The sequence below is a fragment of the Fringilla coelebs genome (assembly GCF_963513975.1).
Source record: "Fringilla coelebs genome assembly, chromosome: 3".
NCBI lineage: Eukaryota > Metazoa > Chordata > Aves > Passeriformes > Fringillidae > Fringilla > Fringilla coelebs.
This window is the reverse complement of record NC_140030.1, coordinates 34,323,422-34,467,600: the sequence shown is the minus strand read 5'-3', so window position 1 is coordinate 34,467,600 and position 144,179 is coordinate 34,323,422. Positions and strand designations below refer to the sequence as shown.

General features: G+C 39.1%; 2 protein-coding genes across 4 annotated transcripts; one reads left to right on the top strand and one right to left on the bottom strand.

Annotated features, from left to right (window-relative positions):
- Window positions 1–16,136: 16,136 nt before the first annotated feature.
- On the bottom strand, window positions 16,137–17,563 carry TPBG (trophoblast glycoprotein). Its single transcript, XM_084202759.1, has one exon. It carries the CDS (start codon window positions 17,330–17,332, stop codon window positions 16,211–16,213), a length of 1,122 nt encoding a protein of 373 aa, XP_084058885.1. The 5' UTR covers window positions 17,333–17,563; the 3' UTR covers window positions 16,137–16,210.
- Window positions 17,564–42,767: 25,204 nt separating this feature from the next.
- Window positions 42,768–95,688, top strand: IBTK (inhibitor of Bruton tyrosine kinase). 3 transcript variants are annotated; one of them, XM_084202514.1, is made up of 29 exons: window positions 42,768–42,924; window positions 50,376–51,043; window positions 54,305–54,401; window positions 54,731–54,855; window positions 55,698–55,808; window positions 56,980–57,150; window positions 58,264–58,381; window positions 60,150–60,330; window positions 61,554–61,677; window positions 65,633–65,810; window positions 66,496–66,670; window positions 67,477–68,070; window positions 69,446–69,532; window positions 70,433–70,515; window positions 70,616–70,653; window positions 72,443–72,536; window positions 72,921–73,022; window positions 73,765–73,882; window positions 75,533–75,593; window positions 76,252–76,379; window positions 77,817–77,929; window positions 78,527–78,675; window positions 78,881–79,044; window positions 80,193–80,285; window positions 81,424–81,576; window positions 86,413–86,565; window positions 93,098–93,166; window positions 93,267–93,399; window positions 94,359–95,688. In XM_084202514.1, exons 2-29 carry the CDS (start codon window positions 50,720–50,722, stop codon window positions 94,482–94,484), a joined length of 4,062 nt encoding a protein of 1,353 aa, XP_084058640.1. In that variant the 5' UTR covers window positions 42,768–42,924; window positions 50,376–50,719; the 3' UTR covers window positions 94,485–95,688. The 3 variants fall into 3 exon arrangements, with proteins under 3 accessions (XP_084058640.1, XP_084058639.1, XP_084058641.1); XM_084202513.1 differs by having other exon boundaries at window positions 81,421–81,576; XM_084202515.1 differs by lacking the exon at window positions 58,264–58,381 and having other exon boundaries at window positions 60,150–60,262; window positions 81,421–81,576.
- Window positions 95,689–144,179: the final 48,491 nt, after the last annotated feature.

Below are 144,179 nucleotides of genomic sequence, written 5' to 3'. Positions count from 1 at the left end.
GCAACCCATGACAGTCCATAAGGAACAGAATGGCCTTAAACGCATCATGGATACAGCAGTGATCATGGTAAGGAGAATCTTCACTGCTTGGAAAGTGACAGGTAAAAGGTAATTTGATATTACTGTTCAAATTTTAATTGTATTTGTTAAACTTCAGAATTAACATCTACAGCTATTAATGAGGACAATTTCCATCTCTTAGAATTACCACCAGAAACTCCTCTGTCTGAATCTGAAGGTGACCTTTGTAACTGTAGAGGTGAGGTATTAATGAAAGCTAATTCATTAACTAATTAATGGAAGCTAATTATGCCAGAGCTTAAATGGAGTTGTGGAACTACATATTGTGTTTGTATTACTGCATTAAACATTGAGCTGTGACTAGTGTAAACAAGCTTAGGTCACCAGACTATAGGCAGCTCCTGTTGATGAAAAGCAAAATGTGATAAATTTCTCCATCCCAGAAACTTTGTATAAAATAAAACATATAGATGATTAATAACAGCTTCATATAATATGAATAAAATTATAGCTTTTACAGTTTCCTTTAATAATTACTTGCAAATACTACCAATGAAAAACTCAATGAGAATGCATTTTAATGAACTGTATTTTACAGCATGAAGTACTGTTTCACTGCTCCATAAAAGCATCTTTTTCTTGGATAATAAACAATGTAGAACTGGTGTGATAATTTTAATGAAAAGGCCAACTTTAGCTTTACTAAATAACTATACCAAAAATTGTGCTTATTGCCAAAGCTCAACTGGAGTTGAAGCTGGCCAGAACTGTAGGGGAAAATAAGAGATTTTTCAAATATATTAATGGCAACAGGCAGTGTAAAAATAACATCAGCTCATTACAGGGTGAGGATGGCCACCCCACAAGCCCAGACACAGATAAGGCACAGGTGTTTAATACATTCTTTGCCTCTGACCTCAACATGGATGATGGATCAAGAGGCTCTCAGTGCCCTGAGCTGGAGGTTCATGACTTCAAGAATGATCAGCTAAGAGCTGACCCTGAAACTGTGTGGGATCTTCTGCCTCAGCTAGATCCCTGAAAATTGATAGGATGCATCCAAGAATCTTCAAGGATCTGGTTGATGTCCTCCTAGAGGCTCTCTCAATGATTTCTGAGCAGTCTTAGAAATCTGGAGAGGTCCCAGCTGACTCCCAGGAAGCTATGGAGTGTATGATCTAGCAGCTCACTGGAGCTATTGGACTGAACCAAATGCTTCCCTCTCTGCATGAGGAAGAAGAACAGTTCCTTCCTGAAGGTACTTTCCAGAAAGGACAATTTTTGTCTTTCCAAGCCATGGTGGCCACTCTGTGACTACCATCACAATGCAATCACTATCTCACTTCATGGCAGATATGCACATGGACCAGGCAAAGTCATTTGGCTTCAGACATTCAGGAAGCTGATGTCTCCGTGACCTTAAAAGCCTGTGAGCATTCTCCAACCTTTCCTCTTTTCACTCCTGCTCTACAAGATCCTGCACCACATATTTTCTGCTTAAGTGTTCAGTGACTTCCTTCAAAAGATGTGTCTGTAGGAACAAATCTGGGGTAAAACTCCAGCCACAGGAAGGAATTGTCCAAGGGAACAGCTTGGCAAGCAGGGGCTCGTAGTTGCTTGAATTAGTTTGCCTATTTCCTGGGCCAACAGGTAAAACAACTGCAAACTGCATCACATGTTCTCTAAGTCACAATGTCCTAGTACTACTTCAGTCTTTCCTAAAGGGGTGCATGTATAATTACATATATCTGGCATATAAATGTGAAATATATATGGAAAGCAAATTTGTGTCATAATTTGATGAACAAATCATATTAACTTTGGTGATGGAATTTTTAGGGATCTTTACCTGCAGTATAAGTCTTGGGATTTACCAGGGCCTTTGGGTGATATAAGTCTAAAAATCTGACATAAATCACACCATAAGAGAAGTGTACTAGTCTCATTTTACTAATAAAGTCATAACTATTTGATTTAGCAGCTCATTGTATTAAACATCTTTTCTAGTGATGAGTTAAAAAAATGATGAGACAAATCACAATCTGCTCTCAGAACAGCTGTAAGTCAATCATCTGTCTCTCCAAGCCTTTCTCTCAACTCATGAATTAAAAAGCATCATTGATGCAGAATGATAAGAAGCAGAACGTAGCTGAGCTATTTCAAGGAACCAGAGACACAGTGTCCAAAGAAAGCACATCTACTTGTTTTCCTTTGGAGTGGAGTCAAAATTTACAAGACACAAAATGCTTGGGAAAACTATCCCCTGCCTCCTGGTGCGGTGTGTTAAGGCTTTTTTCCTTGTAAAAACAATGCATTACTTTGTGAATGAGTTGCTCAGAAGTTCAGGACATGCTTATTTTGCTGGCCAGGAATATCAAGAGTTCGCTCAGACAAATCACCTTCTTGAAGTACTGGATACACATTTCTGAGCTCTCAGTTACTTTCAGATACTACACATGCAGCTCCCACTGAAGCTGATTAATTACAACTCCATACACAGACTCAGACCTTGGGAAGTTCAGCTCTTTTGAGAAGGGTAATGTAAGGTGGCCAGCTGGAGAAAATCAGAGGAATGGAGCAGGTGAGCACCTGCCTTCCTCAAATGCCTGCTTACAAGGGCTGCTGTGTAGTTAAAAGAGCTCAGTTCCAGCAGAGGATAAATATTTGTTACAGCTAACAGACATCTTTGCATAAAATTAGCACATTTGGAAGCATGTGAAAGAAAATAAATGAAAGAGAAGCAGTGCAGTGTTTACATTACTTTGATACAAATACTTCAAAGCAAACTAGCCACAGTCCTTACAACTGACTGGGCCACAGCATCCCTCAGAGGTTTCTGCAAATTCTCTTGCACAGACCTTTTTATCAATTTATTTATTAAAAGTAAGCTCATGATAGGGTTCTTGGCTGTCCTCCTCCACAGGGAATTTGCTATGAGCACAGGTGCTGTGCTGAGGGACTGGGCACACCTGGCTGTCCCCAGAAAAGTTGGCATGGACTGGCTGGGCTTTGACAAGGAGCCCTGGGCAGGCACTGATGATATTTACAGCAGCATGGATTCCAGCAGAAAACTTGCTCCTGGTAAAATCTAAATCATCTGAGATTTTTCATCCTCTTTCACCGCAGTGTTTTCACAACCTAATTCTTGTTCACTAAATAGGATGTCCCTTTTCATTTATTTTTGTATAAGAGATCTGTCCTGTGTTAATTTTTCAATATTCTTTTTAAGAATTGCTATGGCAAAAAAGAAGGAATCTTTCTGCTGTTGTTGCTGTAGCCTTGAAAGAGGCAGTCTCTCTGGCAGAGAAAATTCTCTTGCAAAGGGTTCTGTATTGCCACAGCTAGAATTCTCATACACAAAGCAATGTACTTAAAGCCAACTTGGGAATGTCTGCATTACTTTGGAGTCTTTCCCCCAGTTTAGCATGCAGTTTAGCTGTTTAAAGAATTCTTAGGCCTGTCTCAAATTTTCTCATACAAAAATCTCTTTCCTGGCAAAGCTTTCTTATGATATTAAGTACTTTTTACCCAAAGATAGTATTTAGTCCATGGTAAGTATTGAAAGAGGAGGCTCAGGCATTTGGGGGATTGTTACACTATTCCAAAAGAACTGGTGGTGTTAAAGCAGAAAGTGTTATTGGAGAACTAAGAAAGGAAGTTAAGTGTATTAGTCTGCACAGCATTACCATTGTTTATTTCTAGCAGCATTTGGATGCTCCTGAGAGAGAATAGTGAACCAGTGTACCAGGCAGTGTGGAGATACAGAACAGAGCTACAGGTCTGCCCTGCTCCAAAAAATTCACCAAAAAAATGTTCCTAGATGGCCAAGAAGGCAAATGGCATTCTGGCCTGGATCAGCAATAGTGTGGCCAGCTGGACCAGGGCATGATTGTCCCCCTGTACTCTGCAATGGTGATGCCACACCTCAAGTGCTGGGTTCAGTGCTGGGCCCCTTTACTACAAGAAGAATATTGAGGAGCTGGTGTCCAGAGAAGGGCAACAGAGCTGGAGAAAGGTCTGGAATGCATATCCTATGAGAAGTGGCTGAGGGAACTGGCTGTGTTTAACCTGGAGAACAGAAGGTTCATGGGTGACCTTATAATTCTGTTTAATCCTCTGAAAGGAGGGTGTAGTCAGGCAGAGGTCGGCCTCTTCTCCCAAGCAACCAGCAACAGGACAAGATGAAATGGCCTCAAGCCACACTAGGGCAGATTCAGGTTGGACATGAAGAAGAATTTCTTTACTCCAAGTGTTGTCAAGCATTGGAATGGACTGCCCAGGGCAGCTGCAGTCACCATCCCTGAAAATATTCAGGATATAACTGGACATGGCACTCAGTGTTATGGTTTAGTTGGCATGGTGGTCTTTGGTCAAAAGCTGGACTTGATGACCTTGGAGGTCTTTTCCAACCTTAATGATTCTATGATTCTCTGATGGCATGTTTCTAAAAATAATGTTCCTAGTGTAGGCAGAACACTTACCTATTCCTCCTTTAAAATACTTTATTGTTGAGTCATAACTTTGACCTCCACAAATTCCTCATTTTTGCACTATCACAAGTTCTGCTTAGCATTACCCACTAGTAAAAATAAAGTTTCAAATGAAATCAGGGTAAGTACCCTGTCTTTTCCCTCCCTTTTCCAAAGGCAGCCCTCTCTGTTACTACTTTGTGCTAATGGGAAACTGGCAACTGATGGGCTGAAGAGAACTGCTTGAATACCTGGCACATATTACACCTTAGAACATTTTTCCTGTCACTGCTAGAACTCTCCCTCCCCAAGCAAATCTAAATTATCTCTGCCAGGAACAATTTATCACCAGAGCTTGAGGAAATACCTCTCAAGCTCCTTTTCTCATTGTTGGAGTGCCCCAGGTCACACTGCAGATCACACATTTTTGTGATTTTGGGATAAGGACGGAGCTCTAGTCCTCCCCTGCAATCAGCTTGGTTTATGCCTCTTTGCCAGTATGAAACAGCCCCCCAGCCAGGATAACTGGGCACAAAAGGATTACTGGCAGTGTAGAGAGGCCAGATGCAGGAAGACCAAAGAGCCATCCCACGCTGTCCCGCATGACCTCCTGCACTACAATGGGTCTGGAGACCTGCCAGGTGTTGCCATGATGGGAAGGCCTCTCTCCTTCAGAGCCCAGAAAATGAGCAATCCAGGACAAAAGCAACACTGGATCTTACACTACCTTTCCCAGAAGTGGCCTCGCTCCCCTATCACATTTGGAGATGGAGACCCTTTCACGTTAGAGAAGCAGGATGTGACACCTGCACAATGTACCTGCCATAGTGACACTCTCACAATGCACAAACACCCACTCTCCCGCTGACAAATTGTATCATCTCTTGGTAATTATCCTGTCGGTGTTTTGACAAGAAAATTCAAGAATATCCCAGTCCCTTGCTCTTTTTCTCTGAAGGCATACCGTCAGAGAAATGCAGATTTTAAGGAGAAAAAAAGTGTCAAAATATTGGCAGCATCCTCATGCTGGAGGAGCAATAAAAACAAAGTGAAGGCAAGGGAGTATTTTGTGTTAAACTATTCACCCAGGATAAGCTTCTGTCTGACTGTTTTACAAGTTACAGAATTCTAAGCTACTCAGAAGACTTAATAGATGCTAAAAATTGCCATGCTAGCCTGAACTATCATTCCTGTTATCATAAGTGTTTATTGCAAAGCTTACTGCAATAATTAGTTCTAAACTAGTAGACTCTATTTCTTTTATCTAAAAAAAGTGAACAAAATATAAATAGCTTTCAATTAGCATTATTTGCAAAAGCCTGCACATGAGTTAAAACTGAAATATTATTTTCCAGCAAGAATAGCATGGCCTGTATATAAGAAACATGTGTTTTTGTAAATATCAAATATGCAAGAATTCTAAAATGTACTATGTAAATGTGCATATATATATATATATATGCATGTACATAAAAATATTTAAAATGCAAAAAATGTATTTTATTATTTGTGTCATTATGAGGTGAAGATATGAAATGGTATGGACATGTTTCCCCTCATCCTTTAAAGATAGTAAGACCAATTCACAAGCTGACCAAGTTGCATGTGCACCTTCAATTTACATTGTATTCTTCACTCAATTAACTGCAAAGCTCAGATCAGTACATGCTAAATTTTGGCTGATGTAGAAAAGACATTAAAACCAACTGTGAGCTGCAAATATTGTTTATCAGGAATGTAAGAGGATGACATTCATGTCCTATTAGCTGGATGTTTAGACTCCTCAGTCAGAACAACACGGGCGAGAGGAGAGGAGAGGAGAGGAGAGGAGAGGAGAGGAGAGGAGAGGAGAGGAGAGGAGAGGAGAGGAGAGGAGAGGAGAGGAGAGGAGAGGAGAGGAGAGGAGAGGAGAGGAGAGGAGAGGAGAGGAGAGGAGAGGAGAGGAGAGGAGAGGAGAGGAGAGGAGAGGAGAGGAGAGTTCACAGGTTACTATGATGCCCACATTTGAGAGCTTCACAGGATCCTTAGGGAGGGAGTTTATTTATTATGACATACTTTAAAAACTTATTTAATTGGTAGCATCTTTACTCATTTATTCACTGTTTCTAAGCAATCATTTTCCTGTGGGTTCCACCATGGTACTGAATTTAGGCACAGCTGACCTTCTATTTCCTGATGCAAAACATAATTTTAAGAGTATTTATCATATTCCTTTGGAAAGACGAACTTTTAGGACTAAATTAAAGAGGAGAAGAACATACCTAACATTTTTTCCTAAAGCAGACAAAAGGCTTATTGCATGGGAGACAAAACTTTCTCCAAGCAGCAGGCTTTGCAAAGGAACTTACTCATCCAGGAATTAGGGAATATTATAAAGCAAAGCAACCTTTAGGTGCAAGATGCTTTACTTTGCTTATGCCTTCTCTCAGAAACATAAGGCAAGACAGTGCATACAGTATCCCTCAGCCAGTGTACACACTTCCCTTGGGAGGGAAGGAGAGAACAACAAGCGCTTCATGCATTACTGGAAGGCACAGAGGGCTGTGTAAAAACTACAGGAGGAAAATGTATAGCACATTCTGGCACTGGTACTTTCTGATGACCTAGATTAAATGTTAATGCACGAATTAGCTCTGGCTCTAACAACACAAAACCCTGAATAAACCTAAATAACCTTAAACTTATGAAAGAAACCATACTATCTTCTACAACTGCACCACTATTGCTGCCACATCCTTCTTCAGTAAGTATAAAAAGGACAGTCATTACAGGAGATTTCTAGCTCTACCACCTTCTTTTCTTAAATAGTTTGTTCTGTCAAAGGTTTTCCCTTTTCTACTTCTTCCTTTCACATGGCAGAATAATGGAAAATAATATAGGGAAGGTCCTCAGTAGCACCCCTAAGCTAGCCAACAGATATACGATAGTACATTGATCTCCTTGTACTGAACATAACCTCTGCAAATTTATGTGTTTTCACGGTTCAATGTATAACAATAAATAAATATGTGAGGCAAATATATTTCTGTGATCAACAGTTCTTGAATTCTCATCAACAATAAGATCACCAACTATTATTATTTGAGAGATGAGATTTTTGTCTATTAATTTGATTTACATCAACCAGTTCTTGTTTACTTCAATTTTCCTTCTAAACCACATGGCAGACATGCAGATTGTGAATTAGTATATAACTTGCACACAAAAAAACCCAGAATTGAACTTGATGCTTCACACCTATATAAGAAACCTTTTGGATATACTATATTCCCTATAAACTGCTAAATGCTAAGCACAGTTTGTTTAGCTCTCTATAGTGACTAATACTCAGTTTTTAGTCCTTTCCTGCCAGTTAAAATGATTTTAGCTGGTGAAAGCACTAGTACCATCTACTCTAAGCCGGTGCACCACTGCTTCATCTGTGTGTGTTTGAAATAGGTCACTTCAATTCACGTTACTCAGTGTCATTTATCAAATCCTATCTGCTATCTCTGTGATTTTGATCAGAAAAATTGCTAAAACTACAAAATCTAGAGAGCTTTATTAAGAACAACAGTAACCCCTACTGGATTGTGATTGTCTCCCTGGAAACCTAGGAGGAAAAACCACCTAGCACTGCTTTGTGAAAAAGGCATAGTCCGCATAACTGGGATGAAGAACGAGTTATTTCTCTGCTTGCAATAAATTTCCGTGTCATCATTTCCTGGATTAAATTGGAAATCCTGCTGAATTTACACTCGAGCTTGCTGAAAGACATCTGTTCCTCGCAAACTCAAATTCAGAGCATTTTTTTTGTATTTACAGATAAGTTATGAAACCAGGCGTATGCCAGCTAGTTTTTTCTATGTTAAAAATGACAAGTATTATAATATATTTCTTTATGTGCTTGAAAATAAAGGGACTTCACATATGATTAATGATATAAACAAATGACCACAATCTGCTGAATGCATGTCCTAAACTCATCCGAGTCCTGTTGGAGCACATCAGAGTGTGTGTGGAGCTGTAGGGAGGAGAAATCGGAGCAGAGGTAGCACAAACTATTGTAACAGAACCTCACGGGCTCATTAAACAGCATCTACATCAGCATCACAAATTCAGCATTCCAGCCTTTCCTCTACACGTAGCATTTCTGACAAATGAAGAATATGTTAGCTGAGCTATTTTCAGTGACATTTTACTATCCTGTCAGAAAAGTTCAAGCACTGTTTCTGCAAGTTTTTTTCAAGACTATCATCTCAAAATAAGATCTCCTTGTTCGCCACTGGAAATTGGAATCAGAGAGTTCCTCTGGGCTACCATGGAACTTTTTAGTATCTTGAAAAGCTAAACATAAAGGGACTAAGAGACAAAAGTGAAAACCTGAATGAAAGACTGTCAACAAATATAACATTAATAATATTCGACTTGCTGATAAGTATTGAGTATTTGATTTTATGCATTATTTGTTTCCTAGGAGTTCTACCTTTGCTTACCAATGTGAAGTAATCAAATTTGGTCACAAAGGTGATGGATAAAAGAAATCTGGATTAGGGATGATTAAATAAACTAGAGAAGAGGAAAAATATTCTGGATAGATGGTGCTCCAGAGATCTCAATTTGAGAAATTACAGAGGGAGCAAAGACTTGGGAATTTCAGGAGTTCTTACTAGTAAATATGTATATTTTCTCTCAAGTGTATACTAGACATACACGTTTTCACATGGAAAATTGTTTTTCCTGCATTTTGTTCAATTTACCTTAAAAAGAAAACAAGCGTAATTTTCCAAAAGGCATTCAAGAACTTTTGTAAATGAAGCCCCTTTAAGCTACTTTGAGAGCAGAACCCCAGACTACAGCCACTTTGGAAAATCTTGACCACTCAGTACCAGTTTTTGTTAACTTGCTGCTAATGGTCACAGTAGGTGTGCAGCAACATGAATTATGATTTATGTGCTTCTCGGAGGCATATCCCACTCCCTTTAGGAACTTAGGTCCCCTTTCTAATCTGTGAAAAAAAAAAAAGCCCCTAAGCTAGCCAACAGAATGTTGGACAGGAGAGATGGTGTGCCTTGGATTTTACTCCTCTTCTGTCTCTTCTGATTTTACATTATGTAAATATATTTATGCATGTATGTGTGTGTATGCAAAATGCTGCTGTGTACATGTAAAATGAAAATTCTTATCTTCTAATGTCTAAGAGTTCTTAATCCCCTCCAGGCTAACTAAAGCACTCATCTCTGCAAAGATGGAACTAGAAAATCAGTAGGGTAAAACACCTGACTGAAATGTATTTAAATGTGTTACTATCTGTAGGATTCAGTTATTGCTTGTTCATGAGCTATTAATGAGAATTAATGAAGACACCTACCTGAAGAAGAAAACTGTTAATGCAATAGCTTCTTCTTTTATTTTTCCATCTTCAGAAGCAGCTTAAATTACTCAAATATGGCATCAGTTCACGACTGCTTACAGCATTCTGGTAATAAATGTTGTTTTTTTCTTATTTTGCTATTTCACTACCATTACTTGATGAAATATGCAGTGAATTATGTTGAAACGTCTATTTGACTTTTGATAATGATAATTTGGCAAAGGAGTTCTTTATCATACACATGCCCATGACATCACACAAAGCTACCCTGGGCTATGGCACAGAAGGGAATTTCTACTGGAACAAATGGAATACCTGAAGCAGACTGTGGCCAGAAACTATGACAGTTCAGTTCTGTGACAAAACTTAGGACAGATCAATCTACCATGTGCAAAGCCAAACATCCTTCTGTGTTAGCTGTTCTAAGAACCAGCAAAAAATAATAGCAAACAATTTAGACACAAAACTAAGTTATCAGCTATTGCTCCTGGGACAACCCCAAAAAAATTGCTCCTACCTAATGAAATTTTGGACATCTGTATTAGCTAAATATGAGAAGATAAACGGCCATTCTTCCCTTGGATTTCCATAAGGTTACAATATAAACAATTTCATTAAAATAAGTTGCAGGAATAAAAGTTTGTCAACTGAATGTTTTTTTTTGTACCACTCTGGTTTTCACCTGTTTTCTCTGTTCCAGCAGCATTTTTCCTTAATAGTTCCATCAGTAATAACAATGCCTTTATATTTCACTATGTAAATATGTATTTGAAGACTTTAAAACACAGTCTGATCTGGTAATGAAGAAGATGAAAACACATTTCTGTTAAATTTAGAATTGGCACCTAACTTGAAAAATTAATACCACATATATTCTAACCAAAAAAGCTACCAAATTATGTCTGCAATAACAAGAACAATTGAAGCACAATCTCTTCTATTCACTGGCCAAATTTCTTTCTAAGTAAATCAATCAGGCCAACTATATGGACCTTGCTTTTTTATTATTCTACCATGCAAATTCATAGCATGAATTTGGGCTAAAAAGCCCTTTTAGTAAACACTTCAATATCTGTAAGGATTTATAGTAATAAAATAAACAGGGTGAACATATAACATGTATAAGCAATCCGGTAAATATTTTATTGGGGTTTTCCTCAAGAATATTTTTTGATTAGGAAACCAAACTTCAGTCAGAAAGTTACAGCTGTTTCTTGCACATCTAACATTTCTATAACAGTGAAGCATTCTAGAGCACAAGATTTCTAGCATTTTCATCACCGTATGTACTGAAATATTGCTAATTTATTCAGATGCTTTCATGCATAATTACTAGAAACACAAATCTGTTTTTCTGCTAGTCTACCATCAGATAGGAAAAGCTATCTAGTGGATACTTTGAAAATTGCAAATATTAAATTATTAAGTATACCATAGATATGCTGTCTAAAGTACTGGTTTAATTTCCTTAATAGTTTGCTTTTTCTATTTAGGCTAACATTGGGAATGCAAAAACTGATTTCAAGCTTTGCCTACGCAACAGATGACTTCTGGCATAGCAAGGTTTTCCAAGGATGTGACAACACATAAATTGTAACACAGTTGAGAAAGTGAAAGTCCTTTTTAAGGACACACTTATACTGCAAACCTGTATTCTTCCTTCTAAAGGCTTGGTAGGGTTTTTTTCAATGTGGGAGAGAAGTGCTGTTAGGTTTATTGTGTTGGTATAAAGCATCACTTTTCTGCTTCTGCTGTATTGACTTAGGAAGCTAACTGAGTACACTTACTTCTGTATCACCAAAGGACCCTCAGCTCCCACGTGGTTTGTCTCTTTTCTGAGTGAAGTATCTGATAAATGCTGCACTCTCCAAATGTTCTAAATGTTCTGCTTTCTATCTTCCCTGGTTTTTTTTATCAGGCTTTTATTGTTTGATTTCAAGCCAAGGTCTTTTCCCCTTGTAAGCAGCATATTTGCAAAAAAAAAAAAAAAAAAAAAAAAAAAAAGGATTATTAAGCTGTGAGCCTGATCTGGTCATTATTAAAACAGCAGGCACTGAATTAAATTCAATCTTCTATAATATTCCACAAGAAACTCACCTGCACTGCAAATATTGTAAGATGGGGTGCCATTTGTTAACAAGATGTTTCTATTTATAGCAACAGGAAGACATTTGAGCTGAACCTATAAAAATGACCAGGACATAATGGACAGATTCAATCAGGAATTGTTCCTATCCATAGCAGTGTGACTTCCAGTGCTGACCCATTACGAAGAGATACCTCGGTTTCCTTTACAAGCTTCTCCCTTCCACTTTCTCTCATAGAATATAAATGTCATTTGGAAGCTTGAAACCAAAACATTTTTCTTACCAAATGCTATTTTCCTTCATCATATGCTGAGAATGAATGGTTCTTCTTGAACATTCAGCTGCTAAAGAGAAAGAAAAAGTGCGTATCAAATTTTCATTCTGTCCACTTTGACAAAGGCTGTTTTCCACATTAAGGCTTAAAGAGAAATAAAGATGCTAAACCTCAAAATATTGGTGCAGTCAGACTGATTTCTCTACCTGTGCAGATTCATGATACTCTTTTTAATGGATTTCTTGAGAAAATGAGGAAAAAAGAAATTATGCAGATGCAGAAAGACTGGAGTATACCACAGGGAAAATGCTAGAAGAATAATGAGAGTTGAGATCCTAGTGCAGTCATATTTTGAATAATTTGCCATGCCTGTTTTCAGTGACATCTCAGTCAACAACAGAATGCGGGTCTGAACAGACTGCTCTGCTTGCTGCCATGTCACTGGGGACTGTCACCAGTGCTTAAAAAGTAAATTACCCTGAGTGAAAAGATTTAAAGCAGTTGTTGCAAAACTTCAAATCACTTTCTGGATGTCAGAATTACTGGTAATATCATGGCCTGAAAAAATAAAAATTATCTAGTAAAATAAAAATTATCTAGTTTAAAGCTACCTAGGTTAAAGGAGGATTTGGGCAATTTTTTTAACTGGCAACATCACTTATCCGAAGTGTTTTAATAAAATATATTAAAACTATGTCAATTCCTTGTGCTATTTTTCTAAGAAAATTATAGGATTGTTACAACTAAAACTAGCTTTAACAAAGCAGCTAAACCTTGGAAAAATGATCCTTTCTGCTTCTTAGCTGAGCAGCCTTTCATGAAGATTTAGCCATTACTTTATAGTCTGGATGTTTTTCAGCGGCAACTATATCACACGGAACTTAGGGGATTTATGTATACAAAACACATTTGAGAGGTATTTACAACTACATGTGTTTTATCAAAGAATGAATGAATAAGCTGCTCTGGAAATAGTCAAATGGAAGTAGTCAATTGGAATCTCAGGTGTCAAAGCAGAGAAGGATTATAAAATGTGCTTCAGAAGAATGTTGAAACAAATTATTTTTAAAGTGTTTTGTTTCTAACCACATTCTGGAGTAGTGTGGGAGCTACTTTTATGTGTCATCTGAGTACCACTGTTAATTATTTTGTAAAAGAAAAGCAAAACAAATTTCAAGCACTGTTTATGGAAGGGAATTTAAGATCAAATAATGCATTGTACAAAACACCAAAGCATTCACTGTTGGTCAAACACTGTACGGGAACATCATCCAACACAACACCGACACATGCTAGATGTTACATCCTAATAAATACACATGTAAGCAAATGACAAAAAATATTTTAAAGTAGCTGTCACCAGATCTCTAATAAATTTCTATTACATTGACTAAGATACAAAAATAATAGTAATAATAATCTTTAGAATAATATGTGTAGTAACAGCAACAACAGTTACACTTGCCCACTGTACAAATACTCGCTCCATTGGTGAGAGACTGCAATTAAAGTCGCTGCCTGTTCTTGCACAGCTCTACAAATGCACGGCCATTACATTAACACATCACGGATAATTGCTTTTACTGTAGTTACTTTAAAGAATCTGTTAACAAAACTCAGGAAATTGCCCAAGAAATGGCTTGGTTTGCACATATTTTATCTATTATATCGCAGGAGCATCTTAAGCAAGGATGATGCTCCACTCCTCTTGGCACTGTACAGGTAAGTGTAAGTTGATAATCTCCAGGATAACGGATACAGCAAAGCACACTGCATAGCTACTGTAAATTCTAGCTTCTTACATAACCTATCTGATGTATACCAAGTATGAAGGGTTTGCATAGTGGCAACAGTAATAGTTCTTCACACGGGGGTTTTCACACTATCCTTAAAATATGGGCAGCTAATATTCAGACGGGCAGCCTGCTTTGTAAGAATTGACAAATTTAATTAATATGCCGTTAACCAGATATTACTCATACATTTAAATTACAGCAGGAAAATATGCTATCACTTATTCCACATTAATTTACAAAACAATAGTTGTACTTAATATCCATTCTCTTTTTACTTTTAAGGGTAAATGCACATAAGTACACAAAAAATCACTGCTGTTAAACAAATCCAATTTAAAGCAGTAGAAAATTAATCAAAAGCAAATTGTGCTACTTGCTTTGTCTGAAGTCGCAAGATGAGAAACACTTTTGAATAATACTGATGCCCAAAACAGATTATTTTTCTTCTGATACTTTAAAGACTATTTTATATTTGAGCTCTTACCAAGTGTATACATCTATGAGAAAACTATCACTTTCGAAAGCAAAAGGAATTAGCCAGCAATTCGTAAAATTTGAGAGATGCTCAAGAGCTTCAAGTAACAGTGACCATGGAAAAAGCTCCACAGATAAACTGGTATATATCAAGTCACAACACACTTTTACAGCTGGTGTATTTTTTTTCATTAAAAACCCATAAATATATTAGAGAAAGTGCACTAATTATTGGCAGCCACTGCAAGGTTCTTGCTAACCTTTCTATATGTGGTCAGAGTTGCACCTTAAATTAGGCATTCCGAAGGGTTCTTTTGCATGCTTTATCTATTTACAAGAAAATGCATTCCCAAGCAAGTAGCAAGCAACATACCATACTGAAGTGCACCTGTTAAATGCATTAAGATAAATGTAAAGCTCCATCAAGTTACTGGACGTAGATCGCTACAGAACCTTACAAGTACCAAGACCTTAAAAAGGAAACAGCAATCTACTAAATGCTGTAGTGATGCACAAGCCTAGAGCTTCCTGACCGCACGATTGAGCTGCATTTAATTTAGTTCAGGACACATAAGTATGGTTTCTTATAATAAGCCATTCCATTCAGGTAAAATGTTCTTTAGCTTACGTACTCCACAATTTAATTTGGTTGGGTTTATTTGTTTGTTTGTTTGTTTTTTTTAATTCAGTAGAGAAGACCTTATGAAAATTCTATTATTCTATTAGCTTGTACCTTCCCAGGAAGGCAGACCCTAGGATCTGTCTTGACATGATGTAGGTGCTTTCAGCGAGCAGTCTGAGGGGTTTGTGCCAAGTGAAACTGCTCCCGTCGTTTAATTCTCAGTGTAATTAAGCTCAGCATAATTCTCCTGGCATACATCACAAAGTTGTCAAACATTTATGGCTCTAAGCTACACATTTGTATAAACTTTTATTCATATTACTGCTTCAGGGCTATTACTTCAGAGACTATAGCGCTATTCACATTCTTAGATGTCCATACTTTTCTCATTGAACAGCAAACACGACAGTTCTTGTTAGACTGTTTATTGAATTTAACAGTTCAGACTGAGTTTAGACGGAGTTTAGATGCAGTTTGTATAAAAAATTCTGTCAAGTCACGTAAACTGCAATCAAAAATAACTACAAAATAGTAAGAGACTTACTGAGATCATAAATTTCCTAACATGTAAAACTATACAGTATTTGTGCATGCTTGCTATTTGATTTCCTTCTGAAGAGCTGTTAAAAGGAGTTTGTTTGGTTTTTAAAATCTCAGGATAGTCTATGAAATGTAATCATCGCATCTCAATTCAGATATACAAGATCAAAACTGGCACAGAGGAACATAACATTTTTTTTTCCCAAAAAGTTGAGGCAGCTTTTGTTGAATGGTGTCTGCATCAGTAAACGTTTTATAAACTCTGGTGGCTTTGGATCATCAGAAAGAATCCATTTTTTCTTTTGACATCTTGAAAAAAAATTTCCCACAAGTGCAGACAGGTAAGGAGGAAAATAAGTAGCAGCTTGTTTCCTACACACAGCTGAACGCCATGCTCAGCAGTCCAGTGTCTCAAAACAAAAATTAACTTGACATCACAGGGAGGCATATCCCCCTCAAGTTTACAAGCATGTCTGAGACTTTTCAGGGGAGATGGAAGCAAGCACAAGGGTAAAGCATAAGTCTACTTTTCATGCATAGGTACTTTGCACTGCCCTGCATCTGGGGCATTTTGTCAGACATCTGAGTTGGAACTGAGGTTTGTTAACCTGGGGTCTGCATTGATCTCATATCTGTAGTGGTAGCCCTCCATGTGATCCCTACAGGCATCTCTGATGTTATGCATCCACTTTTTGATTCCTTTTCGGTTCAAGTACAAAACTAGGAGGAATATGGCCCCAATGAGAGCCAAGACTATCCCCAGGAAGACGTATGAAGTCTGTAGCTGGGAAGGCAGGTCTGTGGGCACAGAACAGTTCAGGTCCGAGCCATTGATCTTCAGCAGGGCTTTGCCCAACATCTTGTCAGGGGAGGCACAGGTCAGGGCTTCTTTGCCCTCCACCTGGTCACTCTCTTTAAGCCAGACCACCAGGTCCTCGATGGCACAGTCACAGACCCAGGTGTTGTGGCGCAGGACGATGTGCCGGAGCGCGGGCAGGCTGCGGAACTGCGCCAGGGTGCTGTTCCACAGCACGCCCAGGGAGTTATCGCTGAGGTTGAGGCTCTGCAGCTGGCCCAGTCCCTGGAAAGAGACATTTCGCAGGCCCACCAGGGAGTTGTTGCTGAGGTCCAGCTGCCGCAGGGCCGGCAGGGCAGTGAACATGCCGGCGGGCAGCAGCAGCAGCCCGTTGTCGGCCAGCTCCAGGCGGCTGAGGTTGCGCAGGGCCCCGGACTGCAGCAGGGCGGCCAGGCTGAGCAGGACGCCGTGGTCGCGCAGGGCCCCGCGGAGGGCCAGCTCCTCCAGCGGGCTGCCGCCCTCCCCGAAAGCCTGCGGGCTGAAGGAGACCAGCGCGTTGCCGCTGAGGTCCAGCTGCCGCAGAGCGGGCAGGGCGAGGGAGCCGGCCTCCACGGTCCGCAGGTGGTTGCCACTGAGGTTGAGGGAAGCGAGGTCGGGCAGGCGCTGGGCGGGGAAGGCGCCGGCCGGCAGATCGGTCAGGGGGTTGCCGGTGATGAAGAGGCTGCGGACGTAGGGCGGCAGGTCGGGGGGCACCGCCGTCAGGTTCCTGTTCACGCACTTGACCGTCCTGGCCGGCTCCGAGCACTCGCAGAGGGCCGGGCAGCCGCCGGGCTGCGCCGAGCCGCAGCCCAGCAGGACGGGCAGCAGCAGCCCCAGGCAGAGCGCGCCGCGTCCCGGCATCGCGCCCGGCCCGGCCCCGCACGCAACTTTTCCCTCCGGGCGCCTCCGGTTCCGGGCGGCGCGGCGACGCGGGGGCCGGCTCCGGGCAGCCCTTTCGTCGGGGGCAGGCGTTTCCCCTCGGGGGCTGGCTCCGCTCCGCTTCCCGCAGCGAGACCTGCGGCAGGGGAGGAAAGGGAGACGGCAGCGGCGGGGCGGCGCGGCTCCTCTTGCCCGCGCCCACCCGCCCTCCCTCGGCCCGCGTCTCGTCCCCCGCCCCCGATACGCGGCTCTCCCGGATGGTCCCGGCCCCGCGGCAGAGCGGGAGCACACGCGGAGGAACAAGTTTTCGCCCACTTCCAGCTCACGCCGCCACCTTCCCACCCGGCCGTCGACTCCACCGGCGTAGCACGAAGGGGAAGAGGTCTGACCCGCCACCCACCCGTGTCCCGCGGCTCCCCACCTGCCGTCCCTGCCCCGGGGCTCTTCCCCTGCGCTCCGCGCCGCGGCCGCTACGAACTCCCGCCTCTAAAACCCACCGCGGAGCGCAGCGGAGCCGAGCCCGGTCCCGGACCCCGTCCCTCACCTCCCGCCCCGCGTACACAACAAACTCCGCCGCAGCTCGCCGCCGACTGCCCCCAGCCCTGCCGCCAACTCCGCGCCCACCCTCGCCGCGCCTGGCCCTGCCTCCGCTGGCAGGAGAAACCAAGCGCCGCCCGGCCAGGGGGAGCCTCCGCCCGCGCCCCGCCCGGCTCCCGCCCGCCGCCCCCGCGCTCCAGCTCGGCCGCCGCTGCCGGGCTGCCTCGCCCGGGAGCCCGCGGGAGGGTCCGCTCCGCGTCCCGTCCCCCGCGTCCCCCGGCCCAGGTGGTGCTGCCGGAGACTCACCTTGCCGCCGAGCGGGGCCGCGCCATGTGGAGCCGCGCCATGCGGTGCTTCTGCTGGGCTCGCTGGGCGCGGAGCGGGTCCCGCCCGCCTCTCGAAGGGAGAGCCCCGCGCTCCGCTCCCCGCCTCGCAGCGCCGTACTTGAGCCTGCCCCGCCGCGGCTGCTGGGCGCCGTTCCCCGCGGTCTCCACGATGGGCGCGCTCAGGCCGGCGGCAGGATGGGGAATCCCGGCGGGTTTCGAGCGCCGGGGTGCCGTGCCGGCTGCTGGCGGCCACTGCCCCCGCCCGCCTACCCAGGCATCGTGTTTCGGGAGAGGAGGGAGCAAGAGCAGCCGCAAAACACACCGAGCGAGCTCCAAAGCTAAAGCAAAAAAACCCCCAAAACAACAAACAAAAAAACCTCCCAAACCAAAATAACACCAAAACTACACTTAAACCCACCAGTAACTTCAGAGGTCCTAAAATATATAATAATAGCGATTTTTAAGAAAAGAAATGATCCTGCAAATCGACAGTTCAAGATTGAGATTTAAACTTTATTATGGTGAGGAAAAGCCTGTAAGAGCCTGTCTGCGTGTAAAATGTTTCCGTCGCTGGCTGTCCCAGAACCGTCCTGGCAAGGCTGAGCTACCCGGGCATAACAAAGTCTGGTTTGCAATCAAGTAACTCCCTTACCTTACCATACAGAGGGGGTATTTGAGGAAGTCGTGAATGGTGTGAGCTGCTATGTGAGCTGTATTTGGCCACTGGTCCCTAGAAAGTGATTCAGATCATTAAAAAACGCCTAATTAACACAAAAGATCCACCAGTGTATACAAGTAACCAGTTTCAGCAACGTGAAACAGAAAGTTTTCAGGCGATGACTCCTTTGGGCTTTCCTTATCCTTCTGTTGACTGCCTACACAAGATTTCCTTCTCCCCGTATGTCAGAGTTACATTCCTGATAAACTATGTTCCTTTTTTTGGTAGAGTCAGCAGGAATCTCTGAGCTGCCAAAAGCCGTAGGGGAAATGAAGAGATTAATCTAGTATGAAGTCTTGATAAAATCAGCCTCACAATCTGGAGAAAAATGAATTAAAACACCAGTTTCTATAGGATTGTTCTCCTCTCTCTAGCCTGACAGTGGTGTTATGGTGCAGCAAAGTCTGAGGCTGGGCTGACCTGCAAGGGCTGTCCAGCTGATAGAGCAGTACGCTCTTGAAGATTATGGAGAAATGAAAATATGCAGTGGCTGAAGCAATAGTGAAACAAATGAGATCTTGGACTCTCTAGCAGTTCCAGAACTTTGGGAAGTTACTGCTTTGATGTTGAGTTAGAAAAGCAGTGGCACTACACTGCAGGAGATTTTAGTTGGTTGAGAGGTTGTTGACATGCCTCATAGTATGGTGCTCAGAAAAATAAGTAAAGATAGCCTGCATTTCGTAAGAGAAAGACGTGTTCTCTTAATCTATGAAAATTCTTTGAAAAAGTCAAAGAAATACCCCCATCCTTGATTTGTCCAACTGGACAACAGTAAAATTCAGTGATCATCCAAAAGGAGATGGCTTTAAAAAATACATAACTGAATATATTATCAAAAATAAATCATAGAAAAAATACTAAATCAGCATAAACATAACCACCTTTAATAAAATATTTAGATACAATGTAATTTTGAATTAAATAATACAATTAAGAGCAGTTAAGCTGATCTGCTCATTGTCCTGACCATAGTATTCCTAGCAGTTCAGGCTTTTCCTGACTGTCTAGCTGGGACTGTGCCTCTAGTCCTTCACAGCAGGTTAGCTCTTTGGGCAGGGGACATGGTTTTTTTCCATCTCTGTGGAGTGCTCGCTGACAGGTGCTTGAATGTGCTGTAGTAATGCAAATAATAGAGAACAAGTATTTTCCTATTCTTTCCTATTATTCCAGTAGTAAATTGTATCTGCTAAACCTGCTTAAGCTTGCAAGAGGAAGAAAACCTCTGGTAATCTGATTTCTTTTCTTCTTGTTTAAATAAAACAACTTTTCTTAGAGGCATACTCTGAAAATAAATATGGTACTTTCTGGTGAATTCATCTATACTAAGTGGATTTCCTGGATGCGTTTGTAATATATACTTGGAAAATAAAGAAACCCAACCTTGATGTGTATTCAGGTCAGTTTTGGCTGTTATGATTGATTCTTTTGTGAATTTGCATTGCACAGCCCATGGAATCTCATCTCATAGTTTTTTGCATAAAGGTTATGCAAAACTTCTGCCTGAGTTAAAGTATAGGATTTAAAAATAGATTGTCTTGGCTAAAAGACTCAATCTGGAAGTTGATTTGCCACTAGGAAACTGTTCCTGTGGCTGATATTTCCAGGGGTTGACTGAGAAGCTCATATTAAACAGTGTGGGGTTGAGACAATGCTTCAGACTGCTGCTCCAGGCTGAGGCTGCATGATGTGCTGGTCATCTGGAACCATGAAGCAAACCTCTGATCATCCTTCTCCAGAAGGTTAAACTTTGCTTCATGTGACAGTGATGAGATCTGCTTGCTTTTGAAAATCAGAACTCCAGTAATTCACCTTCCACAAAGTGAAAACCCACATAAGGGGCTGCAGAGAGGCATGGGGACAACCTCTGATAACTGCATTACTTGACCATTTTGGTGTTGCTATTCCCCTTTTAAGGCTCTCAGCTTAGAAAGGAATAAAGTATAATTTGTAGATGCCCATGTCACTCCACTGTCCTTAGGAAAATCTGTAAGATTATTTTAGCTACTGAAATTTAAGGCTGCTAATTAAGCTCATTGAGATGGATCCCATCCTAAATAATCTTCTCAATGCCCCCTTGGACAGATACTAAACAATGATGGATATCTTTTTTGAGTAGCCTGACTGCAGCTGATGTCCAAGGAGTTGGAATAATTTGGGGTAGGACTCCATGCAGTAGTGGTCATCTTTTTTTTTTTTTATTTTTTATTTTCTTTATCAATGGGGACATTTTTGTTTCATCTGTGAAATGTTTCTACATTGCCTCAACATTCCATGAAGATACTCAGCATTTCATAGGAAATGACCTTGGAAGGGTATTTATAATGTGCTAAAGATAATAAACCAAGTGAGCAATTGTAAAGAGACCAGGATTCTTTTCTTCTACCAAAAATATCTTCCTACAAAAGTGGAAGAACAAGCTGCAAGTTCCATCTGCTTCCTCACATAGAGATCCATCAGGTCCTCCAAGGGACCTCTGTTTTCCTTGAGGTTTGGCTTCCTTTGAACAAACACCATCAGAATCCTTAAGATTGTGTCATAAAACTACTTAGGCAACCAAATGTTGCCTTGAATTCTTGTTTGAATTTTAATCAGCATTCACATGTTCACAGCCATAAACAGTCAGGTTCCAGTTTTCTTTTCAGGTGCACTTAAATTCATGTGAAAATTTTTGATTGAAGCTGTACAGAAGACAATCTTCAAGGAATCTATATTTGTATTTTCTTGTATGCTTTCCATTTTTTAAATATTGAAAAAATGAAAGTTAATTTAATACAGAGAATGTTGATTTTTAATACTGTGAAAACCTAAAGTTTGCTAGAACTAACAGAAAAAATTATTTTAGCTGAAAGTAACTTTTTTTGGGGTCTTTAAATATGTTAATTGGGTGTCAGTGCACTGTTTTAATTTCTGGAGACTCCTGAATGCTTATCTGGGAATAGAAGGAACCATAGGAGACAAAGTGCCCCCACCTGAATGTAAGCAGTGCTGAAAACTGCTGAAACTGCAGATGGACTCTTTAGCTGGTCCCCAGGTTTCCCAGTAGTGTTTTATTGTTAAAACCTTTTACTCAAACGAGAAAGAAGCAATGGTGACTTCCTTCAGCAAAACTAGCTGCCAGACCTGGAGTCAGGAATGTAGTAGGAAAAAAGACTGGGGAAGAGGACTTGCTGTATTCCAGATGCTGTGTTCCAGATAAGCACTGTGTGCTTATCCCTCTGCCCGTGCTCCAGCTCAGCATGTTCTGACATGTAGAGCATCTACAATATGATCCAAGCTGAATAACTCCTTACAAGTTCATCACAATATAACTGAGAATTTAACAGGCTTAAACAGGTCAGGCTAAATTTTCAATCATGCTTTTATTCTTCTTTGCCCAAGAACAATGCATGCTATGTTTTAAGCTATCTTTGATGGACTCCTATATGGATTTTAAAATGGCAATTTCTTTCTCATTTTTCTAATTTGAAGTATGCAAGTTTAGTTCTCAGACCTAGGCTATTTTCCAAAGAAATTCTACTTAGAGTAAATCACTACAGTGAGTAAAACTCTTCCTTCTACAAAATTAGCCTTCTGATTTTGGTCCTTCTTGAATGGCATGCTTTCTGATTACTCTTTATTACTCTGATTCACAATGCAGGGTGGATAATATGGGTCGGCTTCAGCTAGAAATCTTGTGTATTTGTGTCCTCTTGGGATGCCAGTCTAGATGTCTGAAGGCAAACCTGGGAAATTGGCTGAGCAGATTATTTGTTGGATTAGTATTGTTCTGGGCCATGGTGACCTGCCTTGCTACACACAGTCCCTCCCAGCTGATGATGACTCAAAATGCTGTTTTTTAGCCAACTGGCAATGTTGTCTTTGTTACAGTGCGTACAGAAGGCACCATGTTGTATTGAGGTGCTGGTTCCAGTTTTTCTAGAGGACTCTTAAAGGATGGCATAGGTTGGGGCCATGCTTGAGGTGTAGTGGAGAAAGGAATGGAGAGCTGAAATATACTGCTTTCTTCTTTGTCTCCAAAAAGCAGAAACCCAGATCTGCAGGGAATTTGGGCCAATGTGTTCCTCACACTTCTCTCGACAGTCCCACTCGTTCCTCACTCCACAGGCAGTGCTCTGCCAAGGTTTTGCAGCCACTCATGGTGCCAGGGGTGTTTCCCAGTTTGCCCTTGCTTCGCTGGCAAGTAAGGGTGGCTGACTCCAGCACTCAGGGTTGTGGGAGCTCTAACCACAGAGGACTGCAAGCTGGGAGTATTTCCATGGAAAGCCTTTTTAATGAAAACATTTTCATCTGTTGAAACTGTAACTCTTTGTAGGGAAGAGCTGAATTTTATGAACTCCCCATTAAACAAACAAACAAAAAAACCAAAAAAACCCAAAACAAAACCAAAAAAGGCATATAAAAGGCTCAGCAGATTTGAGAGCATATGGGGTTTGATTCTCCCCTGTCTTACACATTGTGTTGTTGTTTACAATCTGACAAAGCAGACTTAAAATGCAACCTCTCTGCCTGAGTAGGACTTTCCTTCACAAGTATGATTGAGTACACAATATTAAAAAGCTTGGTGAATCAGTACCCTGCTTCTTTTCCTTTTTGATTGTTGATCATTTGGTACCTGCATTTGACCGCTGTGACACAGGTAGGTTTATAGAATCCTCTTCTACTGAACTCTTTGTTTTTCTCTGCCTTCCTATCCTTCTCCATCTTTAGCTCAAGACTTTGCATCTTTCTGGGATACTACATCTGAAATGTTTTAAAAGGAATGCATTCTTAGGGATTGGAAGAGGGTGGGAGGAACAAAGGATACAGTAATTTTTTTGTGGAGATGGCATATTCTGTCAACAAAGAAGGAAGATGATACTTTCCTTCCCTTTTAGTATTGATGACTGCACCTGAAATACTGCATTCCATTCTGGCTTCCTATGACTGGAAAAAATGGCAAGACATAGAGAAGAAAGAAGAAAAGAAAAGAAAAGAAAAGAAAAGAAAAGAAAAGAAAAGAAAAGAAAAGAAAAGAAAAGAAAAGAAAAGAAAAGAAAAGAAAAGAAAAGAAAAGAAAAGAAAAGAAAAGAAAAGAAAAGAAAAGAAAAGAAAAGAAAAGAAAAGAAAAGAAAAGAAAAGAAAAGAAAAGAAAAGAAAAGAAAGAGTAGGAAGGAAGGAAGGAAGGAAGGAAGGAAGGAAGGAAGGAAGGAAGGAAGGAAGGAAGGAAGGAAGGAAGGAAGGAAGGAAGGAAGGAAGGAAGGAAGAAAGAAAGAAAGAAAGAAAGAAAGAAAGAAAGAAAGAAAGAAAGAAAGAAAGAAAGAAAGAAAGAAAGAAAGAAAGAAAGAAAGAAAGAAAGAAAGAAAGAAAGAAAGAAAGAAAGAAAGAAAGAAAGAAAGAAAGAAAGAAAGAAAGAAAGAAAGAAAGAAAGAAAGAAAGAAAGAAAGAAAGAAAGAAAGAAAGAAAGAAAGAAAGAAAGAAAGAAAGAAAGAAAGAAAGAAAGAAAGAAAGAAAGAAAGAAAGAGGAGCAGTAAAAGCAATTTGGAGGCTAGATGTATGCTGACTTATATGGAAAGACTAAAATAAATTTTAAAAGCTTAGGCAAAGACTTGCCCAAGGAAAAAGGCTACAGAAGATACCTCTGTTTCAAAACAGGCTAAAACTGGGGGAAGAGGAGAACTGGTTGTAGTACTTCAAGGTGGGTAGATGACATTCAGGAAACAAAAATACATTCTTGCCTACACTATAGAATTCTGACCTTAGTACACTGAATTAGTGCTAGTTTACTGTGCCTTTTTATAGAAAGCATGTCAGAATTCATAGTAAGTTCCCTGTGCTACAATCAGCTAAATGAATTGGTGAAGACATTACTCTAATACATGCTTATATTTCTGTCATGCCTGAAAAGAGTCACAAATACCACAATGGCTGGTGGGTGTATGTGAATCTGTCTGTATGAAAGGCAACTCTTACTTTTTCCTGACTGCTTCTTGTAACTTTGGGAATCTCATTCCCTTAGTTCATGGCTGTGAACACTTGCTGATTTTGAGCAATTCCTGGCAATTACTTCAGTTCAAGAAGCTCTCACTGGAGTCCAATCTTTGAGCATCTTGGAAGTTCTATATCTATCTATCAGTCCACAATGGTGACAGATGAAAAGGTAATAGGGAACTAATGTGGCAATTGAGTGTTTTTAAGGAATGCATTCTTAATTTTTTCTTTCTCTGTTTTTGTGATGTCCTAGCCAAGAATCACAAGATCCTCTGCAATTATGTGTAGAGCATATAATTGTAGTCTGTTCTGGCACTCTTTTTCCAATGAAATTAAAGTCCAGATCAAAAGACCTCAGCTTTCTTTGGCCAAATTTGCATGCTTAAAAATATGCTAGCTTTAATGATTTAGTGCAAGAGTGAAGCATGATGCATGTCATCACCAGCTAGCCGTGGAAAGTTAATGTCACTGGGCTGAACTATTTTAGTATCTTTTACGGGTGATACAATGTATTTTACATTGCAAAGTCTATTATAATTATCAGCTAAATGTTGTATAAGGTTTGAGGCCTATAAGGGTTGAGGTTGTACTAGGTTTCTTCTGAATGTAAACTGGAAAGAATTTCAGTTCCAAAAAAAAGAGCCAAACTCTTGCTATGGCATTAGAGCAATAGCCTGCCTAGTCCAGCATATTGTTTCTTATTGTGGCCAACACACAATGCTGAAGATAGACATCAAATTCTGTTCAAACATGAACACTTCAATATTTTTTCCCAAACTCCACTGATTTGTGGCTGAGGGACTTTTGAATCAGGGCTTAAAAATCTTCAGTACTATGAACATGAGTACTGTTTGCCAATTCTTTTCACTTGGAAGATTTTACAATGAAAAGATTCTCTGTTGAAATATTCTTTTGTTTCAACCTAAAGTTCGAAAACAAAATCATGCATCCTTAGTATTTTGAAGGAAAACAAGTAAAATAGTTACAAGTTTACACCATCCCTTTTCATTTTCTAGCTCGGAAAGATTTCAATCATAGGATATCAAAAGAATGGGAAAAATGGAAGTGAAACTGTGGTCTTAATTAGTCTGTTTACATTCTGTGGCAAAACAGAGAGAGGGAGATGAGAATAAAGGGGACAAAATTCTAAAATGTCTAAATTTGTAGGTATTGAACATAAGGAGAAACAGAAAACATTCAACTTTTTGGATCTATTTCTCATCCATCTTTCCATACAATACTATTAACAAGGGACAAGAAAAAGTATTTGAACATTTTTCTGGAAGAAATTCTATTTTTAACCAATTGTAGTAATGACTTTCTCTAGCCATCTGAATATGTCTATTAAAATATTTATCAAGAAATTCAAGATTTCCTGCCTTTAAAATTCAGTAGATAATATAATGCTAAACACATTAACTTTAAATTTCCATATATTTGCAATACACTTCAGAACCACTGCGTATGCTTGATGTTATTAAATGAACTGTTGGAAATGCACTTGCACAATATACATCCTGCAAAATCCTGCAGAAAAATTTGTTGGATGGTTTCTTTGTTTCATTAGGGCCTCCCTGCATCATTTTCAGAACAAAAATGCCCTATAGGGTGTAAAGTGGCTTTCTGAAGCTCTTTCCCTTCTCTGGGTGCAGATGGCCTCTACAGAAAATGGGGCATGGACATAGAACATTTTGAAAGGAATACTGGTTGGAGAGTGAACCATATATACCTGCAATTTATTACGTGGATATTGAGGGTGCCAGAAACTAACTGAGAGTGCTCTGACTCACATTTGGGACAGAACAGTCACAGCCTACAGCACAAACTTAGACTCTCAGTCCCCATATTCTTTTTTCTACAATTCATAGCCACAAAAGGGCAAGGTAAAAGAAGTAATTGGAAAAAACAGTTTCCAGTTGTGTATAACCTCAAGGCATTATGGACACCCAGATATAGAGGTTCCCCGAAGTGGAAGAAATGTATCGCTGGAAACACGGAAGAGTGCGGAAAAGATGGCAGCATGACAGCCTGCAATGGAGGTGATACAAGATAACATATCAAAGGTGTTCTTGCTGAGGATTTCCTGCTTGAAGAGATTTATAACATGAAATTAGATCCAGGATAGCAAGAGTAGTTTCTTTTATGATGAGGCTGAAATATTCTGAAGTTTGGGATGCTACAAGCAAGTATATAAACATGACACTTGAAAATTAATGTGCTGCTGGAGAAAATGGCTGGGAAGCAGTTGTTAAGATGGTTAAATCATCTTGAGGTCACAATGAAAAAAAAATGCACTGAAGTTTTCAGTGCTGTATATTTGCTTTATTGTTTCTCACAGAGATGTTGCTGATGGTTGTTGTTTACCACAACTGACAACTGATCACACTGGGCATGGAGCTCATGGCTGCATTTAAGCTGGACTAAATTATACTAAGCTATGAATGCTTTCTTGAATGGAAATCAGTTTCAGTATTTAATAGTAATTTTATTGTGAAAAAGGAAGTTTTTAGTTTTTGCAAAACTACAGGGGCATTACTTGTTACATTTATATATTCCTATTCAAATGAGTGGGAGATGCAGAACACTGGCATTTTTGAGGCTACAAGTAAGACTTTTTTTTCTTTTTTTTTTTTTTTTAATATTTACCATTCTACAGTGACAGAAAAGTAGTTTTCTCCCTTTTTAGTACTTTCAATATTTTATTTATTTTTTTCAGTCAACATCTTCTTTCTGACATGCTTAGACAAACTGCTAACTCATGTACCTCTACAGAACTGCTGCCATCCAGGAAACAGCCAGGCAAGGTGGTAGGGAAACCAAAAAAGGGCAGGATAAATTCATTTGTTCTTTACTGTGTTTTTGACCAAAACTCAAAAAGTATTAGGAGGATCATAATTTATTGCTTACATATAGTAGTAGTAGATTTTCTGCATGCCGTGAATGCTAAATCTGTAGTCAGTTGGCATTTTGTCCATCATTTAGTATCAGTTTGAAAAATGCCTTCACTTTGCCAATTTCATGCTGCCAATTCACAGTTCAGAGCTGCATGACAACAAAGGCAAAGTCAACTGCTGGAAAAATACAAGAGAAAAAAGACTGGCCTCAGAGAAGATTTCATTTAATGGTGCTAGGACATCTACTGCTGGCTAGATCTGTTGCAAAATCCTGTATTCTTATCTTCCTTCAGGAAACAGTATTTTAGCATACCTAGAATCCAGTGGAGTCACCCAATGGAAAACTAACTCTATAATGATGGAACATTGCTTACTTATATATTTGCCCTGGATAGTGTGTGGTTATTTTTAAAAAGTGTTGGCCAGTGTAGAAAATGAACCTGTGTAAGGAGAGAGGGAAAACATATTTGAAAAGCTGTCACAAAAGATTAGGACCAGCATTTTAACTAAAATGTACATGAGACAGATGATGTAAAGTTTTGAAAGCCACAGGTAATGTGACACTCTGCAGATGTTTGTAATGGGAGTGGAAGCTCTGTAGAAATGTTTTTATCTGATTACAAAGTTACTTATGTTGCAGCTCAGAATTAAATTGTTTCACCATTCAGATAGGACAAAGTAATTCCCAAGTTCTATATTTGTCATTTACACTGGCAATACTAAGTGCAAAGGCTAGAACAATCATTTTGTTATCTCAAATATTTTTGAGGTTTTTCAAAAGAATTGTAACTCATTTCTTTCTCAGTTTAAATCCTTTGTTTGTTTTCTTCAGGTTAATTGATAATAGACTGATGAATAATTCATCAGCATGTGAATTCAGATTCTGTCTGATGATGAATTGTTTCATTCAAAAAAAACCCCAAAAAACCAAAACAAACCAGGGTAAAAGAAGTAATTGGAAAAAACTTTGGCAAATGCTAACCTCGTGGTTCCAGGAATTTCATTCATTGTAAGTAACTAAATTCTCAAGTCAGGGCACTTTCTAACTATTTCCTTGTTACAGAGATATTCTTGTCCTCAAGTTGGTATCTCTACAAAGCAAATATATACTGTTTGCAGATTCCTGATAAGTAGAACAGCACTACTCAAAAAATAAAGATTCTGGATATAATATCAAAATATCTTTCTTGGGAATAGGGAAAAAACACAATTAGCAATATTTGTTATTGACTAAATTTTTCTACTCAATCAATAAGGAAAAAATATATTTATGCTTATTAAATCTCGTCTTACCTTGCCAAATGTATTCTTAAAGAAGGTTTATCAATTGTTCAGTCAATGCCTTTAATACTGAAACATGAATGGGGAGAATGTATCCCATAATTACTTTTTGATCTTAGCTTCTTCTTGAAAGAAAACTAAAAGTGCTGCAATTATTTAATCTAAAAATAAAGCTAATATGTAAAAAGCAATACTGAGAGTGTAAAAAGATCAAATGTTGAGCTTCAAAATAAAAGAGAGCTAAATTTGTCAAGGCATGTGCTAATTGTATGTTAAGAGAGGTCGTTAGTAGGATGGGGAAGAGAACTAGTTTTTCATTCAATTAATTAAAAAAATAACCTTACATCAAAACTTGGACTAGATTGAACAAATAATTTTTTTTTCATTTAAATTATATTTGCTAAAGGCTTGGATTTTTTAAAGCCAAGATATCAAGTGAATTTTGATAGGAGTATTTTTAGTTTATTAAGGCTACAACTGACTTTTTGTATCTCAGTGGTTTACGTGCAGTAATAAAACATTTCTGGTTCTGGAAATCTAACCCCTCTTATATTTATACACTCAGGCTCGTTTATATTTTTGGATTAGTACAAAACCACTTTCTCATGGATCTATGCTGCCTCTCTGTAAATGAGCATGGGCCCATGTATATAACTCCAGCCTGTGGGGAAGGGGGGAGATTTGTAGGAGAAAGCCTTTGCACGTGGCTTTCTTAGGCTGTAACCTAAGCCATTACATTTTTTTTTTACTAACCATTTCCTCTCTGGCAGTGACATTTGCCCACCTGGTAATGATGTGCAACATGGAAATGTCTTTTTGTGTCAATAAGTTATGTTGGACTGTTGCACACGCTCTCAGATAGCATTGGCAATCAATGAGGCATTCAGACTCTGTAAATTTTAAGTTAAGCAGAACTTTTCATTTTATTCAAAATTCAAAATTCATCACTTATGTTGGCTTCTTTTGTTTCCTATACTGGTTGCTCCTTATCAACCTGCTGTAGCTATTTTCATTTCTTTTGCATATGAAATTGCTTTGACTGTGTTAATATGATGAGACCTGCTATTTTTATAGGAACAGAGTATATTTTTTCTTTTTTCTTTTTCCATAAGAATGTTATATAAAACACCTGGCAGCTTAAGAATCCCAGAGATGCATTGCATGGAGCTGAAGTAAAAGTCTGCCTTTGTTGCAATGGGCAGAAATTATTTTGGGTGCAATGCTAAGTGTATTATAGAAAATATTGTTTTGCTTACGAGATAGTCTTTGAAAAATCACTATAATGTGAAAATAGGTAAAAACATTATTTTTCAACAGCTTAGGTGACTTATTTACTATTTTTTTTGAAAAGTTAATATCTTTGAGCATTTTTCATTTTTGATGAGGCAGTTTTTATCACATTCATTTTTGCTAAAGTAACATTTCTTCAACCTCAGGTATGGTTCTTATTACAGTGACGATAAACTTAATTATAGAACGGAATAACTCTGCTGGGTCAGAACAAATTTAAAATTATAAAAGCTGCTTGACTAAATTTCAATGCTGATTCTACAAACATCTCCATATGTTATATTGCTGTTCCTAGCTGAGTCCCAGGAAGGGAGCTGCACTCCAAACTGGGCACTGTCTATACAGAGATGGAAAGAAAATCAGCCCTGTACTAGCATTTGTATCAACTGAAATAGTTCTACTTGCTAGTTATTCAGTGTAATAAAAATACATGTCCTTGGAATAAGGCAATGCTTATTTCTCAACAACTTGAGAACATTTTAATTTATGAAAACAGGTAATGAATAAAAAAAGATTACCAGTACTGTTTTTTTAAAGAAACCATCCTTCATTTTTCCTCTGCAAGGCACTGATTCCTTCAAGCAGAGTTAGTGCTGAGTTCTTTTAACCCATTCATCTTCCTTACTAGTTTCTCACTTCCATTTCTGGACTTTTCTGGGACCCTGGTTAAAGTTATTCACTAGATTGCACCTCTTAGATCACACACCATTTTAATAATGATGATGCTCTTTTTTGGTACTTTGATATCCGAAATGTATCCATGGCTCTCTGATACTCTCCTTCTGGACAAAGTAGCCCTACAGCTGTTAAAAAGCTCCTCTGATAATGTGTAGAGCATCCCAGAGATGTCCAATGCTTTTCTTTAACTCGCTAGCAACCTCTAGACAATGTAGCAGATCTATTTACTGTTAATGTTTTACAGTAATAGTCAGATTTATGAACTCAGCTGAATCAGGTTTTTTTTTTAGTATCCTCATTTCTCACAGGACAGCTTCAAAACTTGCATTTTGAACAAGCTGACTGTTACAAACTTGTGCAGGCTTTTTTCCTCCCCTTTTTCCATTTTTATCTAAGTTCTTCATAAGGAGAATTGGGATATATGTGTTTTCTTGTTTTAGAGAATTAAAATGTTGATATCATTTGGCAAGGGGGATAGATCTAATAGGAGACAAAAAAGTATTCTGAGGTAAAATGGCTTGTGAAAGGGGTCGTATCTGAAAGGCTTTGAGTCAGCCCCATTTGCTTAGCAGCACGTAGAAAATCTGACCAGCACTGGTATATAAGACTACTTTATAAGCTGCATATACGTAAGTCTGAATTATGCACAAACACTATAAATATCTACTGCTGAATGTACAGCACTACAGATATGGGAAGAAAGGACCAATTAGATACATTAGAGAGTCACAAACCTGAACTTTTTCCAGCAGCTGTAGTTTTATGGGGAGGCTGTCATGTGCCCCAGGAGACAAAGGAATGCTTTCCTCTCTCCTTGTGCAAGGGGCACAACAGGCAGCTGTTGATAGCCTGGTTTCCTCATTGAGAGGCATTAACATTTTCAGTACTCCTCTCACAGCATGAGAGATGCACTGGTAGCATTCTCTCTCGCACTAAGAGAAGAATTACCCCCCCACCAGCTTTTCAGGTGCATGAGGCAAATGCCTGGCACTTCAGCTATATTGTTGTAGGCATTGCTGTACCTGCTGTGCCAGGTAAGTGTGCAATAGAATGAATTACTGCTGTTTGCTAGAGTGACTGAGCACTCTATTGAAGGTAGCAGGATGACATTTGTTCATATGCTTTCAGGGAAAACTCCTTAAAACATTCTAATGGACTTTCTTTCATTATGTAGCTAGCTACATTTTAGGATCTGAGAAAAGCAATCTGAGATGAAGTGCATGAGGTCACATCAGATTTTTTTTTTCTGCTTTCTTGACTGATGGGAGAATAATGGTTTTGTTTATCTTTTGTCCTAGCAGCTGGTAATTCCTATTGTCCTTTCATTTCTAGATTGTTTTTCCTTCTGCAGGACAGATTGGAAACACAGACCTAATCTTCTGCCACTTTATATCCTATGCAGCCACTTACAGGTGTATGTATAGTTCACCTCACCAAAATGACAATGCTTTACAGAGACATAAATTAGAAGATAGAAACATTGAAAGCAATTTAAAGAGCAAGGCAGGAAATAATCAAGTCCCAAGGAGACAGAGAAACTATCTTTAAGTCTTATGCCATCTGGACACAACTTTTTGTGAGTGCTTATGAGTTTAAAATATCTGTAGGTGCTGAGGCATCTGAAGGTTCAGCGACATATGCCATTTTTATGCGATGAGCAGCTGAGTCCCAGATCAGAGATTTACTAGCTGTTAAAGGGAGATACTCCTTTAAAGACTGCAGCAGACAAATTAAGCTTCTTAGTTTTCAGAAGCTGCTTTTATAGAAGAAGTTTTCTGTATTTGCTTCCCCTTCAGCTTGTCCTTTCCATAAAGCTGTGCTGGCTTTGGTGTTTGGCTATGTGTGAGACATGGCAAATGCTGCTGTGCAAGGGTAGTGCCTGTACTGGTAATACAGAGCTCTTTGTTGGACAGAGTTGAGAAAAATCTGGCTGTAATCTTTCAGGCTGAAAAAGACGGAATACAAAGCTTTAAGTCATATAAAAGCAGGCTGCAGAAAGAAAAGGACCCTGAGGAGGGCTCGTGGCAGCAATGTCCTTACAGAGTTACCAGTGAATCATCACATTTACTACATGATATCATTAAATCCCTCCTATTTAGGCCTGTTTACTGCAGAAATTGTGTTTTGTGTCTCCTTCCTTTCACAGCTGTGCAACATCAGTCACTTAAACATTTCTTAATGTGTCTGTTACCTCAGAATACCACCTCTGAGTATCTTTCTCCAGCCTTGTTTTTCTGTGCTTTGGTGAAAGGATAGCATAATGCCATGTAGTATAAAACATGCCTGCATTGGTAAGAAGATTATAAAGATTTTGTTGTGCTGCCATATAGCTGGGCCAAGACATAAGACAGAGACATTGCTGCAAACTCTTTACTAAGGCAACTAAAAGACAGACAAAAATAATATTCAGGTTGGTTTATAAAGGTTTGTTCTTTAAGGATGCTATTGAATTATAGGGGAAAAAAGCTCCTTCATTGCTTTTTTGCCTTTTCTTTTTGCTTGGGAGCTGAACCAAGTCTGCTTAATGAGCTTTGGCATGAAAAATGATCTTTGTTTCTTTCTTTCTACTATTTTCTATAAAAATAGAGCTGAGAGGGCAAGAAAGAGTACCTGAAATACAAATGGGTATGTTCAGAGAAAAATGAGCAGTTTCCTCAAGATAAAGCAAATGTCAGGGCACAGTAAGGCTGGGGACTGGAGTGGCAGGGTCCCCCCAAGGTCTCGTGGCCACGGATCCCATCACCACAGCCAGCCAGCAGGGCAGGCCCCTGGGGTCTTCTTAACCATGTAATTGGTGAGTAAACTGATACCCAGCAGCTACAGCTGAGAGTTGCTTACAGTCCTTCTTCCTTTTAAAATCCACTTAAATCTGTGATTTCTTTTTAACATAATTTTTTCATGTACTATAAAGCAGGACAAGGAGTCTGTACTCTTGTCAGTCCCTATTCCATTTACACTCTCATTATGTGAAGGACTGAAACAGAACTAGTATGGTGAGCCAACCTGGGGCTTCCTGGTTCTCACAGTGATTTTGAAGTATTTTCCCACATACCTTGGAGATGTTACATACCTTGGAGATGTTACATACCTCTGCTCAAACATCCATTTGCAGTCTGGGCAGCATTATGCTATTATTCCAGTGTTATGGCTGATAAGAAAAATGTTAGAATTGTGCTGTGAGCTGTGTAACAGGCTGTGGTGTAGTCCACGTTTTCTTTTTCCATAGATGGCACACAAGATTCCTGCCTCTCCATCCTGTCCTATGTCCTACACATTTATTGCCATGTCTCTGCTGCAGTTGTTCTGTTGGGCTCAAGCAGGTTTGTGAGGCTCTGCTGAAAACAAGATCTGGTCTGATTTGGATTAAAAAGAGGAGCACTTTTGAAATCCACATCACTTCAGTGTAGATCTAGTGATGTGGGACTACATTATCTTCACCGATCTGAGATGATACTTACTGGCTTAGTAAAAACTTAATCGAATCCTCTACATAATCTCCCCTGAAAAGTTTATTCTGCTTAAGAAAAAAAAAAAAAAAAAAAAAGAAGCAAGCAGCAAGCTGTTTTTCAAGAAGTAGCAGCCACATGTTCTGCAAGCAGTTAACTGCTGACCAAACTCTTAAGCAGAAACAGCTAGGGAAGATGTATGCATGGTAAAAAATACTTTTAAAAATGAAAAATGAATGAATGAAGGAATGTTTTTGCATTTTTAGCATAATTTTGAATTTCAAATACTTCAGGTTTTAATTCATTTTTCAAAGTACTGAACATTCACTGAATTGCCACTTATAGATTCTTTTTATTTCACTTCCAAATGATGTCAAATTAAAACAGTTCCATGTTTGATCAAAACAGCATCAGAATTACTGCAGAGTGTCACTCTTTCTCAGTTGATGCTTTAGGTCAATCTCCCTGTTCTGCTAGCCTATCCAAGCCTGGAAATGGTCCCACTGCCTGAAAGTATCTTGGGCAGGAGCTGAACAATATTTAGCACAAGGATAGCTTTTCAGGTAACTACAAAACCAAAAAAATGTGGGATCATGTGAACACATTCTGGGTCAGGAGAACTGCACATGATAAAGGGATAACTTCTGTTTCCAAGAGCTAGCAATAGGGTGGCAAGTTTGCTTTAGTCCCAATCAAATAGCTGGATGGAGTCCTCCTACTCCATATTATACCTTCAGAGAAATGGGAAACCTCTTATTTTCTTCATTATTGGAAAAAGAAGATGAAAGAATGGTTCAGCTTATCAGTGCCTTTCTTTTTTCTCCTGGCTGCTGGTTATTAGCTGTCTTTCACATGAGAAAGAATAGACGTTTTTCAGCTCAGTGAGGAAAGCATATATATATTCCCAGATAAGAGGACTGGCAAAACTAGGGAAGAAATCACAATTTTTCTCGGCCAAGTGAAATAGAAATTTCACCTGCCAACTTCTCTCCCTAGTTTTGATTCTGTAATGTTTGAGTAGGCTTGCAAGTAGCTGACAGAATTTCATTCTGTCTCTAAATAGTACCATAGCTATTTAAACAGCTAAATACAATATGAACTCATTAACTTGCAGTAGTCTGAAAATATGTTTCCCTGCTTCTACTTCAGGAAAACATACCATTTTCGCTAGAAATTTTAGTTTCTTTGACTGTATGTCCCCCTCACGTTTTAAGAATAAGGCTAGCTAAAATACTGCTTAGAAATATATCTTGTCATTCGTTTAATTTATTTTTTGGTAAGCGGGATCAAAGACCAAACGCGTCTCGACAGTGGCATCTAGTGGCATAATACGTGCGATGTCCTTGAGAGAGCTGCAGCCTATTCTTCACGCTGATTAATGTTCGGTCCACGGATTCGTAGCTTGGGAGCTCTCCCTGCGGGTGACTTGAAGGCTTCTTCCATCCAGAATAGATGAGGAATACATGTAGCAGTTTTCACGGGAGATGATGTTGTTCTGGGGGAAGAGGTCCATGCCTTTATTTCAGTTGCTAGGAAAGATTTGCCCTTTGCACATCTGAAAAGTTTCTGGTGTAATGAAACCATAAAGGGAGATTGGTATCTTCTGAGAAAGTATTTAAGCTAGTCTGACACAGCGAGTCAAACTATGAGAGCATAAGGTCAGTGAATTTGTGCTGGGGAACAGCCGAAGAATGTCCCAGCAGGAACTATTTAACCACATCAGTACATAAAAAGAAAAGGAGGAGAAAAACCCCCTTTTTCTCTTCTTGTTTCTAAATAGCTTCACTTTACTTATGTTTGTGCTACTGTACTTACAGTGTGTCTACTACTACATTGCAAAACTCCAGCCTACTGTCATGAAGATGTGGATCATCACCTTGAGTCACCATCTGGGACATGAGATTTACCTTCCCAGTCAGAAGAAGAGAGAGGCATTTCCTATAGACAGCCATGATGATCTACAGCGAGGTTATCTATATGTAATCCTCAACTGCCCAGCACTGAGGAGTTTAGAATGACTGTAAGGATAGGAGCTGGCTTGATTCTTGAGAGCAAACTTTTACCAAAAATGAGATACAGGTATCAGTGAAGTGAGATAATATTTAGTGTATTACTTGGACTCCCATTTTTGGACGTCTTAGTCCCAGGGCATGGAGCCAGGTAGTTGAATTTACTGTTCATTTGGGAAGGAAAGCAGGAGAGAGCTGAGTGGTTTTTTGTAGTATTGTTGTTCAACCCATGCTGTCTCAGAGACATTAATGATCTTTTGGGCTACAGTAATACGAAAACATCCCTTTGTACCTGCAGTGGATGTTCACACTGCATAATCAATGCTAGAAGAGCAGATGGAAACCTATTTCATACCTGGAAATAAACAAAATTAAAACCCAATCAGAAACAATTACATCAAACTTGGTATTACTTTATTAAAACTTAGAAATCAGCATGGTGTATGAAATCCATCAAATCTTGTGCATCTTCTTTGTGAAACTAGAACAAACAATAGAATTTATCATTTCCATATGATAAATGGTCAAGGCCAGCCTGGATAAGGGTTGACCTGGTCTAGTAGAAGATGTCCCTGCATATGGCAGTGGGCTGCAATGAGATGATGTTTAAGGTCTCTTACAACCCAAACTATTCTATATGTTTTTTAAATTGTGGGAAAAGGGGGCTGTAATCACCCCTTTTATAGTTTTACTTGGATCTTCATTTGCACTTTCATCACACACTAAAACAAACCTGAATCTCAAATTTTAGGTATTGAAATATTTATTGTTTCTTATACAGCCTTTCATTCATAGGCCTCAACCCATTTTAGAGAGTCTTATTTGCATCCCACTTTTTATTTCCCTCCCATACCTAAAGGGAGCCTGCAAGAAAGGAGAGAGACTATTTACAAGGGCACGTAGTGACAGGACAAAGGGGAATGGCTTCAACCTGAGACTAGATTAGACAACAGGAAGAATTTATGGGAGTGTGAAGAGGCCCTGGAATAGGTTTCCCAGAGAAGCTGTGGATGTCCCATCCCTGGAACTGTTCAAGGCCAGGTTGGATGGGGCTGCAAGCAACCTGGTCTAGTGGAAGATGACCTTTATGGTTCCTTCCAACCTAGACCACTCCGATTCTGTTTTGCTGGGGAGTCAGTGATCACAAACAGCTTCATACAAGGGACAATTTAAAACAGAAAAGTTAAGTTCCTGTTTTCAGCAGTCCCAATAAAGGTGCTTATTTAGATTGCTGAGACAGACCATGAGACCTCAGCATGGAGGGAGGAAGGATGAATATTCTTCCTGCTGCCTGATGTAATATTTCGCAAGCCACTGGCACAGCTGAAACTAGGTCAAGAGAAATGCCTCGAGCTCCGAGCCTGCATTCCACCAGCTAAACTTGCAAAGAAAACTGCACTGCCACAGTTTTTTTTGCAGAATTGTCTGCTAACTGAGCAACACTTTGGTGTCATCTGAGTGTTGCAAGACTTTTCTGACTGTAGATGGCACTGCAAGGTAAGTGTAAAGGTGTGTCTCTAGTAGCTGTGGAGATTTTATTATCTTGAAATTGTTTATTTATCTATCAACACTCTGATATCAAGAGAGCATTTTATCACTAAAGACCTAAAAAGAAGTAAGGTAAGGCCAGAGGAGAGCTGTCTGGAGGTGATGGAAGGAATGCCATGATATCTTTGACAACATACTATTTAATGCAGGGCTAATGGGAACTAACACCTTCCACAACAGGTGTTGGTGTAGCAGTGACTAGTTACAGAGATGGACACGAGTGGTGCAGGACAATTCCAGTCTCCCTCTGCCACCCAAACTGAGCACAGCAAGATCCTACTGCCAGCATGGCCACTCTACCTGGGTTTGATGCATGACAGGGGGTCAGATGCTTTTTTCCGGGATAGCACCAACATAGCTGCATCTGGGCATGATATGTACAGGGAAAAAAAATCAGCTGGAGCATAAACAGGATGTTTACCTAGTCTTTACAAAAAGTTAAAACCAAAACTCTTTTTTCCTGTCATTGGAATAAGGCAAGAAAGGCAGTTTCTCTCTGTTTCCACCAGTTCAGAAGAGAGAGACAGATCTTCTTTTTCTCTTAGCCACCATAATCTTTCCTCTCCCCTCTCTGTGAGACTGCCAAAGACCAGCAGTGTTATTTGCCATGGCTGTGGACTCTGAGATTTGCACTGGAAAGTCAGTATGAAGCCCAAGAGAATCTCCTTGTCTTTTCATCCATCTCTCCTCTCCACAGAAGGCTGATGCTCTGAAATAATCTGCAGCCTTGCTCCTTCTATTCAGGAAGATAAGGGAAAGACAGGCCCCAAATTGAATTTTTTGCTGCACTTTAACAATAAACTTCCCCCAGAATAAAAAAAAAAAAAAAAAAGATTCCAACAACTACTTTGTTTAAAATCATGCTCTTCTGCAAAATATTTCACAGCACAACAGATCATACTACAATAACTTTACATATACTGCAGTCTTTAATTTTATTGAAGATTACATTCTAATAACTCTCCCTTTACCAGGTCCCACAAAAGTTCTTTTAGTACCTGTGGGATGCCATTATAATTTTTGTTTCATGTATGCTAGGCCCTTTATCACAGGATTTTACAAACCATTTTTTAAAAATACAGGAATTCTGAACAAATGGGGGACAATGCATTGTCACCACACACGCTGCATATCACTGATAATAAACTATCCTTTTTGTGTATCTGGAAATATACAATAACAGAAAATCTACCTTAGGCATCAGAGAAGCTCCCAAGGTCTAATTAGACAAGCTGGAAATCCTGGAAGCCAAAAAGGAGATGTTGGAGTTTCTGACATGGCACAGATACACAGAAGTGTTCCAGCCATGCAAGATGAAGAACCTGCTTTTCTGGAGCCATGGTTTGCTGAGAGAAAGCTCCTGGAAGCTTACCACCACTCTATTTCCTACTTCACAGGTGAGCTCTCAAGTAGATTGATCAGTTTGGGAAGCCCATATCCATCACCATTGTCATTTCCATGCTGTTTGATCCTTGGACTTCTCCACACTTTCTTAGATTGTTATACATCAGGAATTTTATTACCCCGTCTGTTTGAGTAAGAGGATAAGCTTTGTTAGAAAAAGAGGCACATAGTTTTAGTAAATTTGGAGATTTTTTTTTGCAAGCTTTCCCTTCTAAGAGGTTTTACATTGAATTTTGCTTTATTAGTTCTGTAATACAAATTTCCTAGCATTTATACTCTCTTTTTTTTCCAAGTTCATTAGAGAGAAGGATCATGAGAAACATTTTTAGTAGCAGAAGTTAAGCCTGATTAATATTTTCTTCAGCAGAGTATTACTGCTGCCAAAAACAGCTATTACTCAAGGCTCCAGAGAACACTGGTAATAATTAGGCCAGCTAAGGCACATAAATAGATAAGTGAAGGCAAAAATCTGTCACTTGACATTTAGTATAGCTGAAAAGGAAAAAATTAAGAATTTTCATTTTTGATATATAGATTGAACTTTCTGATTAATGACTTAAAAATAATCAATTTTTTTCCCCAACATTCAGGATCAATTTCAGACAGAATAAAGCACGAAGTTCTTTTTTTCCTTTCTGTCACTTAAATCTCCTCCTCTAATTCCTCCAGCAGCCTAAGTCTGGTGCAGACTACAACGGAGGGATGGATAAGATTAATAGGTCACTAGAAAGCTGCCTAATGGGGTAACGTCCTCCCTATAGCCTAGATTTATCTTCCCTAACCTTAAATGAGTACACACATTTAGAGCACAGTCAATTTGTAATTCTTCAACAGTCAATGAACTGTTGAAGAAGCAGTATATAAAGTATATAAAGTATATAAAGACAAAAATACACTCTGTAGGCTAGTTAAGTTGCTCAAAATTAATGTTCCTCCTCAAATTCTGAAGATAGCTAAGTATACTGGTTTTCCTTTTAAAGTGTTGCTCTTCCTTCCTTTCTATGGATTAAAGCCTAGAGCTTCTATAAAAAGTAACAGCAGTTAGAGACATATTTTTTTCCTATAATTACTTGTTTATTTCTGGTGATTCAGATCTTTTCACCACGGACTGAAAAAAGCCAGATGAACAGTTCTTTATTGACAGACACAAACTACATGTGTCAGAAACTTACAAATGTTGCTGTTGGACTACCCAATTAAAAATACTCTTCAGTGACTTGTTGCTGGCTTTTCATCTCCACATCTGTAATTTTTTCCAGAAGACTTAAAATAGCATATTTTTATGCAACAGTGTTGCAATTTTTCACAGTAAAAAACCCCAAACCAAAACAAGTAATTTAAACAGATGCTCAAGTTACCCTGTTTGAGCTACTTTTGTTTTACAATATTACTTTAGCACCTCAACGTAGTTCTGCAAATCAAGCTGTAGCATCCTGGTTCTGTGAATGGTGTTCACTAGTTTGCTGCTGCTTTTGCAGAGGCAGTACAAGATAGCGGGAATTTCTATTACTGACCTGTAAGCTGGGGTCAATTAGAAAAACCTAAACAATAAAAAACAGGCAAAGCAGTTAATATCTATTTTTTCCATGAAAGTATTAAAAGTACTGCAAAGATAAAACTCTTGCATAGAAAATGATTGCTGAAAGCCTTTGGATATTCTGTCAAGGTTTTGTCTGGCTTGGACTCTCAGGTCTTATCATGACTCTGTTATTTTCCCACTTTTCTTTGTTGCCTGCTGCGGTTTTCTATTCTTTACATTAATATTTATTATGAAAGACCTGAGGGGCAGTCCAGCTTCCATCTTTTTCATATGGAATCTTAGACATTATTCTACTTTAAGCCTCTTCATCTTTCCATCATGCTCTTTGCTGCTCCAAAGTTGGTCCAGGCTATTCACTTGAATTTGTTATTATGCAACAAAGCACTGCTTAGAACTGACTTCAGCTGTATTTGGACCTCCTCATGTCCCCAGATGGTCATCTCTGTCCTTAGGCCGGCTGGCAGCAGACTTGGATCACGGCCACCTCCGACCTTTATTTGTGACTGAGGCACTAAGAAACTATCAATGGGAAAATAACGCATCAATAAATTTCACGTAGCTTGCAGTTTTAGTTGCAATGGTGAATGGCTGCTGGCAAACTAAATGTTTATAGAGAGAAAATCAGAGAGCGGATCGTATAGTTCGCATTAACTGAGTCAGATGGCACAGGTAAAAATGCTTGAGTTCACCTAAATACAATTCATACTGGATCTTTCCCAAATTGAACTGCTACTAAAGAACATGCATAACTTTTTTTTCCAACTGTTTTTTGGTTTTAAAGATAGCTGTGTTGTTTTAAAGTCATAATGTTCACACCGCATGGGATAATGCCGGGGCTTTAAAAAACATATAGGAACTCTGGCCATTACATTAATATCAATACATCATTAACTTCTTTCTTGAAAAAAATAAATCAATTTCTTTTTTTCACGTAAAGTCGATGTGTGTTTGTTTTACTCTGTATTTTACTTTAGGTACTGCTCGTCTTGGGTTCGGCTTCCTGCCCTTAAACAGTACACCCTAATCCTGTCCCAGATTTAATTTGTAACCTGTGCCACCTATTGCATCATCCCAGACATCCACCAAAAGGCGCCGAGCCCTCGCGGAGTGCCCCGCAGGACTCCCAAGGGCGGCTGTGCAAATCCTCCTGCGCACTCCAGGCTTGCCTACGAGACTGCCCCAGATGGCGTCAAAAGCCTCACAAAAAATCAAGCTGCATCCCATACATTAGACCACTTGCTCTGTCAGAGAGAAAAACCGCTGCGGTTTAACACATTCTGAATGGGCACAGCCTTCTCCCTGCTTTTTCTCCATTACTTTGAGGGCACCTACAGGCTGGGTATTTAACTATTTCCTTTTGAGCCCTCCATGAGGGAGGCGTGACCTTACCAGAAACCCATCCCACCCTTCGCAGCAAGGCACGGCGCTTCTCCGGCCAAGACTGCCAGAAGGAGGCCCCTCAGCTCTCCCCCTTCCCGCTGACTCCAGCCCGTTCCCTTGCCCGACACAAGAACCCACAGCCCCAACCCAAGCCCCGCCGGCCATATTGCTTTAACCCCTGCCACACCACGGCCGCCCCGGGCCACGCCCCCACCCCGGGCCACGCCCCTCGTCCCCCTGACCCCGCCTGTCAGTCAATCCGGGCTCGGCCGAGAGGGGCGGGGCCAAGGCGGCAGCCGCAGCCAATCGGCGCGCGAGGTACGGCTGCGCGGCGGCCAATCGGCGTTTCGCTTCTTCCTGGGTGCGGCGGCCGCTGTCGGTGCGCCCCGCTGTGAGCCGCGGGCCCCGCCTGTCGCCGTCGCTGTCGCCGGCGGAGCTGTCGCGGTAGCAGCTGCTGTCTTAGCCTGGCCCTGCCCCGGAGTCACTGAGGATGAGCCCCCGCGCTGCCCAGCGCGCGTCCCGCCCTGCCCGCCCGAGTCCATTCATCTAGCGACTGGTGAGGGGCGGGCCGGTGCGTCCGGCGGGGGAGCCGCTCGGGGGACGGGTCCTGTCGGAGGGCTCGGGACGGCGGCTGTGGGCGGCTGAAGGAATGGGGAGAGCTCCGGGCAAGGCAGCCAGGGAGGGTAAAGGACAGCCGGCCACGTAGAATGGGAGGGGACCGGCTTCGTGGCTTGGCCGCCTATGTCAATAAGTCTCTCATCGCTCTTGAGCTACGTGGACGCGTGTAGTGGGAGTCAGAATGGCCCCTTGCCCCTCTGCCTGCCCCTGGACTCTCTCTGGCTCCCTGGAGCACTTCAGACCTTCCCCCGCCCTGACACTGGCAGGAGCCTCTTGCCAAGTTTCTTTAGCTGTGGATTCAGGGAAAGCCTGGCGCGTTTCTCTCCTTGTTGGTGATACTGGTCTGTTTTTGGTAGCAGCTCACAGTGCTGCTGGGTTAGACCAGCACCGTAAGCGCTGGAGAGCCGCGGTCTCCTAGTTATCTTAAAAGGATACTTCCTTGCAGTCTTCCTAGGCGAAATGCAACTCTTTTTTTGGTTATGTGGTCAGTGTAGTTGTCTTTGTGGAAACTGGTCACAGTTTGTGGTTTACAAAAAACAATAATCGCCCACGAACATCTGGTGTGGGTAGTCTACATTAAAAGTGTACCAGAAGTTCCCAGTTAATTCAAAAACGTCACTTTTTTCCCAAGATAAAAAAGTTCTTGACAGATTTATCGGACATAATATGAAGTGGGGTGAAGTTCTAGTGCACACTTGTGGTTTGTTGTGTTTAACTTCCCTTCAGCATTATCTGTTTCAGTAAAGCCTGAAGCAAGATCTTGATGGACTATGGAAATGACTCTAACTGCACTCACTGTACTTTCACCTATAGCACTTTGTTTTAATTTTTTAAAATAGTATGAAGTTATTAAGCATAAGTAGTCCTGTGTATTTCTAGATAAGTGTAGCACAGTTTACTGTTTATGTACAATGATTCCCAAGTGATAGATGTGCTCTGACGTTTGTGGCTGAATTTAGCTACCAGTGGTACTTTGGTCTTTTTTTGACAGATGTGTCAGTCTTTAATTGGCAGTGCTGCTTAGCTCAGCTAGGACCAACTGAATTAGGGTTGTTGGATTGCTGAATGTCTCATTCTGATAAGGATTATGCTGTGGCTGTTGAAGGAGGAAGTTACAGAAAATCTGGAGAGAGCCTCTAAAGGTCACTTGTGCTGGGATGTACCTGTGCTGAGTGGTGGCACGGAGGCCCCGTCCCAGTGAAAGCAGCAGCAGTGGCCCAAGGGACATAGTGGGCATAGTGGAATGTGGTGCATTTCAAAGCAAGTTGGTTTTTCTTTGTAGCTTTGCTTCTGGGCAGGTCACATTTATTTATAACTTGAGCTGTTTGCTTCTTCAGCTTGTTTTGAGAGCCTGACATGCGTTCAATTTGTCATTTGAAAATCCTTCCTGACATATAATCTGAATCTTTTATGAAATTTGAACGAATGACGGCTTTGTCCACTATCAGGAGTAAAAGAGACTGGATTTTTGATGTTTCTTTGTGTAACGGACACCTTATTCAAAGGCTCTGGGTGATCTGCTGAAGCCACAGCTGAAGGAGAAAAGAGATCCAACCCCTGCTTGTACTCAGGGGTTGTTCCATAAACATTCTGAATCCTAGTGACTCTTCCCAAGTTTTTCTCAACTTACTTGCTTCTCTTAAAACTTGCTGTCTGAACTAGAAGAAGGACTGATATTTTGTGCATTGAGGAGAGCAGAACCCTTGTTTTCTATGTCTCAATGCTCCTATTATATAGTCAAGAAGAAGCTGCTTTTTTTAAAGGTCTTTCTGTGGGAATTTCAGGCTACTAAACCACTCTCAGCTACTGCATAGCTTAGATTTACCTGTTTTTCCTTGTACATTCAATCACTTTTCTCCCCATAAAACACATTTTGTGTTCAAGCGGTTGGAAAATGTAGATTTTTGCCCTTCTTCAACAAACATACAGAGAATTTCTGAACAGGTTAATCTATCTGTGGATATGTAATCTAAGCAGGAATTAGTAGTCTAATGTTCTTTAAAGGCTAGGACAATGTGCTGCCTGTACCTGAAAGTTACACTTGCTTTGTTTATCTAGGAATTCATCTGTGTTTCCTTGAGATCTTGCCTAATGCCAGTGCTAAGGCTGCTATATTACTACCTAGCCTCAATTTTCTGTTCACTTTTGTCAGATTCTAAACTGTTATTTTAATATGTATTAGTGATAGTTGCCTTTAGGTAAGAATATAGTCAATAGAAAGTCCTGGAGAAATGGTAACAAGATAGCAAATTCCCTTGGCTTTATTTCTGTAAGCCTTTTTTTATTAGTTTACTAGTCAAGTAGTCTGTTTAGTGAAGTTTGCTTTAGGTACAAATATTTTAAGGATTTCTGTGCTGTTATTGTTATAGGTCTTTTGTGATGTTATGAAACAAATGTGAATGGACCAATGTGGAAAAATGTCAGCCTGCTTATTTAAAAAACAACCCCCTTCCATTCCACACTGGAAATATTTAAGATATTGCAATACCCTTATAAGGATAGACTTAACCTTCCTGAAATGTGTGGTGTTGCCAGTCTCACTTCACTTAGCAACTTATTATCAAAAGGAAAAGAAAATTAATTTAGTGCCTTCAGAAAAACCATAATATTTTTTACTTTTTTTTTTTAAAGGAAGGGTGTTAAGCTTGACAAGGAAAGCTGTATGTTTCTTTTATATGAAAAATAGAAACCATCACTTAGTTCTGTTTTAGGAGAGCCAAATTAGGGGAGCGAGGTAATTTTTCACCACGTGCATTTTAGGTGTGACTGATACTTAGTAAAACTAATAACACTGAAAAAATAAATTATTAAACTGACAAAAAAGCAGTGATTGCAATGAATTTATGCCAGTTTTAAGGTCTTGAGAAATATGTTTTTAGTAAAGCAGCCCAAGGATGAGTTTCAGGGCCATGTGACTAATTTGACAGTTGAGTTACTCTAATGCAGTGCACATTGAAGATGCAAACCCAGCAATCTGTCTTTGAGTGGCGCTGAATTCTGAGTAGCTGAATCTCTTCTGTGTTCTCTTTCACTTCCATGTAACACCATTGTCTGTATTAAATTTAAAAAGTCACTACAGCAGCTGCCAGCCACTGTCTTGGTACCAGTATCCACATCCTTGTTAGCCAGGTTTTGATAGCTCTAACAGTGTGTAGGCATTCAGGAAGAATTGGAAGGACCACAGATGGCAGTTCTAGTATCAAATCAGACTGGATGCTAGAAACATACATTGGCACTGCCACCCATGAGGTGAGGGTTGGTTGTTGTTTCCTTGTACCTCTGAGCCAAGAGCACACAACCTCTGTGGAAATGCTTTCTGGAAAAAGAGAAAATTGGGAATGCATTGATAGCGAGTATGATGCACAGAAGGAAGTTTCTGGAACTTCGCAGTGGGAGGCTTCTGCCAACTCTGTTTACTTTTCCCAAATGTTGAGGTTTCATGTCTGCTGTTTGCAGGAAATGAAATCTATCACCGTCATCCTTAGTCACTAAGGTATTTGTAGAATCTTGGTTCACTTCATACTCAGGAGAGGTGTGACAGCTTTGATTTTTGTAGTGACTTCTGAGAGGAACAAATTTTTGAGACAACTGCAGTAGGTACAGAGCTGCTTTTTCAGCTGTAGGAGTTCTGCCTCCATAGGGTCAGATGATGCATCTGACACATTCCTTCATGGAGGGTGTCTGACAGCTCTGGTGCAGTGGTGCTTTGCCTTCTCTGAGGGGGAGAGCTGAGTAAGACAGCCCTACCTACCCACTTGCAGGAGGCAAGATACCACAAACACTTTCTTGCTACTAAAGAATTACTTCCAAATTGGTTCTAATCTTTTAAATTTTCCTGGGCTGTGAACATTTATAATAAATAGCTCATGACTCTGAGGGTTAGAAACCCACTTGCTGCTGAAATAAAATATCTTTGGGATACTCTGAACGCTGCTCTAATTCCTTAATTTTTTGTGATGTTTTCTATAATGTTACTTAGGAATCGGTTTTTAAAAATAATTTGAATTCAGCATTATGCCTACTGTATCATAGAAGTGTTAACATATTATAGCCTTAATTAGCTTTTAATGTCTTTTAATAATTACAACATTAAGAAGACACTGGTATTGTAACATGGATGTGATTCATGCTGAGAAGCCTACAGAAATATCTGCAAATAAAAATGGAGACACATAATCAGAATGGCACCATGTTCTAAGGTCATCTTAATTCAAAATTTAAAAAATGCTGCCGCTTCCTGTTTTGTGCTTGTTTTAGGTGCTCACTGTTAAGCTAGGACTCCATATACTAAAAATAAGAATTTCATAGTGGAAATGCTTTCACACTGACTTGAGCTTCAATTCACAATTTGAAAGTTTTAAGATTTCTCTTAAGGACTTCTTTGTGTAACAGGTCTGATGATCACTCTTTTTCAGATTTTGTTATAATGTGACAATGTTTGTTGCCAGTGTGACAGCCTTAAGTGAAAACTTGATCTACAGCCTTTTGTCTTGAGCTCAAGGTGTATATATCAATATACTAATACAGTATTTAGTTTTGTAATGTTTACAGTAAAGAAAGGCTGGGTTGGAATGACTTATAAAGAAATAATTCAGCAGAGTCAGGTTTCACATAGCTAAAGTAAATGTCACTGTGATGGAGTTAGTGTGTGATAGACAGGCTTATATTTCTGTTCACTAGCAGACTTTTTATTCTTTTACTATTTGATTTGTTATTCACATTATTTTGGTGTTTGATAGGCTGGAGTTCAGGTGCCTTCAATAAGTTTTTGTCTGGCCTCTTTGTTCTTTTCTTGTAATGGTACAAGTCTCAGGATTTGCTTTCTTCTGGATCATTTTCTCATGTAGTTCAGTACCTTAGGTAGTTGTGGATCTGCACAAAGGAAGGTATGACACAGGGGAGAGCAGGACTGCTTTCTTGGGTGGTGGTGCCATTTCATACTAGTTTAACAGATTAGTCAACCTTATGTCTTCCTTGAATGATATTTCTTAATGTTCTTTTTATCTTTACCTTTATTTTCCTGTGTATAAACAATAGTAATGTTTAAACAATGAGCTATATTTAAGATGAGCTTTACAAGGCATGCATAAAATGTTTACTTCTTCCATGACATAATTCTGTTGCCTAGTGTCATATTGGTGAAATGTGATACATTTTTTCCTGTAGATCTTGAAATGTTTAGGGTTTTTTGTAAATTTTTTTTTTTTGAGGGTGTTTTGTTTTTAATTATTAGTTTTAGAAGGGTGTTCGATGCGCTGGCAGTCTGAGTGTGCTAATAGTTACCTATCACACTTCGATTCATCGGAGCAACAGGTCAGGTTGTATTCTTGAAATCAGAGCTTTTTTTCCAAACCTGTTACAGTGATTTACTTCTCCTTATAATCTGAGGCTTGAGAAGGTCAGAGGACAAAAGTCCAGACATATATATGATAAATTTCTTGTGTTACTGCAGGAGTTTGTATGTTGTTTGGAAAATGCCCTGTAGAGTGAACTGAAGCTTGCTGTGACAAATCTAAGCTGAACAGTTGTGGTCAGTTCTAGTCCTGTAAAGATTTCCTGGTGCTACCCCCGGTCAGGGATGAGGGACTAAATAATAGTGAATAAAAATGATTTTTTTTCTTTATCATTTGCCTGCTCTTTGAACTTGTTTTGAAGGTATACACTGAACAACTTCTGGTCCATAGATTTGCATTCTGAGTATTGTAATGTATTTTCCACCTTCTGAATGAGGTGGAAAACTAATTGTTGGAGGCTCTGCTATGAGATATTTAAATGAATACTCTGGACTAGATTTTTTTTTTTTCTTGAAAGTTTAGATTCTATTGCTAATGTTTGCTCTAAGCTGATTGCTTGGGGCTTTATGGAAATCTTGATTCTTAAAGCAAGAGGAGGACTGGCATTTTTCTTTTCCAAACAAAAATATATTTTTCTGATATGTATTTGCAAATAAAGATATTAAAAAAATATGGTTATACATTTAGTGGCTGAAAAGCAATGGAAGCTAAGCTCAGCCTTTTTTGATGAGGTTGGCGTCAAGGGGTAGGATGTGAACATGTATCATGACTGCTAAGCCGAGTAGGATGGAGGAGTTTTGTGTTTTGGGTTTTTTTTTGGTGTGTGTCCCTGTTTTATCGTCCCCATTCCCCACTCTGAGGGTGTGTTAACATTTTTAGTTTTATTTTTTTAGCTTTCAGGATGGCATTGCTCAGCTTGTCTTAGAATATTTCAATTGTGGGTAGAACAGCTCTAAATTACATTTTACACAACAAACAAAAACATGAACTGAATACTGTTTCACTCAGTTTGAAACTTATATCTGGAAGAGTGATTTTTTGGTGGTCTTGTACTAGTGATGTATGTAGTTCACTTTTTCTGTTTTCTGGGTTTGTATGTGATTTTTATACTGCAGTCTGCACATCTTGTGACACTTCTGAATATAACTGCAGACATTTCACAGGCTAGTGAGTGCTTCTGTCAGGCCTCCTTTACTTTTGAGAAAAGGGATGCAGAGAAAGATGTATATGCTAAAGATAAGTATGCACAGCTAAGCAGAAGAGCTGTATGCCCCAGACTGTGAATGTATCTTCATGAAGAAGAATTCTTATTTTTGCTTCCTTTTCCTTCTTTGTCCATTACCCCTTCCAAGTTAGATCTCTTTTCTTCTTGTCTGTTTCAGGAGCTTTAGACCTTGGCCCTGAATGAATGCTAACAGCCTGAATTCATGTCTCTTGTACAAGCTGCTTTTATTTGCTTTGATGCCATCCTCTGCCTCTCCTTTGTGAGCAGCTCTGGGAGTGGTGGAGAGGAGGCTTCCTATTGATTCTGCAGATTAGAATTAATAGGGACATGCATAGGTATTTGGGCCAGGGAAGAGAAGGTGGGACACAACCCTTTTATTGCAGTGGTTGTGAAAATTTGTGGTCTCTCCTTCCCTCTACCATGTTACTAACAATGCCTCTATTAGCCATGGTGTACTCAACAACTGAGGGGATTTTTAGTGGATGGCTTCCACCCCACCCAGTCTTTTAGTTCAGTTCTTGCTTTCTGTTCACAAAGTAATGATAGAATTAGACACTAAACAGTCAGGATTCTGAGGATCCTCAGGGTGGGGAAGCAAACTTTTTTGGATCTAGTTTACTTTGTGGCCTAAACAACTTATGTCAAACAAAGGTAGGAGGTGCCTTTGGAGGCTGGGGTGGGGTAGGGAGTAATGCTTTTTTAATCTGATTGAATGTCTGAGTTTAAGCTCAGATGGCATGGGGCAGGTCAGTCAGCCCTTGTGTCATTGTCTTGTCCTATGCTTGCTAGTTTGATATGCAGTTAAATCAGTACAGTTGCAGGGGTAAAGTGTTTTTGTTTACTAATCTGTTCTGGTTTGCTCTCTTTCAGGTCTCCCTTGCAATTATGGAGTTTTAGAAGAATAAGGTAGTGTGGAGGGGGAATCCCCCTCTGCACACTAGAGGTAGTTCACTTTTGGAATTTTCTATGGACAAGATTATTTGTTATATAAGATGGTGAAATAAGACTTCTAAAAATATATATTTATAAATATTTATTTGGATCAAGTGCCAAACATAACAGTACAAAGATTTCTAATGGCAGCTCAATAAACTTGGATTTACATCCTTGGAATTACAATTTTTCTAAGGCACTGTGTTGTGTACTGAATTGGAGTGCCTTGATACACTTAAGGGTTGTTCCCCTTAAGGAGAAGAGCAGCTTTAGAACTGAAGATGAATTCTTACATGCCAGAGTGCACTTCAAAGTGTCGATCTCTACAGCATGCTTTGGATGTTATTTCTGTAGTTACTAGAGGAAGTGAAGGCCAGATCAAGGCCTTTCTCTCTTCTTACTGCTACAATGCTGCAACTATCAAAGATGCCTTTGGTAGAAATGTTATACATGTCGCTTCGTCTTGTGGCAAAAAAGGTGTGCTGGACTGGTTGGCTGAGACCAAAGGAGTGGATCTCTTGGCAAAAGACAAAGAGTCTGGATGGACAGCTTTGCACAGAAGTATATTTTATGGATACATTGATTGTGTTTTGTCATTACTGAAGGTGAGTGATTTGTAACTGTAATTTTCCTTGGCATCTACAATTTTCAGAGTTGTATTGCTTATGTAAAAGTGTGGTTTTAAACTTGACTGGAAGCCTCTTGAGGCCTGTCTTAATAGTGTGCTCAGATTGCAGTGCATTGATTTACTTGAAGGTTGTCTCTGTTCATACAGATGTCTGCCTTTGCCCATGCAGAAATCAGCACTGAGAAAGGATCCCTGATTAATTGTGGACTTTCTTGAAGACACAATTAATCCCTGATTAATTGTGGACTTCTTGAAGACTTGTTAGATGATATCAGGCTCAGGATCTTAAAAATAGAGAGTGGTCAGACTAAAAGTACTCTGAAAATAGACTTGCAGTAATTGTATCAACTGATGTTAGAGAATTTAAAATAAGGGGGAATTAAATGGAGTTATAATTAGAAATTAATCTTATGTTTAAGAGGTAAACAATTCAAGATATGGAGTATTCTGTTAAGTGAATCTCCATTTCATTAGCTTTTTAAACCAGGGCTTTTGCTCAGTCCCCCTTACTCCTTTCTTACAACTGCTGTTTCTTCCCATCCAATTAGCAAGTTGTATATATTTTTAATTAATCTTCCTTCAGTTCTTCCTTTTGCAAGTGCAGCAAAGGGGAGAGATGTTTGTTTGAGATGTTCAGAGTCTCTTTAACCATGTGAGAAAATGAAATATTTGTGGTTGTTTAAAAACAAACCTTTTAAGTCAGAGAATGTTCCATTTTGAATGCAGTCTTTTAAAATTACAGCGACTAGCAATTTGTAGACATAACTCTCTGCCTTGTACAAGACTTTAAACAGAAAGATGGTGGATCTGGTAGGGTCTGATAACTGTTAAATTATTATTTCATGTGCTGTCCCCTTACAGAGTGGGGAGGTTTTCATTAAACTTGAAAAAAATGGATGTTTTTATAAGCATTGTATGATTCTGTTCTCTAGAAAACTGGAAACTGTGTATGTGATCTATGAAAAAGTATTCAGTCCTCTAGTGTATCTTTGATTATTTGCTTACAGGAGGCCTGTACAGCTTTTCCCCAATGTCTTTTACTTTTCTGTCAGTTACATAAGTGAATGAGATTTTTTTTTGCTAGCCAGCTCTACTGATACTCTTCTAAGAAACAGAACAAAACAGTTCATGGAGGGTGCTCTCTCTTCTGGTTCCTTAACTGAGGTCTGTCTCCTGCACTGTGTTATAAAAAGGATGTGTTCTTAAGGTATTATAGCAACAACAGAAACTGATTATAGAATAGAATTATGAAATAGGTGAGATAGAAGGAGATCTCTGAAGATTGCCTAGCCTAGCCCCCATGCTCATGCAAGATCAGCTAGAGCAGACTGCCCAGGACTATGTCTGGTTGGATTTTGAGCCAAGCATCAGACATTGCCGTTCCAATGTTTTACTATCAGTGCAGTAAAAATGTGTTTTAGATTTAAACAGGATTCCTTATACATTAGTTTGTGCCCATTGCCACTATTTCTGTCCCTGGATATCACTATCCTCCCTACCTCTCACGTCCAATTAGGTATTTATTATGTATGATAAGGCTTGCTGAACCCCTCCCCCATCCCAAACCTTCTCTAGGCTAAGCATCCCAGCTCTCTCAGCTTCTATTTCAATGTCAGATGCCCCAGTCATTATCTTCATGGTCTTTTGCTGAGCTTGCTCCTGTATGTCCTTATCTGTCTGGGATTCCAGACCTGAAGCCAGCACTCCAGCTGTGGCTTGCCAGTGCTGAGTAATGCTTGCTGGCAACACTCCCACCTGCAGCCCTGGATGCTTTCAGCATTCTTAACTCTGAGCTTGCTGGCTTGTGGTCATCTGGTGGTCTACAAGAGTCCCTAAGTCCTTTTCTACTAAGGTGCTTTCTAGTCATTCAGCCTCCAGCTGTACCAGTTCACTGGGCTGTTCCTCCACAGGGCCAGGATTTGCATTTCCTTTTGTTGAACTTTATGTGGCTCCTCTCAGCCTGTTGCTCTAGCTTGTCAAAGTCCCTTTGAATGTCAGCATAACCCTCTGACTTATCAGCCACTCCTCCTGGTCTCCTGTCATCACCTTTGCTGAGGGAGCAGCGCTCTAGTTTATCATCCAGGTTATTAGTCAAGATGTTAAACAGTACTAGCTCCAGAATCAGCCTCTGGGTTCCTAAACTAGTGTGGATGACAGGCTTCTGCTGTGGCTGGAGGTGTTCTTGGCTTATTCTCAGACTATAGCTAACTACAAGACTTGCCACTCAGCAATTTGAATTTGTTTTCATAAATTCTGACCATGTGACTATCCCTGTAGCCTCTGTTTTAAACAACTTCCAGAAATGAAGAATATCCAGCTATCTGTTAAGTCTTAAAAATAGGTCAGTCTTTTCTGTTACATGGTGAATTAATCCCAGCCCTGTTTCTCTAGGGTTGTCTTTATAATTTGGAGAATGTATGCTGTTGTTCTTCTGGGAAATGTTTTTCCAAATAAAGTTGTATTTCATGAGTTTACCTCTTAAGTGTGAGGTTTTCTAAGGTATCTTTTGTATTAGCCATGACCTCAGGTACACAGGTACAGCTGAGTTGGCCATTAACTTCTATTTGAGAACATCTGGAGTTTTTTCTTTTTGGGAAGTGATTGATGGCACTTGACTTCCTTCCTAAAATCAATGCTGCTGTAGCAGCCCTCTTTTGTATTGAGAAAATTGTATTTACAGAGATTGTCTGTGTCTCTTTAAGTTCTGAAAGAATGACCTGCACATGTGTTGTGCCTCTGAAACTTTCCTAGCACTCTTTCCTGGCTGTTTGTGTCCTCTTGCCTTTTCTCAGCAACTGTGAAACTGTGTTGCTTGCTTGTTTTCAAAGTAATAGCAGTTTTTTAATTTTGTCACTTGTCTAGCTTGTCAAAACTGATTCTGTAGAATACCAGTTAAAGAAAATGCATCCTTTGAAGCTGGTGAATACTTGCCATTCCTAGATGTCAGTGCTTTATCTTCACATCTGTTTCTTTTGTGTTTTGCTGGTTACAGTTTATTACACAGTCAGTGTTAAGACAATAAAATCCATGTTAATATATCAACAAGATGTATACCTGGCAGAACAGATTTGCAATGTTTTTGGTTTATTTTAGATTTGCATACAGTTTACTTGAATCTGAAGATTATCTTTTATCAGTATTAAACTTCAATTAAAGATATGTTTTGCTCCTTAAAGGTTTACCTGGTTTGCATCAAGCTGTGCAGTTAAAATTCAGTTCTTCTCCTCTCCTCTTTCAGCATGGTGTTAGTCTGTATGTTCAGGATAAAGAAGGCTTATCAGCCCTGGATCTTGTGATGAAAGATAGGCCTATCCATGTGGTGTTCAAGAAAACTGGTAAGAAATAAAATAGTCTAATTTGTATTTTGCAATGAGATCTGTTTCAACAGTGTATTAATGTAGGTACCAGTGTATGCCATATTTTCTGTTTTTAATTGGGACTTCATAAATTGTGAGATGTCTGATGCTAGTGTTGATCATCTGTACAATATTATTGGAATATTTTGTCATGGTACCTTACTTCTTATAATATTAAATGTTTTTAAAGTTCAGTTTTAGGTTAAAAAAAATTCCTCTTCAGTTTTTAGGTAGAAATAGCAATTGTTTTTTGATGTCAATATGCACAATACTGATAAATTTACAAGGGAGGATATTTTTCATTACAGATCCCACTGAAGTCTACACCTGGGGAAACAATATAAATTTTACTTTGGGCCATGGTGGTCAGCAGGGTAGACATCATCCTGAATTGGTGGACCTTTTTCCTCGGAATGGCGTGTATATTAAACAGGTATTCCTAATGTATTACATGGGCACGTTTCTTGGTGAAGAGTGTGTAAATGGGAAAAAGTAACCAAGGAGTTATCAAGCATTGAAGATTTCCATGGAAAAACAGTTTTTGGTGCCTTCTCCTCTCTGCCCACCTCCTTACATCCCTGCACCCCCCTATCCCTGTTACTGAAATTGTGGTTCTTTGTTTTGTGGTGAGAACAAGGGTTTTTATATGATTTACTTTGGATATATGGCTTGTGTGTCATTAAACACATGCAGAAGATTGGCACTTCTGTAACTGTTTTGAGCTGCTGACTTCCTGTGTGACTTCAGTCACACTTTGAACTGAAGTGGAATAGTAAATGTGCTTGGTACTTGTTGAACTAAAATTCCTCTTGTGTTCAAAACAGCATATGCTGTTAAGCACATGTCTCTAATAACTTCTTGTGACTTCAGTTTGAGAAGATTTGAAAGTTTAAAGTACAACTTGAGCAAACATTCAGGGCAGACAATCTGTGCTGCAGTCTTAACATGTTTTCTTTGGCATTTCTGAGGCAGCATTGTGGACCTTAAAACTCAGTCTTTTGAGTTTGTTAGCTTATGGGGCCATGCTTGATCGTATTTTAATAAACTGAAACTGTTGATCTCTTCAAGTAGCTTAAGGCAGTACATAATATGTTTAAAGCAAGTATTTTATGTGTCCTATGATTTAATACCACTATTTTACTTGTATTTTAATGAATATATCTTTAAAGCAGAACTTCTTTGCAAAGTACTTATGGCAGCTGTTTTCAGATTATCCAGAAAAGTTAATCTGTCCTATGTTGCCTCTACCCCATCCATTTTTTGCCATTTTTTCAGGTGGTACTCTGCAAATTCCACTCTGTGTTCCTTTCCCACAAAGGCCAAGTGTATACATGTGGACATGGACAAGGAGGGCGCTTGGGTCATGGTGATGAGCAAACATGCTTGGTATGTTGTCTTGTGTTACTTCTTGTAGTCTAGTATAATGTTTCTTTTATTTCTAACAGCAAGTCTAAAAAGGGAATTAGAGTTTTCTGTCAGTGTACTTTCAAAATGAGTTTGCCATTCATTTTAAGCCAAACTCCTTGCTTCCCACTAACTAACAGAAAAACTTCTCCTTTGCTAATAGTGAGGTGGCAGAGGGTAGAGGAATGTGCATTCAATTATAGTTTAACTTCAGATAGCTAGGTGCTGTGGTCAAACTTGTGCTATGGCTGAGTTGATTTAAAGGCCAGTTGATGCTAGGTAAGTGTAAGCAAATGTTTTTTGGCTGGGCTTTTTTGGCAGAGAAACAGCAGTACAGTGCTGGGAAGCTGTAGTGGCAGGAAGAGGGATGGTAGGGTTGCTTTTTACTAGACTTATGCACCATAAGTGAAAAGTCACTGCTCATTTTCATTTGAATAGTACATTGTTGCAATGCACAAAACTAAAATTTGAGACGACTAAATATGATGACAATACAATTCTTAGACTTAAGCATCTTATCCTACCTCACAGCGTGCATTTATCTTGCAGCACAGTGATCTAAAAAGAATTCTAATATTGATGTTCTGTTGTTGAATGCTATAGTGGAGACTGGAGCTCAAATTTTTATTTTTTTAAGAAAGTAATTCTGTTAAATTAGGAATTTTTTTTCAAATTGCCTTTTGAAACTGTGATGTTATGTAGTTGAATAAAGGAGAAGTCATGTTAGAGTGCATGAAGACTCAAAGATACTGAACTACTTCCTTATTCTCTGAAACCTCTTTAGGAATATCCTGTGTTGGAGGCAGATAACTTTAGTGTTTGTGGTTTTTAAAATACCACGTGATAGTTAATATTTGTTCAGCTGTCCTGAAGATGTAGTTTCCAATCTAATTTCAGAACAGGTGGATTAAAATTAATCTCCCGTGATAGATAAGGACATTTCCCTGATAGCATTTCAAATGAAAGTAATTAATCCTACTGCACTGGATGTGGTTGTTTTGTTAATGAGTGTGTTGTGTGTTCAAATGCATTTTATCTTTATTTCAATATTTGGTCATGACTTTCTGTTGGTGTAACTTTAGTTTCATAGATGGCCACTGGTTAATAACAAAATGATATGCTCTTATATCAACTTTTTTTTTTCCTGATTCAGGTTCCAAGACTTGTGGAAGGCTTAACTGGTCATCAGTGCTCCCAGATAGCTGCAGCTAAGGATCATACTGTTGTTCTAACAGAAGATGGATATGTTTACACATTTGGTTTGAATACTTTCCATCAACTGGGTATTCTTCCTCCTCCTTCTAATTGCAGTGTTCCAAGACAGGTAAAAATAACATCAGTCAAAGCTTATTTGTCTGGTGTTGCTGTTTTGGTTTTTCTGAACAGAAAGTAAAATGTGAAGATTATAAAAATAACCCCTAAACTTCGTAAGAACAGCAAAATTTAATGTGAGTTCAGATAAATCTTGATTCTGTATTATCACACATCCCAGATCTTAACTGTGTTCTGATAAACATCTGACTTTGTAACCTGAACGAGATCAAAATTTGTAGTGTGAAGTATGATACAAGGTACAACTGCCAAAACCCTTTTCTTCCCTCTTCCCCAAATTGTTCTGTAACTGAAGTATTAATAGGTATGTATCACTTGAGAATCATGGTCTTAGTTCCTTTTGGATCATTGGATGATGGCTCTCAAGGTTTGAACATTACATCATTTGCTGAAAGCACTGGAGTCAGTGCTCTGGGAAGGTAGTGACAGGGAAGAGGGGGTATGGGCAACAGCAGCTTAACTATATTTCTATGCCTAATGTCTAAATTTTTTTGGTTTTTTTTTTAAGTAAAGAAGCTCTAACTTCATCTGGAGTAGAGCAACATGGCGCTATTAGTGTTGTGAAAGTAAAAAGGAATGGTTGGCCAAAGTGCAACAGGATAGTGTTTTGGGGTACCATGTGTTCTTCAGTAGTATAATGGCAGTTCTATATCCACAGTATTTGCTATGATTTTATCATCTTAATATGGAAAAGTTAAGTTAAATGTGAAGTGTGGAATTAGTAGTGGAGTGTTCTGCAGTGTGTTTACTTGCAAGTTTAAACTTCTAGGTGACATTTTGCAGCACCTGAGTCTTCTGTGGCTGTGCTATTCATGTCCTGTTCAGTCTTGTTCAACATCTTATATATGAAGACAGCCTAAGGAGAATTGATTCTTGATTCCAGTTCTGATTAGCTATTACAAAAAGTTTTTTCTTTTTGTGATTAGTGCAATAGTACCCCACTTGACAAACTTCTGAAATAACCTGATTTTATTAGACTGTATGTGGATTGATACTAGTGCTTCATTCTTAATGACTTTAGGAGTTAAATGTTGTCAGAAGTTTGTACGTGTGAAATTCACCTGTTGCTGCTTAATATTAAGATGTACTTTGGATTTGTGCTTAGGTTCAGGCAAAAAACCTGAAAGGTAGAATGGTGATTGGAGTGGCTGCAGGCAGATTCCATACTGTGCTATGGACTAAGGAAGCAGTGTATACCATGGGGCTGAATGGCGGCCAACTAGGTAAGGTAGAAGCACTCTGAAAGTAAAACCCAGCCATTGAAAGATGTTGTTCATGCTTAACCTGTCATCCGTTTCTGAGAACAGAAGCCTGGGTGAAGCTTTTTTCTCTCTCTTGTTAATTTTTGTTTTGTTTTGTTTTGTTTTTTAAATCAATCTGATGACATCATCCCTTCACACTTCTTTCAAAGAATATTTTTCATTCCTACCAGTTACTTTCACATTTTGAGATGACAGGAGCTTGTCAGATTTAGCTCTCATTTGAACTCTTTTTAACTTTTACCTTCCATGTATCTTGTGTGGTCCTGCTACTGGAGACTTTGAGGAATTGGGATGTTGCTGTGTTGGAAATTACTCCAAGGCAAGCTTGTCTCCTTCCAGCAATCTGGCTGGCACTGCCTTTAATAAATTATAAACTAGCCTTCAGCTCTCCTGCCTATGTCCTTCTTTCATCAAGCCGTGTAAACATGCTACTGATAACTTTTTCCATACTAATTTTTTAAAGTTAAATACTTGCCTATTCCTAGATTTTTTTCAGCAATACCACTACCAGAATCTTCAGTTAACTTTTTCTTATTCTGAAGTCAAGACAGAGCCTTTTAAAAATATATTACCAACTAGTGAACTTGATTTTTTGTATGAATGGGACATTTTAATTGCTTTTATCTTTTATAATAAACAGGTATTGCTGTATTGGTTTGGATTTGCATTTTTGCAGTTTTGGGTCTATGGGCAAACAAAACTATTAGCAATCTCTGGCACATAATCTGCATCAGCTCTGGCCTCAGGTTCCAGGTAGTTTTGTGTTTGTATGTTAAGGTGTCAAAGGCATGTGAAAAAACTTTTGTTTGTCAGAGATATACCTTACTAATGAGTGTCTTGTTTGGTTTTGCCTTTTTTTTTTCAATAAGCACCCATCATATAAGCTTTTTTCATGGCTGCTTATGTTGTTGGGATTATTCTGGTTAGCATGTGGCCCAGTGCAGTACCACAGAGAGACAGTAATTGAATCTTAAGTGATATTATCTCTGTCAGCTGGGCACAATGGTGGACCTGTGGCGGCAAACCTGCCCCCATGACGTGTTTGAGCATAGCCTTACATTGTCCTGTGGCAGGATTGCTGCCAGCTGTAGAGGAAGCTTTGTTTCTTGTTTCCTAGTGTTTGTACCCTTCTCTGCTCTGTGGTGCAGGCGTAAGTCCCCTGCACACAAAACAGGATTAGGCTGTGTATGAGATTCCTGATGTTAAGTTTCTTTTTGCAACAGAGCAGCAAGGACCTGTTTTTATTTAATTCTGTAATGTTTTCAGAGATCTTGCATTACAGCTCCAACCTTTTCTGTTCCACGTAATTGCTGCCTTCCTGCTTACCTGCAGTTACAGTAATTTTTTTGACAAGCTTATTTTTTGTATTCCAGCGTCCAAAATAATCTGTAGTTTATGCCAGTGTTATGGTATTTCCACTGTCTTGAATTTCTGTATGATGAAATCTTTTTTTGGAATCAAAGCAGTACCACCACATTAAATAGCTTCCCTGTTGACTATGCCTTACTTCATTTTTATGTATCAGGTCTTGGTTTTTAGGTTTTTATAGTGAAGTAACAAGTAGATGTGGTGGGTCTCATCTGTCTAAATATTTTGAAGACGTATTATCCAACTACCTAAAAAATCTCCTGGAATTTAAAGGTTCTTCAAAGTAGTGTCATAAAGTATCCTTTAAGTGCTCAATGTGTGGAATGGCAAATAATTTTTTTGGGTGTGTTGTATTTTCTAGGTTATCTGCTGGATCCTAATGGAGAAAAATGTGTTACTGCACCTCGCCAAGTCTCTGCTCTACACCATAAAGACATCTCTGTGTCCCTGGTCTCTGCAAGTGATGGCGCTACAGTATGTGTTTCTGAAAGAGGAGATATTTATTTACTTGCAGACTATCAGTGCAAAAAGATAGCTTCCAAGTATGTGTTACTTTTCTAATTTGTCATGAAGAACAATAGGGGAAGATTTCACTGTAGTTGTCTACTTGCAAGCTATTTTGAAGATTTTTGTGCATAAAGTACAGAAAATACAGTGGCGCCCTATATTTTCTTCATTTGTAGTTCTTTTATGAACTAGGACTATCATTTTTGGTTGTTTCTTCATTTGTTTTTTGGGGTTTTCTTTATGAGAGGCTAAGGTGCCACTTACTGTTTACCAAAGATATTAAAAAAAACACATTAGGAGGAAATATTTTGTGTCATAAATTTAAAGACATTGAAACTGGTATTTTTCTTCCTCTGTTACCATGAATTTGTCTAAGTGCATCTTGGTAGAGATGTTGAAGATCTGCTATTCTGTTTATTTGTGTTGTTATGATTTTGAATCAGTGATTTGGGGTCTGAATTTCCTATTTAATGTGTAGATATAGTACATTATAAAGAGTAATTTAGGTTGCAAGGAGGACGTTGTAAAATCCTCTGGTACACATGCTAAAACCAGGATGTAAAACCTGTTGAAGAAAGTGGATTCTTGACTCATGAATTCAGGAAAATATTTAATCCTGTTCTCTTTTACCTAGTTAGCAATGGCAGATTAGAACAGATTTTTTTAGATGTGATTTTACCCACATAACTCCCCCCTAGTTTTTCAGCTTCGCTTCAAATTTGAACAGTATTTATTGACATATTACAGCTTAATGATTACGTTATACTTAATTTCTACATGGCTGTAAATGAAGGTGTTGACACTTGAAGAACCTTAATGCTGTGTCTTGTGCTCTTATGCTAAGCAACTGAAAAAAGATAATGAGTATGATTTTAATCAGTTAAAAACCAAGACCTAGCAAACTCTAAATGACCTACTGGTATAGGATAGATGTTTTAATACAAACAGCTGAATAAATTTTTGTAATGATGAAATCAAAGCTACATAATCTACTGATTTTCACTCGTGGAATTTTATGAAGAACTTACAGATATACAATGTGATATACTTAAAAACAAGCAAAAGGTATAGTCTGCTGTAATATTAGCAACTATGTTAATAGAACCAGTAGGATGAAACTAAACCTAAGTAATTTTTCAGTGTCACTACCCCAACTTTACTTTTTTACTGCTTGTGTAAATGAAAAAGGTAACTGTCATACAACCAACATTAAGTACCCAATAGGGAGATACTAATTTAACTTTTTATTTTCTTTCAGACAGCTGAACCTTAAAAAAGTTCTTGTCAGTGGAGGATATTTGGAATATAAAGTAGATACCCAGCATCTTAAAGAAAATGGGGGTCAAAAAACTTGCATTCTGGCCCTGGATGAAGCTGGAAGGGTAAGTTGTTATAATTATAATTACATAGCAGGCTGCATTGTGATTAATCAAACTTTAAACGTAAGACAGGACAAAATCATGCATAGAAAGCAACGAATTTCACAGAATCATAGAAGTTGCTGAGTTGAAAGGGACCCACAAGGATCACCAGGCCTAGCTCCTGGTCCTAAACAGGACCATCCCCAAGAGTCACACCAGGTGCCTGCATTGTCCAAATGCTTCTTGAACTCTGTCATGGTTGGTGCTGTGACCCTTCCTCGGGAGAGCCTGTTGTTCCAGTGCCCAAACACCCTCTGGGTGAAGAATCTTTTCCTGATATCCAGCCTAAACCTCCCCTGGCACAGCTTCAGGCCATTCCCCTGGATCCTGTCGCTGTCACCACAGAAGAGATCAGTGCCTGCCCTTTCTTGTCCCCTCTCAAGGAAGCTGTAGCTGCAGTGAGGTCTCCCCTCAGTCTCCTCCAGGCTGAACAGACCCAGTGCCCTCAGCCGCTCCTCACACGCTTCCCCTCAAGGCCCCTCACCATCTTTGTTGCCCTCCTTGGACACTCTCTAATGGTTTAATGTCTTTCTTACATTGTGTGCCCAGAGCTGCCCCCAGCACTCGAGGTGAGGCTGCCCCAGAGCAGAGCAGAGCAGGACAATCCCCTCCCTTCCCAGCTGGTGATGCTGTGCCTGATGCCCCCAGGACAGGGTTGGCTCTCCTGGCTGCCAGGGCACTGCTGGCTCATATCCAACGTGCCATGGACCAGGACCCCCAGGTGCTGCTTTCCAGCATCTCCTTCCCCACTCTGTCCATACATCCAGGGTTGGCCTGTTCCAGGTGCAGTATCCAGCACTTTCCCTTGTTGAACTTCGTGTGGCTGGTGGTTGCCCAGCCTTTCATTTGTCAAGGTCTCTGCAGGGCCTCCCTGCCCTGGAGGGAGTCAGCAGCTCCTCCCAATTTTGCATCATCTGTAAATTTGCTCAGTATCTCTTCCAGTCCTGCCTCCAAGTCATTTGTGAAGATGTTGAAGAGCACAGGGCTGAGGAGCCCTGTGGAACAGCCCCAGTAAGTGACAGGTGACCAGTCTGATGTCACCCCATTCACTGTAACCCTTTGTGTCCAACTTGTGGACCTGTTGCTCACCCATCCCATGATGTGTTTATCCAGCTCTGTGCTGGACATTTTGTCCAGAAAGATCTTGTGAGAAACAGTATCAAAAGCTGTGCTGAAATCCAAAAAGATTTTGTCAACTGGCTTCCCTTGGTCAGCTGGGTGGGTTACCTTGTAATCAAAGGAAGTCAGGTTTGATAAGCAGGACTTTCCCGTCATGAAGCCGTGACCAATGACTGTGCTGTCATTGGGAGGTGTTTTTCAACACCTCCCAGAACAATCTTCTCCACAACTTTACCAGGCACAGAAGTGACACTGACACACCTGTGGTTTCCAGGGTTCTCGTTCTTGCTCTTCCTGAAAACTGGGACAATGTTCATCAGTAGCTGGAACCTCTCTGGATTTCCAAGACTGCTCAAAAATCATGAAGGGAGGCTTTGGGATGACATCAGCCAGCTCTTTGAGGATTCTCAGATGATTCCCACCAGGCCCCATAGCTTTGTAGGGATCCATCTGGAGCAGCAGATCCCACACAGTTTCAGGGTTGACTGGGAGTGAATCATTCTCACAGTCATGGTTCTCCAGCTTGGGACACTGAGCCCCCCTTGCTGAAGACAGAGGCAAAGAATGTGTTTAGCACCTGTGCCTTTTCTGTGTCCCTGTTTGTGAGGTGACCGTCCTCATCTCATAATGGGTTTATGATAGCTCTTGTGCTGCCTATTGCCATTAATATATTTGAAAAAACTCTTTTTATTGTTCCCTAGTCAGTTTGTTTCTGTAGAGCTGCTGGTGATTTTTTTTATATTAGGGCCATGGGAGAACTACAAAAGTAATGTACAGTAGTTTATTTGTAAATCTATGGACTTCTAATGGCTTTTCAGTGAAGGTGTCAACTTTGTTTTTACATATACATTAGTGGTTATGTAGTGTATGTGGTTTAGGTTCTTGTTATTGGTGTTTTTTTTTCTTCCCATCTCTTCATCCCTCTTATGCCAGGCACCTTTGCACCTTTCAAAGTAGTCTCTGGACTTGAAGTTTTAGAGCCTTTGCTGAAACATGGCTGTTTGGTAAATAGAATGTCCATTTTATTGTCAAAATGTTGCACCTAAACAAAATGTTCACCTAAATGGTGAATCATTTAGTATTTACACGTAGATGCGCCTTTGTCTTAGAATTGTAATGCCGTGGTGAATTTATTTTTTTCTTCCCTTACTCTTTTTTAAGTGCTGCTTTACAGGACCCTACTAAATCCCTTTTTTCGATCTGCTCACTGAGAGATCTCGACCTTCACTGCCATCTAGTGGCGTTTACAAAGAAGCTTTTCCTACTGAAATGGCTTAGAGTGTTGAAAAAAGTGCTTGTATGTCAAAAAAAGGAGGAATGTGGTTATTTCCTTTTCTTTCCTCACATTTGGCTGAATTATGTTGTGAGATGATCTTATCTTTTCATTAGCTCATTAGTTGTCTCAGAGATGATAAACTTTCACTTCAGTATTTGATCATGTGAGGGGCAGCCTCTAGCATCTGTGGTATTGGTAGTGCCTCTTCAACATCTTTGGGACACTGCTTTAGCAGTAAGAAATTACTTGATCTTCCTGCATCAGAGGAAGAATGTCCGTGTGCATTTCCATGTTGATTACTGACAAGTACTGAGGTCTTCAGTGCTTTCAGGCATTATAAATTATTGAATAAGGACAGGGATCTTAACACTTGGGTTTACTGAATCAGCACTTCCTGGTTTGGCTTGATTTCACTTTCTTGAAGGGAGTATTGTTTAGCCTAGAAAATAAAAGTCACAAGGGGAATCTTGTATATGCATACTTGAAGAGAAGATGTAAAGAAGATAGTCAGGCTATTTTCAGTGGTGCCCAGAGCCAGTACCTGAGGCAGTGGGCACAAACTGAAATAGAGCAGGCTCCATCTGAATATCAGAAGCACTGAGGGTGGTCCAGCACTGCCGCAGGTTGCCAATTAAGGTTGTGAAATCACATCCTTGGAAATACTCAAAAGTTATCTGCACATGTTCCTGGGCAGCTGGCTCTGGGTAGTCCTGCTTGAGCAGAGGGTTGGACTAGACAACCTCCAGAGGTCTCTTTCAGTTTCAACATTCTGTGATTTCTTAGGGCTCAAGGCAGGTGAAGTGAAGTAGGTTACTCAAGTTCTTCTGTCCCTTCCTTATGTGGATGCTAACAGACCTGTGCAGGTCCTTCAGTGGGAGAGAATGAAGGCCTGACTTTAGCACTGCTAATGCCACATTTGGGCTTTACCTTGCTTGGGACTGTCTTTCAGACATGTACAGTGTAACTGTGCATACAGTGCTTCATATTCCTGAGGGTTTTGAAGTTTGTGTTTGGTCATGGTCTCCACTCCAAACCTAGACTGGTACAGAGAAATTGGAGATTTTTGTCAAACAATTAACAGGAAATTATTTAAATTTCCAGTGTGCTAGCTTTGAATTTTGTCTGATATATAAGCAAACCAGTTGGAAAAATCGGTTATTTAAGAACTAGCTAAAACTTGTTTCTTGACTTGACACCTTTTACTCTCTTTGTCGAGATGTCAGTAAAACCTGTCCTATACATGACTACTATGAAGATATTTCAGTGTTTGGAGAAGCTTTTCAGATGCTCTTCATGAGCAAATGGATCTTGATATCATGATAGATTTTCCCTGTTTTACTTGTGGATTCTCTATAATAGATGCTCATAACACTTTATCCTAAAATTTCGAAGAATGTCTTTCTCCTTTTATATGCAATTTTGAGGTGGTGTGTTCTTGTGTTTAAAAAAGTAGTGTGTAATATGTAACTGCTTTTAAATGACATGAAGATTTTCCCTTCCTTTAAAAATTTGATATTATAGGTGTTTTGTTGGAAGTCATCTAACAACTCCATGAAGCAGTGTCGTTGGGTGTATGGCCGGCAAGTCTTCATGTCTGATGTTGCCTTGAATGGGAATGAAATAATGTTTGTCACACATGATGGTGAAGCCTTTACAGGGAAGTGGCTGGAAGAAGGGAAAAAAACCTCAGAAAAGAAAGGTTAGCAGTGATTTCTTAGTGGTTTTAAAGTACTTTTAAATCAGTAAAAAAGTTTAATTGAATCTTTACATTCTCTAACAGTATTATGTGGCAAGTTTGTTCTTTCCTCTGTGACTGACAGTTTTTAACATTTACTGCTACTGAACTCTTTCCTCAGTAATACTAAGATTGACTTTGCACCTTTTAGGTGGAGGTTTCTAGGAAAAAAATACACTTCTGAAGAATAATAGTAGCACAATGATCTAGTGTAATGATCTTGTCACATATTAGATGATGAGTCTGAAGAGAATTGTTACTGAGCAAGAGAAGGAGCATATACTTGCTTGCACTGCTAAGTCTGTGAAACCTGTTTCCCAGTCCCTTATCCGGGCACAGTTCAGGGTCCAAAGCAACTTCCACCTTATTAGCTTGGCTCATATTACTGAAAGTAGGTCCTGATTGTTTTTCTGCGAGGAACTTACCTGTCTCGTACAGGACAAAATTTTAACTGAAATTGTCAGCTCTCCTCCTATATATTCTGTTTATAAGCAAGCTGAAATCTTCAGCATGGTTTAGCCTTATTCAATTACTCCGTCGATGGACATACTGAAGTCATAGTCTCACCTTTTTTGTTGTATTAGTTGTATTTTAATTAGCAGGATCTTTCTGTGTTATGTATTCACTTTCTGGTTTTTTTTTTTAACAGAACCTGTAACAAGCCTTCAACATCCTTCATGTGATGTGACTTGTGAACATGATACAACCAGTGTGTATGAACGAATTAGACTTCAGAAGCTGACTTTTGTCCACCGAGCTGTCAGTATTGCCACTGATCCTAGTGGCTGCAATTTTGCTGTATTACAGTCTGATCCTAAAACCAGGTATATTTAAGATAGCAACATCTGTCATTTTTCCTTTTTTTGTGTGTGATTGGGATTGAACAATTCTTTTCCAAACCATTTTTTGGCCCATACAGAAGTCACAGTAAATACAGTTATCCATACTGCTAGAGAATAGTACTTTGTTGGTAATTATGTTGAAGTTATCTAAAGGCCTAAGCTTTTGTGTTTGCATAATAATAGACAGTATTGATGTTTTATCTGAAGTGTTTAAGGCAAGCATTTGCCATGTATTTCCTAACACACTCTGAATTCTAAATACTGTAGAAATTCACCCCTTCAGTAATTACCAATAATCAGCTTTTAAATAAAAGTGACAAGTGAATTTTTGTTTGTTTGGAAGGAAATGTATAAAGTAAAATAAATAAATAGAATACTGGACCATGTTTCTTATGCTCTCATAATAGTTTCCAACATTTTTGATAAATAGCTGAACATTAGCTTTTTTCCCTTATTGCTTTAGTTTGTAATATGAAGTACAGCAAGCATTTCTGTGTTTTCATGTTGGAAAAATGTGATGAAGGTAAGATAGTTCTGATAATGCTGGTACAGTTTAAAGGCAAAATACTATATACTGTAAATATACTGAAGTTAGACAGGTCTTATTTATGTAGTTTAATTGCCTAAATACCATATAATTAGTTATTTTTGTAAATAACAAGACAAGAAATGTTCAGCAGTGCGACAATGTAAGAAACAAAGAAACCAAATGGAAACATTAAACATACTATGTAAAATGTGATGAAGGTTTTAAATAGTGTTTGATTATGGATTTAATTTTGTTTTAGTCTCTATGAAATTCCAAGTGTGTCACTATCAAGTTTTGGAATGGATTTTGGCAAACTGTTAGATGAAACAGATGAAATGGACAGCATCCATGATGTGACTTTTCAGATCGGCACGAGAATGTACCCCGTGCACAAATACATCTTGGCCGTACGCTCCGACTTCTTCAGGAAGCTCTTTCTTTCCAGTGACAACCAGCTAGACACTCCAGACATCTACCGTAAAGATGAAGATGCTGTTGGATGTGATCTCTATGTAATTGAGAAGGTCCATCCAGATCTGTTTGCATACCTTCTGCAGTTCATATACACTGATACATGTGATCTTTTGACTCATGGTTATAAGCCAAAAATCTCATATAAAGAAAAATCTGACGAATATCAAGATACTTTAATTTCTAATCTCAGCAAAATGAGCTTTGATGAAAATGTCAATGGAAAGTCTGCATTTGAGATTTATAGAAGTAATCAAGTGCAAGTTATAAATGAAAAACAGAAGAGCAAATCTAAAAAAGGCAAAGCTGGTGATGAAGCTAACCTCATTAAAATGTTGCAAAGTGTGGCAAAGAAGTTTGGGCTCAGCAATTTAAGTGGAAGGTAGGTGAAAGGAAATGCATTTCTATTTTGACAAGCTCTCCATGGAGTTTTTTTATGTAAGTTGATCTAGCTTTAGTTATTATGATGATAGTAGAAATTAAGATACTGATATTAGAATAGAAACTAGGCGGAGATAATGAGGGGATGCTACTTAGGAGTACATATACTCCAGTACATATAGGAGTTTCAGGTTGGTGGGTGGTGAGCTATTCCATCTCTATTTGGGCATCACTTGTTTTGTATCTGCTCATTCTGTTAGCATTATTACTATTTTCCATTCTTTTTCTGCCCTATTAAAACTGTCTATCTCAACCCACAAATTTTACTATTTTTTCCCCAATTTTCTCCCCCATCCCACTCGTGGGTGGTGAGGGCAGAGTGAGTGAGGGAGGGGCTATGTGGTCTTCAGCCAGATGAGTTAAACCATGGCAGTATTCTCTAAGACATGAGCTCTGTGAGATCTGATATTGGGTGTAAATCATCTGACTTTCCACAAAGACTGTCGTAAAACATCAGTACTTGTTATGTTAGAGACAGCTGATCTAACTGAATTTTGGACTGCATAATTTCTATACTGTGGTCTGTAGTCTAGCAGTTTTTTCATGAGACAACAAATGTGTTTAGTATAAAACACCACAAAATAAATTTAAATTCTTGTTCAAGTGATGTAATTTTTGTGTTACATACTGAAACAAATGGAATTGAGATCAAATGTCTCTGTAGAACTGCATTAATCAGTCTGGGTTTGTTTTTTTTTTCCTGCATTTGTCCTTTCCAAAGAGGGATATGAGCTTTTTCAGGGTGGTTTTCTTACTGTACTTCTTGCATGTGCAGCCAAAATGTCCATGGCTGTGCATGCAAGCAGGCTGCTGCTAAAACTGAGTTCCTAAGTAACATTTCTGTGGTAAAGTACTTTGCCTTTAAAGGTGCCTTACTTTGTAATCCACCAGCAGCCCTCTTGTGTCTTTACCATCCATTCACAAACTTCTTTGATGAATTAGGATGCTAAAACAGCCTGTGCTGAAATTCACATCTCTTCCCAACCAGTGTCTTTGCTCAGTTTATTCACTGGTAGTGATATGTATTTAGCTTCCTGGTTTTTGACCCTATAGTATTGAACTTTGGCATTCACTATACAGTATAAATTTCATCTAAGATAACAAATATATATCTAAGATGAAGAAAGAATGTCAGTTGCATTTTATACCTGCCTTGAAGACTTTTCAAGTAACAACTGTCTTCTATTTTTGTATGATGATACGTTTTCATATTCACAATATGAGCCACTGAAGTACTGTTACTTTGTGAAACTGTTCTCAATGATTTGAACTGTATACTAATTGTATTGCTTATTACTAATGTTAATAATTTGCAGGTTGGATGGAGTCAGGTTAGAAAATGGAAAAATTAATGTTGTCAACAAGAAGAATGGGAACAAACCAAAGTTAAATCAGAAGAAATGGTAATTTTTTAAAATCAACTTTCCCTACCCCACCATCTTCCTCTTAGGTCATCTCTTTACGTGTTAAGTAAAGGCTAAGGTTGATCCAACTGCATTTTAATTTCAGGTATACAATTGTCTCTATCATAGTAGCTCAGGTTTGGAAGTTCTCTGTAGATATTTATAGACTTTATCTGTAAATCAGTAATTGGGGATAGATTATGTGTGGTATATCCTTGTCTCTTTTTACTGACCTTAATGTGTTCTGTGGATTAACTGTGTCATAGAAGGCTAATACTAGGAAAAATGTTATGGGTAATCCAGTCAAAAGCAATTTAACCTCTGTAAATCTGCTTTCTGTAACAATAAGAATACATGGATTGGAAATAAGCAAATGCATAGTATGTTCTCTAATTTGCTTTTAGCAAAGTGATGTTTTTTAATTCCATTGATGTGATCGAGTTACTTATACCCAAAGTCCTGAATAGTCTGTCTGTATAGGAAAAGCAACATTTCATGACAGTAGCTGGTTTCACAGAATTTGGGTTCTTTCTTAAAAGGCATCACCAAGGCCTATGGTACCTCCTGATATTGAAGAAATAGGTAACTTAACATAGACCACTTTAAGACTGACGAAAATAAGCCATAATTAATTTTTTTAATCATAGCATTTTTGAAACAGTAATTGAGTTTTGAAGGAAATATTTCAGATGGAATTTTTGAAGCTTAACTTTGGACAAGAAATTCTCCCTAGAAAATATTGTGCCTGTTTTTTGGGTTCATGTTCTGTGGTATATTAAAGTTCAGATGTGTGTTATTTCAAACTTGCTAAAGTTAGCATTTAATTGTAGAGTTTACAACTTGTAATAGTTGTAAATCTTCTGAATAGTCAGAGTTCTGATGTTATTAAATATCTTCTAGTTCATACCTCTGCGATGTGACCCTGAAATCTTTAGATGGAAAGGAATTCCCATGTCATAAGTGTGTACTTTGTGCAAGACTTGGTATGTGTGTGGATTTTTATATCTTTATATAACATAAGTTATATTGTCTTTTTTAACTGTCATTTTGTTGTATCTTGAACTGAAATGCCTTTCTTTACAGATTATTTTCACAGCATGTTAAGCAGCTCATGGATTGAGGTAAGTTTGCCAAAACCATGTGTGATGGTACATTTTTTTTGCATCAAGTGAGTGACAGCTTTTCAGTTTTTCCTACAATAACATATTTCAAATGCTAGGGAAAAGAAAGGGTTGGATTCTTTGATTCTGTTTGCAAGGAAAAAACCCCACAAGCCACATTTTTGGTTATGCTGTATTTGTATTTTGTATTTGTATTTGTGTATTAAATGAGAGTAGTAAATGTAATACTGTATATCAAAGGAAATTACTGCTTTTGTTTTAGGGGTTTATTTTGAACTAGTTCACGGATTTATAAAAAATACTGACTGGACTGTTCTTATGGGATACTGCTTTGGATGAATTTTCATTTTCTTTCTGTACAAGATTGTACAATTTAAATAGTATGCAGATTGGAATAGCTTGTCATATGTACTGAGTGCAAGAGAGAACAGGATCGAGGGTCAGTGTGTAGAACTCCAGCTGACTTGCTGTTAAATGAAATAGAGGATATCAGGGACTATTCTACTTAGTGACCAACTGCTGCTTCAAAAAGTGTAGATCTTTAATTTGTCTTGGTTCCTATTTGTCACCTGTGTGTCAATGCCCTGGTTGTTCCTGGACGTTGTAATTTCACCAAATGTCTCTGTTAAACTACCTGAGCACTATTGATAATGTTTACGGAAAGAGAGGAATGGTCTAAGTGGAGAAGCATTTTTCTGAGACTGAAAACTAAAGCAGTGCACAGGAGTTCCTCATATTTCTTAGGTTTCTGGCAATACATTTAGAACATTAAGTACTTAAGTGTAGTACTGGCTGTTCTGTTCTGCTGTGAAACAGAGCTTCACCTGTCCTCCAGGTTACTTTGCTGCCTTTTCCCAGGTCATCCCTGAGAAAACGTATTTGCAACACTGTGAGACAAATTATGGATTTAAGGGGTTTTTTTCAAGTGTCGAGTGCCCATTTGTATCATGGTTTTTTGTATATCAGTAGTATGTAGTTCATAAGTTGTCTATTATTTTGTAAGTAAACCTAAATCAACCAAAATTAATAAGTAAACATGTTATGAAACAAGGGCTGTAGATGTTATATAAAAACCGTCATTTCTGTAAGAGATTTTTAACCTTTAGAAGGAAAATATGTCAGTACCAGTCACGTGTTCTAAAACAAAGTAAATATTTTAGTGTGAAGCTTTATTTGGGTACCATCTGAAGTAAACCAAAATTGTTAAACATTGATGTTGCATAAACACAAATGGTGACAGTTGCATGGTTTAGTGGCCAGTGTTTGCTCTTATGAAAGCTTTATCTTAATGGTTAGGATGGTTTTCAAATGGAGGGCTTGATGAGAACCTGATTTTCAGAAGTACTAACAGTAGCAACTACTTCAGTAGTATTGTTATTTGGGAACTTGTGATTTCATTAGCTCTTCTGACCTTGAAAGGAAAGCAGTTCAGTACTTGCATAGAGGGGTCCTGTAGTTCTACTTTTAGGCAATTTTTGGTAAAGTAATATAGTCAAGGAGAATTGTTAGAGTAGAGGATCAAATTGATCAAACGTGAAACTGTTTCATGGGTATTTATTCAGAAGTTTGAACAGATTTTAATTGCTTTGCTACAATCAATTCTTGATTGAGAAACTTGGAGAGATTTTGTACAAATGCTTAATTACTTAACTTTGAAAATGTGACCTTCCCATCTGAGTTATTTTCTTAATATAGGTACTGTCTTAATTTTGTATTTTATTCCAAGTAGTCAGCCTCTCTTACTCTTTCTATTTCTTCTTTTTTTTCTTTAAATACTTCTCCCTTTTAGGCTACCTGTTCAGCTCTGGAAATGCCCATCCATTCTGACATACTGCAGATAATTGTGGATTACTTGTATACAGATGAAGCTCTTGCCATCAAAGGTGCCATTAATATATTTTCAACTGTAGCTCTTGCAATTTTTGTATTTTTAAAATAGAAATTCAAAACCTAATATGCTTGTGTTGGAGTTATATTTTAAAAAAATCAAAATTCGTGACTCTTAGGAGTTTGAGAGGATAGCAGTACCCCAGGCCTTGTTTTACCTTTTCTTTAGTTTGTCAAATTGCAGTTTTCCTTTTCCCTCCTTCTGTTGCTTCAAAAAGTGAACTGTTGGTGCTCTTCTAAGCTATTTCTTGTGCTGTGAAAATCCCATAAAAATTTGCAAAGCCATTATATTTGTGCTTTGGTAAAATCTCATTGGAGCTGTCTGTTATATAGTTGCTCTTGATTTGCCCCCAGTGTTTATATGATGCTTTGTTTTCCAGATTCTCAAAATGTGGAATTCATATGTAACATTCTTGTGGTAGCAGACCAGCTTCTTATATCCAGACTCAAAGAAATCTGTGAAGTAGCCATTGCAGAAAAATGTGAGTCCTTCCACATGTACTGTAAAGGGTTAGAGAACAAAAAATGGTATTTTTAGATGTTCTTGCCTCTTGCAGCACAGAATTTGTGTATCTTCCTTTCAGGTGATTACATTTTGATGTTTATTGCATGTCTGCTAATAATTGCTTCTTTAGTCTGAGCAATGTTCTAGGTTAGCATGATCTTCCATTACTTATGCTCATGCTCTTTAATAAAAAAAAGTTTAAAAAAAAACCAAAAAAACCCACTAACCCGAATGAAATCTTCGTTTAATTGAATTGAAATTTCTTTTCTTTAAAATATGATAAAATTAATTCTGTTTCTATTTTTGTCCTTGTATTTAGTGTTCCCTCTCTTCTCTTTCACTCTCATTTTTATTTTCTCCATACTAAATTGAAACATTTGTAAGCTTAACAACTTTTCTTGCTATTTATAAAACTTGCTATTTTTATCATTCCTTTTTCCTTTTTTGTTTTGGACTGTTGGGTTTTAATGTTTTGAGACTGATCTGTTTGTAGGCAGAGCTTTTTAGTTCTGTGAAGCAGCCATTGCATACAAGCTGCTACAAAGTTACATGGAGCTTCCTATAGCTTATGGCCATGGGAGCATTAGCGTTTTTTCTAGGAATGGGGTAGTGTAAGATATGTTTCAATAACTAGATCATGCTGCACAATAAGTCTTAAAACAGCTGCTTGATACTACAGCCAGTTATCTAATTTAGTTTGTTGTGTTTTGTTTCTGCAGTGACCTTAAAGAATGCTGCTGAGCTGTTGGAGTTCTCAGCAATGTATAATGCTGAACAGCTAAAATTGTCCTGCTTGCAGTTCATAGGACTCAATATGGCAGCTTTGCTTGAAGCAAGGTGAGCAAGAGTGCATTTGTATTCATGTATTAGTTGTAAAATTTAAATATCCCGAAACGGTAAAAGGATTGGAATAACTAATACGGACAGTTTAATGTTAAAATGGAGCTGAATGCTCCTAGTTTAAAGGTAGACTCATTTTTGTCAGTTTGGGAGAGAGAAGCTAGTTAAATCTCTGTACATATTGTACCAGTTCTGTAGTACAAAACCATATGTTAGAGTCTGGCATGAAGAGCCTCTCTGGAATTCAGTGGGCTTTAACATTAGGTCTAGTATTTTCGGGGCTTTAAAAGTGTTTTGCAGATGCATAAAACTGCTGTGGGGCACTTTTTTTCCCTCCATTTGGAGGTTGTTTTTTTGGAGATGGGGATTATTGGGGGGATTTTTTCTTTGTTTTAGGATTGATTGTTTTTTTTTTTTTTAACATGGTTGTTAACAATACATATTTGATTTGTTTAAGTAGGTATATTAAATAGCTGCTTCATTTTCCAAAGAGGATGGGCCTGCCCTCTGGTTGTCTTTTTGCTTTAATGTCTGCAGTAAGAGCTGAACAAATTAATTTATTATCCTTGCTTTCCACAGTGGTTCTAAAGTTTTGAGAAACTGAAGGTGTGCTTTGGCCTTCCTTCTCTTGATGCTTTTGGACAGGCCATCAAGTTGTTTCCTAAGTACATACCATCTTCTCAGAGCAAACCTTATCAGCTCTGATTGAAGTTCTTTTCTAGCAAAACCTTAAGAAAAACACCAAAAAACCCAGCCAAAAAAAAAAAAAGAATCTCGATTGTGAGGTCTCTCTGTCCTTTTTGTCAGACTTCTTTTCACTTAAAGAAGTTCTTAGAGATCTGAAAGAGTTCAGAATGCCGGCATTTCATTGCCATGTCACAGAGCGGCTTCACTTGCATCCCAGATACAGAAGTTCATTCATTTTAGCATTTTCCCTCTTCACCTCTCTGTAAAATAGAAACATTCTAACCTTTAAATTCGGAGAGGAGTGAAAATCTAGTAATGTTGCCTTAAATATTACTTGGAATTCATACTTTTTTCCTCTTAAGCCTACATGTAATATTCTTACTACGATTAAGAGTCTATCTGTATTTTAGTGAAAATCTGAAATGTTAATATTGGGTAGAAAGACTTTTAATTTGAGAAACCTGAGACAGAACTAAGTCCTGACAGCTTTTTGCAAGGAGAACTGCTCACAGGGACAAGACAATTCTGTTGAGTCAAGTTTGTTGCTGTAGTATCGTTTATTGGCATAAATGTCTATGTTGTGTATTGTGTTTGAGTTTTATGGAGAATTCACATAGTTTTGGAGTATTTAGATACATGTCAGGAGGACAGTATGCAGAAATAGGTAAAGCAATGACCAGTTCTTGTTAGCTTAACTATATAGGTCTGTTTTGGCTGTGACCTTAGGTAAAGGTAGGTGTGAAGGTTGTGTATTTAATCCTGCCCTACAACAAAGGTATTGATTAGTTTTTATTTTGTATTCAGTGTCTTCCTTTAGATTCTAACCACCATGAATAGGTGATAATACCTGTAGGTAAGATTCATCCAAAATGTTCATTTGAATTTTTCATTAATGTGATTTTTTTTTATAAGCTGCTAAGATTTATTTGGTATTTAAGGATAAAAGTAATTTTTTTTTAGGACTCTGGATGTTTTAAGTGATGAAGTTGTGAAGGATCTTTCTGTTTATTACAGGAAAATGGTAAGTTGTACAACTAGAGTGTAGGCTGATTAGATGTAAAATGAGAATAGATAAAGTCTGCAGCTTTGATCACTCTCAAGGAGTTAATGTTTCATTATTCACTAGCTGCTGCTGCAACAGTGTGTTTTACATTAATTTGTTATAGACTTTAAACATATTAATGTTCTGTAATTAACAATTGTTGCATTGTTTTGCTTGCACTGTTCCATGCAACAATTGTTAATTACAACAGTGTAAGCAAACCTATGGAAAAGAACATCCCTTAGAAGAAAGGAGAAGAAAGCTGAAAAGTTCAGAGTGATCGTATAGATCTTAACATCAGTAAGAATAATGTGAAAATTGATCTGTAATGCAATGGTGAAAGCCAAGACACATTATAATCCAGTATTCTCTTACTGTAAAAGATAAATGTTTGCAAAATCTTTAAGCTTTTTTTTTGGCCATAAATTAACAATAGATGAAACATAGGCATTTTGAGTCTGTCACTTAAGATATTTCTCCAGTTTTGCTTGAAGATATAACTTAAGTTTCATAAGCTTGTTAAGTAATTAATTATCTGATGTGTGAAAGTGTTTTAAATGACAAACGGTTTTGCCTCTTGCATAAATTTGCTAGCATACAACTTCAGTGAAACTTACTTTGACTTTTACAACTACAGATTCCAGCTATGGTCAGGAGAGTAATTACACCATATCCAGATGGACCTGACATAAGTTCTTTTGAGCCTGAAGATGGAGAGAACTTCATCTTTTTAAGGGAAGAAATGAATACAGAACAAAATTCTCAGTAAGTATTTGTTTCTCATCAATATTTTAACTAGATGAATTGTGTGTGGTGTTGGTGCCTGACTGGGTTTAAGTTCAGAATTTAAGGATTAAAAAATGAGATTTCAAAGACCATTCTCAGTTTGCTTAAGTCTTTGAAAATGTTGCAAACTGCAGCAGAGCACTTTCAATTTATAAGTGGCATATGGGTAAAGGTTGCAAAATGAGCATTCACAGCGATGTTTGGGGGTTGTGCATGTGATGAGAGTATCTGTATATGTGTGAGACCAACTGTGCAGTTCATTGTACTTCACTGCATTAGGAGAGTTCAAAAGAGAAAAAACAAACTTGAATGTACTATAGATCTGTATGAAAAATTGTGATAATCTAAATTTCTTGATATTGACAGACTTGTAAAGTGAAATACAGAGCTTTGTAGTATGATAGGATGGCTTGGTAACAGGTTTCTGAACAGTGGGATGAAATGTCAGCCTGCAGAAAAAACCTCACCTGCAGTATTGAGTATGTTCTGAGCACTTGTGTCAGGAGAAATTGCACTAAATAAACTAGTGTAGGTAAGAACTAGAAGATCAAGGAAACTGAGAGGCTGTTTTGTATTCAGCTTCAAGCATTTCAGTGTTTTTCAAGACTGGGTGGTAGCTTCTAGGGAATTGGGTAGTCCTAGGATTAAAAACCAGACACCCCAAGTACTGTAAGGTAGTGTTGCAGCAGTGATTAAGTAGTTCTATACTTACTTAACAAAAAGCTGCTTAGAGAATCTTTGAAATAGGGCACTGTAGCTGCATTTAATGTAATTCTGAATATCTAGTAGTTTTGTTTAAATGAAAGATGCCTTTTATCTGATTTCACTAGTCCTAATAGCATATACGGGAACAGATGACATTTAGTTAGTATCACCCTGTATGTGCTTTATTGTAAAATTAGTATTATCACAATGGCAGTATTTATGTTGGGGGAAACTGAGACCAACTGGGGCATTTATTGAGATTCAGTAATTTAGGAGAAAGCAAGAGAGAAAAAAGTGGAGAATTGTCTTAATTTGCTTTATGTCAGTTGGTGTGATATGTAGCAGGTTTCATCTGACCTAGGTGGCAGTGCCAGGCTGCGCAGCAGCTGTATCTTCCACTGTCTCAGCAGAAGTCTGTGTGCAGTATAATAGTCCAGAGGCTAGATCTAGATTGGAAAGAGTTTTTTTCTTTTCCTCCTGGATTCTGCTTTTACCCCAAAGTCATTTATAAAATGGTTGTGCCAGTGCATAAGCAGAGTAGGAGCAGACAGCTAGTGCCAGCTGCTGAGATGAGGTACTACTGCATGAAGTGTAACTGCTGCTGCTGACTGAAAAAGGTGACATTGACATGGGTAGTTCTGAAGTAGTTCTGAAGCTCAGTTTCTTTGGCTTTAATGCATTCTGTGGGTTTTTTGGTCTTTTTCCTATTAGGGAAGCCCTTTTCAAAAAAGCAAAAACTAAGGCAAAAAAGAAGCCAAGAAAACGGTCCGACAGCTCTGGAGGATATAATCTGTCAGATATTATTCAGAGTCCGGCCTCTACAGGTCAGTGGGAAAAAGATTCCTTTCAGGTATAAAAACAGAACATAAAGTGTAATATGCAATGCAATTTCTGTATTTCAAGAAGGAAATCTTAGAAAGATTATTTATTTTCTAGTGAACACAATAGTTGAATTTAAATAGTGAATTCTTAAGATTAAGGGGTTTTTTGAAAGGGTGTTTGTCAGTGTACCCAAAGTTCAGCTAAAAGCATGTATTTTATCAAATGAAGATAGTGCACATTTTCTTATGTGGTTTTAGTAAGTGGAACATTTCTGTTAATGCATTGTGGGGTTTTTTTCTGAAACATAAAGAATAAATTATCCACTTTTTATTGAGAAGATGGCAGAAGAATTTAAAGGAAAAATGTTGTTCTTTGTATATTGTGAGACAGAGGAAGAAAACTTAAGTAATGTTATTCTGAAAAAATATTTAGGATAGCAAAAAAAATTGCTTATATTTACCACTGGCTAGTGTTGTGGACTAGGTAAACTTCTGATTGCTTTATATTCATCATATGGTGTGAATAATTTTTGTATTTGTTAGCATTGTTTAGCCTGGCTCTCATGATTTATTAGTCCTATTGTCTTTTTGTATTTCTAGGCTCAGTAAAACTGGATAAAGCTAACTCAGTAGACTCACTTCCAGAGCTCTTAACATCTGACTCTGAAGGTAGTTATGCAGGAGTGGGTAGTCCCAGAGACTTGCAGTCCCCAGACTTCACAAAAGGATTTCATCCAGAGAGGACTGAGGTTGGATTTCCTCTTAGCATTAGCAATTTTTTTGTTTGTGTTTATCTGGTCCATCAAAAGCAGAGTTTGTATTTTAGAGTCTTTCTGTGAACCTGTTGTACTTAAAATGGAGTAGACAATTTTGAAGAGTTGTTGTTTATTTGATTAATAAAATGAAATTTAGTTTTTGAAGTGTTTATTCAGCAATTTTCTGCCTGATCTTTAGATGAAGGACAAAGTATGCAGTCCGGGAATGAAACCCTCTCACCCTAACAAGGAGATGAAGTCATCCAAGGGAGCATCAGCATTGACTCAGTCTGTTCCACAGTCCATTCCCAGTGCCAGGCACAACTCTGCAAGCTCTCCCAATTGGGTAGCAACCAGTTTCAGGTGCAGTAATACTTAGAGTCACTGGTTTACACTTGGTAGTGAAAGCTAACAATGTTCTATTCAGACTAAAAAGCTATCTGCTCTTCAGAATGATCAGACATTATTTGGCACATGAACTCAAGATCTTGGTAATTTAATAAAAATAAAACATTTTGTAATCATTCATTGAAAAAAGCGATGCTATATATTTTTTTTTATTTGCTTCCACTCTGTACTTCTAATATCTGTTTTTATAACATCTGCTTGGTTAATACTGTGTAAAATACTGGAGAGTTTTTTGTAGAATCATACCATGCCTGAAGCCTTTAGAAGCTCCACTGTACTTTGAGATTTTTTAGGCCTTTAGACTTAAATGGGCTGTAAAATTCAACAGTATAGGTTTAACTGGTACAATAAAAAGGAATTGAGTGTTGTTTTTTATCTGTAAGGAGAGATGAAGGAAGTGCTTCTTATATTTTTATTCCAAAGCCTGTCCCTGAATTGAGTTGTAATGCAGCTTACTTAACAGATGCCTTTAAGTACACACATTTTAATTTATAGTTTTTTGTAAAGCTTGGGAATGTGTAGATTTAATTCATGCTTATTTCTTTTGAAGCTTAAAATAGGTCATGTATGAAAAAGAGACTGATACCTGAAGTTTGAGAATGTTACTGATGTTTGTGTAGCACTCTGACTGCAAAAACTGTTTTATCATCTGAAATAATTTTAATCCTGCACTTAAAAGAGAGATCTAATCCAACATTCAGAGCTTCAAGCAGTGCCTCTCTATAACTTAGCATGAGCATTTGAGTACTAAATAAGTATCCTTATTTAGCTATCTAATTTTTTTGAAGTAATCATAGTGTTAGGTATCTTAATTTTTAGGGTTCTAAGTTTTAGGGTTCTAATTTTTTTAAAGTAATCATAGTTCACATCTTTTTGTTTCATACTATAATGAGTCTTGAAAGTATTTTTATAGTATGCTCTTAAATATGTATATATTTATAAAAGTTTTTTCGGAAACATTTTATTTGAGGTTTGCCATAATTGAGGAAACAGACATAAATTACAATCCTATGTATGATTTAGAGGATTTCAGTGAAGGCTGGAACTGTGGAATGTAAGTGAAAATCAGTGCCTTGTAAGGTAACTTTTTATTTTTCATTTAGCCCTGCTAGCCCTCCTGCTATGGATCTGAGAACCATCATGGAAATTGAAGAAAGTATGCAGAAATGTGGAACCATGCCGAAGGCAAATTCAAGGTTGGTAAAAAACCAAAATCTATAAAAAAGTGTGATAGGCCTAAGTTGTTAGGAATTTACTTAGTGGTTTAGGCCATTCAGTTTAAAAAAAGCAGGAGAAAAGTTGTCCTATTTGGTTTTGAACAGCTTTGTTTACTTCATTATGTTGTTTTTCTTTGAGCATACACATTGTATCCCTTTTTTTTACTCTAGTCTTGTTTTGTCAACTCCTGTAAAAGAGCAAGTGAGTTAATATCTTAAATAAGTGGCCTGTTCTGCTGTGCCTGTTTCTGACCAAAAAGAATTAATTCTTATCCCTAGGACTTTGGAAATTACTTGTGCGCGAGTACTGGATTTGAGAAGTTCATTTCTTGTCTTGCATACTCTGACCTCTCCCAGAAACCATGTCTTGATGTTAACAGTTCTTCAGACAGAAACAAGTGTGGTTCCTTCTTGTAGAAGCATCCCAAAAGACACAGGGAGATAAATGTGCTTTTTTACAAGGCAGTGCATTAAAGCTAGTGTTGTTTAAGTGGCAGCATATGGAAGAGAAGAGGAGGTGACTCTCTTGACCTTTGAGGTGTGGCTTTCTTATAAAGGAGAGTTAGGACAGTACTCATGGAACCTGGTAAAGGCTTGCTTTATAGATAGATTCAGAAACTGCAAACAAAACAGCCAAGACTGAAGAATCCAAATAGCTCAGAAAAGAAAATTATTACAGATAGAAGAACTGGCTTTATGCTGTTGTATACATTTTTTTAATGTATTAATGTTTTTGGTTTAAGGGAGCTAAGCTTGACAATCTCTAAAAAAATCACAGGATTAGAAAATAGTCTTCATCCGGTGGTAGTGCTCTTTTGGTGACTTGATTCCTACTCTGCATGTTTTCATTTATAGACATCTATGAGAAGAATATTTCTATGATGTTTTCTTTCTATTTCTCTTGATATTAATTTGATATTAATTGATCTTTTTTTTTTTTTGCCTCCCAGCCATCTGAGCCCTTGCCCCCCCCTCTTGCCTTTTGGCATTCTAAGCAAAGTATTTTTGTTTAGGAAAGAAGTTTTTTCTCAGTTTAATTTGCAGGATTAAAGGTGAGTCATCTCAAAGAACATGGATCTTAAACTTTTTCTTTCTTTGCAATGTCCATTCACAGCAGAATGGTGTCTCATGGAATCAAGCTTTCTCAGAAACAGAGGAAAATGATTGCCCTGGCAGCAAAAGATAATGGATCAGCTAGCAGCCCAGAGCCTACCACTCTAGTAACTACACCACCTCCACCCACAAAAGTTGCAAAACTAGGGAATGTGTGGTATGTTATAAATCAAATATCAATTCTTTTTTTTTTTTTAAAAGAGAGTTTTTACATTGAATAGGCAGACTGAACTATTTGTATCTACATTTGAAGTAATCTAGACATTCCAAGGGGGTAGGGAAATGCAGTGGTTGCAGTTTAACAGTTCTTTGAAATTTTGCTCTGAGTCAGAAGACTGCATCTCATCTGGTGCTTTCCTGTGTACGATGTTGTATTTGCAGGTGGTGTTTAAGAAAATCACAGAAGAAGGAGGACTGGCTCTGAAGCTTAGTTAGGAAGAGGTTATTGAAAACTATTATGAATGGTGTTTTTTCTCTGTCAAAACCAAAAGAAAATTTTAGCCCTTGCTGGGGGAAAGTCTGGAATGACTTGGGAGTAGAGCAAAATTGACCCAAATAAGGAATAACATAGTTATCTAGGTGTTTCAGAGCTGGAGGGAGCACTGGATGCTTCTGAAAGTTTTTGTGGTGGAAGGATGCCTAAGGGTTTAAAATGACTTTGAATGCTGATCCTATACAATTGAAGGGTTTGAGTTAATATCATAGTATCAAATGCAAAAATAGTTTATTATCTATTCACTGAATTAGGTTTATAACAAATACAATAAGGTGCTAGCCCAAGCCATGCTTTGTTCTTCACTTTTACTGTTGGTATTGGTAAAAGCGTAAACAAAACATGTAGAAATTTCAAACTATGTAAATGTAATGTGTTTGAATATCACAGGATTAATACCTATTTGCATGCTCTGAGTATGAAGTAAATGTTTATTAAAAGTTCATTTAAGTAAATGTGGCCATTTCTCCAGTTTTCCCTGTTCAAGACAGTCTAGACTTTTATTGCAGATTACATTTGTACTGTTACCCTAGAAGAATTGTCAGTCTCCTCTCTCTGTAGCTTACTTGGCTGTACCTCAGTGGGAGCAAAGGTTTCAGCATACCCATCACAGTCACTCTTAAGCTTTCTGTCTTCTCAACTATTTTCATCCGTGTACACCTAATACCAAAATTTAGGGCCTCATTTACTCCCCCAATCCCTTAAATTGGTTCTGAAATAATATTGGGCAAAGCCCACAATTATATTTTTAAGAGGAAAGACAATGAGTTGGTTTGCATTTAAGGATTCAGACTCTTCCTGATCTCTGAAGAATAATTGAGACCTTGACAAAAGGAGAAACAATGTTTGCATGATTCATCTGAAGTCTAGTGAGTGGATGAATTTGTGTCCTTAAAACTGTTCCTCTCAAATGCTACCTGCTTTATGCAGGTGATTTGCAGGTCAAGCAACAGGTTAATTATTTGCCTTAGCTAATGGAGGTGTCACAGGGCTGTTACAGCTCTCAGGCTTAAAATTTGCTAGGAGAAATTGATGGTTGAATCACATATTAATGAGCAGAGTAAACACTGAGTCATTCTAAACTTTATTATATTCAAAAAGTGGTACTCTATCTATTTTTTGTGGTTTCACCACTAATGTTGTAATTATCCATAAAGACAATTCATATAAAAATTCTGAGAAATAAAGGCAAAATTGTTTATAGAAATAAAATTAAGTTGAAGGAGAATCTCCATCCTTTTATCAGGCGCAGTGACAAAGTATGAAGGAAATCCTGAGGCACCTGATGTCTTCTTTGACTCAGTCTTTAATTGTAAGATGAGTCATTCTCCAGGTACCCAACTCCATGGGCTGGAATGAATCCCCCATAATCCAAGGGGAATGATGTGGTACACTCTTAGAAACACACAGGTTCATGAGGCTGGATGAGGTCAACCCAAGGATACCGAGGGAGCTGGTGAAGGTGACCACTGAGCCCCTTCATATCATTTACCAGCAGCCCTGGTCAAATAGAGAGCGTGTTTGGAGGTGAGCCAATATGACACCCATCTAAAGAAGGATTGGAAGGAGAGTGTAGGGAGCTACAGGCCTGTCAGCCTGACCTCAGCTCCAGGGAGGCTCGTGGGGCAGATCATCCTTAGTGCCTTAACATGGCATGTGCAGGAGAACTGATGGTTCTCCTAGCTGGCATAGGTTTAAGAAAGGCAGGTCCTGCCTGAGTAGTTTGACTTATTCATACTATGCATCTACTCTCTGATAGATAATTCTTTACCTAGTGAGTGTTATTTAAACTGCAAACTGCCTATGAATTCTTCCTTGCCTTTAAAAAGCAAATAAAGACTGATTTTTCAATATCCCTTGATAAATGTCTCCAAAAAGTATATTATGCTCTTAAGGTTCTGATTAAACAGTTTTTGGAAAGAGCTGGGCCTACTGTGTTACACAAACCATCTTAGGTGGAAAGGCTAGGGTATATTTCAGGAGGATGGAATCCAATCTAACACTCATGTGGTCACCATGCACGATTCCACACGTTCCTCCTGCGTTCCTCTGGCTGCTGATCTGGAAAATACCAGTAGCTCAAGAGTTCAAGCACAGAACCAGTGGGAGCTATATGAAATTTTAAAATTAGGCTTCGCTGCTGGAAGAAAGCATTTATTGAATAAACTTCAAGCTGCTTTAGGCAAGCGATCAATTATTCGATTGCCCCTGCTAGTTATTCAAAGTATTTTTGTGTGTAAGGTAGAATGGTTGTTACTCATCTACTCTAATATCATATTTGCAGAGTTAGTCTGTAAATTCACAGTGGACTATTAATCGACTGCATTTGGCAGTCGACTGAGCTTTCCACACTTGCAGTATAGTCAAAGCCATAGAACTTGTGTTCCAGTGAAATCAGATATTCAGCTTGGATGTTGAATGCAGTGAAGCACACTTGCCAGAAGGGTGTGGGACCTTCTGGCTTTTTTTGGTTGACTGAAAGTCTGTTATACACTATGCCCTACCTTTTCCACCAAGAGAAACCTCCAGTTTCACAGTTTTTTGGGAAACTGAACCTTTCTTTCTTCCTTTGAAGAAAACTGAAAATTAGAAAGGAAAGATAAAATGTTGCTGTAGTAATACTTTGAAAAAATGTATAAAGTTAACTGCATGTTGACTTTATTAGTTCTCTAAACCTACTTTGATCAAGGAGTGGGAGTGCTGCTTACTTGTTTTAGTCCTTTTTTAAGCTCAGGAGAGTCTATGGCTTTTCAAGACCAGAGGCATGAAGAAATTTGAAGTCTCTCTTGAGAATTAACAATTGTGTATCCTCATGTCTAGGTTGTCGGTTTGACAGTGTATACTTAACATCAGCAGCTGTTTTGGAACTCCATGCTTTGATGGTTTGCAGTTACAGCTTAGAGAAACTTAGTCATAGTCATATTCCAATTTTTTTTTTTAATTATAAACTAGTTTTTCTAATTTTGCAAATTAGATAAAAATGTCAGTGTATCCGACAGGACAAGCTGAAATTTAGAGTTGTTACACATCAGGAAAATTTTGTAACGCTATTCAGACAAATCATTTTAAGCCACAAATAATTGTTTTGGATAGGTTCTGAGAATGACACAGTTGATTTTGGGGGGAGGTGTTGTTTGTGGGTTGGTTTTTTTGGGTTTTTTTTTGGCTCTCTGTTGCAAGTGGATCTGATTGCAGTACAGAATTTTCATGGAAATGGGTAAATCAAATTGAAGTAGGCTACTTAAAATGTTGCTAGCAAAAGCGGCTTCTGTGACAGCAGATCCCATGGACCGTATGCCTACTCAGTATAATAGGTATGGGGGAGCTCTGGTCAAACTTTTGCCTGAACTTCTGTGTGCCAACCGGTGGTAGGAATAGAGGATGTGCAAAATGACTCTGAGTCCCTGTATCTGTATCTGCTTTCTGTCTTCCGTGCTGCTTATCCAATATTTAAATAAAACAAAAAGATGCAAACTTAGCCAGGGTGGGCTACATCACACATCATACATAGATTTCAGATGCCTTTGTTGTAACATTTCAGATACAATGTTGCACTTTTAAAATTCCTTCATCGTTGTTACCTTAAATTGTGTCCCACCCAGATGTAGCTTTAAAGTCTTTGACTTGAGATGCTGCTCTTCTCGTGGCAGTTGCACAAACAATTGGCATTGTATAAAAAACTTGTTTTACTTCTGTAGTGTTTATGAAGAATTAATTCCAAAGCCCTGATAGGTAAGAGAAATACTCATGGTAACTGCCTTGAATTCTGTAAATAAAAAGGTTTTGGGTTTGGAAAGTGTTCATGATACCTAAGATGCTAAATTGCTATATTTTCTTACTGGTTTATTTTTGAAAGATAATATGCAGGCTCTAGTTCAGTAACTTGTGCTTGGACAAGTAAAAGAAAATTGAGGATATCAGTTTTCTTGAACTTCACTGTGGATTAAGGGATTTATAGAGCCTCAAGCAGGTATGAGTAAATCATTCAGTATCTTCAGAAGAAAAGTTCAGCTATACTTGACTTTCATGGTGGTAAACTGCCTGTGTTAGACCAACAGTACCTAGAGCGTTGTGATTTATGAAAATACGTTTCAAGGACTAGCACTGTTAGAAAAGGTGCAGCTTGTCTAAGACAAGTTATCTATGAAAAAAAAATTGCTTTATAAGACGATAAGGTGGGGGGAATAGGTGAAGGGCTGGGGTTTGATTTTTAAATTTTTTTAATGACATTTCAAAACTACTGGCTTCCTCTGTTCTCATAGATATTTATTTCCTGTTCTTTTTCTATATGACCCAAAATGACTTATTGTAACAGATGGGATCTAGCAGGATAATGATGGTATAGAAAACCCAAGTAACAATATATTTTTAGTAACAAATTTTTATTTGTATCTTTAAGTAGAAATGCCTCTTTGCTATCTGAATCATGGAATAATATGGGATCTTGGAAAGTGCAAGTATCAAGTGCATTGGTTTTGTTTCATTTTTGTTTTTGAAAAGGTCATCTTCATTACATTCTGCTTTGCCAAAGTCATTCCGTGATCTTGTGATGGAAGAAGAAAAATGTATGAGTGTGAATAATTCACCTGGTACTGGTATTAAAAGATGTGGCCATAAAGGATCTGAGGATTCATCTGTCCAAAACACCATAAGGTAAGAATGCATTTTTTTCTGTTTGGTCAACCATTGTGCAAGAAGCACAATGATCTGTTAAATTCTGCTGAAATAAGAATAAAATTGTCATTTAGAAAGAGCATTCTTCTGATGATTTTGTTAATAAGATTTTATGAATGAAGTACTCTTAAGAATAGAAAGCTTGAAGACTCAAGCAATTTAATGCCACTGCTAATACTTTGTTTCAGGTTCAAAGTGTTTGTATCTATATAGATGGATGTGTGTGTGTGTATATATATGTGTATATATATATGTATGTGTATATATATGTGTATATATATATGTATGTGTATATGTATATATATATATATATATATATATATAAATAAAAGAAACTTCAGGCTTCAAACAAAATATGCAAAATATATCTGGATGTGTTTGTTTGCATATGCATGTATGCATAGGCATATATGTATCAAATGATAAACCAGTATTTTCTAATCTCTGCAGTAATTAGATACTCAAGAGCATTCAGATGTGGCATTCATGAAACATTTTGCTAAGAAGTATTTCTGTGTAACCACTGAGTGGATAAAACTAGTTTATTCAAACACAGTTCTGGCATTTCCTAATCTGAGTTTTCTTACAAAATGGCTTAATTGTTTAAGTGCAGTTTTTCATGGATTTAGCAGACTTACAGAACCATTGATACACTTGTTATTCTGTGTATTATAATTACTGTGGGGTTCTGTTCTAAGGACAAAAATAAGGCACATGTGAATCATATCTCAAGTTATTAGATAATATTGCTCTTTGGTCAAAATTTTTTAGCCATGCATCCTCTGCTGCCTCCAGTAGAATCACTGTTCTGGGTTAAAATAACTGCTTAAACTGAGGAAAGAGTCTCAGCATTATTCTTGAAGGTCTGTATGACTGAACTGCCCACCCACCTTCATCTCTTCCCCTTATCATCAGTAACTTTGAATGCTAGACATTTCAAATATATTTACAAAACAGTCTGAAAATCTTACAGACTCTGCCACCTACTATCTGGAAGCACTGTAGACCAGCTGACCCACAGTGGCAGGGAACCCAAATGTGACAGCACAGCTGGCTGGCTGGTGGCTTCCTTGGCAAAGGCACAGCCTCAGTGTGTCAGAGGGAGGTGAGCAGGGCAGGCTCTGTGGCAGAAACCAGGATGTGCCACAGCCAGTGAGCACAGACAGGTGCATTGGGATCAGGCAAGGTTGACGTCAAACCTGCAGATCAAGTCAGGGTCAGGAATAGCAAAGCTGGGCTTGGCCATAGCTGCAGCATAGGTCACGAAAGGCCTGAGGGACTGAGCTTAAATGAAGCTCTTGAGTACTGAGGGGGGGCTTCTGTTATCCTTCACACAACTCTTCTTAGAGCGCAACTTCAGAGCAATCTGACTCAAGTTTGCACAGCTGCACTGAGGGAGAAGTTTGCAGAGCTGGTTGGTGCACAAGGAGCCGTGTAATTTCTAACCCTTTATCTGGCTGGTTTTTTTATGAACTCTTGTTCCATTGTCCTCCAATAACTGACTCCTCTGTGAGGAAAGGAAAGTTCTGCTGGGCCTCGCTTTTGGTTGTTCAGCTTGTATCAAAACTGATGTTTCCCTAAGACAGAAGTAGTACATGTTTTTCTGCTATATAAAGAATAAAATGAGGATAGAAGTGTAGGAACATTGTGTGTGGGATAGTGTCTGAGGAGAGAGGTAGGAGGTGTGTGTGATGGGGAGGCATTCCTCAGGAACAGAGTGATAAAGCTGAAGTTACTGTGGTGAGTGAAAGTGTGGGGACATGACACAAATCTGCGGAACAAGTATTGTTCATTTTGTTGCTAGGACAATAATAAAACTTTTCATCATATGGGAGATGCCAGGGGCTGGTAATATGAGAATTTGCACTGGATGCTATTATTAGCTTTGCCACAAGAGCTCTGTAATCTTCATAAAGTAATTTCTTTTCCTTTTGCATTGTCTTGTCTGCACAGTCTGCCCAGTCTGCATGCTCTCAAAGTGGACTATTTGAGCTGAATCCCGGTCTAATACATTAAATGTTTGAAGATGATACATTAAGCTAGTAGAAGCCTAGTAGATGGCTAAATTGACTATCATCACTTTGAAAAGAAGGCCCCTCCAAAGTTATTTCAGGTTGTTTTTGAATTGTGTCTGATGATGTGCTTTTTTTTCTAGTAGGTGTAAAGAGCCTAGGTGACTACTAGTTCCTCCACCTGAAACTTAGGAGTGGAGTTTCTAGCTTGAGGTAATTTTTATTTTTTGACAGTACAAGTTTGTCACAGTAGGCTCTGATTTTTTTACCTGAGGCATTTAAGGACTATTTATGTGAAGATTAATTGTCCACACCCTTACTTCATCTTTTTTAAGGGGAGGAAATTACGCAAGCATAGAGATAAGCAATCCTCATCTGTTGATGTCAGACTTAGTGATGGGACACTGAAGATACTTGCACGACATTATGTTCCTGCTTTGTCTTTCCCCTTTGGATAAACTGTGCACTAATGAAACTGACAGTTTTTTATATATCTGGATGGGGGTATTTTGGATGGTGACATAAGCATTCTTCTATGTGCTGTCACTTTCCAAGTTTTGCAGTACAGGTTTGTTTTTCTTAGGTAAATAAACCATGTCATGAATTTAATCCAGAGGCAAATCATTCCAAGAGCTGGGGCATGTGGAGGTGGCTGTGTTGTTTCCAGAGGTACCTGAGCCTTGGAAGTTATGCTGTACATGTGTAGCTCGTAGTCCAAGCTAAAAGCATAGGCCTGACATAACTTAGTTGTGGCAGCCTGAGTTGTCTTCACAGTGTTACTCCAGGGAGCCGTGAAGCGTCTTAGTGGAAACAAGTATTTGCAGCTTCGTGTGGGAATGGCCTAGTTCTGTCATGGCTAATAATGAGCTAATATGTAGCTCATGACTCAAATGGTATAGCAAAACCCAGGAGGATTCTGCAGGAGACCAGGCTTTGTGTTCTTATTCTGAGAGCAGTTATTAAATCAGAGAGGCACCAAACCTGACCTGGTGTCTCATGAACAAATACTCAAGAAACACTAGGGAGCTGAGGGCTGGGACATTTTGGTGGCTGCGCAAGAGTCATGGCAAGTTCAGCCAACTGAGTTAATCAGGTTGGTTCAGTACTGATGATCCTTGGCTGGTTTATTTCCATGCAGAACCATTTATGTGTCTGCATCAGTCTTAATTTCTAAGACTTCCAGATTTCCAAGTTCTATATTTTTGTGGCTCTTTTTCCATTTTTCTGTATATGCTGGCTTCACATTTCGTGTGTATTCCATTTCTAGTCATTTTGATGCCAGCTGAGGAATTAATTTAGAATGTTGAAATATCTGCAGTTGATTTAATATCTGGACTGAGTGTCTTGTTAGCAAGAAACACAGATGTATGTATGTACTAACAGCTTCAAAATACCTGGACTTCTTCCTACATTTAAAGCCCCATTGGCTTTAAATGAGAGAGATGATACAGGTATTTACTGACCTTTTAATTGATCACTAGAGTAGGTTGTGATGCTGGAACTATTAATTCCAGTTTTGGGAAATTCCTGTTTGAGGTGATTTTTTTTTTTTTTTGGTTTTTATTTGGGGTATTTGGCTTGTTTGTATAGAAGTCATCAGGTTTGTTAAGTGTAACAATCCAGTTGGGTTCATTTATAGCAGTGCTGTGAGTTCTTTAGATTGGGAATGGAAAGAAGAGTGTAGCTGTCAAATCAGGTACTGTCAAATGTGCTGGAAGGTGAGTATTATTAAAGCAGGTGGAAAAAGAGATGAAATTGAGAGTTAATGTCAGTATAAGAGCACAGAAGGCTGCCTTCATCTCCTCTTTGTCTTCCTTTTCTTTGGTTCTTTTCTGCTTTTCAATGTTGTTATCTTTAAGTTCAGTAAAAGCCTTGAACACTTGTGGGGATGGGGCATCCACAGCTTCCCTGGGGGACCTGTTCCAGTGCCTCACCACCTTCACAGTGAAAAAGTTCCTCCTAATATCTAAACTAGACCTGCACTCTTTCAGTTTGAAGGGTTGTCCTGACGTTACATGTGCTTGTAAAAAGTCCCTCTCCATCTTTCTTGCAAGGTCCCTTCACGTATTAGAAGGCAACCATCTGAAGCCTTCTGTTTTCCAGATTGAACAAACCCAATTCTCTCAGCTTTTCCTTGGATGGAGAGGTGCTCCATACCTCTAATCATCTTGGTGGCCTCCTCTGGACTTGCAGCAAGGTCCATGTGGTTTTTGTGCTTAGGACCTCAGGGCTAGATGTGGCTAAAAAAATAGTGCCCTGCTTTGAAATCACAGAATAATTTTGATTCTGTAGTTTAGCCTCCTACTCAAAGTGAAACTAGATCATGTTACTCACAACCTGGTCTGGTTGAGTTGTGACTGCTTCCAAGTGTGAAGATACCCCAGACTTTTTAGGCAATATGTTTCAGTGGATAATCATCTCTGTGTGGTATTTTTATTTTTCCTTTTATCTGTCTGGGATTTGCTATCGTGTATGTTGCCTCTAATCTGTCATTGTGCACCTTTAAGAAGATTCTTCCTTATCTTTTCTCTGTCCTGTGGTTAAGTAGTTGAAGGCAGGAAAGAGATCTCTCCTTTGCTGCCTCCCTTCAGGATTAACAAATCACATTCTTCCAAATCCTGGACATGTTCCAACATGACAGCATCCTTCTTGTATTGTGGACCCCAAAACTGAGGATTATACTCTGTATGTAGATGAAGAAATGCAACATAGAGGCAAGGAATCACTCCCTCTGCCTGCCTTGCTACAGTATTGCTAGCACAGCCCAGCACACCTTTGGCTGTCTCTGCTGCAGAGGCACTGACTGGTAACATCTTCCGCTTGTCAGCCAGGACTCTGCAGGTTCTGCTTTCTCTCTGCTGCTTTCTAGCTAGTCAGTCCTGGCCTGTACTGCCTCGTGGGGTTGTTCTCTTCCAAATACAGGACCTTGCGCTTGCCTTTGAAATTCATTGGTTCTCAGTTGCCCATTTTTCCAGCCTCCTGAGGGCTTCTGAAAGGCAGCCTGACATCCAGAATACCCATCCACCATCCCCAACCTCTCCGCAGCCAGCTGTGGCCTGCTGTGAGGGTCTGTTCTCTTCTATTCTCTTCTCCCAAAGATGCTTAACAGGATTGGTTCCAGTATCAGTCCCTGAGGACCCCCCACTAGTACTTGGTTTCCAGCTGGACTTTGTACAGCTTATCCATTTCCAGACCATTTTCCACCCATCTCGTAGTCCATTTACTCAGTTCATATTTTTCAGACTGAGTACAAGGATGCATGACCTGGCAATGTGCATTGTTTGTTTTGTGGGAAAAATTATGTTTTGTGACAAAAAGCTCAACACGATTAATTTAAATCCGTTTTTGATGATGGATGTTATATTTCAGATTTTTTGAGATCTTGCCCTTACTACTTAGTGGTAGGAATCATGTTTTTTGTTGTCCTTGGAATTGTGTTCTGGGGAAAATATTTCAGCCGGAGAACTTGGTAGTTACTGGAATTCTCTTAACTTTCTATAGATTTTTTTTCTGTTTTATCCAAGAGCTTGTGGTCATTTACAAAGGATTACCAAAGCATTAAAGAAAATTGAGAGTGATTTATTGAAACAGAAACACCCTTAGAATTGTTTGCAGTGCCACAGAATAATTCAAAAAATGTTTGCCAGCATGTCACATTATGCTGTAACACTTTTTTAAGGTTCTGGAAATTGCAAAACTATCCTGTCAAAGATAGGTATTAAATCGTAAGAATAGGGCCTCTCTTCCTACTGGTGTAGGATATTTCTTACAAATGTACTTGTCTCTTAATAAATACAGTGTAACAAATGTGAACTTCTTTTTGTTGAGAGGTTAACATTTTGCAACTGAATAAAATATCTTCCTGTCAGGAACTATATAAGTATTTCAAGATTTTTTTTTTCTATTCTGTTAATTTTAGTTTTATGCTGTTCTTGGGAATGTGAGAGGTGGTTACAGGATATGTACTGAAAGTCCATAATTTCTGGGTTTGCACTCAAAGAATTTACTCTAGTGAGATTGTAGCACTGACTCTTTTGCATGAAACACTTACTTTGAATGCAGGACAGTTCAATTTTTTATCTTGAATATTTATCTTTTTGACTTGAATTTTTTTGTTCTTTCATATTAATTGCGAACTTTTATGGGTAGTGCTGTTAGTGCATAACTCAGTTGGCTAATTTACATGTAAAAAGCAAAAGAGCCTTTTAAAAAAAAATTATCAGAAATGAAACTCTTTTTTTCAAATCCTCAAATGTTAGGAAATGCCAGAATTAATGCCCAAGATGAAATTCCGTTAGGGTCTGGTAGTTAGAAATGAGAATCAGTGTCTTTTTCAGTCTCAGTATCACAGTTAAAAACAAATTCCATATTATATCTTACTGCCTTTCCTCTGTAAAAATCCTATACAGTTGTTGTAATTTCCTACTGCAGTTTTGTATTTCACGGTATGATGTAGGAGAATGCTCTGACTTTTTCTTTCCTTTCCTACCTCTCTCCAGGTCCAACACTAGAAGTAACCCAGGTCTGGAAGACCATATTCTGGAATCTCCACAGCTGGAGAGTCATAAGTAAGTTTGGTAATGGCATAGGTTCTGGAACTTTTTCACTGTGTGTTGTGCTGACCTTGATGTTGCCTTATAATGTTGTTTGGTTTTTCTTTTTTTGCAGTCCTTGGTCAACAGCATCACCAGCCAGCTCTCCTTTGATAGCACCTGTCATGTTCTCAGCTATTGTAGAGGAAGAGCTCCAGCAGGAAGCTGCTCTTATTAGGAGCAGAGAAAAACCTTTGGCGTTGATCCAGGTAAAGTACTAAGTTACTGTTGCTCTAAAGTAACACGAGGAGTTTCCAATGGCTCTTTCAGAGATCAGTTATTAATATTAATTATGTATTAGTACATGTCATTTACATAAGGATAGTAAATATAATTTTAGAATAACTTCACACTGCTATTTCATAAGGTCTATTAAAGTCAAAATGGCTGAGTCTGTGATAAATGTATTTGCAGATTCAGAGAATGGTTACGTTTGGAATGAACCCCTGTAAATTGTCTAATCCAAACCCCTGCTCAGAGCAGGTTTAGAGCAGGTTTCTCAAAGCCAGGCAGCCTTTGATTATCTGCAAGGATGAAGACTAATGGCCTCTCTAGAAAACCTGTTTCAGGGACCATCCTCACATGGAAAAAGATTTTTAAATGCAATTTTCTGTTTTCAATCTGTGCCCATTGCCTCTTCTCCTGTCTTTGGGTACCACTTAGAAGAGCATGGGTTAGTTGTCTTTATTCTCTCCTAGCAGGTATTTATACACTTTGATAAGGTCACACTAAGCCTTCTTTTATCCATGTTAAACAAGTGTAGTGTGCTTGGCATCTCGTCAGTGTCAGATGTGCTGGGCTCTTAATCATGTTTATGCCATGTCACTGGACTGTTCATTATATCCCATGTTTCTCTCATACTAGGAGGTCAGGAAGTGGACCCAGCATTTCAAGTGCGTCTTACCAGTGCTGGGTGGAGGGAAAGTATCATCTGTCTCATTTTTCTGGCAATGCTGTCCCTCACAGAGCACAGGAGGCTCTTCTTTGCTCTATGATTGCACTGCTGGCTAAAAGGCTAAAAAGTCCAGCAGGACCCCAGCTCTTTTTATGCTAGGCTGCTTTCCAACTTGTCAGCTCCCAGTGTGCATTGCTGTCTAGGGTCTTTCTTCCTAGGAGCTGGACTTTGTGTAGACCTGACACTGACATGCACGCTCTTTTTTCCTTCCAGATTGAGGAGTGTGCTATTCAAGACTTATTAGTCTACTATGAAGCTTTTGACAACCCTGAAGAATTTGTGACCGTTGAAAGGGCTCCACAGGGACCTATAGCAGCACCTATGTGGAACAAGCACTAATTTGTACTCTTCACAGTCCTCCCTTCCACAGTTCTCACAGCTGGATGTGCACTTTTGAAATTGTAATTCTTCTTACAAGTAATACAGGACTGGAAGAATAAGAATCATGTAATTTTTAACATCATCAGCATTAGAACACTGCCCATAATCACTAGGTATTTGTTAGAGAGAATGAAATAATGTGTTCACTGTGTCCTTTACCCACAGTATCTATTGTATATATGTTTTGACAGCATTTGTTTAATGACACCTACAATTAGTAATGGTACATGGGGCTGTAGATTGGGAATGTATTTGCTAATCTTAAGTTGTATGGGTTTTTTGTTAAATTAACAGGTGAAAAGCGAGTGTTTATTTTGTGATTTAACATGGAATTGAATGTGCAGAATTAAACACCTTTAAAGTTTGGGGGTGTGTCCTTCAGACATTTCTTGCAAATTGGGAAAAAGTTTGTGCTTGAACCTCATGTAAAAGTATAGTTTGACAATGCAGTTTTTTTTAAGTTATGTGTGCAAGTCCTGGTTCTCTGGTTGCTGTGACCAGCACGTTTCCCTGTTGTGCCCCAGGCTGTGCCCGGCCATCACCTGGGCTCAGCCTTGCATGTTTGTCTTGGCTGTGAGTGAGCCCCGCCTTGCAGCAGCCAGCTCTGTCTTGAAGTAAAGCACACAGCTCAAGAAGATGTGGTGCCACTTAATTAGCCCATCTATAGTCTTACTCTGGTAAATATGGTATGGTTTTAGAACCACTGTGTTTGGGGATGATTCACTTGAAGTGCTGAGGAAATAAAAGATCAGTGTATACGTTGTTGGAGCTGTACGGGTGAGTGCTTGACTGGGAAATTTGCAAATACCTGAGCTGCAAAGATTATCATAGATGGCTTTCAATATTGTGTTCCAAAGTTCTCTGTGCCTGGTTGAAACAAATTCATAAATATTAAAAAAAAAAAAGAAAAAAAAAGGTAGCCTTATCTGCAATATTTTGTCTAGTTTGTCTTGTTTGTATAGGTGTGTTTGAACTTGTGCTTCCTCGGTACTGTCAGTACTCGTGAACTCTGGAAAACTGGAATGGAGAGATCTACAGAAAATGAATGTAAAAAATTGATCACTGTGTGATAAAAGAATCTTGAAAAAAGTGATGTAGATATGTCTTAATGATTTCAGGTCAAGCTACACCAAAAAAACCCCCCACAAAAATTGTAAAAAAAAACCACAATAAAACATAAAATCTTGATTTATACAAAGTTAGTGTACTTTTATATGCTGTCTATATAATCACTTATTTAGGTAACTAGAGTAATTGCTAAGTATTTTTTTGTGTCTGAAACAAGAACTGCAGACATTTTGAAGCTGCACAGGCCAGGAAAGATGTAGGTTTTAATTCTGATTCGAATTCTACTGGTAATTCATTCACTAAACTGATGGTAATACTTGCATTAAGGGCTTTACTTGATGCACTGAAGGGCCTTAGGGCCTGCTGAATCTATCCTCTAGTTTAAAAGAAAGCTTATGTAATATGAAAAATATCTATAGAAGTAGCAGGCCTTTCCAGGTGGGAATTAATTTATTATCAAGAGTAAAATGATTGTAAATTTGCTAATTTGTTTTTTTTTTTCAAAATATGCCATTGAAAATCTCTTTCTCCTGACATTTTAAGAGGATTAATGTTTCCACCATGCCAAAGAGCTTGACTGCTTTCAAACTGTGGTTTTATTGTCACAGTTTGTTTAGGCATCATCACTGGTTATATGTAATATTCATAAAGAAAAGTGAAGAATGATCAGTGTACCAGTCTTCTGGAGTTAAGAACACCAAACTGCTGTGATTGAACAGCTTTGTCAAGGCTAAACTGTGTCACAGAAAACTGTCATTTTCTAGCTCAGATGCCCAGCTTTGTGGCCTTTTTTCATTATGACAAACATAAATTCAGCTCTAATCAGATTTTTGTCATTTCTGGGCTTGTTAACTCCTTTAACTTGCACAAAAACAGGGTTGAGTTTCCAGGTTCTAGTGAACATAATGCAGCACATCAGAGTTTGCAGTAAAAAACAATATTTCACATATAAATTTATAAGTTAAAGGATATGTATTGCAGCTGTTTAGTGTAAGAAATACAGCTTTAACAAAAGGATTCTACTGAACTATTTGTTTTATCTGAAAGACAAATGAATCATCCTCTGAAACAGTTCCCTTGAATAAGCATTTTGTCTTTTCTCCTTTATCATTCATTATCCCCAACTTCAGTAACTTCTTAAAAAATAGAGGGATAAGTAAAACTTGTGAATTTTCCTCCTTCAAATGGAGGAAAAAAAAGCAAATTGAAATTTTAATAATACTGCACTACCTTCAGGACTTGCTGTTACTGTGTCAAGGCATTTGAGGAATGCATAACTTTGCTGCACTGTATGTTGAAATGAAAATGTAAGTAAAACGGGAGACTTCAGTCGATTGTAGAATCTTTGCTACTTCTGTTCCTCAAGGATAGAGGTTGTTTTTAGTGACTAATCTGACAGTATTGTTGAATGGAATTTCCATATTAGGACTGATTGTGGAGCCTTTCACAGAACAGCATTGACAAAAAAAAGTTTCTGAATTTCCTAATTTAGCTTTTGTTATAAATCTTGGTGACACCTTCCTGCTGTTTGTTTTTTAACTGAATTCCCCATCCCTCACCCTCTGGTTAGCATCATTTGTAGGTGGTGATAGGATATTTTAGCTGCATATTTTAAAATTAACACTTTTGAACTTCAAATGTGTCCATATTTTTGTGCCCATGCTTACCCCTCCTTTTTTTTTTTTTTTTAATAATATAAAAAGAGACTCTGAGCTCTTTTGACAGCGTTCAACTTGATTGTGTTCATTGATTGTTCTGCAACTGAAATTATTTTCTGCAGCTCCTTGGCAGCTTTAACTCTCCTCCTTACCCAAACAATTGCTAGCTCTGATGTAAAGACAGATCAGAGCAGAACACTGGTTTGTTAGATCATATTCTAAATATAAAGGTAAAAGATCTACACTGGAATAAAGTAATTTAAGCCCTTAATCCTTGATTTGCAGGATGTCACCAGAGACACATTGTAGTAACAGGAGCTGTCAAGGTATCAAATGATCTCGGAATGTATTCCATCCATTCTTACTCCAAGAAAAGTTTGTAAAACTCCACTGAAGTGCCTGCTACTTAAACTGAAGGGAAAGGTTTTCTCTCTATGGCCTGATGTGCTGGAAAATGGTCAAGTGAGATGTTGGGGCCTACAAAATGAATCCTTCCTGTCAAGGCTCTATATGTGGCAGACCTGAGAAATGCCAAGAGGGAAGGGACTATTTTTGTAGTGTTTCAGGTGTCTAACCTTGAGAAAAAAACTTCATTAATTGCAGAAGGCCAACAAATTCACCAGCACACAATGTATGGTTGAAATGTGAAAGGGTTTTAGCAATGATGAAGCAGAGAAGTTCTTGTGAGTTTAGGGAGTCCCTCTAATGGCTTGTGTGAGATTTTTCTTGTTCAAGAGAGTGGTATCTGACACAAACTCTACCTAGAAAGTTTTTGCTTTCCAATAAAATGCTTCCTGAACTACAATGTGTATCATGGCACCAAAAAAATGGCATTTTTATAGCAGCTTTCACATACCTGCATGGACTCTTATTACACTAGTCCTTCGGCCCTTCAGCAGTTGTAAGCTTTGCATGGAGGAAAGGAAGCTGGATGTGAAGAATGTGGTGGAGATGAAGGTACTCCTCAAGTGAGAATTGTTGTTCTAGCAACAATTCTTCTTTCTGTTCTCTTTTCTGCTTTTCTATTTTTTCCTCTTTTTCTGTTCTTCGGTTTTTCTCTTTCTGTTGCTCTGGTTTTCTGGTTTTGTTTTTTTTTCTCTATTTCTCTATTTCTCTTTCTCTATTTCTATTCCTCTCTCATTCTCGATCTTGATTTCTCCTTTTTTTCTCTTGTTTTCATTTCTCACATAGAATACTATTTCTTTAGCATGACAAAAGCATTTCTGTCTTTTTATCCCCTTATTTTTTGGCACTTGAATAACATGAGAAAAGAGGAAACTTGCAGTGGCTTCAGATAAGGACTGGCAGGAACTCATACTAATAGTTGAAAGTCTTCTCTTTAGATCAGCCTTGAAGAATGCACTCTGGTTTATCAAGGTTTTGCTTAAAGCATGCTTTATTTCCTGTGGTTCAAGTGACTGACTTCTGTTTCTATACAATATATAGATTTCAGCTGAGGCCTGAAGCATGAAATTGGGCCTTGGTGGGTGGTGTGTGACTGAGCTGTGGTCACAGACACAAGACTTGGGCAGTCAAATGAGGGCAACGTGACAATCGTGGAGTGACTTCTGAGGACTCTGCAGGGGAGTTCTCTCCAGGTTCTGGTGTCTGCCTGGGCTGGGTCTTCTGCACCTCCATTCAGAATGTGTGAATGTGCCTGAATTGCCATGTCTCAACCTTTGCAAAGAGGGAGGAAAATTCCGTGGTTCATGTTTTCATGGAAACACCATGAGTCTGTCAAAAGCACTGGCTTTGTGCCGAGTGAGTTCTCTTTGTGTGGCTTGTCTTGGAGAATGCTTTTTACTGGAAATATCCAGTCAAAATCAGACCCCTCAACAGTATTCATAATCTCATGGACTGGGAGAACAATGTTCTTATTCAACTGCAGTTTTCTTAGAGGAAACTGATCCCGGAAGATAAGAAAGTTTGAGTCAAGTGATGGTTTAGGACAGATCATCACACTCCTTGATCTTGATTTAAATGAATTTTTTGTAGATCTACAGAGTTGTTTTAAAACACATAATTCTAATGTTTGGGGTCAGTTCTTCCAAATCATGCATGAGGTTTTCAGATAATGAAGGAAATATAATTGTTAAAAGCCTGGGTATGCTTGGGGGATTTTTTCTTTTTTTCACTTGCATAAAGGATGTACGAAAAACAGATAAGCAAGCAAACAAACAGAGGCAAGTTGACCTTACAGCAGACTTTAACAGATCCCACTGCATTTGCTCTCAAGTAATAATGTACAGCTGAGGGAAAGCTGAGAGTCAGTTCTCTCCCTAAAATGAATAATAATAGTAGTAGTAGTAGTAGTAGTAGTAGTAGTAGTAGTAGTAGTAGTAGTAATAATAATAATAATAATAATAATAATTATTATTATTATTATTATTATTATTATTATTATTATTATTATTATTAATGAATAATTCTCAAATAAGAACATGAGCAGGGAAAAATGGATGCAGATGTTTTTATATCATTGTCATTACCGCAAGATTTCTTTTTTTTTCCTCTTCTCCCTTCCATATTATTTTAAAGTTTGTTTCAGGAACATAGGTAGAGTGCAACATCTGAGGCTGGATTCTCAACTAATTTCTCACAGTAGTAAACTGTTTCCAGATTTGTCTACTCAGACTGTATGCGAGTGAAGTAGAAGAAGGGTCTTTCTTCTTCACGTAGTCATTTCACCATCCTGTAATTCTGTAGGAGTACGTCAGGTATGTTTGCCAGGCAGTGGACCCTGACTACAAGGAAACAGCTGCCTGTGCTGTAGGTTAGGTGGCTGGGAGGGTGCCAGGTGCCCCTTGCTGTAAGCACAGCCGCTGTACCTGCTGTGTGAGCACGGCTGCAGCCCCTGTACTGTCGGTGGAAAGGTCGTGAGAGCTGTGCAGGGAGTACAAGCTGTTTGCTCCTGCCTCCTGCTCATGTCTCTGCAGTCTTCATGATTCATCAGCTGTGACTGCCTTCAGTGTGACTGGGCTTCTAGGCCAATTTTTTATCTACTGTTATAGGTTTGTTCTGAAGGGGACTCCACCATTTCTACAGATGTCATAGGTGGCAGCATAGCACTTGGTGATGAGGGCTGTGCTCGTGCCATTTGGTGACACAACACTGGGAACAACTGATACGTTAGCAAAAAAGAAAAAGGCATAAAGGATGTATTAAAGTTTTTTCTCTTTTCCTTATACACACATACAGATATTTTTGTTCACCTGGCCTTCTCTATACTGCCTCTATTGCAACAGGAGGGAAAAATGCACAGAATCTGAGTCTTTTTCCCACTCTGTGTATTTTAAGATGTTTACATGACACACTGCCCATGTTCATGCATACTGCAAAGATGGAATTGGGCTGTGAGTGCAGCAGGGTTTCCAGGATCACATCTTTGTGTTACACAAATAGCTGATAGCACGTGGGCTGAAGGAGAATGTGTGTGCATGCACGTGTGCATAGCTGTATTTGCTTATGGTTGTAGAATTGAATTATATTGCACCATTCAACAAATACAGGCAATGTGTTATCTCTTCCCTCCATCTCTGTGTACTCAGTGGTAGTGAACCTTTTCATCTGAACTTTATCTATGTGCTTTGCAAATGTTAACAATTACGTCTCACTGTATTTGTGAGGCACACTAACTGTGGACTGCTGTCCAGCTTCCAGGTGGTGGCTGTCAATGCACAAGTAGGAAGCTGGTTAGTCTAAGGTTAAGCAGTACATTTATGGTCATGTCCTGAAGGAGAATCTGGAAATTTCTCCTTCTTTCACTGTCCCATGTGGAGCCTATAGCTCTTCTGGGGTCAGCTATATAGGCTAAATGCTGAAAGGCTGAATGCCTTTCAAGCAAGACTTGTTCCTCTCTTTCTCTGACCCTCTCTATGAAACAATCTGCTGCCAGAACAGGCTTGCACCACAGGAAGAGGTGGAAATTCCACTCCCAGGGCACTGTCTCTTCTCACTGATGGCATCAAAAATGAGGTTTTGGCTGAAATTTTGCTGAACACCCATTGTAAGTTGCAAGCTGAAATTTTTTGAGTTACCTTTTATTCATTCTCGTCTTTCAGTTTCCAACAACTTCTTTCCTAGAAACAATAAACCCAGGTTTAACTTAGTCCTTTTCTCCCTGCTCCTTTGCAGCTTCAGAATGAGCAGCAATAACTGAAGGTCTAGTATAGATAAATCTTTTGTGGACAAGGAGACGGAAAGCTTTATGTGCTACTGTGCACTTACTCTGTGAAGTGTTATTGGAAATGCATTTATTAGAAATGTACCAATTGCAGCAGGAGCTATAAGGCTTTCACTGTAAGTGGCAATGACCACATGTGTGTGATGTTTTGGTTTTTTAATGGAGTGGACTTAATATAAATATTCCTAATATTACTAATTTTTCCATATAAAAGTCTTGCCTGCATAGAAGTCATTAACCTGTGTTGTTCAGAGCCCAAAATGACCACCTTAATTTCAGTAATGTTCAAGCTCATGTAGTTTTGAAGCTAAATTTAATTTCTCCTGGGTAGTGCTTTCAAACCTCATGTAACTTGGAGCACAAACAAGTCTGTGATGATAAAGAATTTAGTTCATTAAGGGGCGGAGGTTTAAAAAATTCCCCCTGAAAGGAGCTATATAGAGTAAGATTTGCACTATGTACTGAAAAGGCTTTATGAAAATGCAGCAGAATAAAACTGGCCATATCAGAGGCATCATAAGTATGTGCTGGCTCTCAAATGTGCCTTTCTCCTGGTGACTGTAGTGCCCACAGCCTTGGCACAGTGGCTGCAGTGCTGGGTGTTCCAAAATGGCTCTGTCATTTTGAATTTTTTCCATAGTTTTCTTCTGAAAGCTGTGATGCTTTCAGTCTTAAATACAGGAGATGCCTGCTGATTCTCAAGGGACTGAGGCAAAGAAATCAACCAAGAAGCACACCCAGTGTATCAAAGGGAAGCTCCTACCTTGGGTATAGTCCATCCTCCCCAGAGCTTTATAAACTCAGTATTTTTTCTGTTTTCTTCTCTCTCATGTCATATGCAGTCGTAGTGGCAAATGGCAACAGAGATTTTAGGCTTGTTGAGAAATAAATCTAACTGCTGACCTGGTGCAAACTTTTGTTAGAGCACAAAATGTCTCAGAAAATCTTTACTAGCATTTTAACACCTTGCAGAATGCTTGGGTGTTTCTGTGCCTGTGCAGCAGGCCTCTGCAGATTTCAGTATCTACCCCAAAGCTGCTGAGATGCACTTGAAGCAACTCAGGCTGCGCACAAAAAGGGGTTACAAGAGCAAGTTACAAGGACTTTTATTTCTTTGCTTTTGAACACATGACAACAAAATATTTTCCCCTCCACAGCATAATCTTGATAATGAATTTTTTTTCTGTAACTGTTTGTGTAGTACTGTGTTGTTCATGAGGTGCCTGTCAGCCCATTTCTTCAGGCTGTGGAGGTCCCTCTGGATGGCAGCACAGCCTCTGCTGTATCAGTCACTCTCCCCAGTTTGGTGCCATGTGTGCTGACAGTGCACTCTGCCCCACAACCCAGGAACCTCTAGGTGAACCTCTCATTTGGCTTTTGTTTCCAAGTGTGTTGGATGCTGCTGTGACCTTTGTGGGAATTATGATTTGATTTTTAAATTTCATTTTTATTGTAGGCTGGATAATAAAAAATGCTTTTGTTTGCATCAAAACAAGAATTGAGGCCTAAAGCCTCTTTCTCTTGTCCTGTTTTGCAGAGGTCAGCATAAGGCTGATTTTTCTTACTACCTTTCTGTCACACAGTATTGGAAATCACAACAGCCACTTCTGTAGCCTGGGGTTCCCTTTTGGCAAACTAATTATCTCACCAAGGGAAAATTGAATGTCCATGCATTTGTACTGTCTAGGAATGTTTAGGGGACATTTTCCCTTTTGACTGTCCAAGGGCTCATTCAAACAGTGGGATCTTTGAAGTGGAATGGCCCTAAATTTGGGGACAAACACCATTTGACTGTTGAGATTAGCTCAGTGGCTTAGAGGATGGTGCTATTAACACCAAGGTTGTGGGTTTGTATCAGCCATTGAAGGGCTGGTTTTGAGGATCCTTGTGGGTCTCTTCCAACTCAGGATATTCTGTCACCCAGGAGAATAGATAAGTAGAATATAACCAGTACCATTAGTCTGAGTACCACTGTCTCCTTTTCAATTGCTCAGGAGTGTTTCCATTTCTCTCCCGTTAGGGTGTGAACCCTCTTGCCTTTTCCTTCCCTTTGGTTTGGATGGGACATCACTGATGGGTGAGAGAGATCTTTACTGGCTGTATCCATCTCAGCCTCCCCAGCTCCCTGCCTCCATGTTTCTGTGTTACTGAGATGTTAGGTGAAAAAAGCTGGCAGAGTTCACTTACTGGTGGTGTCTTTGTTTACTTGTTTCAGTTGTTTCACTAGTGGGAAAGGAGATTTCTCTGTTCACCACCTTCCCCCACATCCGCATTTGTGTCTTTCTCAGCTTTACTTAAAGGTGTTGCTGATAGGGAGTGTCAGCATGGTCAGAATTATCCTCAAACAATAGTTTAAAGCAGATTACTTTCCTTAAACAATAGTTTAAAGTGGATTACTCACTAATTGTCTGACACTATAGTATATATTTATTGCTATTACTGTGATTCTGTTGTTGTAGCAAGGTCTTGACCAGATTCTCAGAAACTTTACTGCAGGGACAGAAATATAAAAGTCCAGCAAGCTCTTAAAACTTATTTTTTAAATAGGAAAGGAAATGAATCTATGAACTATTACAGGCAATCTCCTTTGGATAGGACTTCTTAGTGGTACTATGGTAAGATGGTTATACTGGAGATAAATAAATCTGAAAAGAGAATTTTTGCATCAGCTATTTTCAGGCAAGAAAAAAGCACAGATGCTTTATCTCCCTGTGTAGCCAATGCAGGGATTGTTGTGGATGCCTTTGAAAGGAGCAATGTAGTGGACTGAAAATCAATGCTTTGCCTTATCACATTTAAACTCATTGCTGCTTTTTTATTTTTGTCGTAGTCTAACTGGGTCCTCCTGAAGGGCTGTAAATCAGTTTGCTTTAGCTTTGTATCTCTGGCTACAAAGCTGAAGAATATTTTGAAAAATGAAATGTTTTTGCAAAACAGTTCTGTGCAAACCTCTCTGCTTTAGACTACTGCTTCACAAGGTTTTTTCATGCAAGAATCATGACGTGCCCCAACTGTAGGCATGTGGCTGTATGGAAATAAACTTACACATTCTGCTCTTTAATATGGTCCTGTAAGCAATTGTGGACTGCTTATCATGGCCAGATATTAGCTAAACTATGATGTATGGTTTAGGATTTCTCTGGGTTATGCAATTGGGTTTTTCATGGCCTGTTTGTTGGAGCTGGTTTTGTGGTTTTTGTCATATCCATTGCTCCATACACCACCCACCCCTACCCCAAGTGAAGTTACAGATGAGAAATGAGATGTATAGAGACATTTACTATGTTTAGGGATTGTGGACTGGCATATGAAAGGTCTCTTCCTACTTCAGTCAAAGAAAGACTTAGGTTAACTCAAGTAGGAGTAGAGTGCTGTGCACTCTATTATTTGGACACTTATTTTCAGCAAGGATGATGGGATCAGGTAAAAAACTGTTGAAAATGTCACTTTCTGTTTCATTTTTGTCAGTTCTGGCATTTGGGAAGGAATGAGAACAGTTCCATGTTTTCATTCTTGAAATATTGCTAATAGCTCATAGCAGCTGGAGGAGTTGCAGTGGGTAGAGCAGGAAAGTACAAACACATGGCAATTTGAAAGATTGATCATGGGATAAAAGTTGATGATCTTTTATTTATTAAGAACATCAATCAATGTCCGTTCTGGAAGAAGGAAGATGTTATGAATAGGAATGTAATATTTCTTTAATTAACTTATTAGAAGTGTTCAGAGTTGGATGTTTGCAATGCTGCCTTGGACTCTGAAGCAATATGCTGACATCCAACAGACTCAAGCACTGGCTTTTTTACTCTTGCTCTCTTTTTTAATAACATCTCTTTTGGATTCTACTGCTGACAGCAGAATGATGAATTATTTCAGTACTGGATGTTGAATCCCTTTTAACCTTGCTGAGCTGTTTGTGGGGAGAGAAACTAAGTCTTAGATTTTGTGAAGCCCAACTGTGAGAAAGAACTGGAAAATGTCATTGAGTCCTATGTCCTGTTGAGCTGTACACATAGAGTATTTCCTTTGTGGCTTCCCAGACTTTATCAGACACCAGTTTGCCAGCCCTGTTTTCCCAAAAGTATCTGTGCCTTGAATATCTCCAGAAAGTATGGCTGCTTCTTCATGTGCTCTCCTGTGGTGGTGCAGCTGCAGCTGTAGAGGCAGTGTATCGAGCCTTAGCCTGTGCAACACTCCTGGCCTCCTTCTATCAGCTTAACATATTTTGGATCAGGCTGAAAGGGAGGAAAAAAATGCAAACCAACTTGTATTTATTTTAATGTGTTATGTTTTAAACTAACTGAAACATGGTCTTGCAGTAGTAACATTACCAAGGGCTGTTTTAAGGCTTTATGATGGTATTTCATGGCAAGTACTAACTATATAGTACCAGAAAGCTTGCTTTAAAAGTAATTAAAAAAAAAATAAAAGCAAGGATTATTTTCTCATTAAACCATCTTATGCTTTTGATGCATGCCATGGAGGTTACAGTAACTTCTAGAGAGTGCTATGGAGGTAAAGACATGCAAGCAGTGAAGAGAGGGATGGAGAGCTGACTGAAATCAGGAACCAATTTCCTTCTCATGCACCTTCACATATTCACTTCCACGGCAGGAAATGCTTCCTAATGTGCTGAGTAAATTTTGGGCCAAATTACCTCCATTCCCTGTGGCTAAAAGCATTTCAAGCAGATAAATTGTCACAGAGACTCTTTTGGCTCCCTCCCCTTTTGTGTGAGATAGGAGTGAGACACAAGAGTGCAGTGTCCTGGTCCTGCTTCTTCTTTCACACATGTTGTTCTCACCAAGTAAAAAGTCCTGAAAGTTGCTTTCAGTTTCTTTATGTAAGATCATAGTGCCCTGTTCACGGAGATTGCACCACTTTTCCCTCTGTCATATTTGTTTGAGATGTAAATTTAAAAATCAGGGCATCTCTTATGGTAGATTAGCTGACTTGTTTATAATTTGTGTCATGGTTTAATCCTGGCCAACTCAGCCCCACACAGCTTCTTGCTCATAAAATACTTCTGTTTTTCTTTTTGCTTCTTCTGTTTTCTTTTCTTTGCTTTCTTTTTTCATTTTTTTTTCCTTTTTAATTTTTTCCCCCCCTTTTTTTTTTCCTTGTTTTCAATTCTTTTTTTCCTTTTTTTTAACCTGTAAAAAATTCTCTGGAACTAGCAACTCCAAAATCTAAACCCTGCTGCTAGTGCTATGACCTGTCATTTTCTCTTTGGCTTTTAACTTGACTTCTGCAAGTACCATGACCACTAAACCCAGTGTCGTGGGCTAAATTTGGCAATTCTGACTTTTCAGAAATAGCTTTCCCACTGACAGTGCCTCAGACTTTTGACAACCCTTTTGTTTTTGATGATCCATTCATCTTTTAAGTGATGCTTTCAACCTGGCTCAGCTTTTCTCTGTGTTTCTTGTCTTTATGAGCACAGAGAAGAATTCCTCTCTGGCAAGGCCAGTCTGGCAGAATAATAAATATGCCCACTTGAAACCTCTGCTTTATTTCCCCGTGTCTTTCTAGTGCCTGCCTTAAAATTCTCATTCTTAAAATGAGATGGTGATGTTTTCTGTTTGATTGTGAGGTCAAAGTTCTTGTTCAGTGGATGTGTTTTCACATAGCAAGGCCATTGTCTCAGCAATTAGCTATCTACCTGTCAGTCACTTTAGTGAAGTTCCTGTTTGAATTGTGATATTTTTCATTAAAAATGAAACAGAATGAAAAAATATACCCCAAAACTCCCACAACCCAGAAATCAGCTAAGTGGAAAGAGGAAAAAAAAATCAAATCCAAAACCCCCCCTCTACTCATTGGCTATTATCCTCTAGTATCCTTTGCTACTAGTTTTTACCTGCTCTTAAAAGTTCTGGCTGGCTCTTGTCAAGAAGGCATTTATTTCAAGATGTTCTTTCCAAGTATTTCTTGACCATCTCTTGATAATGAAGCTGATGTGCAATCCAGCAGCTCCCTGCCTTTTCCTGGAGTGATATTTCTGCTCTGCCTGGCTGATCTCATGCTGTATGCTGATTGCCTCTTCATTCATGCTTTATTTTTCAGGATGTGGTAGCTGGCTTCCAGCTCCCATCAACACTCAAGCTGCAGTGTGCTGAGACAGTATCCTGTAGCAGCTTACTCCATTTGTTGTCTCAGGTGGCAGATGTACTTGGAGGGTTTTGAGAAAATATTAGGAAGTTTTATACCCTAGATTATTGCTCTGATAATGTAGTAGAATTTTCACCTCTTTGGAGTCAGTGATAGACAATGTGTCACTTATATACTATATCTGACTTGTAAATAACCTGGTTTTATTCAATCTTTTGTTTTTTCCTATGCCTTAGTTTTAGTGTATATCTAAGGTTTATACATTAGTACATGCAGTTACCATATACATTTTTTTTTTAATTCAGAAGCTGTGGCTTCTCCTTCCTATGTGAAATTTCAATCTTTTCCCCTTTTCATCAGTCTAAGTGTTGTTTATTATAAAGTCCCCAGACTCATCTTATTATAGGCTTAATTTGCACTATTTAGTACACACTTTAGCATGGGAAAAAAAAAAAGTGTTGATTTTCTCTTTGGTTTCTGTTTTCCTGTTCATTCACTGCTGTCTTTTTTTGTTTGTTGTTTTTTTTTTTTTTGAGGGGTATGACTAACACTTACTTTTTACTTATTGTGTTTCATTAATGTCATCTGTGAGAAATCTCAAAGTTATCAGCAGTTGAATTTGTTCCTGAAACCCCTGACATGATGATACTGTGCATAAGGTTTTTCCATTAAGTTTTCTACATGACATCACTGCTTTTCTAATTTTATTTTTTCTGTATCTTGTACATTTGCTGTTGACTGAGTGCTGATTTATTTTCTGTGTCGCTTGCATGCCCCTTTCTCTTCAGTTCTTGTTTGTGTACAAGCTTGTTTCTCAGGTCTGTGCAAGCCTCTACTGTTTGCTGGAGTTTGCATCTTTCTGTGCTTTCATTTCAGCTGTTGCTTTTTCCTTTCCTGTTACTAGTGCCATCTGTTCATCTCTGGAAACTGGGTAGTTACACAAGCCTGGAACTTTTTTTGTAGCTTGACAAAATATTATTGTGGGGTTCCTTCAACATCTTGATAACCCCGTTCAAAATGTCTTTCCCACATGCCATTTTTCTACAGCTTTAAACTGCTTTTGGAAAATTCCCAGGATTCCTCTCTCTCACCCCCTACAGTATTCTGTTTCATTTAAATGCCCTGGCATTGTGTTGCACCAGTTCTTAATTGCTGCTCCTTGCTCCACTGTACTTAGCTTCCCTCTCCCAATCTTTTTCTCTCTTCTTACTGCAATTGCCTGGTACCTCTCTTTATCTAGGGGAACACTACTTGTTATACATCTTCCCTTTAAAGTTCACCTGCTTGTAAACAAGAATCTGATCTGCTAACAGGTTCTCACTGGTTATATTTCACTTATGCATTTCTTTGCAATATTGGTAACATCTGATTTCATGTCTGTCTATATCCAACTTTGCTTTACCAGGGAGCCACATCACACTCCATTTTTTTCTAGCTTTCTTATTATTTCAAGATGCAAACAATTTTCTTTTTTAGCCCAGATTAAAGGGTTTTTTTCAGTACAATTTAGAAATGGGATTGAAGTTTACAATCTTTTCTGTGCTTCCACAGGGGCCTGTAAAACTGTGGTCAGAAACATCTCTGGTTACAGTTTTCTGTTCCCACAGTGTGCTGCTAATTGTTAGCCAGCACATTTGGACGCAAAAAGCCATTTCATACACACCTGGGATTTCCCCTTATCTGATGCCCTTTAATGTGCTATCTCATATGGGAGTTTTCAACAGTCAGTGCTAGTGTTTTAAGAAGCTTAATTAAATATCTGTGAAATCAGATTCAGAGAAGTCAACAAGACTTGAGTAAGATAAGTAAATCAATAGAGGGACTCTGCCAGACCAGGAAAATAAAAGTGTTTCAGCTCCTTCCAGCAGAAAATCTCCAGCACCAAGCATGTCTCCTTTATCCTGTCTTGTGTAAGCTGACACATAATTTTGGAGGAGCTGAATTTTTGTGAGGAGCATGTGTAGACCTTGCTGTGGGAAGCTCAGCACTACATTTCTGTCTCAGGAACACGTCTGCCATGGGCAGAGAGTGCAAGGGAAAGTCTCTCCTGAGTTGTCTCTCCTTGTGGACTTTACTTCATAAAGTCATATAACTTCATATTCTTACCTTCCTTTTCTGTTCTGAACAAAGGAAGCTGCTTTATATTAAACTTAAAGACTGACAATAACCCTGTGAATTAAGAATTTTGAAACTCAGCAAGTTTTGACATTGCAATGTTGACTTAATCAAATCCTGATGTAAGTGCAAGTCCTTGACATTTAATGCACAGAGTCTGCTATTCCAAAGGCAACTGACAGATCCATAGGCCCAGTTAAACACTCTGAACAGTTTTACACTAGTGAGTTGAGTTTGAATCTTGGTTATCTCTGAATCTCAGCTTCAGCTTCCAATCATTTGCTTTGTGTGTGGGGCCTCACTATATTTATAATCCCAGAGGATGTAACTAAGTAACTTTGTGAACTAAATGTGCTGGATTCCTATGATGATTTTCATCTTTTTGGTTATTTAACGGCTCTTCATTAAATATGTCTGGATTTTTTTTATTCTTTTCTTCTTGAAGTCTTCTTTGAAATGTGAATATTTGTGCGCCGTGATTTGCCACAGCACTCCACAGACTTTGCAGTATAACCAAATGCTGAGGAATACAGTTTCCCTGCTTTTCTCAGCTGATTTGTTGACATGTACAAGAATCCCAGTAACCCTTCAACCTCATACTCAGTGTTTATGTTCGTGTCATGATCCCAACTTTCTCATCATCGCTGTTCCCTCAGTTAATCTCTCATTCTCACTGTGGCTTTCATTTTTGCCTCTATATGTGTGACTTTACATCAATGTGCTGAGTTCTGTGTTTGCTACACACACAGAGGCTGCCTGTTGCAGTCAGAGGTCACAGTGGGCTTTTGGAGCACATCCTCCTCTGTCTCTGCAGTACAGAGATGCCTGTAAGAGTGGGTTGGACTTGCTTTCCTGTGCAGGTTTCTGGATGAGGTGGACACATTTCCTCTGAAAAGTTATTTCACATGTAGAAAATACCACCACTGAAGAAGGTCTGGAAAAAATAAATTTTTTTTGGCCTCAAGAAAAGAATAGTAGTGGATCTTACAACAAAATAGAAATACACCACACAGCTGGACCATTGAGAACTCAGCTTAAACACTTGAAAAATCCTTGTGATAACAAGTATGATTAAGCCTTGCCATGACTTCCCTAGGCAGTCTTAATCACTGATGTCTTTAAGAATGGGCTGTATGAAGGCAGGTGTAACCAATCCCAACTCAGGGTAAGGTGGTCTGGGTTCCCTTCCGAGCCATTTCTTCCATTTCTCATGCAGATAGCCTCTTGCAGAGCAGTTCACCTGAAATCATGATCAGTACTCTCCTAAAAAGGGAGCACTTTCTGCCACTGCTGACATCTGTATGAAACTGAGACCTTTATATAGAGACAGTTTTATGAAATGTTCTGCATTAAAGGCTGTAATTACTGCAATGAACTTTTAGTATTTTTAGTGATGAGCTGTGATTAGTTTGATGTTCATGAATCATGCAGGTAAGCATTCAGACTTGCCACTTATTAAGAACACTAGCAATTTTTTCAGGACAAATTATTTTAGAGTAATTAATAATAACTCCAGAGAGCTACCAAATTTCCAGAAATGAATGCTTGAAGGGAAAACAATTACAGAACTAATAGACATCAAAACATAAATCTCACGTGCCATGGCTGGATAACAAGATTTGACTATCAATTTTTACTGCTTGGAAATGAGTTTTCTTTAAGCATAGTCAGAAATTATTTTAATTATTTCAGTTTATATCTGGAAGTGGCTTTTAATATGCATCTATTTACTTAAAGGGCCATTCAAAGTTGTTAGAGCTTGGCATTGTCTCAACGAAAATAATGTATTGACTCCACTATGCCTGTGTGACCTTGCAAAAACCACCCTTTTTTAAAAACTCCATGTGTTCTTAAAAAAGGATAACTGTGATTTGGAAAGGTCAGTAACTGAAGCAAGAACCAGGTGCTTTTTTCTTGGCAATCAGAAGGAGAAGTATAGCACATAATGCCTGGTTTTCAGTGAAGTACAATAGCAGTATGGATGTGCAAGTGTGCATGAACAAGTAAATCAGGTTGGCACAAGTGCCTGATTTAATCTGCTCCATTTTCACAATTTGTAGTAACTACATGGTCTCTTTAGCCCTGATCCTCTTCATTTAGTGTCCCCAGCCCCCTTAGTTGCTCAAAATTAATTTTTTGGACAGCTTCTTAGCACTTCCTTTTGTGTCATCTACAGAAACAGAAATTAAGCCGTTCTATGAGAAGTGTTCTGCAGTGCTGAACCTCATAATTAGGTATAGTAGCTGTGGGTTTCAGTTTAAATTCTTTTCACCTGAGTAAAACAGAGGGAATGAGCCTGTTTTGGTGAGAAATCATAAGATCACTTAGAGTTTATATGTAATAGCTGACTTTCTAGTGACCTTTTCTTGAAAAAAAAACCACTAAAAGAGAAATTTTTGTGAAACACCAAATCAATCTGTACTATAATATTTTTAGTTTAAGTGCATTTCTTGTGGTGACAGTTTCCCAAGTTTTTTTCCTACTCACTAGTAGTTATAGTTAACTCAGTCAAAGTAACTGTGGCCTGGCTGATTTTATTTTATTCCCCCAACCCCCTTTTTTGAGTGTCACCAGGAAAGTTCAAAATGAATTCTAAGTGAAAGAAAGAAATTGGCATTTCTTGAGAAAAGCAAGGGCACTGTCGAGCAGGGGACTAGAGAAATGCAATGTTTCAGTTTGACACTGCTTGGGCTGGACCCCCTTGTGAGACAGACAGACAGACAGACAGTGTGTAGCTCATGAATTTAGTGCATAGGCTCAGATTTTGCCACATGTACCATCAGTATCAGCCCAGAGTAATGCAATCCACTCGTGCTTGATCTCAAGGTGGATGGGGGGACACTCACTTTGCAATAAAAGAGGTTGTTTAGAAGTCTGACAGGGCAGTGGAATGTTGCACTGCTCTATGGATAAGGCATGCACACAACAAATCAGTTTTGAATAAAAAGCAAAATCTACTGCAAAACCATCTTCACCTTGAGGAATCTTCCTTTCTGCCTTCAGACCTCTTGTCCTGTCACCCCATTTACCCCCACTACAGCTGAACTTGCAACTTCCCTCTAAGAACATCCCAAGCCTACACTTTGTAGATCCATTGTTTCCCCCTTATTGTGAGAGCTGTACCCACCAACAGCTCTGGAGAGGTTTATTTAGATTGTGATGAAGATATTTGTGAAGAATGGTTACAAGAATGGTGTCCAGTCCTAGCTTTTGTGCCTCCTGTTCTTGAGAGATTTAGTGAACCTCTGAATCAGGAGCCTCTACCAGTGAGGCTTGGTTGTGAATTTGGAGGCAAAGATTCTGAGGCTGGGGCCAGAGCAGGCGTCTCTGAAGGGTTTGAATTTTCTGTGCCAGCACCACTGACACATTCCAGTAGAGTGGTGAAATCAGAATTTTCTTTTAATTCCCCTTTTTCTTGGAATTTTTCAAACCAGCAGTGGGTGACACTTGCTTCTTGGCCTCACAGTTCACAGCTCCATAGGACTTTTTCTCTGCTAATCATGACTACACAGATTGTTTCCTGAAGCCACACCACTTGCTGACACAGGGCAGTAATGTGAAAAACAAGAAGGCTAGACATCTCAGAAATGCCAAAGGTGAAAATCCCTGCAAAATCCCTGCATAACATGACTGCTTTTTATGGCAATTTAGCCAGTGGAAATGAGGAGGAGAGCCAAAAAGCCTTTCACAAGTTAGGTTTCCACAGACCACGAACAAACAGTGAGTTCTTGGTCTGGAAAATGCAACAGAAACTGGCTCAGACAAGGCAGCCCAGAGCAAGACCCCGTGGCTGTGCTTTCCCTCATTCTCCCTCCCCATTTCACACACAGACACGCACACAAGCCCCTCAAAAGCCCCCACCTCAGTTCACACCTGACCAGTGGTAAAAGATGGAGCCTTAGTTCATGGCCATAGCCTCTAAACCATCAAAGGAAAGGTCTCAGACAGCTTAGTGGTTAAGATGTGGGTGGCTGTAGAAGCCTTGTGCAGGGGTAAGGCTCTGTGTACTGGACTAGGAACTGTTGGAAAGAAAGGTGGCAAAGTGGTTTTGATCTTTGTGGGTGAACACATCCTAAATATATTTTGAACCTATTTCTGCTCTAGCTTGACCGTGAACATTTCCTCTGGAATCAAAATTTCTGACTGCTGCTTCCAGTCTGAGTTCTCGCTGTATTTCCTCATTTTCCTTCCTGCTATATCTTTTTTCCCTCCCACCTTCCTATGTGATGCTTTTTCTCTTACAATTTCATGTCATCTCGCCATTACAGTAAATATTTCTTCCTTGTTGTGCTTCCAGAACTGTGCTTTAGAGACAAAAAAACAACATAATTTTTAAAGGTCCCTCCTCTCTGCTTTCCTGCTTGCTGTGTCTCATATCTCACACCTCCAGTCTCCCAGCAGGTATGTTTAATATCTTCATTTTTAATATAACCAAAGTGTTTTTACCACGTCTGAGGCAGTCATGTGAAACAGTGAGGCTTTCAGCAATTTTGTGGTGTGTACAGGGACTGATGGTAGCTGCTCTGGAAAACAACCTCTTTCTCCACTGAGCCTCAGGGTATTATTTCACAAAATGTACACCTACTTAAGAAATGTCAGCCTGTAGGGGAGCAGCTGGAAGCCAAAGCATGTTATGACTCTTTCCCTGCTCAGCTGCTCTCTGGCTGGTGTATAGCTGGGGTTTGCAGCCACTCTGCTTACCATAAAGAGCATATGGAGCAGCTGGAGTGTCTGGGGGAGGAATGCTCTTTCTTTGCTTTTACTGCCAAAGGGAGTGACAACAACTTCTGATTGTGTTTATGCCAGTTAGTCCCCAGCTGTGAACTCAAGGTGGGCAGCAACCTCTCTGTGCCTGCTGGTGACTCTGTTTCTCAGAAGTGTGGAGTGGGTGGGAAAGTTTCCAGGTAAGAATGGATTTACACATCTTTGGTACATCTCAGGTGACCTAGGATGTACTTAGTGCCCTCATCAGTAGCTGTGAGCAGGAGTAACCAAGTTCAGGTCTGAAGATACAGTCAAATTCCTGGAATGTTTCATGCCATATTGACTTACACAAAGCTGTAATTCTGAATAAGAAAATAACAGAATAAGAAAATATCTCACGGATAGAGGGGTGGTCTGAAGACAGTGTTGGTTCCCCTGGACTCCTGAGATGAGAATTGCAGTTTACAGTCTACCTATTCTACTAACATAAAAAAGGCAATAGCCTATCAGTCAATTTTGTTAGTCTTTTTTAAAATGTGCATTTGGGGAAAAAATCCAAAAACTGGGTCATGCCCACCTAAGGCAGTTGTGTTCATGAACTGCTTTTTTTTTTTTTAATTTCTTGACCAGAGTTTATTTTCAGTATTTTGTCAAATGGCTGATGCAAGTCTAATGTTCAAGTAAGCTATGTGGCATAACTTTATTTCTACACTGCAACTCTTGATGCAAATGAGTACTGAGAGAGCACTGCCTGCTTTGGAGTCAGATTAATCTTGCTGAAGTTCATGCAGCAGAAAACCAGCAAGCAAAATCATTGTAGGAAATTGATGGCTTGAAGAGTTGAGCCAGAAGAAGAACTTCACATTGCGTGGGGAAGACTGGGTTAACATGGTAAGCATGCTTTGAGGACATTTCTTCCTTAAGGATATTAGCCACAAACATGAAAGGTAAGAACAGTTCAGAATATGTATTTGCAACCATTATCTCAGTTAATTACCCATTCAAATTGAAACATTTAAAGATAATCTCCATTTTGTAATTAGAGTTATTAATCTGTTCTTCAATTTTTCCTGCGCAATTCATGGCTCCTAGATAACTTTGAACTATTCCTAAAGCACAGGCAGTTTAAGGATCTCTTTTATTTCCCTGTCAGATTTGGTGCTGTGTGGGGATGTCTCGGTGTGTGCAGGAAGTCGGTGCTTTGCAGTTGGGTGAATGAATACAATGATTACAGATCAACACCACCGTCAATAACACTTATGGAATCAGCACTGCAGGAAAAAGAATATTTCCATATAAACAAAAACTACTAGAGCCTGGGGAAAGGTGGGCAACTGGCAGATTTATAGATAACATTTTCTAATCTCCTTTCCACCCTGATTGCAGTGCTCAATACTTAGTGTCATGTGGAACTGGAAATATCTCTGCATTCTTCCTCCTCCATCAAAGGTATTTTTTCACTTTGTGTCTTCCATCAAAGGTGTCTTAAACTTGGTTGTTTGGTTCCTTTTTCATAAGCCTGGATTCCTACAATGTCTCATATTCAGTTGCCACCAAGAAATAGTTACTTTTATTGCATTTATACAAAATTTCATTTATATAAAATAGCTACTCACTGTCAGCGTTATTAAGTAAAACACACTATAAAATGATTATCACTCAGTAATGACCTTGCTGTTGTTTTGATGTTTTGCCATTCTCTGCAGAAGTTCTGGCTTTGCCCTATGTTATTCACCAGTTTGTATCAGTGGTGAGTGATGCAACATGACAAGATGTCAGAGCTTTGCTCCCTACCAGCCAGCTCCACCACTAAGTGCTAATAACAGCACTGGGAAGTAACTTGTGGAAGAAGGGCTTGTGTTCTGCCTGCGTTGCTGCAGGCATCTCTAAAAGTTACCATTTTTGTGAGATTGCTGAGGAAGTGATGAATTTCAGATGCAAAGGATATTTTACAGAGCACTGCTACTGAAGTGTGCTGTGAGATATTTGTGACTCTTGATTGCCTTAGGGCTATGTCTAATATCGTGAGTCACTAATTCAAGTGCAGAATGTTCTAATGGCATATTAACATTAATGAGAAAATACTAGGAAATCTGAAGACAGCCTGAGAACATCAGTAATTCTACTTGAAATTTTGATGAAGTAATGGCTAACTGGGCATTGAAAGGTTAGCACCACGGAGGCAGTAAAATTCTCTTTCAAGGAGTAAATGGTTTGATTTATTTGACTCTCTTTGTAATTTGGATATCTTTTCTTTTAGTAAGTAGATCCTATTTATCCACTCTTATTGTTTTAAATTTGCCCTCATTTTTATCTACCTCTGTATTCCTCTAACATGTTTAGCAAGTCTATGCAGTAAAGTAGAGAACATTTTAAACCCCCAAGCTCATTGTTGGAAAATTATTTAAACACAATTACTGGACTTGTTACAGGCTGTTTGTAATAGAAGATATTCAGAATATCACCTGGGACCTCAAACCTGGAAAACTCATGCTGGTTTTATTCTTAAATTAGATCACATTGCCACTCAATGCAACTGTGGTATGAAGCTTCTCTTAGTTTTTACAGCTCAGTTGTGCTCACTAATTAGTACATTTCTTCTCATTTATGTGAACTTTCTTCTGATCATGATGTTGTCAAGATTATTTCAATATTCTACATATCATATCTTTTAAATTTAGACCTAGGTCTATATGTTAAGTAATCTCTTTAGTAAAAGGGAAGTTCTTTAAAATGTTTTTCAAATAAGGGGCTAGGCTATCTTCAACCACCCAGTCTTCCTGCCAGCACCCAAGACCTAAAACCTTTCCATCTGAAGACATACCAGCAGTGAGAGGCCATGGCACAGGAAGACATCAAATTAAAGATGAGGAGAAGCTCTATTTTGGAGGTTGGATGGCTCTGATGTTTTCTAGATTTTCTGAACATCATAGCAAATTGAAATAATCAGGCAAAACAAACACTTAAAAATGTGTCCTTTACAGAGCATCAGTTGTTTGGTTTGAAAAACGACTGAATTTCTGAAACTTCTAAAGCACCTGTGTGGGTCTTGATCCATATTTTGAAAGCTTCCTGTGTGGGTTGGTGTTCCCTGTGGACTGGGGGCCCATTTCAGGAGATCATGTTTAAGGAATGCTGCAAGTGTTAATCAGGTGTTACAAGAGCTGGTAGATGGGCTCCATGTGGGTAACTGCTGAAGGAATACAGAAGGGCTACTCAACCTACAGCAAGCAGGCTTTTTCAGCAGGTTTGTTTGGGTGGATTAGTAACTCTTTTCCCTGGTTTTAAATCCTTGTGCTTCAGGGCTCCTAGACTCTGGAAGAAATAGGAGTAGGTCAGGTGTTCTTACAGGGCAGGACACTCCTTTGGGCAGTGCAAAAGCAGCCTAATCTTTCTTACCTGAACTGAATAAACTCTCAAAGGTAGAGTTAACAGCTCATCTTAGAGTTTCAGAGTTACTCTAAGGTAAACTCTTCTCCTTTCTATTTGTTTATTATTTTGTTTTAGTTTCTGGACTGCAAAAGGTTCCATGGCAAAGGAAGAGCAGCTGAGCTGCTTATCAGAGCAGTCAGAGCCATGACAGACTTTGAATCTTTGAATCTCTCAAGTGCAGCTGGGATGGTGTCTGGGCCAGGCTGCTGCCCTACAGTACATGTGCATGGCCAGAGGACTGTGCATCACCATTTCAGCCCAAAAGCCCCTGAAAGCTTGAGCACACAGTGCTCCATCCTATGGAGCGGTGACAATGACTCAGATAGTGGAGCTTGAACACACAGTGCTCCATCCTGATGCTTGAAAAACTTCACCCGTTGTGCCAAAAATGCTTTGTGGAAATGAAAAACCCCCATCAGGATTCACTGCAAGTTTCCTGCAGAGAGCAAGAATTTGTTTGTCGCCATGATTGCTGGCTGAAGAGACTTAGTGAAACTGTGAGTAGAGACCATAACTTCTGAAGAATTAGATTTTCTCTGTAATTTTCAAAAGTTAGTAATTTCAGAAATGCTTGTGGGTATTTATTTAAGTGGACTCACCTGTTGCATTCATCTGCATCTTGGTGCATACTTTTAAAACACAAGTCAAACAATTTAGAGGGTAGAAGTCCAGGTCAGAGTTGTCATCTCCTCTGCATGAAACGCTTCATCTCACCTTTGAAAAATCACACAGCATTTTTGTTTAGTCATCAGCTTCTATTGTGGTGCAAAAGCTCTGTTTGCTCTGCCTTCCCAGGTCTGCTGGTGGCAGTGGGCTTTGGTGCCCGAGAGCCTGGCACATCAGGCAATGACCTTGGTGTGAAACACTTCTTATTGAGATGTGTTTGCTTATTATGTTGGGGATCTTTTCTGAAGGAGGATAATGATTGTCTATTAAATATCCAACAACCATATCTAGCTATTGTTTTTTGACTTTTAAACAAGAAAAGTAGTATTTGCACAGGGGGAAAAAAACCAGTCATCCCCGGTCCTCCATGTTGGTCCTTTTTACTATCAGGGACTGCCTATAATTTTGGTTGTTTAGGATTTTAAACTTTAAAAAATTAGTAATGTAAAACTTTGTCCTTTTTTGAGGATGCATGAGAAGAACTAAACATACTTAGTTTTTTGTTCTTGCTGGGATCAGTCATAATATGGGAAAATGCTCTATAAAGAGCCCATTTAAATAGAACTAAATTTCTGTTTAAAAACAGTGCCACTATTCATTTGTAAGAAAAGTTTTAGTCTCATTAGAAAAGATTTGTCTCTAACCAGAATGCTGAACTCATCTAAGATAAACACAGTTTATGATGACAACAAAAACATTTTGCCTGCAGAAATTCATGGCATTGCAAGTATACACGAAGGAATACTTTACTAAAGTACTTTCCTTCTTGTGGAGGAATTGAAAAACCATTACAATTTTGTCACTTAAGAAAGAAATAGATCATCCCACTCTGACTGTGTAATACAAAAACTGGTAAAAATTTCTATTGCAGACCTGAAAGGATAAAGTTGGAAAAGATCTCCACAGTGTAGAGGCAGACAGAATAGAAATAATATTTTGCTTGCATAAGCTACAAAACCCCTCTTTGTATAGCTTTAAAAACATACAGAAAAGAAAAATGGCTTCCTAATTTTGTTTTTTTTTAATGATATATCTAAGTTAGTTTGATCTGTAGCTAATTCTTTTGAAAGCACTGACAAAGATGTGGGTGTTTTTGTTGAAAGATTTTTGTAACATCACTACTTGATTGGAATTAGTGAATCAGAAAAAGCTTTTCAGCATGGTCTGCTCAGTATCAACCTGAGATCATTAAAGAATCTTCCTGTGCATGCACCACCCCAGTTCACCATAAAGCGTAATGAGGTGAAATGTTTGTCTCTACATATTTATTTACCGCTCTTGGATGGTTCAGAAAAAGGCCCAAATAATGTTTTTGCTGGTCTGAGAGGTAGCTTTATTGTCCTCTATTGGAAAGTTCATGTTGGTCCAGGAAGCAGGATTTGGACTTCATCTTGTTAGAAAAACATGTTTTACTGCATTCTGAGTAATTTCCGTTGGCGACAATTATGCTTTTGAAAGAAGGGTAAATAATGCTGTGTGGAGCTGCAGCACCTCTCATGGGAAACCTATCTCTTTTCATTAACTTATGAAAACATAAAACCAGGAAATGTGGCTATTGTTTATGTGTGAATCGTTGAGCTGTTGAGGGTACAGATGTCAGCTGTAGCTCTTAACAACCCTCGGCTTATCTCCGTTGATTTATATTGATGCACCACCACGCTTTGGCCACTGAAGCACTGAGAAGGGGTTTGAAGTGTAATACTACTCTGTGTCAAAACAGCCATCAGCAGATTAAAGAGGGAGTAAATCCAGAGAGGAGAAATGGGTTGAACAATGCAGGCTGTGAGAGGCTCTGTTGTGTTCTCTCTGAGACCTCTGGTTCCCACAGAAGAGCAATGGGAGCAGGGAGGACAAACCAGCCTGTACTGGGATGGTGCTTCCACATGAGTTACAGATGCATTGCTTTTACATGTTCAGCACTGTTATCACTTTTTGTACTTCTCACCTTGTGTTTACAATTGCACACATATCCTAGCACTATGTAAGACGGTTTGTGCTACTCTGCAGATTCCTAATTCCTCTGTGGAAAGAGACAAATTAGAGAGGAAATGGTTGCTGAAATGTTTAACAATGGCAGGAATGGATGTGAGATGCTCCATCCTGCTCAGTGGCAGGAATGCTCCATCCCTGGAAGTGTTCAGGGCCAGGCTGGATGGGGCTGTGAGCAACTTAGTCCAGCAGAAGGTGTCCCTGCCCACAGCAGAGGGTTTGGAAGTAGATGATCTTTAAGATCCCTTCCAACCCAATCTGTTCTATGATTCTGTGCTTGTATGTGGGCCTTGACATTATACATCTCCTGCACACCATGGAAAATATTTTTTTTTTATTGGAAAGCAGGAATTGGCAGAAAATGACAAGCACCAAAACCCAGGGCTTTAAGTTTTAGACCGGTTAGCTGCTGTGAATCATTAGTAGCTGCTGCTGATTTTTCATTCCTGGACTGTTATGTTCTTTTGAAGTCAATGATTGAGACTGACAATGGAATAAATTTTTCTTCCTTATTAGAAAATGTTTAAGTTTAGAAGATTATGAGGCTACTTGGAAATTTGCATCTGTGTGATGCTTTTGGCATCGCCATTTTTTGCTTGTGGTGGATGATGACGGTTGCTCCAGTGGAAAAATGTCGTGTGATACTTGTCTGTGCCTTCTGCACTGTAGGGATCTTGTCTTTTTTTGCTTGACCACAGATGAACAGATATATGGTTGGAGCTATCTGCTGAGTTTTGTATGCATGTATGCATACTTTGAAATAAATCAAGTGAACAAGGAACAATAGCTCTCTGAAGCTGTGTTTTCCTTGGCTATGCAGTCAGTGCCTGGAATGCAGTTTAAGCCAAATATCTGTAAGGATGTCCCTGAATGCAAAATATGGGCTACCCAGACACCCTTGTTGCTGTGCCTTTTCACAAGGCTGTGGACAAGCCATCTGAATGCTTTTGGCACACTGATGTCTAGTGGACCTGCAGAATTGTGTTTATTAACAAGTGTACTATTCCATGTTTTTGAAACTGTTGAGTCTTAAGATGCAAGAGTACCTCACTATTGGAGCCTCACTAGATTCTGAAATTGAACCTGTGACACCAAAAAAAATGTTATACAGGGAATAAATAAGAAAAGAACCTTATATGCTGAAGGGTGTCACTTGGACTTGATGGACCTGGTGTGCTTTCTAGCAATTCATGCCGTGCTAGGTGAAAATTTTCTAAAAAGTTCTTCTCTCCCCTGTCTGTTAAAATGGATGTAGTACTTAAGGTGTTTGTGAGCTCTCAGCAGGCAGAGAGGGCAGGAAGACAGGTGGCAACACTGCACACATTCTGGGAGATCTCCCCTCTTCCAGGATACTGGCCTAGCAAGGTAACAGTGAGCATCTGAGTCACTGCAACTATTCAGATGTGTTCTAGAATCTCATGGCAAACATAAGGAAACACCATGTACCTAATGAAAGAGTTTTTTATTATGGATTGCATGACTTTATTCACGGTGCCAGAAAATCCCTGAGTGTGCAATAACGCAAATTAAGTGTCTCAGATCTGTTCTTTTATTGGGGGGGAGAAATAGAAAAAGAAGGTAAGTAATGAAACAAAAACTTGTGCTCAGTACTACTGGCACAGACTAGAATAGCAGCACTAAGGAGAGCATCCCAAGTCTGCAGGAATTGCTGGGTGTAATTCTTCTGCCACAGATGGCATCTTTACAGCACTGACTTCAGTGGGACCTTTGGTGATTACAACACACCAAGATTTCACTGTTTGTTCTTGCTCTGGCCCGCACCCACTTGAAAGTTCAATATGTAAACACTCAGATAAAGCCACTAATTTCAACAGTTCTATGCATGTGTGTAACCTTAGGTGTTTGCTGAGCTGGGATTGCCTCTCCCATGGCACCCACTGTGCTGCACTGTTTGCTACTGAACTGCATAAAATAATCTTGTTCACAGGCTTCTGGAATGTCAGTGCACTTGTTTAGATGAGTGTTCAGATGAGATAATTTCATCTCAAGCCAAAAGCAGATATTACTGACGATAAAATGAATGATCCCAGAGTCCACTCTGTGGGGCTGAATGTTATTGGGATGGATTTTGAAGACTGTCTTATCTTCATGAAAGAGTTATTTGAGTTTAGGTTAATTGAGAAAGTGTATTTAGTCAAATGTATCCCATCCACCATATGGATACTGCAAACAGAATGAAGGGCTTGTCTGGCAGATTCTGTAGTAGAATCCAACTGGTTTTTGAACTCCAGGAAACAGGACATGCTGGTCAGACAGAGATGACCTGAGACCTGAAGGAAATTTATTCAATTGATACTGAATTTAATTCCTTTTTCTACTCTCTGGTTTCCTATGGAAATTTAAGGTATGCTTCAAACCTGACTATTTCACTTTTACCCAGGATGGGGATTGCAGTGCTGTGGCTCCTCTGGAACTAGAAAAAAATTCCATTTACCCTCAGCATTGTTGGTGCTTATGCCTATTTTTTCATAATGGGGATTTCTCCTCCCAGGGATCTTGTAATGGAACATAGATTACCAGTAGTAAGTAGCACAAAGACAACAAAACCAATTGCCATAGAACTTTGAAGACAGTTAAATTTGTGCATTTTGTGCATTTAGCTCAGATGGGTGGAACCACTGTGTGACAAGAAGAGCTCTGTTTTAATGAGAAGGCCTGATGGATGATGTTTACTTTTGCCTTTTCTTTCCAGCTAACTCTTTCAGGGGCAAAACTGTCTAGTGTTTGTCTGTCAGCCGTTTTGCTTTTCTCCCCTTGTGAGCTCTTGCAATCCCATTTGTCTGTCCATGCACAATTCAGGCCATGATGGATGAATTGTTTGAGCATGATGGTGGAGTTGAGAAAAATCAAGACTCAGACCAAGGTCCAGGGGAGTTTTTGTTTGCAAACCTTTTGGGAATATTTCTTGTTATTGATAATGGACTACAAAAAAATCCAAATTACACTAGGAAATATGAAGAAGAGGAAGAAATAAGGAGGGAAATTATTGAGTGTGGGCAACTTTAAGGAGCCAAGATGGTGTTCATCTTCATAAGAAGAAGGTTTCATTTTTTTCTAGCTTGCTTATGAAACTTTTTGTGATGTTATCATGTGCATTCGGTATTTCTAGAAAAAAAGGGGGCTGGGAGTTCAACAGAATTTCCCCGTGGTCATTGCCACCAGCTCTTATTTGTTTGGTTTTAGAAGGGGAGTCAAGCATTGTTTAATCAAAGGACGAAAATCCAAATTTATCTTCAATCCTTCATATTGTTCATATTGTCTCACTCTGTGCATGCTGCCAATAGGAAGGGAGGTTGTGTTAGTGCAGAATAAAGAGATGTTGTATTTGTTGGCAAAGCAAATTGCTAATTATTTTCTTTGTTCTGCTTTGGTATTCTGTTTCTGAGGTAAGCTCCACAGAGATTTCTTGGAATTTTATGGACTCTTGGCCTAGAGTAACCGGATGTCTTGAGATTTCCAGCTCACCACTTGGATGAGAACATATAGGTCTCCATGTCAAGAGAAAGACCTGGCTCTTATCTGCTGTGCTGGAGAGGATTTATTGCCTTGGAAAAATGAGATGCTTTCTAGCCAGTTCTCTTGGAATAGTGGCACTCCTAAGCTTTCTTGTTGGCACCAGCCAAGCAAATGCCAGGAAATTCATAGTATACTTAGAGGCACACAGCTTTTGCTTTGAATTTCCTGTAGAAATTCTTTAAAGTAACACCCTCTCTGTGATTTTACTGCTCTGAAAATTTAATTTTGTGTAGCAGGCTGGATATCTTCAAATAAATGATTGAAGAAAATCTTTTGCAGTTTCTAAGGTGAAGATTATTGGTTTGGTTTTAAATTTTTTTTAGATAGTATTTCTATTAAACTAGGGCTCTGCTATAACTATGAATGGTATAAAAAGTGCATAATTTTCAAACAGCATTTTTCAGCTCCCTTCTTTACTCTGAACTATGGTTCTCTAAGACCTGTGTCCAGCTTGTGAAAATATATGAATTTTGATAAACCATATCTCTAGTTTTCCCATACACTGTACTTTAAAAAGCTTGGAATTGGATAAAGCCAAGGATGTGGTCCCAAGATATACAATAAATTGCAATTTTTTTTGTATAATCATATAAATTTCTTTTTCTCCCAGTCTCACAGTCATGTGATTCTTTGAGCTTTTCAGAACATTATATTTAATGCAAATGATCAAGAGATGTGTATTGTGAAATGTTGGAATGATGGGGATTTTTTTTTAATGTATGTTTTTCTTTAAGAACTAAATATTCTTTCTGAAGAGGCTTTTAAGCACTTGATCTTTCCCACAGTTATTCTTTGCTTTTGCTCCTGGAATGCTGACAGAAAAAGAACCATGAACTACAAAATGCATTTTCACTTCCTGAATTTCATTGTTTAGTGGATTTAGAGTGGAACACTTGTTATGTGTTCCAGCTCTGGAAGCTTTTTATGTCTGCATCTAATTCTAAGCATATATGTGCCCTCATATTGCTGCATTGCAATGCTCTTAGCTGTCTTGCTGAATTACAGACAGAATGCTCAGAAATGAAGCCTTGATGAATATATGTAACTCAGCCCTACACCTTCCTCCCCCCCCAAAACTGGCCCCTTCTCTCACTGAATATTTTGAGTAATATTAAGTAAATTGCAAAAGCTATATGAGAAAAGGAAAATGGCAGTGAATTCAAATCTACAAGTCTTCAATGTGTTGATGCCACTAAAAAGGCACAAGTTCATTAGCTACCTAATATTTAGAGGAGTGCTTCAACAGCAAGAGCAGAATACTGATGACGGGATGAATGGAAGTTAAATGTATCTACATTGCTGCCTGGATTGACTTGCTTCCCTGCAACTCAATAAAATTTTATAGAAATAAATAATTTTCTTCTCCTAATGTGGTGTCTGAATGTGCTTGGAAAAAAGGAGGTGAAAAAAGGAGGCAAAAAAAGGTAAAAACTGTGATGCTTTCATTTAAGTTTTCTGCAGAATCATCTTGAGCACGCATGTATGACAGCATCTGTCTCCCCAGCCATGAGTGTAAGTGAAGGGGTGTATCACTAACATGAGTTCAAAGCTCAACATCATCTAGTTTTGCTGCTTGATGAGCTGGGCTAGACAGTGTGTTAGCTTTTCAAAACACATGAAGATTATCAAGCATGTTTAACAATAAAAATGGAAATAGAAAACATTCAGGATTCTTCCCAAAAGCCATGAAGCTTTGAGTGGGCACCATTAAAGGGTTGGGGAGTGATGAGCAGATTCCCCCTCTTCCACTGGAGCTGCATTTCTGCTGGGACTATCAGCTTCATCCTCCCCTAAGCTGTGCCACGGCTCTCTCTGTGTCACCCATGTCCCATCTGGACTTCTTGGATTTCCTGGGCTAACCAGGATGTCTGGTCAGGATCCAGTCTCCAGCCCCATAGCTACAGAACAGCCTGTGGCAGCAGTGTCTGCAGCCCACTGCAGCCCCATCCTGCACCTGCAGTTTGTAGGGGATCTGTGCTTGGCCTTCCTGGTGGAGATGAGACTGGGACCTAGGGCTCCTTCCTTGAGGGATTGTGCCACCTGGATAGGAGCTCCTCAACACGTGGTTAATTCTGCTGTAGGAGTTGCAACTGCTCATAGCAGTTTTTCCTTTTGAAATTGAGGGATTATTTAACATTTGACATTTGTTCACTGTTTAACTGAGATTGTGTTACAAAATGCCAGTGTGTGCATGTGTGCTCTCTGGTGCCCATGCCCAAATCCCTGGTGGTAAGGTGTGTGGGATACTGGCTTGTTGCTACACCACTGAGTCACCTTAGGAGCCCTCCAAAAGAAGGATCTCAGAAGTGACAGGCCTATATTGTTTTGCTTTAGTTCCCCTACAGAGATCAAAATGGGAAATATTGTGGTACCCTCAGAAGACTGATTTGATTTTTGACTTTAGCTATTGGTAAGGCTGGATTTTACAGAGTAGATTACTACTCCCTCTCCCCGAGGGAGATATAATGACATTCCATTGGTTGTAACATGTGATTTATATTCCAGGAATAATTAGGACCAGAGATGATCTGAATTTCAATAGTAAAAACCCCTCTTTTCTGAAGGCATCAGCTGTGAGCTGCCCTGCAGTCACCAGGAAGAGAAGAGCCTTCTTAGGGTGCAGAAAGGGAGGAGATAGAAAGCGGAGAAGGAAAAAAGAGAGATCTTCTCAGTAGTATTGCAGTCCAAATTTCTCTCTCTTCCACCATACCAGGCTGTTGTTAATTAATTATTTGTTGGGAAGTACTGCATTTCCATAGGCCCTGACAGCATCATCTTTGTCCCTTGTTGTTTTCCAGTAGCTGCTTTTGAAGTTTCTCCAGTTGTTGCTTCCCTCTCAATTTTATAGATGAGACAGCTGCAGCCTGAAACATTAGATATTTTTCTCTTCACTCCTGTTTCTCTGCTGTGTGGAGCTCTGTTCCTCCTAATGTGCATCATACTAGGAAGGAACCTTCTTGCAGGTATTGAAGGCCCTGCCAATGACATTTGTCATCCTCAGGGAAGTGCTGCCCTGCCCTGTGCATCCTAACAGATTTTGGGGAGAAAATGTACTTCAAGTGAAAGGTCAAGAAGGAGCAGCTGCAGCAGGCTGATAGCCAGCTGTGATAAGAGAACAAACTCAGCTGAACAAATGCCAACATCCAAACAATGTGGAAGCAGCAGTTCATGGTAAGTCATGCAAAGCAGCAGGGAACTCCTTCTGTCCTGAATGTTCACTTCGTATTGACTCTAGTCTTTAATTTTTTTCCCAAAATTGTCAAGTTTCAGGTCTGTCATTTTCTATAACAAACATATGCTCTTAAGAGCTGATTCCAAGGTACAGAAAGGTAAAATTACTGTGTCAAGAGGAGACTTGAGAATCACATGAAAGAAAAATTAAACCAACAACCAAGGAACCTCCAAGCTGATGATTTCAGTGAAAAAGCAGCACTAAGTTGTGCCACAGTTTAGTGTAGAGTTCTAAATTTCAAATGTACCTTGAAATCTCCTTGCTTCCTCTGTTTGGAACATGGCCACCACGTTTGCTTTGGAAAGTTTCCTTTCTTTTAAAACTGTTTTCAAAAAGTGACCATATAGAATCACAGCTTTTATAAAGTGCTATGGAAATGGAAACTCCAGTGCTGTTTTGTCTTCACAGTGCTTGTTATTCCCACAGAAATACTCAAAGCTAAAAATTCAAAAAGAACTTAAAGCTATAAGATAATGTATATAATTTCTAGCAGTCTGCTATCTGTGTTTTTCCTCAACTAACTCAAACTGGGGATGTAACCACACTGTTCCTGGCTGCACAGCTTCTGAGAGGCAGGAGCCCAGCCCTAATCTGTGTCCCCAGTGGGTCTTTTGGCCAAGTGTACATTTTTGATGTGATTCTTCTTTACTGGGTATGTGAGAATTGATTATTATTTTATTTAGTGACATTTTAAAGGTGTGAACATGCTGTTAGGTTTTAATAATCTCATTCCACATTAAAACAGTTCATTCAGAATTCAGTTCATTCCACATTAAAACATTCATTTCAGAGTGAATGAACTGGTGCCTCAAGCCAAAGCTGAGGTGAAACTGGAAACCTCCTGAAGAGCAGGCAGCAGTACAGTTTAACACCAAATGGTGACAAGTCAGGAGCACTTGGTTTCACAAGGCTTTTTCCCCCATGTTTTCCTACTTTTGTCTATATGAGCAGGTAAGAGGAGTCCTGGGGTAGAGGTTAGGGCATTGTCCTTTGATCATTGGAGTGCCAGTATGCTCTCAGGCATGATTTTGGTCACCAGTGACCAACGTGTGTCTCAGTAGTGCTCTGACGTGATCCAGGCATGTTATGGCCCAGGATAATTCCGGGTAACAATTTGGACAGGAATACTCTTTTGTGGGAGAAAACAGAGGCAGATGGGGTATGGGAGGGGGGATGCAAAGTCTGGTGTAAAATCTGAGTCAGAAAATCTGACTTTGTTGTAGCCTTTAATTACCAGGTTTATGTAAAAACATCTTGCTGGCTTTAGTAAGGGACAGGTCTGACTCTTAGCTGCCTCTTCACTTAAAGTGACTTTAGTAATCAACTCTGTCATTTGCAACCACTTTCCTTTACTTTCTTTTCATTTTTTAAGAGCTCTAGCTTCTTTCCATGACCTCCTTTCCTTGAATTGCTGTGCAGTGTTTGCCTCCATGTCCTTGGCTGTAACTGCATCACTGAACAGCAATCAGCTGGTTTACAAAATTTGTGAAGACCTGCAGTGAGGGATGGTCCCCTTCTCAGCAGCCATGGCAAACTGTTAGCATCAGCAACATTTACTAGTCAAGACTTGCCAAAAAGGAAACTGGGCTGTTTCTTAAAACCAATGTAGTCACAGAGATCAAGAAGTTTCACCATCTCTCTCTCAGGGTGTGATGGTCAACTTCTGTTGACATCAAGATTGTTCATTTTGAAAGAACCATTGAATTGGACCATTACTCAGAAGGAAAAGTCACAGTTATTAAGTCACCCACGCCTTTTCTTATGTTTTCCTTGGAAATCTGAACTGTCAGACCTTCTGAGAGTGCTTGTGTCTTAGGCTGATGGACAGACTGTGTCTGGTTGTTTGGTACACCCCTGGCCTGCTGCTCTGGTTGCTTAATTCTAGACTTTGTTGGTGCATTCATGACAGAGTGCTAGCAAAGAAGTTGAACAGTTCTTATGTGGCATGTCCAGTATGCAGAATTGTCTGCACTTGGGACACATGCAGCTGTAACTTGGAGATAGTTATAAAATTACTAATTCTTTTCCAAAGATGAAGTTTCTTCTGAGGTGGCAGCTGTGATCTGCTACCCACCTACATCTCTAGCAACTAGTTTTCAAGTGCTAATCTGTTTTGCTGGAGGCCATCCAGGCGTGGCAGTTGTGGTGAGAACTGAGTCAGAATCTCTGGTGGCTCTGAATTGTCATCAGATGTGTCAGAGCTATACCACAACATCCCTCACTTCTCAGAATAGGCTCATGATGATCTCTATAAGGGTCATGTCCCTGCTTGAATCCCAGCAGTCAGGTCTCCACTCCACATTCGTGTAACTTTAGATCTCATGCTACATTTCCATTATTTTCCCACAAGTACAGCAGGAGGAAAGAATATGATACTGAGAATTATACTGTTGAAATGTTTTGTGTCTTAGTTGTGTGAATTTCCATCAACTTTACTGAGATGTAGGAGAGGTGATTGGTAAAAGCTGTTAAAATGCAAAGATGAGCTGTAACCCTCTCTGAGTCACTGAGCAGCAGGGTCAGCAGCAGAGCTCTGTTTTTCCAGCCAGTTTAATTAAAAAACATAAACTATCTCGGTTCACTTACTTCATCCCAAAGCCTTTGCTATAAAATCAGACAGCCTAGGCTTCCCAGAAGCAGAATTTTTCCTCTTTACTAGTGCTCTGTTAGGAAAAAGACCATAACAGATTTTTACTGAAGGAAGAAGGCAGAAATGCTACAGTGCAATTTGAAAAGCCTGACTAACCTGTGTCCTACCCTTTTCTACTCAGCTAGAATGTGCTGGCCTCCTCTAAGGGCTGTGGAGTCAGTTGTTACTCTCCATGCCCAAATGATCCCCATCTGGAGTCTGTGAGCTCCAGAGGATTTTGATATGTAAGAAGGGATGAGAACTTCTGGAGTCTCTACAGCTCCCTTTGGAAAGGAGTCACTGTTCTCCACTGGGGGGAAAAATGGCCTTCTGAGTTAGTGCTGAACTGCAGTTGCATAGGAAGAGATTTGCTTGCACAGCTCTTTTCACTGGGCTGTGCTCTTCCTCAGCTTGCAGTGTATTTAGTGAGTTTCAGCTCCTTGGATGAAGTGGAGTAACAAATGGGACTTGCAGTCTGTCACAGAAAGGTTGCTTCCTAAACAGCTTTTTTATTCTCTTAGGAAAAAATGAAAAAAAATAAAATAAAGAAATAGCTTCTTTTTCTCAACTTCAGTTGAATTGGCACCTACCCTTTGGGCATTCAGTGTATTTGGGTTTCCAGTGGTTGCCTTTATATTTTTACTAATTTCACAGCTCCCTCCTTCCCTTTAAATTTTAAGCAACCAGGTTCTCCTCCTAAGGATGTGACTGCAGGGAGTTTTGAACTTGAAAAGGCAAAGATCTGTGATGAATCACTACAGTCTTTAGAAAATGAGACATCAGTGGGAGCTTTTGATTTTGGCAAGTCTTTAAAATTAGACACTTTTTTCATCAGTAACCCAGATGCTACCCTTAATCTAACTGCTCTGGGATGTTCATTGAGCCAGTCCCTGCTGTCTGAGAATGAGGACTGAGGATTTTTTATAGTAAAACCTCTCCCAAGGGCCTGTGTCATGGGACAATTTTGCAATTGCAATTGAATTTAGTGTAACAGCAGAATTTCTACTGAGAGTGTTTTTACATTGTGTTGAGGGCATCCTCACCATTGGCTCAGTTTCCCAGTGAAAATCAAAGTCAGGCATGTCTCTTTATTTTAAAATATGTATCTGAATTTATTTAGGGAGTGTTCACCTACTTTGGCAGTACCCTCATCAGCTTTTAAAACCAGGTCAGCATTTCTGCACCATGACAAATTATGGCAGCATAATAGTAATAATTTAAGGTGGTGGAAAATCCTAGGAGATTGTTGCTGGCATGTATTTGGAATGAGATGGAATCCATTTCATTGCCAGAGTTGTGTTTAGCAATATCAGGTAAAATCAAAAGAATACAGATGTGGTTGTTGAAGGTGTACAAGTGGAAGATGAGTAGTTGGATGGGTGCTTGATGCAACGGACATGGGAAAATCCATGGCAACTAATTTGACCAAGATCTGAGTAACCTTTTCCCCCATATCATGGCCAGACTGATGACAGCATCAATAAGTCAAAGAGTTCCTTGCTGTTTTTTATATTAGTGATAAGAAGTAATAAGAACAAACCAATTATGTGCAGGACACATATGAACTAGAGAATATGTGTGTGTACACCAACACATGCACAAGTTAAGGTGACAGGTTAGTTAGCAATTCTGTGGCAAATGTAGGTCAGTGTCCAGAAGCCTTGGTCTGTGAGTCCTCCTGAGAGAATATTCTGTTCTGAATCACCAGCCAGGCCTTTTGCTTCAGCAGGGTTAGTCAGCTCTCTCAGCTGGTGCTCTGTGTCAGGTCTTGATCATCTGTTTGTGATAACAGGGGTGGAAATGCCAGAAGGCACAGATGAACTCCTCAGAAGCAAGCATTCTATTTCTGTAGAAATATCCCTTGCAATAAAGGGAAAAGAAGGAGAAAATAAAGGCAATCTGTTATATGGTATCAGCAGAACTGCTGCTAAATAGAATGTTTTTGTGAGCAGTCAGCAGATGCTGAGGTTCAGATATTAGCTTAGTGACTGTGTAACAAATTACAGTCATAAGACTCAGTTCACTTTCACCATCTTGTGTTTGTTTTAACGGTAAATAAAGATCTAGTTTTCGGGGGTGGGGTGGGGGATGGTGTTTAGGGATTTTTGTTTGCTTTGAGGTTGGCTTTTTTCAGTGAAAATTCATATTCCCTTCTGGTATTCCCCAGACTGCAACTTAAGTTAACAATAGAGACCTTTGCAAAGACCTCATTATCTTTTTCTCATTTATTGGTGTGATTTTGCCCTCTGTCTATGCAGGTAAGTTCCTTAAATCTCTTTGCAGGCTTTTGTGATTAGACTCTTCCAAGGGCAGCATCTTAGTCAATGTAACATATAGCTAGTCTAAATTTTACAATAAATGCCTTTTTATGATTCTTTTCTTACTACCCAATGTTATTTTGGGGCTCTGTGGATGTGTGTCACAGTCTTAAATAAGAAATTCAAAAAGTGATGGTTGAGCCTGAGGTCCAGTGAATTCCTGTTGTCCAATTAATGTTAAAGCAAGTTAGTAGAAAAAGACTTCCATTTGGTCCAGCAGAATTAGACCAGACCCTACACTTTTGGCAAAACTCACACGGCTTGCAGAGCAGTGAATAAAATTATAATTTGTATTTGCTTGCAAAGCTGGAAAAGGAAAGCATACTCTCTGCAGCTACTAAATGGAACTAATGCCTGAATTGTTTCTGTTTTGAACTGTCAAGGCAGAACACAGCACACTGGCTACACATGGATCTAGTCAGTGTCTGCAATAGTCAAGATAGACAAGATTTTACTCTTTCAGGTAATTACACTTCTCTCCAGACATCTAAAAGAGATAAAATAAGATCAGGGAGACATTTTTCAGGGGGACCTTTTATCCTTTGTAGCTCTAATTTTAGGACAACAGCTATTTCTGATGGAGGGTCTATGTACCACTGCTGTCAGCTGAGAGATGCTCTTATTGAGCAGAGCTTTTACTGTGCTCTGGGTTATCTTCTATTTTAAAATGCTCTGGACCGATGACATTTGTGGCAAATTAAAGCAACCTGCAGAATCCAGCCTACAAAGAATAAGTGGAGGTTGTCTCAGATTGTGGGGTCTGAAGTAGATAATATTTATATATATTGTGTGCCCTGCCCATGTATACAATTTAATGTTAATAGAAATATTCATTAGCATGGTAAAATGAGTTGAATTGAAGAAGTTGGGAGGTTCAACTTGCTGTTTCCACTCACAAGACACGACCAAATGGGAAACATTCTGCTAATTTTGTGGCTGACACCGAGCTGACTGGTGCAGAGTGCTGGAGGGAAGAGATGACATCCAGAGGGACCCGATAGCATCGAGAGGTGGGGCTGTGTGAACCTCATTGAGGTAAACAGGGCAAAGTGCAAGATCCTACCCCTGGGCTGGGTAATGCCCAGTGTCAATAGGGACTGGGGGTGATCAAACTGAGAGCAGCCCTAAGGAGAAACACTTGGGGATTTTGGGGGAAGAAAAACTGAATGTTAATCAACACTGAGCACATGCAGCCCTGGAAGGCAATCCATTCCTGGGCTGCATAATGAGAGGTGTGACCAGCAAAGAAAGAAAGAAAGAAAGAAAAGAAAGAATTTTCCTACCCCTGCTCCACTCTTGTGAGATGCTAGAAGACAGAGCAAATCCATAGGAGAGCCACAAAGATGATCAGAGGACTGGAGCACTAGAGGGTTCCAGGGAGAGCTTTTCCTTCCTGAAGGGAGCTTTTGAGCAAGACAGAGACTTTCTATAAGGGCCTGTAGTGATAGCACATGGGGCAATGGTACTAAACTGAAAGAGAGTAGGCTTAGATTAGACACAAGGGAAATATTTTTTTATGATAAATGTGGTGAGGCACTGGCAAAGACTTGCCCAGAGAAGTTGTACTGGAAGTATTCAAGGTCATGTTGGATATGACTCTGAGAAATCCGACTTGGTGAATGATGTCTCTGCTAGAGCAGAGAGGTTGTGCTAGATGATCTCCAAAGGTCTCTTCCAACCTAAACCCAAGTTTTATGATCCCAAGTTTTTCAAGTTCTTGTTGCAGAAGGCAGGAAAGTGCAGTAAATGGTTGGGATGTTTTTGTGACTTTGTCACTCTTGTCACACCTCAGAAAACATTGAATACTTGAACAGTGTTCATCTTCATTTTTAAGGCTGCATTTAATTTGTAACATCTGGTGTAAATAAGTAAATTCCTTTTAGATGCTTTTGAAACACTTTGCAAATGTTCCAATACTGTATTATTTTCCTTGCTTGTGGCATATGTAGGACTGCGGTAAATGAATATTATGTGTTTGGGATAGAAACACTCTCCTGTTTTATCTGAATGGAAATTACTCCTATGTGCATGTGCCTTTTCAGCATGAGGTAGTTTATGGCTAAGCAGCCCACTTCCATAAAGTGTCTTATTAACTGCTTTCCTATTTTAATGACAAATTATGTTACATTCCAAATGTACTTAAATAGCTTTCGAGTGCATGGGTGAATGGATGAGAGCTGCCCCATTCCCCCCTGAGCCAGGGAGCTCACCACCCTGCAACCAGGGGGGCAGCTCTCCAGCTGCAGGGCCTGTTCCTCGTGTTTGTATGGCCACAGGCTTCACTGACCTGTTGGCTCAGGGGAACAGAAAATCCCTTGAAGCATACAGAAATATTTGCACTCTGTTTGCACTTTGCTGCGCTATGAAAATTAAGGGAGAGGGCATGGGGATGCATTCTTAGCAGGTGAAAATGGGCAGGGTGAAAGGAGTGGTGTTTAACTCTGCAGGAGCTGTGGGGCTGCCACTGTCCACTAGGATATTGAACACTAAACAAAATCCCAGAGTAAATGTGAGGGCGAGTTTTTAGGGAAAGCTTTCATCTTACCTCTGTTTGTTACTAGTGAAAGACTTGTGGAAAACAGATGAATATTTAGGGCACTTTCAGAGAAGTGTTTTTGTGCTTGAAAACTTATTTATTATCCAGTGGCTACACTAAGTCCCATTAAATATAATGTTTCTCCTTAAAAGAATTACTTGCTATTATATGTTGTAGCAAATAAAGTGATGTTTGCTTTAAAAAAATGTGTTGAGAGCCAAAGATGAATTATCAGTTATGTCTGTTTTTCTTCTACTTTTGCATGTGGGAGCAAACTTGCAGGCAATGTTATCCCTAAATTAAAAGAAATGTAAACTGACAGGGGAAAATCAGGGCTGTACAATTTAATCTTCACAGGAGATTATGCTTTTCACATGAATTTTTATGATAATAGGTTTGATATCCTCATTTCATATTTTTAATCAAGAATGAATTGCAAGTGATGCTTGCTCAATAATATTCTTGGTTGTCTGACAAAGGCCTTGGTTAAGCAAAGTGCGTAAATTACTGACTGCACAGTGCACAAAAAATACTCAGCATTTGGACACAGCCAATATTTCCACTTCTGTTTTAGTTTGATCTGATCCTGTGAGATACTGAGCACAATGAGGATCAGGTGCCCAGCAGACAGAAGTTCGCCATAACAGTAGGTTGGGGGCTTTATATTGGTTTTGTCTCAGTGATACTGAGAACAGCTTTCAGCTGTTGTGACTACTCCTTATGTCTTTGATGCACCACATCAGGCTGAATGGTAGTGATGAGTCAGGATTCTTCTGCCTCCAACAATATTTGAGCAAACCTGGATAAAATTAACAGGTACCAGCTGCTGGGCTCAGCTGTGCCCTGCAGGGAGTCTGCTGGAGCTCTCTGCAGCCCCCACTGCCAGCTCCTCCCTGTTTATACCTAATGCCTTCCTATCTTCCCTTTGCCCTGCCTTCCTGGCTTTTAGATCACAAATGTTGTTTTCCAAGGTCTGTTTTGCAGAAATATTTCTCTGTACAGGAAAGTGCACTAAATAAACTTGGCACTCCAGCAGCGGATGTTAATTTAGTAATAGCTCATACCATCTCCATTTGGATTCTTTCTAGGATTTTGAGACCTACCCTCCCATTGAGAAATCAAAAGCAACTGCAATCTTTCTTGACACTCCTGGAGTATAAATTGTGTCAAAAGTGGCAATAAGTGAAGGGGAGCAGGGCTGGAGTTCATCTGTCCCTTTGTCTTTCTCACTGGAGGGACATCTGCTCCCAGGTGTTCTCCATCACCACCTAAGACTCATCTGCAGTTTGCCAGGCAGTTCTGGAACATGCAGCAGGGACAAGGGCTGAGGCAGAGCAGATCTGCTGTCCTTCAGCACAGTTAGTAAGTGCCAGAATTTCGTTTACACGCTGTACTTCCAGCAGATGAAAGAACAGATCTGAAAGGGCTATGGATGGAAACAAAAATGAAGACCAACATTTTCAAACACAGCCACTGCATGCCCATGGACTTACAGCAGATTTTTGGAAGCATTCCACATTTCATAATCTCCAAAGGGAGCAATGTTTATTGAATGAAACCGCTCTTTTCAGCAGTTTTGTTCTGTAGCAGAAAGTGTAATTTTTGTGCCTGTATTTGTAAAGACTGGAGAATAGGTTTGGCTGCACTAAATTCAGTAAGGTTTTCTGATGTAGGAGTTAGAACCAAAGAAAGGTATCAGCCAAGGGCCCTCCTTGATTCACGTCTTCACACTAAGGATTTAGTAATCTAGAAAACTACAGGATTTATAGCTGCAAAACCCTAAAAAATTGTAGTAGCCTTTGATTCTTTCAAACCCAAATTTTACCTAGGACTGAGCCACAAGATAAGAAGACACTAGAACATATATAAAAGTTAGATGTGAGGGAAAAGTGTACTTGAACTGCTGGCTGTTCTGAAGAATTGGTGTGACAGGCTCAAGCTGTTGCTAAGAATGCAATAGGAATTTAAGGCAACTCAAAGGTCATATGAAAACCTGAAATTCAGATTTAATTAATGCAATAGTAGATGTTATTTTAAAAAATTAACTTATCAAATGAAAAGATTGCAAAAACATCCTCAAGTTACTGCAGTGTAAGTTCCTTTCCCAGATAAGTTTGATCTGGTTCACAGCAAATATGAATATTAATCAGTACACTAAAACATATCTGCCTAAAAGATTTGTTTTTACTTTGCCATTGAGCCTTTCCATGAAATAAGAAAAAAGGGAGCTGGAGGACAAATATCTTACAGAGGAATCTGAAGGTCAGTCTAACACAAAATCTGCATGTTTTTGCATCATTTGCAGCATTTGAGTATCTTCCAAATAGTTGCTTTATATTTTGATTTCCCACGTTCTATGATATAAACACCTCTCTGTGTTTTCAGGTGTTTTAAAATATTCTTTTATTTTAGTGTGAATGTGCAGTAAATTTAAGTCCAGTAGGTGTTACATTTAGATGTGAGACATAGTTAAGAGGCTGCCCAAGGTGGAATTTGAGTCTGTGGCACTGGTAACAGTTTTTTGCTGAGCTGAGAATGCAACATCATGGCAAAGGTGGCTTGGGATAGGTAGGTCATTCCTTTATCAGATAACTTAAGCCCATCCTTTGAAGGGCTTTATGTAACAGGGCCTGAACTTAAAATGAACTTTGATTCCTGTTAAGAAGCTGCTGTGGTGAGAAGCTCCCTGGGAAATTGCATCCATACTGACCTAAGTTTCCCAGATGACTTGGTTCATTTCTGCTCTAAATCTTTCAAAAGCTGTTTCTTTAGTAAGCTGATGAAATCTTGTTCTGGAGGTATGCGGGACACACACTGCTAGAACATAATCCAGACTCAAATATTCACATTAATGGTGAATACTCTTTATCTGAAGTTCTCCCTACTGCTTTCTCGTGGCTTCAGTTTGACATCTGAGAGCAAAACACACAGGAAGCCTTTAGTCTCCCTATTGTTCTGTAATTGATGACAGGTAAGCTTTCAGTGTAGCATAAATTACTTGCGGGGGGGAAGCTTATATTTAAAGATTATGGCTCCTAAAAATTGAAACAAAACCTCTCAGTACCTAAGGAAATAACATGCCTAGCCCTGAAAAAGGAAATAAGAGACTATCCAAATGCAGATATTTTTCAGTGAAGTACAACATTATATTCATCATTTGAAAGAAATAATCCAGTACTTTTTCTTTCAATGTGTTCTTTTTTACTTTTTACTTTGCCCGCTGTGTGTATTGGTTTCAAGGGTTTTCCCAGAGGCATGCAAAACCTGGGCTGTTGAAAGCTGTTACTTCTGGAGCAGACCATTAATATTCCTAATTGATGTGAACAAACTGGTTGGGGGGAAGTTCTAACACAGCAGAAATTCTTCTTGAAGATCCTTTATACGGATGCTGTAGTCAACTCTTTATTAAGGGGGATAACTAGATTGATTTTATATAACTTGCAGCTCTAAGCCAATACTCCTTTTTAAAAATTCTCTGATGCTTTTTGCCTGCAGTGGGTGAACATGACAGAAAAATAATCAATCTTCACAAAATTTCTATGAAGTGATAAATCTGAATGTTTAGCAAAAGAGCAAAAACATTGAAAACATGAGTGCTGTGCTCTCAAAATCACAGTGGCAAAATCTGAAATCAAGACCTAATCTGGGTTAATTGACTGTGCTGAGACCCCGCTAGTCCTCTCTTAGAGAGGAAAGATGGAAAAGATTTGCAAACTTGGTGGATATTCAAAATAAGTTTTGATCCCAAGTTCCCAAGTTTGACATCTCAAAAAACTTCCAGGTTTGAGCCTTCTGCCTTGCAGCGTGAAGAAAGAATGAACTGGGATCTGTATGAACAGAAACGATTTTGTTGTAGGGTCAATCTGTTGCTCTGCTGGACTATAATAACTTTTCTGTGATCTGTGTTTCAGTGCCCTATTGACAAGTGAAATGGTGCACAAGTCGTGAAGTTTATTGCAAGTACAAATGAACAACTGTAGAGAGATTATTCATTGCACCCTGCCACAGCTCAAGCACAGAATTAATTGGGTGCAGATGCTGAACAAATGGTTTGAATTTTGCTGCAGAGGATGATGCTAGTGACTGCTGACATGGGGAATAACCACTGTGTCTGCTGGAATGAACATTGCTTGAACAAAAGTTCAGACTGACGGGTTTTTTGCCATTTTGGATCCACTTCATTAGCAAGGGGATCTCACTTTGCTCGTATCCTCTAGCTATCAAACTTGTAAGAGAAAAAGAAAATGGCTTTTGTTCAGCAGTATGTGAAGTGCTATTTATCCTAGAGGGCTTCTCTGGTGTTGACATACTGGCTGGAGATCTTCATCAAGACACAATGTAAGTTATTACCATAATGTCCACAGACTTTGAAATACTCAAAGGATTTGTAAAGATAATATATTGATATCAAAGATTCTTTCAAGCCTAGTTTCCAAAAGGATCAGATATTGTTGTTTATATGTTAGAAAAACTGTAGAAGAACATTATATGTTTGCCAAAAGTAGCAGTTTTTTGGAAACAAACCTTTTCCTTACATCCACACTTGATCATATTAGTGTGAAAAATTAATTTAAAAATAATATCCCAATGATAATTCCTATTGGACAAAGCATATCAGAGGGAGAGAAATAGAACCTAGGAAAACAACTGGGAAGGAATCAGACTAGAAAACTTTCTCAGCATCTTCTGGATTAGACAAGTTCAAGGCTGTGGTGAGAGAGAGAAAAGTGGAGAAATTGTAGCTATGACAAATGTTCTTCTGACAGAGCCAGGATTTTACTTGGCACAACCAAACCTGCTTCATCCCACAGATGGGGGCTGTGGAAAGCATCTCTCATGCTGGCAAAAGAAATTTCCTTCATGGTGTGTCTCCTTTGTGTGGTGCCATATGAGATATCCTATGCCTCAGCCTACATCAGGTAGGGGAGCTACAACTTACAAAGCCTCCACTGAATTAGTGTAAATGTATGCAACATGCAAACCAGGGAAGGAGTGTTATGGGAGAAACAAAATAGTTACAAATGTTAAGGGATATGAACACTGAAAGAAGTTAATTGAAAACTGACAGGATCTGATACAACCATGAGAAAAAAAAGAATAAGTGAATTAAATGGAAACATTAGGGTAAAACCAGAAAATATTTCAGAAGAAACATACAAGTGTAGATAAATATATCAAAAGGACACTTACTGCTTCTCATTAGAAATGTGTTCTGGAGTACAACTACAAGCCAGCGATGCTTTTAATTCTTTCTAAGGCATTGAAAATTCTGTGGGATGGAGAGACATGGTGAATTGTTGAAATGCTACCTAGTGTTTGTCCTACACTGATTCAAAACAAGCCATCCAAGCTTAAAGGAAAAGACTGCTCATCACTGGAAGCTGTAAGTGGCCACATGTGCACTCATCTGATGGAAGAAGTGTGCCCCATGCTTCTGTAGGATGTATGGCCATGAGTAATCCTAAGTGCTGTAGTAAGCAAACTTCTACTATGATTGCAGTGGTGCTCCAGCATCTTAATATCAACTAAAGGAGTAAACTCATTTAGGACCCATGGCTCAGGGACCCACTGGCTCAAGACCCATTCCTAGGAACAAAAATAGGACAATACCATCATGAGGGGTTATTTTTTCCCCATTTTATCAGCTTCTGGAGACTAAACTGCTGAAAGTGCTGTTGGTCAAACTGGCAGACAAGGGGGCTAATGGCCTTCAGCCATGTAGCTGGTGGGATCCAAATGAGCATATGATGATGGCATGGCAATGGTTTCCAGCTCTGTGAAGGAAAGCTCCTGCTGATTTGGAAGGTCTCCTTGATGAACACCACATGTCTATACTGAACTTTCTCTTCTATTTATTTTAAATTTCCTATGAAAGTAATTTCTATGTGAAGGAATAAAGAAACTACGTGCTTAAAAAGAAAATCGAACTGTAGTGCTTAGAAGTATGTTTATTCAACTGTGAAGTTCACCGCTGAAATGGGGATTGACAGACGTTAGCCATATTTTATCACTGCTCTCATGAATGCCAGGACTAGAAATGCTCAGGAGAAGCTGGTGCCAGCAGAAATCTGAGCCATCAGCCCTCAGCTGAACATGTACTGAGAAGATTTATTCTTGCTTTTCTTTCATTGTGCTTATTCCAGACTTCCCACAGCAGGCCTTAATGAAAAATATTCCAAAGTTCAGTGACAGTTCCAAGTAACTGACAGATGGAACAAAGTTCACCAAGAGCTTTATTAAGGAAGAGGACACCTGAGATAGGATTTAGGAGAGATGCAGGTCTCTGATCCTGCGATCCTCAAGACCTTCTGTCAGCTTGCAGCCAGAGCTGGACAGTTTACTCTGCGCTGGCAATCCAGTCTTTGACTTTCTAAGCAGCCAAAATTTGACTTCTTCCCTGTCCAGAACAACTTTCTTTGTGCTAATAGTATTTATGGAGCAAGCATTCCACGCCTAAAACCTAAGGAGATGCCAAACTTGAGCAGCTTTCTTCCGTCTGCCGTGCTTGTAGGTGTGGCTGCAGTATGTGATGGGAAAAGGGCACATCTGCCCCAGGATGGTCTCAGGCACAGCATGCAGCAGCAATGGGCTTTGTCCCTTTAATGCAGCAGTCCAGCCCGTGTGCTCCTCTGTCTGCTTGTGAGATATTTGGTCTGATGAGGGTGAGAATTGCAAGACAAACCTATTTCAGGTCAGGAGAAATCCTCCCCTCTGTTACTATGTCTGTTTGCCTATAAATAATTAGACATTCATTTTAGTATGTGAATTTGGTAAAATGCTCTTTAATCTCACCAGATGAGGATTATCTGAACAACCTACTAGCTCATGGTAAGGAAAGTATCCAGGAGTGGTTTTTAATAGAAGGGATTTTTCAGTTTTCTGTCTCTTCATGACTTATGCCTGCTGTCTTCACATGAACACACACATACAGCCATCTGATCAATACCCTTGATTATTACTTTGATTAAAATCTTGAGAAAAGTAGAAACACTTAAAGATTCCCAGTCAATGTTGTGTTTAGCTGCATAGTCTGTCCATATTCTCCTCACCTAATGTTCTGCCTCTGATAAAGAAATAGATGCAACCCATCTGATTGATTAACAAGCTGTCATTGCACATAATGTTGCTATAAATGTGTACACTGAACCAGTCACAAACATCATAATATACAAACAAGTTTTTTTTAAAAGAATTTACAAATAACTTCTGTTAATAGACAGCAAATGCAGGTAAAATTAATTGAAATAGTGATTTATTGCAATTACTTGATTTGCTTTTGAATATATTTATGTGCATATGCAGAGAGAATGTGGAACGGTATGAAAGAGAGAGAAATAATTCAGTGGGGTTTTTTTTGTTTCTAGACAAACAAAATCTGTATGCAAGCTTTGGAGGCAGAGTAAAAAAAGAAAAAAGAGCAGGACTTCTATGTTTTCCAGAAGCACCTTGATATATCAGTCCTGACTTACTGCACCTCACAAGAACTTAGAGGAAGGTTTCTTTTCCCATTCTTTTCCCACTGGGGAGTGCTGAATGGAATTGCTGTGGAGTACTGCTTCATCAGTACTCAGGAGAGTGATGTTCACTACCTCTGGCTGAGAGATGCTGCTCCTGCTCGAGAGGTAAGGCTGCATGCTTCTCCACCTCCCTGGGAATCTTTCTACTCTGGTACATTAGCTGTGATCCAGATTTTATGAAAATCTGTTTAATAGCAGCGCAGAGACTAAGCTGCAGAGCCATTTATAACAGCCAAAATAATTCAGTCATGACCTCTTTGTGTTCCCATAAAACTGTTTTTCCCTCAGCATCAGGAGATGAGTCAGCAGTAGTGATAACAAGAGTTAGAGAAATACTGGAAAAAACAAGTGTCCCAAGTACTTTGGCAGAGAAAAATTAAGCTTCAAAGTGATTTCTTCATGGAACATTTTTTCTCTCTCCAGGATACCAAATTGACCGAGTATATTAAAGAAAGAAGAAAAAGAGAGAGAGAGAACGAAAACAGGACTTGGATGATATTTCTCAGTGTCTGCCAATATCTAACATGCTTTTGGAAAAGTTGTGTAACACAACCTACCAAGAGAGCCCTGTTTGAATAGAGGCTAGTAATTCTTTCTATTTGGTGCTATGTTTGTGGTTTTGCAGAACTGACCCACAGGGCCTCATTTCTTGACTGGTGAAACAGGCTGTATTTTTCTTTAGTCTATAGGGATCAGGAAGTTGTCCTCTAAATGCATGCCTGACTAGAATTTGCCATCAGTTTACCAGCAGCTCTATTATTCTTAAGCCTATAGGACACTTTGAGTGATGGAAAGCCTTGAATGTTCTCTTTTGTGAGGGAGACTGTTTGCCTCCAGTGATCAAACATACAGGTAGAATGTCAGGGAACTTGCAATATGAGGTGTTATGTTTGAAATAATTTAAACAAGGACTGTTGCAAAGGGTTTTTTTCTGGTTTGCAGTGTTTTCAATATAATTTCTTTAGATATTTTAATCTACTCTGCATGACAAGTTAAAAGCAGTGTTGCACAATGCTTTTCATTACAGAAAAGAGTCAACAATTTAAATTTTCAAATGAAGGAATATGACTTCTAATATTGAGCTATTTTTGTTTTCATGGCCCTTAGGTAATGGTTATGAAGAAAAAGACAAGGAAAATTGTTGAAAAATACTTTTTTGGGTCTTCTTCATTACAGTGGGAGAAAAAACTGAGGAGGCATGTTCCTATGTGTTTGGAAGTTTGTGTCCAGGACTCTCCAAGGCTGATACCAACACTGGAAACTGCTGCCTGAGTCTGAGGCAGGCAATCTGCTTTCTGAATAACAGTTTGGCATGGGATGGGCAGTGGTTGACTCCCTTCTGAGGGGAGCAGAGGGCTGGATCCATCCCACAGGGAGGTCTGCTCCCTCCCTGGGGCCTGGGTATGGGATGTCACCAGGAGACTCCCTGAGCTGATTCAGCCCTCTGGTTGTTACCCACTGCTGATAGTCCAGTCTGGCAGTGCTGAGGTTGAAAAGAGGAGTGCCAGGGCAATTAAAAAGGACTTTAGGGCACTGGGTCAAGTGGTTGATAGGGCAGGAGCACAGGTGGTGTTCTGCTCAGTCCCTTTGGGGCAGGAGCACAGGTGCTGTTCTGCTCAGTCCCTTTGGTGGCAGAGAAAAACGATGAAAGGACCAGGAAGGCTCACACTATCAACAAGTGGCTCAAGGGCTGGTGTCACTAGCAGAATTTTGGGTTCTTTGATCATGGGGCAACTTTTACAGCACCTGGCCTGCTGGAACTGGATGGGCTTCATCTCTCTGTTAAGGACAGAAGGATTTTAGCTCATGAACTGGCAGAACTCACTGAGAGGGCTTTAAACTAGGTTTGAAGGGGGAAAGGGATGCAGCTGGGCTCTCTGGAAGGCCAAGGGTGGTAAGCCTGAGTTAGGGATGAAACCAGCAGCCCAGCTGAGGTGCATGTATGTATGCACTCAGTA

Coding starts and splice junctions, on each gene's coding strand:
- TPBG (XM_084202759.1), bottom strand. CDS start 17,332: ATGCCGGGACGCGGCGCGCTCTGCCTGGGGCTGCTGCTGCCCGTCCTG.
- IBTK (XM_084202513.1), top strand. CDS start 50,720: ATGAATTCTTACATGCCAGAGTGCACTTCAAAGTGTCGATCTCTACAG. Junction 70,516..70,615: donor TGTACTTTGTGCAAGACTTG/GTATGTGTGTGG, acceptor CTTTCTTTACAG/ATTATTTTCACAGCATGTTA. Junction 75,594..76,251: donor CTGTTTATTACAGGAAAATG/GTAAGTTGTACA, acceptor TTACAACTACAG/ATTCCAGCTATGGTCAGGAG.